This window comes from Tyto alba, unplaced genomic scaffold (assembly GCF_018691265.1).
Source record: "Tyto alba isolate M040663 unplaced genomic scaffold, T.alba_DEE_v4.0 Super-Scaffold_40, whole genome shotgun sequence".
NCBI classification, from domain to species: domain Eukaryota; kingdom Metazoa; phylum Chordata; class Aves; order Strigiformes; family Tytonidae; genus Tyto; species Tyto alba.
The window spans coordinates 25711063-25855241 of NW_024881316.1; positions in this window are offsets into that span (position 1 = coordinate 25711063).

Below are 144179 nucleotides of genomic sequence, written 5' to 3' on the forward strand. Positions count from 1 at the left end.
GCTGATGAACAAAGCCCAAGAGTGGCAATGTTCCTTTCTTTCAATTATTTAGGTTTTCCAAATTGCCTTAATATGTTTCTTTCGTCCTCCCACACTCCAGAAAACTTTAAATCTTCATCTCCTTTATCTAAAGACATAGTCTCATGTGGGGAAGTCCTGGTCATTTTGGAGTGCTCAGGTGACATGATGTATTTTTCCAGGCTCCTTGGGGAGATTCCAGTTGGTGACATTTAGCTAGTTTTCATCAGAGGAGCACAGGGAGTTGATCCTTGTCCTTTTTCATGCATGGCAGAAAGGTCATAACACATGATTTGAAATTCTCATGAAAAATATATTATGCAACAAAAAACTTAGTTATCATTTACTAAAATTCTGTGTGACACAATCTAGCCCAATGTCTGTGCTATGATAAGCTTCAATATGCAGAACACGACTTTCTCTTCATCCAAGCACTCAGATTCCAGGGAATGCAAAATATGACTTTGTAAGATCAGTAGTGAACTTCCTAAATTAAAAGTGTGAATTTATTAGTGAGATTAAATCAAAGTCATATAATAGCAGAGACAGGTTCACAAGAATGAGATGAACATTAGAGACAATCAGTCAGTCAAGCTCCAAGCCATGTGCTGAGATCAAATGGTAGTGTTCAGTAAAGTTCTGCTCTATGCCAGAAAAATGTAGCAGCCCAACATGTTGCATTTAAGAAATATATTTTTGTGTAACACAGAATGACATCAAATTGCACCTGTCAGGAGACTGAGATTCTGATATAACTTAAATCATGGTTTCCAAATGGCCAAGTTCTGAGCTGTGAGGAACACCTGCCAACATAACTAATAGTGAGGACAAAAAGCCTTTGGTAGCAAGTTCCTTGAGAAGAAGATAATAATATATGTGCCCTGTTCAATAAGCTCTTAGCCTGAGGTATTTCCAGTATGCAAAGAAAAGAAAGCTTACTTTAAATTTTTTATGCTGTCCCTCTTTATCTTGATACGTTTGTTCCATTTTCTTCAAAGAGGTTCTTGATTAGTTTAACAGAAGCTTTCTTTTCTAAAACCAAATCCTGTTCTATGTGGAAGCCTTTGATGGGAGTTTCCATATGAAGAGAGATTAAAGAAATGAGGGCTAATTATTATGGAAAGAATAAGCACAATTGAAAATATAACAAAACCAGCACGTATAATAGTTCCTACTGTGGAGAAGGTCAGTCAAACGCTCTTGATTATCATTTACCAAGGCAAGAGAAAAAAATACTCTATAAATTAAAGAACAACAGATTCAATTATATATACACACAAATTTTTACAGAAGAAATCTCACTTTACACAATACATGGCTACAAGAACATACTTGCACAGTAAGGAAAGTTTCTTATGGAAAAAAGTTATACAATCTCAGGACAGTATGTCCTGGATGGACTTGTTTCCAAAATGGCAATCTTGTAAACAGGACGTCCAATGTGCAAAGGTAATCATGGGTTAGAACTTGCAGGACTGCTGAGAGCAGCCATATCTACAGCCCTTCTCTTTCTTCTTTGTGCCCTCAACTCCAAATATTACCCATTATTGATATATTTTTAGTGACAGAAAAAACCTGAGTGGAAAGATGAGGTCACAGCAAGCTCCAGCTGGACTAGCAGTCTTTCACAGGATGCTGCTGCTGCTTGAAATCAGAGGAGCCACCTCTAAGGTTTAGCTAAAACTGGCCACTTCTTTGGATGTAGTTAAAACATTTGTGCCACTGCCACACAACAAACAGACAAATGAACGTCTATTATGAAAACAAAATGCTGGCAGTCTTCTTCACATGATGCCACATCTTCTCATCAGGTGATGGAAAGTATATAAGCATTGAATTGGCACCTGTTTGCATACAGCAATATAGGAGATAAAGTGTCATAGATGATCAAAACACAGGGGTCCTTCCATACCTGCTAGGCCCATCTTCAACTGGAAGGTGAAGATATATAAGCAAGTGGTATTTGCAATCTATTAAAGATACTTGAAGTGTCATATAAAGAAATGTTTTCTCCTCATATTGAGAAGGTTATACTAGATCACAGGGAAGCAGAGAAACAAGTTACAAACTGGATGTCTTTTTCTGTCTAAGAGAATTTTATGGAATAGAAATTAAAGAACTTTCTCAGAACAGGCCAAACAAACAAATTTAACGGGAATTATAATTGATCTTTTCAGGATCAGGAGAACAGATAAGATTTTGCAGAGAACCTTTCTATGAATTCAGCCCAAAAGGCCACCTCTTCATTAAAATATCTATCAATCTACTGTAATTTATAATAGAGATGTTGTGGATCTTCAGGCCTTGGCTATTCCCTGCATTGATGATATGGGGAACGAGATGACTTTCAGATGCGTAGGGCAGGCTGTGCTTAATAAAAAATGCAATGTACATAAAGCCCCACCTGGCTGAGGCCCAGGAGAGGAAGTTTATCAAGCACAGAGAGACTCACCAGCTCACTTCTAAGTGTGCCTTTCTGGGTTTGGCAAGGCAGCATAAGTTCAGGTGTGTCTACGTCTGTCAGTGTTGATGTATCGTGCAGTACAAATGTTATGAAAACAAATTTAAACATCGTATTCTTGGTTGCTTGCCATGGTCTCTCAAAGGCACCACTACATGTTGACTGTTGATTATCAGAAATCCTCTGGTTTACTGCCTCAGAGTATGGCCTTTTTTTCCTGAACCCTGAAAGATTTTTCAGCTTGTCTACATAGACAAATTGATTGACACAGCATTTTTTATTTTTTTGGGGAAGGAGGAAGGGAAGGAAGCCACAGAGAATGGGATTGCAGACATCACATTCCAAAACAGGGTTGAGTAAGGATCACAGAAATTCACTGATACGGCAACAGTGGCAAAAAAATGCTGTTACAGACCTGCTATTATAGTTTTGGTTGAAGACTCTATACCAGAAGAAAGGTTATCCCTTTATACCCATAATGTTGTTAAAATATTATTACTCTAATGTAACTGTACCTATGGATATACCTTCTAACATCCCTCTGGTTCCTGGGGGTGTTTTTGCTGAAGAATGAAAGCACTTCACTAAAGATAACATACTGACTGATGGCACAGGAGTTACGCAATGAACTTGTGTGATGGGTTTAACTCAATAGTTTAATTATAAGTTGCTATTGGTTCATGCTGCGTAGCTCCACAAATGTAGCTACTCCTTACTCAGTGTTGTACTGGGATGGGGCATCTGTAGTGCCGTTTTCTATTGTCTTCTCCCAAGCAAAATAAATTAATCTGTAGGTTTTTTGCTACATAGTTATCAAGGTAGTATCTGAGTTTAAAAAGCATTAAACATTACTATGACATTAAAAAATGAGTTCTATGTACAATCCTTATGCTTCAGAGTTCATGCTAAAGAAATATTTTCCATCCCATTAGGTGAAATTGTTGTTATATGTGGTCCCTTTGCTGTATAATTGGTACAGAGAATGCTAGATAGGAAGGCACAAATAGCAGCCATCTCTTAGGACAAAGGTATTTTAACTGTGGTTACACATAAAGGAGAAACTGGTAGATGCAGGTAGACAACCATTTGCATCTGCTGTATGTATATAGGTGCTGATGTAATGGGGCTCTGTGGGTAAGAGGACAAGGCTGTGTACTGCTGTGTTCTGGTGATATTCCAAAACAAGAAAAACTGAAGAAATAATAATACCATTAAATTTGAAGTTTATGTGAGAAGAATGTTATGAATGTTGCTGAAATAAATCTTTGTTCTGCAATTTTATCAGCCATCTTTGGCTAAATATCTTAGACATCTGCAATCGAAACATAAGGATCATTGGATCATAATGCCCAATCATATATTATAATTTGTATCATATAGTCAACTCTTCCTCATCATAATAACCTCTGTTTAAGACCCCAAAAAAAGATACTTGCCCAATATCTCTGTTAGAATATTGTTACAGAATATTATTCTTCAAGGGTTTCAAAATCTCATAAATTGTAGGCTAAACTGAGTCACAGCTAGGTTTTATTAATTTGTTATTGTGCTAGCATTGCCCTTTAGCATAAGATATTATTTTTCTCATTTTAGGCAATAGCTTTTTTTCCTTGAACTCCTCTCTCTGCTCTTTATTCCCCTGATGTATTTATAGAAGACAGTGATAGCCTCACTCAGCCTTGGTTTTTCTGCTTTTTTCCTGCTTGGCTGAAGCAGATTTTTTTTATGTTTTGTTTTGTTTTGTGTTTTTTTTGTTTACATTATGGTGGTCATTTTAATGGACCTTTTCTTGCCCCTTTTGAATCAACTTTATTGTTCTTTGTTGATTATGTGCAGGATTTCATAGTAAGCCTCACTAATATCAGTAGCATTAATACTTCTGTACCTGACCACAGTTTGTGTCATCAGGCAAGGGGCCAAGGGATGTGATTTAAACATTATTACTGTGAGAATGCCCTAGACTGGCAAAGTTGATGGCTTTGATACTAACCAACAGCAAAAAGATACTGCAGTCATTCAGACATATTTTGTTACTTTAGCTTTAATAAATTTCCATGCATAACTGTGAACTTTAGATCCTTAATTAACCTTTTATCCTCCTCAGGTTACTCTTTGTGAGTAAGAAATGCATGGTTACTAGCCTAGATTTACCAGATATAAAAGGCTGTTCCACTCATTCACTGCTTCCAAAGAAGGCTTTTGTCTCTCTTTTCCCCCTTATCTTACCACCTCTCAGTGATGAAGGAATTCCATCTTCTCCCCGCTGTCTACCAAGTACACTAGTACTGTATTTGTTTTTCCTTTGTCTTACTTTTCTACCAGTTGAGTAAAAGTGAGACCAAAAGAGGAGGAGATGAGAGGACTGGCAGGTGGGCAATGTGCCCAGCATCAGGAATAGGGAAGAAAAGAAGAAAACTTGCGTAAGAAAAGGTGATGAAAGTGAGAACTTTTTTTTCACTCCTTTCTCCTTGTGAAACAAGATGTTGCACTCTCCTCAGGCTTTTGCTGTGTCTGTGTTTTCTGATGGTCCAAAGTGTTTGTTCTAACACTTGAATAGAATAGATATAGGTATCCTGAAATGACAGAACATCAGTGTGAATGACAACCAGCAGTCAATGTAATTATTATTAGGGTTAGTTAATTAGGGTTTATTAATTAATATATTTGAGTTATAGTGCATTGATGATTATTTTTTTCATTGCTTGCAACATGGCATAATTCTGGTCTGTGTCTGTTGTCCACCATTCTGTATTTTCTCTATCCTTTTCCCCTTGTATACAGTACCTTCACTCATGCATTAAATTCTGCTGCACCACTGCACTTCAGACAGCCTCTTGTTGCCAGGTGATCCATCCCAGATGATTCAGCTGACTTTTTCATTACTGCAGTTTCTCCCTGTTCTTGCCCATTGACTGTGTAGTGCAAGCTGTTCACAGAGTGTAAACTCTTTTCGGCAGGCATCCTAAACTTCTCCAGGCTCTGTAAAAGACATTGTTCCCAGAATCTTGCCAATTTAGCTGCAGTTACATTACACAGTGTATAAAGATGATTTTCCTATCCTTTTTCTACCATGTTAGGAGTGACTGTAAACACATTTAAGAGAACAGCAACTCTGCACAGTGGTTTTTGGTGCTAGTGGAATCCCTCAGATTCATGGCAGCCAAATCAGACGCAGATATTTGTTCTTTCCCTATGATTATCAATACTCCAGGATTGCTAAGAGACAAAATTTCTCTTGAGAATACCACTATAATAGTTTGCTTCCTCCTTTTCTGCCCTTCCCCTCGAGGTATCCCTTTTCAGTCACAGTCAAGCACTAGGAATAATTTTCCCTACAGGAAGAATAGAGGGAAACATTTTCAGGCATGACATTGCACTGTAGTGTTTTCAGTAGGAAAGGAGACTTAAAAACAATTGCCAGTAATTAAACATGGGGCCTGGAGAAAAACAGAGTTGTGAACAATACTTATATCTCTAATTGGCCCTGGAGAGGCTTTTGCCAAAATTGCTAGTAGTTATAAGTTCCTTTTCTTGATATTACACAATTTCATGTAATGGATTTGGGTTTGAATAGTGTTTTCAGTAGATTAATCGAGTTTCTGTAATTTGGAACTCTTTTATTTCTTTCTTATTCCAGTTATACTCTCAAATTCATTGTTTCATAGAGAATTCGTCATTCTGAGTTACTTCTAGACCTCTAGCTATAAAGGGAATGCATCCCTACAACACTTGATAGATATTATTTTAAGATTACAGATATAGCTATAAAGTATATATCTATCAAGTGACTTGCCAAAGGTCATACAGGTAGTCTGCAGCAGGGCCAGATCTCTTGAGTCCCAATCCAGTGATTTTACCAGAAGAAACATACTTCCTCCTAGAAGTTCTGGCACAGCCTGTTATTGTCAGGAAGATGAAGAACTGAGAAATGTTGACTGTGGACTTCAAGGAATCAACTTTTCTTTTAATTAGAGAAAATAATTAGCTATGACTCTTAACATAAAAGTTCATTAGTGAAATTCATGAAGTGACATTGCAGACTAACCAAGGTACAGAAGAATCTATTTCTATTTCAATGAAATAACATTAAAAATTAATGAAAGATATAATTATTGGATATGGGAGGTTAGTCACATTTTCCAAAATAAATTCAATTTTAGCTAACACTGAGATTGACAAATTTGAATAATGGAGGATTTACTTTAGAAAAAAGAAGGGAATATAGTTTAAGATTATAATACCTTTAGCAAATTGAACTATGCAGTTGCTACTGGTGACTTCAATAATTGCATGCTATATCATTCTTGAATTTGCAGTAACAAGACTGTTCACTTAACACCCTCATTTTCCTGTAGTTATGGCTCTCAAATGACATAAAATATAATGTAATGTTTGCTTTTTAAGGGTAACATCTAAATGAAAAGGTCACCAGATAGTTTGAAGAGGTATAATCTGACTGTTTAAATGTTTTCTTTATTTATAGTTCTCTTGCTTCAAAAAAAAATCTGATGTTTTTCTTTGTCTGGTTATGTGATTAGATGTAAGAGTGGATTAATGGACCTAACTCTGATTAAAAAAAAAAAGCTATTCTGCTGAAAGCCACAAAGCATTTCTACTTCTGTTATTACTCCCTAATTTCCATTAAACAGAAAATTGAGACCTTTAAGGCAGAGAACCCTGTGCACCCCAACTTCACTGTAGATGAAAGAAGTACAATGAAGTCTAAGACTAGTAGCTAGTAGTAGCATATATGCTGTTTTTTTAATGACCTTACTTCCTAAACTGTGTATAAAGCTCCATCAAACCTTTGCCTCCCCTTTTACATCCACTTGACCTTCTACAGGTCATGTGAAATGCATAAAAGTTAGCAGAATCCAACATATGTATTCCATTAGAGCTGCAGCCAGAGCTCAGTGGGGCAGAAGAGCAGAAAAGAAAGAACATGGGTTTTGCCTTCATGTTATAAGATGACTTGATTCTTTTGAACTTAAATGGACAGAAGGTATCAGATAGTTGAGACCCTCTTAATTAGAAAGGTCATCATAAACCTCAGTGTCTGGAAGCTGAAGGAAGACTAATTCAAAGTATGGAAAGGGCCCATTTGTTTAGGAATTAAGGTAATTAACCACTAGAATGACTTTAAAAGAGATAAGTTATGGTAGATTCTTAATTACTAAAAAAATTTGCATTGATCCTGGTTGTCTTTCAAAAGTTGTACTCTCCAACATTACCAGAGGTTGCTGTCTTGGTTCAGAAACTAGAAAGTGGAATGATATGGTCTTGTCACACAGGCAGCAATATGAAATAATCTATTAAATTTTAGGATTGGCTCAATATGGAAGAATTCCCTTATGGCACCTGTTGTAAACTATGGTGTGGAGGGGAGATATTTGTTAGGCTTTAAAGTTCTGGTGTAGCAGATGGCATTTCAGTGTGGTAGAAGCAGTCTACTTGCAGCAGAAGAGAGTATTACTCAAAGCTATTCAATTTCTGCAAACAAAGTCATCCAGATTTTCTGTGGCTGCATAAGTATGCCCACTGCTTCTCCAGCACCCCAGACTTGTTCTGAACTCAGGCAGAATGCCTTCTTGTGGACATCCTTTGTAGTCTGAAAATCTAATTTATACTTATAGATTCTTCATTATACAAGTACTTGACTGCAGAATTAAGCCCTCTTCATACAAAGTAAAAACCCCCTTGTTCTTAAGCATGCTATAAAAATATTTTTAATGCCACAAAATTAAATATATGTGAGGCCAAGGAATATCTTGGTTTATGCTGTTCTTTGGATATTGGCTTTTTTGTGGGGATAAATAAGACAGCTTGCCTGGATCTGAGGTGTTATCTCACCTCAGTGAAAGCTAAGTGGACACTCATCCTGTATTTAACTGTGTCATCTTGCTCTGCATCTGGAAACACTGCATTATGTATTAGTAGCAAAAGCTGATCTACATAATTTCAAAATTTTAGTGGCTAGTCAGAGCTTTGTCACATGGGCAATCACTGCGATAATGTAATATACAGTTAAACCTGGGATCCCTGACAAATTAGTCAAACAGTAAATCTTTTCTTCATCATCACCTGCAAATTTGCATAGGGAATTTTATTTCCAATTGCAAATAGGATCTGTAGAGGTGACATCATGATTATGGTGAGAAATATTCAGATTATATTTTTTTTCATAGGTCTGATTAAAATTTACTACACTATAGAGATGCAATGATACTTCCAAGTGAAACATGCAGAATAAATAGTTGGCTGAGATCAGGCATCTTCCCCAGTGGCCCTTGTAGATCTGACATTTCACTTTTGGAGAACTGTGTCTATTACAGTCTTTCCAATGCTCACTTCATACAACTTTCTGGAAATATTTCAGTGTGTAACCAGCAAAATGTCACACCAAGATGTTTGACTCTGTTGACACCACCATTTTAACTTTTTTTTTTTTTTTTTTTAAAGCACACACATTTTTCTTAAAATGCATCTCTCATGTAATCTGAAATTGATAAATACTAATAGGATTAATGGAATATTTAACTGATGATGTACTGTAAATAACCAAGAGAAATACAAGTGTACACGAATGGAGTGTACTGCCAGTCACAGTAAACATACTGGTAAATTGCTAATGGTGACCTTTACTGGGAATGTATTATTAATTACCTAAGGTGGTCAAAGAAAAAAAAAAAAAAATTATAAGAAATAGAAGTACTCACAGGGATTTTTAAACTTCTACATGACCCAATTCATCTTGATTGGACCTAGATCTAGATCTGAAGGATTTGCATGTTTTAGGTTAGTTACAGAGAATGACAGGTTAAGCAGGCACACACAATGGTGAGTTTTAACAATGGCCTAATTAACTAAACAAATTATTGATTTGGCCTTCTGTCCCCAAATGCCCCTTTCATTTTGCATCAGTTACCCATAATAGTACGTTTTGTTACTAGTTATGGTTATTGATGCTCCTTTGTGTGCAGTAATTTGCCAGTTCACCAGCTAGTAAGAAAAGAAGGCTATATGGAATTGGATAAAACTTATTTTATGTTCAGAAAATATATGTAAGCTCTCATTTTCCTATGCAGAGTAGAAATAAAACAGCAGGATATGGCTTCTCTCCCATATCTCCAAGGCATTTCTTCAGCTAGAAGATTATCTGCAAAGCTTTTTCTCTATTTAAGTATCACACAGCAGGTGCGTCTCTGGCCCCAGACAGAGTTCAATGTCTTTTCTGAAGGTTCCTGGGCTGTTTCTAGTACACAAAAACTCTGAAATTTCCACCAAGAAAATAGACACTAAAGCCTCTTCAATCAACATGGTTTCTTATCTGCCATGGAGCTATTTTGGAATACAGCTCCAGTTTATAAAGCTCTGAACATTAACATGTTCCGAATGAATGGCAGCCACTAGTCCCAAGAATAATGGCACCTTCAGTTCCTCTTGGCCCATCTTTTCAACATAGTCCAATACAGTGACTGTCATTATAGGCCATCTACAACAGAAAGCAAAAGGAAAAAAAAAGTAATTTACAGATTATATATGGTACAAATCAAACTTTCATAAAAACACTTTTTTCTTAGGGGACATTTTCACATTTCAAAAAAATAATTGATTTGATGAACACCCTAATTTCTTTGGAGCTTTTTGCCTTTGTGGTTGATTTTCTTTTTCTCCTTCTACCCTGGGTGTTTTTTGTTTCTGTGAAATCCCAGTTAGTCAGAGACTGCTGGTTTTGTTCAGCTGGAGAACTTTTTACTGCTGCAGCCATTCCATTCTTAGTTGAAACAGTGAAATCCCTAATCTCTTCTCCCCCTGCTATTTCCTTCAGTAGTCTTCAGGAATTTGGCTTAAATTTGCACCTGGCTGTGTTCTACATACCATACGTTTTGTTTGCATCAGTACCACATAAAGCCCCTCTGAAGCTTTTTCCAGCTCAGGATTCTGATTTATTTCTAGGATTGTGAAACTTTTAAACATTTCCCACATAATCTTATATCATTTTAATGGTGGTTGCTCTCAACTTTCCTCTGACAAAGGAACATGAGTTTTCAATTTTGGAATGCAATGTTTCTGCAAAGTCCTTTGTTCCTCTTCAGCAACTCCATAGAAGAGGTTTCCTGGGGTCCTTGCCTCACACTGACATATGAGGAGTGCCAGGATGACATTTTTTACTCTCTCATTGGTTGCTTTTCCAGAAGCCGTCAAAAAGAATGCGATATGCTGATCCCAATGCCTTTGATACTGTTCTAAAATGATGGCCAGCTGAGCCCTTTAAGTCTAATTGAATTTTGCATCCATCTCATTGTACCATTGGTGCTCAGGGCAGAAGCAAATTATGTGAATTCCCACAATCTTGCAGGCCAGCTGAAATATTTTGGGTTAGAATTTCCCCCTTCACTCATATAAGGTCACTAGAGATGTCAAAAATTCATTCATTCATTAACAGTGCTGGATGGAAAAGTAGTAGGTGATATTGGTGAAAAAAAGTTACATTATTAAAGTTTCTTTGTTTCCCAAATGGGGATGAAAATTAAAAGTAAATAAAAATTTTGAAGGAATATTAATGGGTTTTCAGGACCCAAAGCTTTCAAGAAGTGAGTGAGCCAGAAAGGAATTTTTTGGCTTTCTAGGTGCCCTTCTGGAAGGCTTTTGTTAACTGACAGAAATTAACATTGACTGAAGCTTGCCAGCACAGCTGCGGAAAGACAGGCCCCTGCCCAAACAACTCTCCATATTCTAGATCTGGGAACTGTTCAGCCTTTCTAAACCCAGGAGAATAAAGACACAACTGAACTGTGGAGTGACGTACAGAGAAGTCCAAGCTTGGTTGCCAGCCAGCCTTGTCGCAGGATTACCATGCAAGCTCGATGCCGGGCCATGCCTACACCACCATGTTCAGCTGCACAGTGGTACCCCAGTGCACATGGACAAACCATGTGCCATCGTCATCTCAGCATAAGGGTTCACTCAGTGTAGGCATGACCAACAAATCAAGGTACTGAGGGCTCAGAAAGTTTCTGTCAAGTTCACTGGCAGAAATTGGAGGTAAGTAATTACTGTTGATGATAAAAGACAATGCTTGGTGTGGATGTGTGCATGTCTAGCAATATGCTTTTGAATGGATAACTGATATTTAGGATCTAGAGTACTAAAAGGATAATGATTTTCTGACATCACTGGCCCATTAATAGTCAAGGAAATGCAGGATGGTAAACCTGTTTACATGGTTACATCAAAACCAGCATCACATCTATTCATTGCTAGTGTCACATATAAATTTGAATTTATCTGCAAAGCTCTGTAATTAAATATAGTAAAGATATGAGAAAACTGATGAAGTATCCAATGTAAACTTGAATTTTAACATTTGCCTTTGGAAATTGGGGAAAAAAAAAGAGGAAATATTATATTTTTCAATAAAGAAATAGAGAACTTCTTTCTTAATGTTTAGATAATAACCTCAGGAACAAGAATATGGCTAGTTATAGCTCTGACATGAAATTTTTCTGACTCTTAAGCCAATTAGGACAATATTTTAAAGTCTGGATGTTTAACTAGCGTATTAAGCAGGGAATTGGAATTCAGTGAGGAGTGAATACCTTCAGCTTCTTTGGGAATCAAGTCCACTGATTTAGGAGGATAAATATGAGTGCTTAGCTTGATAAAATTAGGCACAGTGATTTGACAGTGCTGGCCTAATCAGCATTGTATCTCATTTTATTTACCTGTGGAACAGGACTACTAATATGAATGAAGATTTTTCAGTAGTATCTGTAAGTCACGTTCAGACCAGCTGTATATAATATTATACAAATTCATCTATAATCTGAAATTTAGCTGTTGGACTGACTTCCTGTATATAATTTTGCTGCAAGAATACAGCCTCATCATAGGAGAGGCCTTTTTCTTACTGTAAAATTATTATCTTTTTCAAAATGCGTTATTTAAATATGCTAGTACTAGCCAGTATTAATTTGATGCAGAAGAAAATGTCAAGTATATTATTTAATAGCTATTCACTCTGAACCAGAGACAATAATTAGTGGTATTATCAGGTGGAAAATTGTTGCAATGAAGAATTCACTAATGTAGTATGATGAACTCTCTCAGAAAGTTACTGCACTTTTTTAGAATCACAATCATTTTGTTACTAGCTGCCAAATAGGAGTTTTGGCAGTGTGTTGTCAATGAATACTCTCAAAAGTACCCTTCAGTGGATAGTAAAAAAATGAAATAGCAATTCTCTCATTGAGTAATGATTGCTCTGGATAGACCCTGTAGTATAGTATAATACAAACACTGAACTATATGATTTATTTATAGACCCTTGGTTACAATGACTCACCAGCTATTTCAATGGTTTTGGGGCTACTTGGCATTTTTCTTTAATTGAAAGTTACTGGAAAAAAAGAGTAAAGGCCATCTTCTAATACAGATCTTGTGAGATTTTTGCAATCTTAAGATTTATAAAAGACTTACTATTAGAACCCTTAGTAATGTTTCTTCTCTCAAGGTAAGTATCCCATGGAGAAGAGTGTGGAACAAAAGGTTGTTATCCGGGTCCTACTGAGACATTCACAAGGTTGGAAAGGACAGTTTCAGTATTCTTGGTTCTTGGTTGCTCAGGGAAGGGATTATACCCAGTGACATGAAAAAGAAGCCATAGGGATTATCTGCAGCATAAAGAAAAAAAAGATATCTGGCAAATTACAGATACAGTATGTGATAACATTCATCAGACTCATCAGGGAACTGATAGGAACCAGGCTTTCTCAGCCAGCAACAAACAAATAGCAAATGAAATTCTAGCTGCTCTATCTCCTATGGTTTCTTTGTGCATTTAAAAAATAAGAACCTAGATGTCCCCTTATTCCATTTTATTCTTTGCATTACTTATTGTAAAGCTAGACTTGTTTCACTGGCACTGTACTCTATGTTATAAACATGCTCTGTGTTGTACCAATCTAGCTCTGACAAACTTTACAGGAAATAGAAAATGTTGCTAAACATAGGAAAGAAAATTATTAATGACAAGGGAATTGAAGAAGGTCGGCTAACCCTGAAATCAATGGCAGTTTTTCTTCAGCTTTCAATGACTAGAAGATTCCAATTTCAGTCTAGCTATATAGATTCAGATCTACTAAAAGCTGAACCAAAATCAAAGTTTTTCAAGTGCCTTACTCCTGTTTGAAATTCTAGTCAGTGTGACTTCGAGTGAAGATTCATCCCTCCTCACTTTTGGCACTCAACAGAGGTGCGCATATTGGAACCTCGGTCTCGTCATGTTTCTATTTACACACAGAAAAACAGTGATGCCTCTAGAAGTATTACAGATCCAAAATGGCCAGAGCTGACTCCAGTGACTAGGAAAGGCCAGGAAGATGAGGCTGCAAACCTGAGGACACCAGAACCTCTGAACTGCACTGGATCAAGTGCCTAACAGTGTGTTACCACAGCAAACACAGAATCATTTTTTTCCCTTTCCAGAAATGGCCCAGAGGTTAGGTTAGGTGAATCACACATAGAAGCTGAAATAGACTGGATTTTATGGGCCAAAAAATGTTCTCAAAATTGAATTTTCCTAAAGGACTGATCACCCTACCACTGCAGAAAATGTTCCAGGATTTGATCAGATGAATGATTAACAATGGAAGAAATGGTAGGTTATTGACTGTAGATTTTATTTCGAAGTTAAGCATGCTAGCAATTTGAGTATATGACTTGTTCTTTAATAGGAATCATGTATGTGTAAAGTGCTTCCTAGAAGGTTGACTTAATCAAAAACATTTTTTACTTTTCTGAAACCTAAGACTGGATTTTTGTTTTTTAAATTAACTTTTTTTAAGAAGTCTTGATTTTAAATTTCTGAAAATTTTATAAGCAACTATTTAATACTGAAAATATGAACAGTTCAGTTATTTCTTCTTCCTCAAATGGTGTTGGATTAACGATGAAAATCCATTTTGTTATACATTTTGAAAACATATTTGATAATAGTCTTGGTAAAATTTTGAAATATCACAAAAAATATTAATTTCAATTCTCGAAGGGAGAATGACTTTTCCACCTCATTTTTTCCAAAGTAGTTTTTAATTTTTCAACTATCTTAATGTGTCAAAACATTGCGAAGTTTGGAAGTACTCAGAATTACGCAGGACCAGGCAACTGACAGAGCATCACCACAGCAACATTCTGAAAATTCAAAATTAGACCTCTTCTTCCTCCAGAAACACGCAGGGACCTGTTACTACACCTCCCTCCACAGTCTATTAGAGAGTGTGCTTTTCATCAGAAGCAGATGTCTACATGTACAAAGCAATTTGAATGCTTTTTATTTCTTCTCCTGCAAGTTTCTCTTTAAAATGCTGAAGATTTAAAAATTGACCCAATGTAATGTAAAATCTGTAGGAGTTTATTCCCAATTCTGTAAATCTTCTTTGGGATTTGTAGTGCATTTTACATTTTTCTTCTGCTCCTATTATTGACTGCTTTCTGTTTCTGGCAGAAAACCATCATTTTTTGAGTAATTATGCTATCTCTATGTGTATGATGATCAGCTTTTGTACATTTACTATCACTTTCTTCTCCCTTCCCCATGAATCCATAACAACCCTCTCTGTGCTGTCTGATAAAATGAAGACTTTTAACGTAAAAGCTCCATCACAGACATAAGGGGAAAAGGCATGTTTGCTGTAGGAGCAAAGCACAGAGCGTCAGTGTAGCAGTCACACTGGAAAAAAAATGTGCAAGCTGCAAATTTTAATGAGGATCATGTTTTATGGAAAGAAAAGTCTTTACTTTTTATTTGTAGATGTTAGCTTGCATGAAGCCTTCATTCTGCAATGTAAAGCTGACTAAAAGGACCCCTTCTGCAATGAGAAATCAAAATCTATCCTCTTTTAAGAAGTTTTCTTTTATGTAAGGACCACCAAGAAAGAAACTTCCAAACAAGGCTTCTCTGCTCCTGCAGAGGTTTGAATTGAAATCTCTCCTCACATTTCCTGAACTGCAGGTGAGATATCAGCCTCTCACTCTGTCGGCCTTAGAGATCAGCATGGAACTGGCTTAAGGTGGCTTGATATAGATTTGCTATTTGCAAATTAAAATCCTTCATCTCTGAAAAGAATCCAAAATAGAATACAGTTCTTTATTAACTGTGGTCCTAAATTTTTTTTAATGGCTCTTACCTCAGAGTGTCTTTCAAGAGTTGTCTTTTCAGACCTATTATATAGTCCTAATTCTTGTAGGTATTAATCACGTATGTGAAAGTATTGGGGTAGCTCATGCAAAGTTAGGGTTTTTAGGCTAAGAAATTTTATGACCAGAAATATTGGAGATGTAAGACATATCATAAGGTTTTTTCACATAGAAAATAGTTTAGAAGAAATAACTCGAGGAATGAGCAGCTAATAAATATATTTTACTATTGTTAGATTAAGATAGAGAGGCTAGATCATATCTGATTATCTTAAAACATTTTATATTACATTACCGGCACCTCAACTGCATTCATCTGCCTCTGACCTATGCACATATTTCAGTCTGAAGAAGTCAAAACCTTTCCTGAAAATTAAAAATATTAGATGAGATACCTGTCTCAGGAGTTAATTTTTCTGCTAGCATTTCTTTAAATCTCTTACTCCTGATTTTTCAAACCGAATTCCTTTATTCCTTTTATTATTTTAATTCAGCATTTACATGTCTCTTATGTACTATTGTCGCACAAGAATTTGCCATGTTGTATCTACACTGCACAAGTTGTTAAGTAAAATTCTTGTTGTCTGTTACCATGAAAGCCTAATTTCTTTGGGGTGGCTTTCTTGAACTCCTACTTTCCCAGATAGTGTCTGGTGGTCAGTATCATTCATCTGTAGGATTTGCACTCTAAAAAATGACTGACCATGATTAGACAGGGGCTGCTCTCTGGCTGTTTCCTGTGGGTGATTCATTCTGACAGTGCATTCCCTTGCCAGTGAAATCCTGATAGAACATTTCAGAGCAAAATGACTTCCAGTATCTTAAAATTTTCTGGAATGTAAAAATAGGTATGATCATTGGAACAAGGTTCTGTTGTTGTTTGTCATACTGAAGAGTACCTTATCGAACAAAAACATTGATACTATAACTTGATACTACTGAGAATAAGACACTAGCCCTTCATGAGATAGTTGAACTGGAATTCAAACAAGCTAAAGAAGGGTTATGAAAGAAAATCAAGTTCTGTGCTTCTTGCTATAATTCTTGCAGCAATAATCAGGAAATAATTTGGGTCCTGTGTATAAGTACTTTAAATATTCCAGATCCTTTCAAAATCTGGGGTAAGCCTATTAGGCTAGATGGACTGTACTTTGACCTGGGCTTGAAAGTTTTTGTATATTTAAAAATATACATATACATATGAGCACATCCTGTACAATTTAAAGTGGTGAAGCTTGAATTCCCATTTTTTCACCCTAAGGAGATAAAGTTGCTTTATAGCCTGTGCTAAACAGAGCAGATGTTCAGAGGACCTTTCAGGGCTTTCAGTTATAACTGAAATGGCCTATTTTTCAGTCTTCTGTTTCTGTGAGACTGAAGGAGCAAGTCTCATTCGGTCTCTGTGATGCACCATATATTACAGAAGGTATGAACTGGGACACTGATCTTCTACCTGTGTGTAAGTCAAAGAGTTTCATTAGGTAGAGGAACCGAAGGGGAAGAGCATTCTGTTGGCCACAGATTGGAGAAGAGAGGAAGATGAGAGGAATCAGGGGAGGCTTAGAGGCATCTGCTGCTGTTCCTTACATTTGGGTGGGGGACATTTTCATTAAAGACAGGGGCATATCATAAATTACATGATATTTCAAGTATTTAGAGCATTTTCTATAAAAAGGAAAACAGAAAAGGCTGATTAAGGAGATGACAGTAAGAGTTTAGGTCTGTATGCAGTGCATGCTGTGGATGAGTGAGAGACAGTGGAGTTTGCTAGCAAATCAGTGTGTGGGGGGAGAAGCAGCCACAGGCAGGTGAGGGGCCGTGGTAGGATTTCTTGGGGATCAGGGACATGCACTGATCCTACAGGGTTTGGACAATCCAGGCTGGGTCTCTGAGCAGAGAACTGCCACGTGGTAATCCTGCCCTTGAGGTCACCTGGAAGGGCAAGAATGAGGAACTCAAGCTGGTGCTTCCTTCCTGTTTGAATGCCCGGATACACTAACTGCAAAGTAGATTTAGTTTGTACACGCGTACTAACGATGCAGACCTATCACAGCACTTCTGGGTGAGTGATAAGTGCCTTTAGCCAATAGATTGTAAAGCATAGAGCATGTGACCGTCTGGCTCTGTATGTCTTGGCGCTATTCAGGTAAATAAAGGAGAACGACTTTCATCTCATTGGTGTGATGTCGTTACTCGGGTCTTGTCTCTGTACGGGGTCCCTCCTACAAGGGTCTAGCCGGACACCACCACCATGGGAGCAGCCACAGCCAAACCACAGGCTGCTCAGTAAGAAGGGTGGCAGAACACTACCCTGTACTGGGAGCAGCCCCTTCCTGTCCTTAGAGCAAGGAAGATCTGGAGTTCCACATTTTTGGGAGCTGAGATTTATTTTCTATTGGGATTGCTCCCAGGAGGACTCTGCCAGTCTGTGCTCTTATAAAAGTCAATATGTCTGTCATGCTCTAAGGTCTGTTCTTGGACATCTCTGCACAGAATAACTGCACACATTAGCTTGTCACAGCCTAAAAATGCATTACATGGTCCTCATATACTATGGACCTGCTATTAATTTCTGTGAAGGTTTTCCACTTAAGAATCTTTTGAAAAATATTGTGAAAGTGCAGATTGTATCATGGTAACATGCAAAGGCCTCTATCCACATTGCTAGATACTGTCTCATTCTTTTCACATCGTTGTTACTGAAATCGCATGGGAGAAAATCCAATACTGCACGCTCCTTGGTTGCATGCCAAAGTGGTATAGCAGCAAAATCAGGCCCCACTGTTCATGATGGCAGTCTGTAAAACAGGAATAATTTTCTATTGAATACCTGATTGAATTACTTGTGAATTGCTGCTCTGCTGAGAAAATGATATTGAAGGTTGGCAGGCGGTCACCATTTTTATTTGCTAGAGGGTATTATCTGAATTTGCCTGTCAGGTGATTGCCTGGTTAGTCCCTTCCCAGTACAAATAACTGTGTATTTCAAAATGTGATAAATAACAGTAATAAAGTTTATAAGGGAAAAAAATATATTCTTGCTACTACAAGGAATAGCACTTAACCCAGCAATTTATCTACTGCTTACAAAACTTGGGCTGATCAGATGATAATGTATTCCAATGGTTTGTAAAAATAAAAAGGAGAGAGAATCACTATTTGATCCCCCTCCCTTTTCTTCTTGTAGCTACAGTTTATAATGGCTTTGCATTTAATTGGTATTTTATTTTTTTATGCTTATGAGGTTTGATAATTTGAACAGTCCTTGAAGTGTTGTCATTTTGTTCAGTGAGGCAGACATTACAAAATTGTGCATTTTTATGTAATTGAGATGATTTTGCCTGGTAGCTTGTGGAAAATTTCATAAAAACTTGTATGCATTGGTCAACACATTTAATGTGATATCTCACTTTTTGAACTGATTGGCATTTTTTCCTGGTACTCACTCCATCATTGTGCTGAATATCAACTTTTTTTGTACTTTCTCTCTAATGGTAAAATAATGAACAATATAATGTTCCCCAATGCAGAAATACAACGTTCACTTTCCCTTTTGCAAATGTGAATGTAGACATTAGGAACAGTGTTTTCCAGCTGCTCCTTGGAGGGAAGGGCCAGTATACTGGTAACAGATAGGTGGATTTCATTCAGGCCACAGAAAACTTATGTCATGTAACAATTGACTGTGTGCATCTTTGTGCTCAACTGTGAAGAAGTGAGACAGATTCCTCTCCTTTCACTGCTACTGCTTGAAGTGGTGGATTACATCAGCTGGACTGAAAGAGTTAAGTAAAGTAGACTGCTTATGGGGTTACCATACCCATGACAGATACTTCTCAAATAGATAGCATGTCTCACAATGATCCTCTTTGTCCTTTTGGAGCTTCTGACAACAAATACTAGATCTCTTTTCACAGACACTGAACACCGAAGTGTAAAGTTCAGCAGCTGGAAAGAAGGGACTAACACCATCTCTTATACGTGATCTATCATCAGGAACAGTAAATACAAGGCACTTTGTTGCAGAGGTTCAGAGACTTAACTCATTGATTCAAATCCAACTTGGATCTGAACCACAAATTGAAAGACTTGCATGGCTGCTGCCAGCGGTGTACCTGTTCTGCCTATAAAGAGGGATTCAGCCTCCAGGAGTGTCAATCCAGCAGGCTGGTTCAGACAGGCAACGAAACTTGCAGTTGCAGGGTTGCCCCTTGGGTTTTCAAGTGCAATGTGCTATAACTCTTCCATATGCATGAGACTCCTTCATGACAAGGCTGAGAGAAGGAGAGAGGTATGCACTTGCACTGAGAGCAGCAGAAAGACTCCTGGTGTGATAAACACCCTGCTGATAAGCTGTTGTTCAACACTGATGCTTTATTTCAGGTAGGGGACTTATCTTTTCATGAATCTAGGGTATTAGATCAGGTCAGACTAGCAATGCAAAGCACATGCCATGAGAGGCGCTGCCAGCAACCTCAGACTGGAAGTTATGGACTATTTTCTTTTTAGTAGCAACAAAAGGTATGGTGGGTCCCTAAATCCCCTCTCTTGGGGTGACGAAAGAAAGACTAGGAAGGTCTCGTTTTAGACATCAGCTGGCCAGAATAGGCAAGGCCCTCCCAAACAGAAAACTCTTTCTCAAACCAATGGCCACCACCTTTTAGACAGTGTCATAGTATGTGGAATGATCATGGACAGAATGATGAACCACCCAAGACAATTTTTTCTAGAACAGCTCTTAAAGTTGTGGCCAAATTAAATCCAGCAATAGTCTTTCAACTTCTTGTGGCAGAGCTGACAAACTGTATTTGACTGTAGGACTAGGACTGAAATAGAAATCACTGACCAAAAGCTGCTATCCTTTCAGAGCCTCAGAGAGAAACCAACACAAAGAGAATCCTCCCCTTGAGAAATGGTATTCCCCATCCTGGTTTACATAAAGCTGACTAAAGACAAAGTGGCTACCTAACTGCAAGCTTTGAAATCAAGGTGGCATCCGTAGCATAACAGAATATAAAAGGACAGCTGAGTTAAAATAAGTCTGTTTTTCAACAGAGGAAGTTTGCAGGAACCGTCTTTGCTGGGTGTATGTGCTATTTGACTTGCTTTCAATGGAAAATTAGACAATTTGTTAAGATATTCCTTAAAACAACATTTGGAATATGTGAAAGTGGGTAAGATCATACTGCAAATGCATGGAATTCCATGGGGCATTAAATCTGAATTGCACAGAACTCTGATTTGAAGCCAGTTCTGGTGATCTCGTTATTCTAATTCAGAATAAAACATCATAAATAATTTAATGGTGAATGTAGTAATAGCAGTCATGCTAAATATACTCTGTAGAGCCTTCCCATTGTGGGATTCTTTAACCAACATGGCAATTTCATAAAAATAAATGTATTAAAGTAATTTTTAATGAATCTTTTACATGGGATAATTTCTGGACACCCCCTTCCCAGACAATCTTCTGTATTTACAGTGATCTGTAGCACAGCAAAACCAAGCAAATATATTACAACATATGTTTCCAAATTGTGCTCCATTAACCTAATCCAAAGTAGTAAATACCTAGTCTGCAGAACTTTATTTTTTTATCTAAAATTTGATGATAAATGAACATGGTAGTTCTGAAGAAAATTGGAACATTGATCTTTATGGAAAATGTCTTGAAATCTTGACATTAAAATAACTTTTTTTTTATTGAGAATACTATCATAAGGCTTAAATAAGAAGACACATGCTTAACATTCATTCTAGTATTTATTATTGTGGACCAATAAGGTTGGGATCTAACTCATATGGTGCTGAGTCCTGTTGTTACCACTTAATGCATTCATTAGGATGGATTTTATCAAAGCTGAGAAGGTGCTTACAGCTTCACTAGATCTTGCTTTTGGTAAGCACTCTTTACAGTCTTTGAACTCTTTGGTAAATCAAGGTCTGAGATTATAACTTTTACATAATGTTTCCTAATATCTGTTAAGGTTAAATAATATATATTAATCCTAATATTAGGAAAAAACCTCAACCTTGTTGATGTACAGGTACAGCAATCTAAATATGGTATAAAGGAAGCCATTAATACTGAAAAATATTCCTGCAAAGGTTTACAGGCTATGCTTTGACATTCTTATGTTTCTCAGGGTATGTTGAAAATGGTAACAAATGGCAAGGTTGTGAAGTGCATAATAATGACATAAAAAATAGTAAAATACTTCATCTTCTCATTACAAGAAAGAGTGCCACATAGTCTGAGTTGATGTAAATATCCCGGAGTAGGATCTAATCTGTCTAATTTAAGCACCTAACTTTCACATATGTGCCTCTAATGTCATCAGGTAAGCACCTGGTGTTTGTCAGCTTTAGATATCCAAACTGACACAGGCAGGTTTTTCCATTGGAAGCTTTCAGAATCACCTTTCTTTCTCCATCATCTAAAAATGATCTCAGGAACACATTAGAAATCCCATAAGATATACTTGGCACATGCACAGCTACATCATACTATAACCCTAGCACTGTCTTTTTTTTTTTTTTTTCCAAATGTAGTTCCTGAACAAGTACCAGTGCAAAGATGAGTTGTAAGTGAATAACTAATATGTTAATCTTATCCAGTCTTTAGTGTGGTAGGTTCTCTTGCTTACAGATGCAATTTCAGAGCCAGAGAAAAGATTAGGACTGCAGTTCCTTTCTAATATTTTGTAGGCACCAGATCAGCTCCCCCTTCTTCCTTATACTGTGTTGCACATTGATGCAATCTCCCACCAGAAATTCGCATTGCTCAGTTGTACCTTGTCAGATGACTAGACTCTAAATCAGGTTTATACAACTGTCTGAATTTTGAAACTGAAAACACCAACATGGGCAAAGCAAAATGTATTTTCACAAAATATTTGCAAAGCACAGTTGTATAGACAGCTGAATTGTCATGACTGAGAGGAAAGTAAGCTCTGATAGAGAAGAGGTGGAAGGGAAGAAGGTCTGGACAGAGGAGCTTAAACTAGGTTTAATATTGACAGAACTAGTAATCTGGAATGACAGACTGGAAGATTTGTCTAAAGCCAGGCAGAAGATCTGTGTTGAATCAGCAAGCCAGCTATGCATTTCAAACTCTAATGGGCTCTCTAAGCAGTGACCAAAACTCCTCTTAACTCAGGTTAGCAGTATGGTGTAGATTTCTGGCAGGAGTACTTGTTTATGAATGCAAATATGCTGATGGCTTTTCTTCATGTTAGTGGAACGGCTGCAGAATGACAAAACTGAAGATGCTTTGGTCATGGAACTGTGCTACTGTCAGCAAGAACTAAGGTCCTACACTCAATTACACGACATTTCTCTTTATGGGAAATTAACAGTTTGCAAATAATGACTCCTGATACACAATTGATTGTTAGATGAACACAAGTTTGGTGCTTTGGGGGACTGCAAAATGTGTAAGTAGAAGAAAACTTTACACACAGGCTTCCTGGTGGTAAAGGCAAATGAATCTATCAGCCTTTGTGCTGCCAATGCTTATTTATCCAAAAGAGCAGCTTATTATGATATGACACTTTTGAAAGACCCAGAGGGAAGGATTTAGACAGGCATTCAGATTTAAGCAGGATGAATAAGAAACAAGCGATTGTCATCTCCAGAAACAACCTTCCAGTAGAATTTGCAGATAGCATAGCTACCTGCTTTAAATAACAATTCTGTCCTTTCTAAAAGGAGAACAAAAGTTGCATGTTGATTTGACTTTTTCTTAACTGATTTAAGAACCTCCAGAATTAGATCTCTACAGAGATCTACAGAATTAGAATTTTTGAAACCTATAGAATTAGATGTCTACAGAGATATAGGAAAGAGTTGTGTTACATGTTGGTCCTTGAACCACTATTATTTTGAACAGAAGATTCCTACTTTCACCAAGGAATTATTAACACAAAAGCTAGAGCAGTTGTGGCCCCCATAGTTGGTTTCTGACAGAGTTATCTGGAGAATGCTAAAATGCTGGTTTCCTGCAGATTGACTTGCATTGCAAAGTATGGTCATACTCATAAAGTCTGAGATCCTTGCCTCTGTAATGGTTTGTGGTGTTTCTTTTTTTTTTTTTTTTTTTTTTTTTTGTGTGTGTGTATTTTTTTGTTTTGTTTTTTTTTTTTTTTTAGAAAAAAAGAAAAAGATCCGTTTCTGGCTTCTTCTTTACTAAAGGTTATGCTGAGGTACAGGGCAATGTGGAGTACCATGCAGTCATGCATAAATCTGCTTTGCTTTCTATCCATATAATTAAGTAATCAAGGAGATTCATCTCCATACCACTCTTCCTTGATTCTATGTCTACTTGCACCTTGTAACTCTAGTGCTTACCTACATCTGCTGTGTGCATAGTTCAGTCTGAATCTTTGGGATGCCCAGGCACTGTTATATCCATTTCAGGAGACACACAGGCACGTTTTCTATACCAGACACTGCTTGGAGGAGTAGTGCTTCAGCTGTATTAATCTCTTTGGTTAACGTCATGCTTGCATTCTGCAGTTCTCCCTTGAGCATGTTACAAAAACAGTTTTACATTCTTTTCTGGATAGTCCACAAAACCCATCTTCCTGGACACAAATGTTTGTGACTATACCGATATAGTGGAATTTATGGATATGGAAGTTTAAGTGCTTTGCTAAAACAAGACCATAAGGAGTCCAGGTAATGGAAAATTTATCACCTTCGCTGATGAGCTATCCTTGTAATTTATGATTCTCATTTCTAAGAGTCATATTTTCAGTTTAAACTTTGCAGCTTTCACTTTTGAAGTATCTGGTGACTTTTTCATATCTGAGAGTTTTGCCATACATAATTGAATCTCACATAAGATTGCAAAGTAAAGCTTACCTGGGATCTTAAGAGAATGTTGATCTTAGGCAAGCCTACTGCTTAGGGGTGTATTTCATCCTATAAACTCAATCATTTAGCTTTGCTGCTAGTCAATTAACTGTCAAGGTAAATCAGTACTTCGCTGTCTTCTGATGTATATTCTTATCTAAATCATGGAGATGACTCATTTTCCAAGCATTATCAGATGTTATAAAGAAACTAGGTCTTCTCTCACCAGCTCATTGGAAGAGACAGCTGACATACCATCAGACAAATAATACTGCTGCCATTAATTTCTGTCACAGAAATGTATTAAATAAACATATCTGAAGATGTTGAAAGATTTAAAAACAACAAAAAAAAACAAAATTGCTTTTAATCTGTCAATGATTTTGTTAAGAGATCAACTAAATAATTTGTTAACCTTAAAAATAGGTGAAAATCATGTTTTTGCAAGTTAAGATTAAGAGTAGAGAAAAATAATGATTTATAGTTAAGACATCTCAAATTAATATAAATATCTCCCTAATAGCCTTTAAACAATACACCAAAAGGAACTAAAAGATTCAGAGCAAGATTTATTTATCATGCTCTTAATAAAAATTTTGCATCTAGATCTACCTCTGTGTATTTATGCAGGATGCTAAATCAGATATATCTTTGCAGAGTCAGTTTTTTATTATCTCCTGTTTTCATTTTATTTTATATTTTTTTCAGGTTATATTTTACTTCACAACTGGTTAAAAAAAAAAGATGAAAAAGAAACTAAATAACATTGTTTTAAGAGTGAAAGAATGATCCCATTGTTGAGGTATCGTTGCATTATTGTATATTATAATTCTAAATAATTATTGCTGAGATAAATTTAGCACATTAATTCCTGGTTTTGGGCCTTTAAACTATATTGATCATCTGAATGATCATCTGAAGCTTTAGAATTCTACTTATATTTTTTAATTTAATACAGTCATATACTTCATGATTTAATCTCTGGTATGGGTAAAATGTTAAGCCTCCAGCATGCTGTGTTACATAACTTAAAATCTATCTTTTCCAATGTACACTTCTGACTAGGAACCATAGATCTGTACCTGAGTAAGCTGATGAGTTTGGAAAGCCAGGTTAATGGTACACTGGGAACTTTCCAACACACAGGGATTGTGATGCTGCAAAGTTGGTCAAACACCTAACCAATGATCACACCTAAATAGCTGTTGGTTCATCATGAAAAAGAGACCATATACAGGCAATTAACAAAAGCAGGCCTCAGAAGGCAATCAAAAGTACCTTAAATAATTTGGTTTTGAAAGAAAACTACACAACTGGGCTAGTGGTCTAGGCTGTAGATATCTCTACTGAACCAGCCATCTCCCAGTTCCTTTAATGTCAGTTGTGAATGAAAAAGGTACTTTGGGAAATGCAGTTTACTTCATTATATTGGGCATTTACATTAGAATGAGATGAAATATGTCCTAGAATTACCTATTTTTTCTAAGCAATTAGAAACTGGTTAAGTAAGAGGTAGATATCTATGTCTGATCGAGTGAATCTTACACATTTTAGTAGAAAAGCTTGAGTTAAATAACTCCAAACAAAAAGAGGTTAATTGGGAGTGGCAGGTAAAATTAGGAATGTCCAAGCAAATAAATTGGGTCAGTGAGGCAAATTTAGAGTTGTTAGTCTTACTTCAAAGTAAGATTCATTCAGGAATTTCTCTGTATAGTAAAAGCAGAGTCCAATGGAAGCCCAAAGAAAACAGAAGCTTTTACAAGTAATAGTGAGACATTGCTCTGAGAAGTTGGACTCAAATCTTCAAAACACAACACACAACATTCATGTCAAATCTCCTTCTCATAGATTAGGACTTTGTACATTAGGAGAAAAAAATATAATCCATCCACATACACATGCTTTTGAATGGTTTTTCTTCTGATTTTCATATTTAAAGATAATGCCTAAAACTGTCAATGTTCTGTCATAGTGGTCTATTAAATGCGTATTTACAGATTTAAAGATTAGTAGAGACTTAATTGAAAACCAGGATTCATTTTTCAGAGATTGTGTGCAAATAATACATATCCACAGTTCTACTGTTTAAAACTGAAAATGATGCTTTATCCTCTCACCCAATTTAGTGGCTAGATTCACAAGATGCAAAGTTGAAAGATTGTCTCAATAAAACCGTAAGGGAGAATCTGGAGTCCTATATCAGTAATAAAATTTAAAGCAAACAGAAAATTATCTGTTGTGATACTGAACATGGGCTAAACTAAGCATGTCTGTACAAGACCATAATGAGACATTTTGGCATCTGGGATACTGCCTCAGATGGCCTTTTGCTGCCTGACAGCTGCTGCAGCTACGTCCTCTGGACCTGCTCACTCCAGACTGAGGAGCTGCAGCAGCACCAGTGATCAGTGTCTCAAACATTTGCTGCTTTGGTGTGTTCTTTGCTATGACTCTGTGGCTATGTTGTTTATTGTGAAAATGTCCTGATGCTCAGATAAGAAAGTTGCATTACAGCAGCTCTAGTTGCTGTGGTCTACTTGTTCTCACTGAAAAAAATAAAGATTATTAATTTGAATAAATACCTGCTGCATAATGGTAGTTATGTGAGATGTTTTATAGCTTTACATAATGGGGAAAGGAAGCTAAGGATATATCCAGTGTATCTTGGCAGAGTTCCTCTATGATTCATGAGAGAAATGAGAAGGATGGGAGCTGCCAGGCTTAAAGGATCCAATATCACTAAGGCCCAGGGGATTCTACTCAAGAGCACTGAGAGAGGCCCACAAAATGATTCTAGGGTCAGCCAGACCACTTGGAACACTTGACCCTTGGGATTTGTTATCTTAGCTTTTGAATTACTAATGAAGCTTATATGTAGAGAACATCAACTTCTCCTGCATTTATTTTTTTCTTTTCTTATGTAGCAAAATTATATGTGAAAATATAGTTTCATATATTTGCTTCTCTGACTTTAACACTTGTGTTTCTCTTTTATCTCACAGATGGCCAATGGCTATGAAATATTAATGCTAACACTAATATAAATAATGAATTAAACAATGAAAGCTTTGGCTTAAAAAGTCTAAATCTTATGTGAGTACAGACTTAAAGGTTGAACAGGAAGACAGGAATGCATTGTTAGATGCAGAGTAAAGATCTGCCTGTTTGTAAATCAGACATAATCTTGTTACTTTATGTTTCTACTTGGGGCACAAATGGTAACCACTTAACAAGGTGAACTCCCTGTCTAGTCTCTCCCAATATTTGTTATTCTAATTTATCTTTGCAGAGAGAACATAAATTCCCTGAGTGGCTGAGCTAAGCCCTGGTTTTGCTGCAGGCTCCTGATCTTGCATTCTTTGTGTCACTCCCGATGCCTTCAGAGGGTGTGCAAAGGAAGCGCTTCAGACCCTATAACTCTGTATCTGAAGAAAGGCAATTTAATATTTTTCAGTTTCACTTACCAGTTCCTGATCTGATGACAGTCTTGCTGCACATCTTGCAGTTTTAACAATCTTTCCTTTCTTTTTGTTGTTGCTTAGGTATGAAATGATGATGTAGTTTTCCATAACATGCTGTTTCCTTGCAATATTCTCACTCAGTAGGGTAGCATTCTATTGATTATTTATTTTTGGAAGAACTTTAGCACAGCCCTATACTGTGAGCCCTCGTCTCTTGAGAGATTACTTTATAAAGTCTGTGAGCTTTCATGAAAGAATACACCTGAAAGTAGAATGACACTTTGAATTGTGGTGTGTCTGTGTAGTATGTATTCAGCCTTACATTATGGAATAGTAAAAAAACCTTTTTAATTGTGTTATTTTTTCAGGTTACATTTGCCTGAAAATGATTTGCCATCTTCTAAGCCTTGCTGTTAAGGGACCATAAAACAGCTGGAAAATGGATGTATTTATTTCTCCGGAAGCCTCCTGTGTTGAACAGCCACGATGGCAAGTTTAGGCAAATTCCTTACAGATCCACAGTGGATGTGTCTGGACTTGACAGAAATAAGCTTTGATTAGAAAGTTTATTTTCTTGGTTGACAGGTTAACTTAGTTGAGTTGAACAGGTAAAATGCAAACCCTGACCTTCATCCCCAAGGTTTTGTTTAGTTGTCCTAGAAAGCCCCTTGTGCTTGACAGTCATTATGTTAGTCTGCATTTAAATTTTTGGGATCATTAAGAAGAACCAGCTCAAGTCCTCATCAACAAATCTGTAAGGATAAACCTGAGCTGCCTGATGATCAGCAAGTGAATTTTCTTCCCTTACTCACAAAGATATCACTGGTTTAAAGAACAATCCTTCACTGAAAGGAAGAAAGAGAGTGATTAAGTACATGACTGCCTCTTCTCCATAGTTTACGTAACTATTCACAGTTCTCTCTGGCTTATTGGTAAGACAGCTGTGAGGGCACCAGACTGTTTCCCAGCTTCTATAGTAACACCTTCTTTCTAATCTGAGACTGTTGAGTCCCATGGATTTGGTGTTCACCCTGTGGGGCAGTGAGAGGCTTCACCCCAGGCAGAGCTGCTCTGCAGCATCAGCTGCCTTGCCAGCCCGTCCCACTCAGTCCTCACAGTCCCTCCCAGTGCCCACCGCACCTGCACAAACATGTTCAGCTCCACAGTGATTTCTGCACTGTGAGCAGGAGGACAACGAGTACACAGGGCTTTTCACATAGAAGAAACCCTCTATGCAGACTCTGGCGCCTAGTTGTTTTTCTAAACCTGTGATATTTGCAGCCCAATGTGACCAGTGATTGATTTAACAGAAGGTAAAGAGTCAATATGCAATCATACATAATTATCTGCCCTGCATTTCTATGCCTTCATAAAATTATTAGATCTTCCTCAACACTGTAAGATTTCTTCTTCTTAACAGACAACCCACTTATCACAAAAGAACATATATAAATTGAATATGTCTCAGGCCTGTCCATTGACTCATTCTCTTTTTCTTTCTCTCTGTGAGAAGCCAATAAATCAATGCTTCCCTTTTGGCTCCATCCCACCTGAAGCCCTTGGGAGAAAGATGGGGGTGCATCCTCCCTTTGGCATCAGTCACTCTGCTTATATTAGTATACTTTGGATGACAACTCTGTGTAGAGTTCTGTTTTGTGGGAGACAGAATACAAACAGACATTCATATTAGCAATCCTGCTGGCATTTGTGAACGAATGTGGACCTTGTGTGCCAGATACAGTGCCTCTCAGTGGTCATTAGGGAGAACTTCTGAGTCACACCCTAGATTAAAATGAGACTATATATTTTTACTATTTATTATATAGTAATATAAAACTATATATAATTAATATCTAAGTGAGTAAGAAACTCAAGAGAAAAGGATCTAGGGTTCTTTTCAGGGTTATTATCAAACTTGCTGAATTGGCAAACCAAAAGTGTCCCACACCCCTTAAGAACACATTCTTCCATTAGTCCTGAAGTCAGTGGGAGAGTAGATGAATTTAGAAATAGCTAGCATAGCAACCAATGCACAGTCCTATAAGTGATCTACCCAGCAACAATAAAGTGAGAAAATTAGCATCATGGAGCCATCCAGACTGATCCATTCGACTTACTGATATTTCTGCATTCAGTAACATTGCAAATTATGGAAGATCATTTGCAAGTTAAAATGATGTTTTTTTGTGTGAACCTATAAATCACTGGGGGAGATTAGAAAAGTTGTAACAGCTGCTGGATATAAAAATGTGTCTCTTCTTGAAGATATATTAACATATTTGTCTTCAATCCTATGCTTGTGGCAGAACAGGTGAGTGTCCAGATCTGGGTGAGAGCATTTATCAGAAAACTGTTGCACCACACTCACCCTACTACTGTTTGAGTACAAGTGGATGCCAAGTTACTGTGACAAATATTGCAGAGAATGAAGAGATTGTTATCCTCTAGGGAAAATAACACCCTTGATTTGGATATCTTGCAAAATCCATCTTTTCTCTTTCAATATTTGCATTCAGGGGAGCTGATACAACACAACAAACATCAAGGTATCATCTCACATTGAGAAAACAAAGAGAAAAGTTGTGCAACAGATGTCTTTTCATATGAACAGAGAGTGCACTGTGAATTTCTAGAGCTTCAACTTAAGGTAAAGAGCACATATATTCTAACAAGTTACAGGAAGAAGAGAGTCCTCTGGACCTTTATTCTTTTTCATATTATTAATATAAAATAATTGTTGTTCATTCAAATGTGAGAATTTAGCAACTCTGGATTTTTTCATTGATGAAATGAGAATGAACAGGTTTTAGATAGATTTAAAATTAATTCATGCTTGTCATCATGACTTGAACTCATATGTTTTATTGAGATAATGATACTTAGTGGAATCCAGTTCCCCTTTAAATCAGATGTCAAACTTCAACTGATTTATTAGGGCCAGGGCTTCACTCACAGTTTTTAAAATGCACACTCTGATTTTGCACATTGTCTCCACAAAATTATGCTGATTATCTAGTAATGATTTTATTTGAATAATGAGATCTATTCTGTGAAATTGTAGGATAATTTATTTGCATTTTGAAGTAAATTGTGACTGAGATATTTGAGGTAATTGTGCTTGCTAAAACACCCAAGGAATATAAAGAGATCCGTACAAATCTTGAATGAAATACAATTCCAATTATCAGAAAGTTTGTAATTTTAAGCTTTTCAGCAACTTTCATGATAATCTCCTTCAATTCAACCCAAACATTAGGTCCTCAGCAACACGGACATTTTCTTTGGTCATTCATCAACCCTGAGAACTTGTAGGTAGCTTCTACAACACTTGATACATAATCCATAATCTATGGATTTCTCTTTGGGTCTCCTTTTCTCATGGACCACAGATCAGAGGAAGCCAAAGTGAAACATATAACGTCCCAGCTTTGTTGAAGAAATCTGTTGTAGGCTATGTAGAAACTTTCATTTTCTATCTTCTTATTCACTGATAAAATATGGAAAAATAGAGTAGAACTACAAACAGAGGTGTGTCATACAGGTCAAGGCCTTTCCTTTCCAAGGCATAGGACATCACTCTGTTGAAGTCCTTCGCTGAAGGAGTGCATCTGCCCTGTTTGATGCTACATAAACCATTGTCAGAGTCCAGGAGGAGTGCGAGGTTATTCCAACAGGCTGACAGGAATGGACAGAAAAGATGGATACTGGAAGGGGTGACTGTGGCATAAAAGTATGGCACCAAACCGAGAATGTTGTGGATTGACGGTATTTCTAACTCACTATCTTTGGCTTTTTGTTTGCTTTCTGGTCTCATTCCTGTCCACCACAGTCTCCATCTAACTTTTTTTTCCTGTGGTAAAATAGACAGAACTGATAATCTGTAGCAACATGTCAGGCTTCCACAGTGATATCCTTTACTACATGCAAATGCTTTGTAATTTTGCTTGATATATTTGACAGTGAAAAGTATTTTCAGTACAACTTGAAGTTATGTCTTTTCTAAATTATTCTTCTAATTTGTTAGCTTTTTATACACAAGTGGCTGCAATACTCAATGGGATAATTTATCCCCACCTCCTTCACACGCTCATTCAGCTCTGCTTTGTTTAAATGGTACCTAAGATATACAGGGCATGAAGCTGGCTTTGCAGATGTGATCCTGAGTCATCTCCACTGCAGTGCTGTGGAACTGTGTGGGTCTGTTTTTGTGGAACAAGGATAAGGATTGATATTTGAAAGTTATTGCTATGAGCAAATTCGCCTGCCCTGGAACTCAGAAAATGCCAGGCACCTCAAAAGGAGTAAGGCAATTTGATGCTTTTGTGGGTGGACTGTTAGATACAGGGCAAGGATTAGTGGGATTTGTTGAAGTACTGATTCAGTATAACATTTTGAAACTATAAAATAGTATACAATTTACAAGCTATATAGTGAACTGTCAAGCTGTACACACTGTTAGCCTACATAATGGCAGTATTGCTTGTAATTTTGTCCCTTCTCTATTATTGTCTCCCAGTGTCTATAATACACTTGATGTGTCTTGTCCTTAATTATCCTCTAATTTTATATGAGCTGTGAAGCCCTGTGCCCCTGTTGAATTATACTGATTTCAGCTGAGCTCTTCAGAGTGCAAAGGTCTGCTTTCAGGGAGGAAGGTGAAGGACAATAACCCTTTAAAGGGAAAGACCTCTTTTATCTCTGCATCCTGTGAATACAAAACCCTTCCAAGATACACTCTGCCAGACAGTTTATGACAGGGTTTTAGAGCAAGCAATCTCTCAGCTACAGGATGACTGCTATATTTCTGCAATGATTGCTCCTGATCAAACTGCATTTGGGACCTGAGGTGGGTGCCCATGCTCCCCCTACAGCACAGTGAGGTGGGTGAGTGTGTTTGGTAATCTCAAGGAGGAGATCCTGGCCATCAAAAGTTTATGTGCAGGAGCTGAGCAGACCAGATCTTCTCCATTGAGCAGCTAGGAAATATGTTATTCTTTTTAGCAGGAATAATCTGCCAAAGAACTGTATGAGCCTGCATCTAGCAGACTGGCTTTGCCATTGCTGTGTCCGCATGGGTAGGTTTGTTTTTTTTTGGCCTGTGATTGGAGGAGATTAAATTAGTGCAAGTACTAGCCTTACAGTGTCTCCACAGGCAGAGGAGCCTTGGGAACGTGTGTGGCTTTACTGGGATAGAGACATAAGGCTATTTAAGCTTGACTCAACACCTCCGTTGTTCATGGAAGAAACTCCAAACCACTGCAATCTACCATAAGGCTACTCTTTTTTTCTCTTTTCCTCTCACCTGTAATCTCTCACAGCTCAGAGTAGCAACTGCAATTCAGGATTTCACACGTTTTAAAATTGATGACTTCAAAAACTCTTTATGCTTGATCCTGGTGTCTCTGAGCTGCCAGTGAAGCCTGAAGTCTTTACCCACCTATTAACTCCAAGACTTATTCATCAGCAATATACTGGTTAACACAAGGTGCTACTAAGGAAACAGCCTGGCTTGCTACCAACAATGCCCTTCAGTGTATGGTTGTGTTGCATATAAATAAAATGTGGCATCAGAAACTAGACTGTAACACAGTCAGTAGCCCTATTGCCTTATACAATACTGATAGGCTGGCATTGCAAAACCTCTAAAAAATCTTAGACTGAACTTCCTTATCAGATTCCAGGTACAAAGCACTCCAAATGCCAACAACAACTTAATTTCAGGAGCTCTGCTTCTGTACATAGGGATGAGAAACAACAGATTACTTACCAAATATAGTACATTACTGAAAAGTAGGACTTTTCATTTCAGCAAATATTTTAATATTTAAGAGGCATCATCATTTTTATTACCAACAATTTCACTTCTAATGTCTCTTACTGGGAGAAAGAGGATTCAGAATTGCTGCATTTGTCTCAGAGAACATATTAAACTGAAATGGTTAATGGAGCAGAAGGGTTTGGATAGTGTGTGGGGCAGGCAATTGTTTAATTTTTTTATACAAGGTGTTTCTCTTTCCAGTAGAGGCTAAGCTTTAAAACTTCAAGACATAATTTCTACCTGAAAATAAATTGGTGAAAGATAAACATTTCTGAGAAATGTCCCCCTTCTCTCATTCCCGTGATTTCTCCTGGCTCAAGCTGCCACTTCTGCTTTACATTCTGTGCTGCAAGGTACAGTGCAGAGCTGCAGCAATTTTAGGTGACCGTCTTTCAGTCAAGACAATGTAAATGAAGCTGTCAGCAATAAGAACAGAGATGTTTGCTAGAAATTAAATAAGAAAGCCTATGCTAAAACGCATTGATCCCACTATTTCATGGTTTGTAATGTTATTCATACATTTTTCTTTCTACACCACAGCCTCAAATTCATATTAAAAAAATGTCAGAAACGTGTAGGGCTGCTGATATTGTACAGAAATCGTGAAAAGCTCTTCAAAAGTTAGTGTTGTCTGAGCTCTCAATATTTAATGTGCACTGAACATAAACTATGCTCTCATTTTCTGTGTCCTTAATAGCTTTATTATGCCTTGGCTGTAATGTTTCTGATTGGAACCTTTGTCTCTACTGCTCCCTAGGTGAGTTCACACATCTGTCTGGTGTGAATTCTGCTTACTCTTGATCCACCCTCATTTTGTGCCTTAAGTGTTCTCACCTTGAAAAGGTGCAATTCACATATCAGCCTGGTGCTTCAGGCAATGACAGATTCTGCAACCAGGGAACATTACAAATTCCTAGGCCTGCATTCCTCATCTGTAATTTTGCCTTTCTTTTCTCTTGTTTTTCTTAATTTTGTTCTTTAACTTTTTCTGAGGTGCGCCTTTTTTTTTTTTTTTTTTTTTTTTTTTTTTGTTTCCTTTCTCTAAATCCTTATTTTATTCTGGCTAATACCAGCTCTGGGTATCAGATACTGAACCTGGTGCTGAAAAATATATTCTATAGAACAGCTATATATTTTATATAACAGCTTAGGCAAAAAAAAACAAACCAAACCAAAAAAAACCCAACAAACAAACTACAAGGAAAACATTTTTTTTTTTTAATTTAAATAAATGTCCTACTTTACAAACTATAAAGAACTATATGGCTTTACACAAGAAGCTGGGATTGCTTCTGTATTTACTCAAAATCTTTCTTTTGCATTAATAATTTATTTTTCTGATGGTATAAATATACCATTTGAGATTAGAGCCACACTGCTCCATGTACATACCTGTATTATGAGGGGAACTTTTCTCTAAAGGCATTATATTCTGAATAAGGAGAGTCATATAACGTATAAAATAGATGAGAAGGACCTTTATTTAGCAAAATTTTAGGGACATCAGAGAAGGTAGCTCTGTGTTCTGGTGGTAGTGTTTGACCTTGCTGAGAGAATATGTGTTAGACATGCCTTTCATTCAGGAGAAATGAGTAAACAATTACAAAATCTCTTTTTGTAATGACAGAGATCAAAGCCCAGAGCACAAGGAAGCTTACTGAAACATAGACACACAAGTTGGAGTCATTGATTTGGGTGCAGGTTTCTAAGAACGTCTATAAGGAACAAGAGGTCTGCATGCCGAGAGAAGTACAGGGTGCACTGGAACGAGTGGTTGTTTTGGAGAAAATTGAAAAGTTGGTTGCTTTACAAAGCAGTTTCACTCTTTTTCTTCTTGTTGGTCTCAGAGGAATGGGACTTTGTGTACATTTATTGCAAAAAAAACCCAGGGATGAAACAAAGATATATTTGAATAAATTAAAAAAGGAACTCAATAAAGGTGGATGCATCACTTGTCCTTTTTGAGGAAATAAGGACAGGCTGGTTCAGATGGGCCAGAGTCTCTGCCATCGCTGTGTTTGAAATCTAAACTTGTAACTTTTAAAACAAAGTCAGAGAGAAAAAGCTGAGAGGGAAGGCAGAAAAGCAAAGCTAAAAACTGCCACCTTGGTTCCTTATGCAGACTCTCCCTAGCAATGTGGCAAGGGACACATCTTCTCTAAAACCAGGGAACAGTCAGACAGAGTAAAGCATTAGTTATCAGCTATTGAAAGGTACTCCTGGCCACATTTTATCTCTTTGTTTTTGTATAAACCATCTAGGTTATATCATTATGTTGCCTCTAACATTTCTTGAATTTCAGAATATTTTTGGAATATAAAAGGCCTGAGTTATGTTTCCTGAGACAACTGTAAGTAACAAAATCTGGGCAGCAGTGTGACAGAAGAAAGAACTTTGACAAGATGAAGAGATAGATACTTAAAAATAAAGAACAAGTTTGTATGGAAGGAAATTCAGAAGCTCTGTGTATACTACAAAGCTGTTTCTAGTCCAACTTTGTTATTAGGGAATTTAAAAATGTCTACTTTGTCCTACAGTAACTATGACACCACAGGCCTACCTCAACCCAAGATTATTCAGCACCGATATGTAGATGAAATTTACAAAAGCAAAAGGTCCTTTTGCTGTGCAGAGCATCTGTCACTCCAATGGATGGCTTAACTATCCACTGGAAAAAAAGATATTTCTTTTGCTGGAGGCAGCTATGTTTCCATTAGAAAGATTTTCCAATGTACTCCCATCTAAATAGTTCTGTTTACTAAAACAACTCTTGTACTGGAAACTAACCCAGTGGAGGATTTTCCAAAAAAGAGAAAAAAAGAAATAAAAAGTTAAAAAAAAAAAAAGAGAGATTATTAGAAAGAGTGGGAGGTAGAAAAGAAAGGATAAAACCAAATGATCATAAATTAGATAAGAGAGAGACAGCTAAAGTCAGAAAAATTCCAGTGCCTTCACTCACTCCTGTCCATTCAAAAATTGTCACTCAAAGATCTGCACATAACATGTCAGCTATTTTCTCCCCTCTGACCATCTATTTGGCTTCTATAATGATGACTCTAGTCCCAGGACATAATGACCAGATTTTTTCCCTACCTTCTGTGACAGCCCGATAATTTGCAGTCAGTTATATTTCCTTCTCAAAGGTACCCCTAAACTTTAAAGTCTTGCCATAAGGCTTAGGGAGCGTTATACCAATATAAAAAGCAACAGCTATTAATAAATTTCACATTTTTGAGAAAATCCAAATGACCAAGCCATATTTCTTCAGCATCAACTGTCAGTATATAGTCAAGCTTGGTATCTATTTATCATTTTATAGGCTATGATAATGCATTCATTTTTAGTTTTGTTACATTATTGCATGCTACAGAATTGTAACAGATGCTGGTAGCAAGTAGTATGTTTATGTCTGAAAAGTTGTTTCTACATTAGCGTTTGATCTGTAAACAGAACATGTTCTTTAAGATACTTATTTCAAAGTCAATGAAAGTACCCATGTAAGTATAGGATTTGGAGCTCTAACCATCAATTAATAATGAAAATGCATATCTCTGTTATATTCAGTGAAAAAAAAAAAATCCCAACTGTACGTTTAACAAAAGATCTTTTTCAAGGTTGATATTCCCAGAAATAACTAAGAGACTTAAGATAAATCGCATTGATTGTTAGTGGAACTCAGGCTCCTAAATTGTATTTATACTGTGAGCCACTTCTTTTAGGTAAAGGAAAAGTAGAAGGACTCTCAGTTTTTCTTATGTCAATCAAAGACCCCTGTGTTTCCTGTGGTTTCCATAAGCAGATTTTCAGCACTTTAATTACTGTTTTCCTGTTTCTAATAAAAAGTTGGTGAAAGCATTCCACTGCTGTTAGTGGAGTCTGACTGTTTCATTGGTTCCCATTTGCCACAAGATGAGAGTTAATTTTAAAGCAGCAGTACATGGACTTCCTTGAAAGGAAACATGCACATTGGAAGCTGCTTAATTTTATTTTAACCAGAAAACCTTTGAAGGATGGATGGACTGAAAGTAAGAGCAGGAGAAAAGTATGTCTTGAGGTTTTTGTCTTAAAACCACAGGAGAAATTTTCTAAATTTTCCAGAAGACAGAATTTTCTTAATGTTCATGATCTGAATTACTTTTATTTTCTGTTTGCTAAAAGTATGCAACATTAACTTTACTGAACTAAAATTGAATGCCCAGTGCACTGTATTATAAACTTGAGTACACTGTGGGAAGGAGAAAGTGTCATGGTGGTTTCTAACCTATATTCACAGATTTATCAAAACAAAATTATGAGAAATTTTAGGCATTATGAAACACTTTAATAGATGGTGATTATGTATGTACAGAGGAATCAGCATCAGCTCACAAAATTAGATTTGAAAATAAGAGTCTAAGGGTATTTCAAGCAGACATCACTGCCCAACATTATAACATGCCTGGAACACTGAGGCACAAACTTTTCCAATGGAGAAAATATTTCCAAGAACTGCAGCTTGGGTTCTGCCACATTTCTTCTATATTTCCACACACAGATAATTCTAACTCTATATATTCTTATTATTCTTCCCGTCCATTCAGATGATAAGGTCTTTGAGACAAAGACTACCACTCCCACCCCTTCACAGAGGCTAGTACAATGTACTGTCTCTGGTCTCGTTAAGGACTTCAAGCAATATCAGTAATGGAGTTTTGCCATACTACTCCTCACTTCAGGAGCCACCACCACCCCATAAAAGAGCAGGCATTTTGTATACTCCTTCACCCTCTTGTTGCAACATTGCGTGATCACCTATATACGCAGCAGTGTCCCAGCTCTTCTAGATAGAATATACCGAGACCTTTTAGAATGAGAAGAATTTTTGGGAAAGCCATTCCATTCTGCTAGCAATCTAGAAGATATTAATAGGATCACCGAATGGTTTGGGTTGGAAGGGGTCTTTAAAGATCCTCTATCCCTTCTTGTGGGCAGTGACATCTTCCAGTACATCAGGTTGCTCAAAGCCTCATCCAACCTGACCTTCAACACTACCAATGATGGGGCATCCATAACTTCTCTGGGCAACCTGTTCCACTGTCTCACCATCCTCATCATAAAAAAATTACTCCTTATGCTTAATATAAACCTAACTTCTTTCAGTTTAAAGCACTGTTCCTTGTTCTGTCGCTTCAGGCCTTGGTAAAAAGTCTCCCTCTGTCTTTCCTGTAAGCCCCCTTTATATATTGAAAGGTCACTATAAGGTCTCCCTGGAGCATCCTCCAACAGGTCCATGTCTTTCGTGCACAGTGGACCCAAGAGCTGGTTGCAGTACTGAAGGAGGGGTCTCATGAGAGTGGAGAAGAGGGGCAGAACCATCTCCTTCATTCAACCTGCTGGCCACCTTTCTTTTGCTGCAGCCTAGGATACAGTTGGCTTTCTGGGCTACAAGCATGCATTGCTGGCTCATGTCCACTTTTTCATCTACCAGTATGGTGGACTGCAAAGTCCTTCTTTGCAGTGCTGATCTCAGTTCATCCCCCTATCTATACCGATATTGGGGTTTGCCCTGACCCATGTGCAGAACCTTACACTTGGCCTTGCTGAACTTCAGTAGGTTTGCACAGGCCCAGTTCTCAAGCCTGTCCAGGTTCCTCTGGATGACATCCCTTCCTTCCAGTGTGTTGACCGCACCACACATCTTGGTGTCTGCAAGCTTGCTGAAGGTGCACTCAATCCCACTATGTCATCGATGTAGATATTAAATAGTATTAGTACCAGTATGCTTACTTGAGGGATTCCACTTGGTGATTTTTACTTGGACTGTGAACCATTGACTACAATTCTTTGGAAGTGACCATTTATCCAATTCCTTATCCGTCTGTCTATTCATCAAACCCATATATTTCCAATTTAGAGTTAAGAACATTGTGGGGGACTATATCAAAGGCCTTACAGAAGTCTAGGTGGTTCACATCTGTAGCTCTTTGCTTGTCTACTGATGCAGTCAATCCACCGTAGAAGGCTTCCAGACTACTCAGGCACGATTGTCCCATGGTGAAGTTATATTTAAGGATTTGGTTATTTAAAGTGGAACTAGGACCAGAGATATTTGTGTGTATGTGTTCCTGATACGTACCTGTAGCCTGAAGATCACAAAAATGCCAGAAACCAGGGGTAGGCAATGCTAGGCTTTACATTTACCAGTCATATCCAATGCACCTGTTTAAAAAATTAAGTTATTTTCTACAGATCATCTCTCTTTCACCGTCTTCTCCCTATATCTTCATTAATGCAAATGTGACATACAGAATCTCTCAAAATTAATTACAATGGATTAAGGCAAATCCCATTCCTGGCCCTGCCAAATAATATAAATGACCTCTGTGTGTGAAATCAGCTGACTAAATGTAAAGTTAGACCATTAGAGGAAAAGAGCCTTTAAAAAAGATCAGTGGCTTAGTCTAAAACCATATGTTGCTTATAAAAATGAACTTAGTAGACCACAGTGAAATAATAAGATAAAACAATTCTATACTTCATGAACATGACTCAGATGTTCAGTCACATTAGTTAAATGTAAACAGTAATGCATAGGGGCAAAGCATTGCCTATGAAATTTGTCCCATGGTTTCGAATGTATTCTTGGCCTAGGTTCATGGTACATTTGATGTGATTATTCAGACTGGCACCCTGACAGGGTAACTCCCCTCTCCTCCAGATATTTGAAAATGGTACAGACTGTACAGTTTTCTAGTGAGAATTCCAGGTGTACCAGAAGGAAATTGACGTCTGTGGATTTCCTTCTTTACTAGCAGGGATGTCATCAGAGAAATGCCTACTGCACATTATATAGATCTTTCCTTTTTCACATTTTCTTAAATACTCATAAGTTTTGTCAATGCACAGCAAGTAAGCAGATGGATCCTGCCCATGTTTTATTTAATTAAAAAACAACCTCTCCCATCTTTCTATTTCAAATAAACAAACACTTTTTACTTTAAATGTATGTGGTAAACACATACTCTAAAAACAAATTTGGTTTTGGTCAACACCCTCTATTTAGGTTGTTCAAAACACATTCAATGTTTCTGAAAGCATAACCATATGTTATAAAATTAATTCAATTTAGAAATGCCTTATCATCTGGCATTTTTATCTTTGAGAGGATTTCCTACTTATTTTCCCATACTACAGATGTGTTTTCTAAGTTGCAACATCTGGCACTTAGCAATTGGGTCTTTGCTTCAGGCAGTAGCCATCTTTGGTCTAAAATTGCAGTAAGTCTAAATTTAGATTTCTCATATGCTTGCTATTTTATATCTCTCTCCACTCTGTCATGACAGATATTTGGATAGATTAATGGATGAGACCATGCCTGTCAGTTGCTCGTTCTATCTACCAATTATCATTTCCTTCTGGATACACACAAGATTCACAAGACGCAGTAGATCCTGTACAGTCCTGGTCTCTTGGTCAAAGTAAGAAAATTAATGATCTCTCTGCCTCCTTCTTGTTACTTCTTTACTTTTCCTTGTTTAGCGTTCCCTTTCCTTTTTCTCCTTTACCTTAAAAAAAAAAAAAAAAAAATCCTTCTTTCTCTCGTTCTCCTTCTCTCTCTTTCTCTCTCTCTTTCTTTTTATTTACTCCTCTCCTCTCCTCTCCTCTCCTCTCCTCTCCTCTCCTCTCCTCTCCTCTCCTCTCCTCTCCTCTCCTCTCCTCTCCTCTCCTCTCCTCTCCTCTCCTCTCCTCTCCTCTCCTCTCCTCTCCTCTCCTCTCCTCTCCTCTCCTCTCCTCTCCTCTCCTCTCCTCTCCTCTCCTCTCCTCTCCTCTCCTCTCCTCTCCTCTCCTCTCCTCTCCTCTCCTCTCCTCTCCTCTCCTCTCCTCTCCTCTCCTCTCCTCTCCTCTCCTCTCCTCTCCTCTCCTCTCCTCTCCTCTCCTCTCCTCTCCTCTCCTCTCCTCTCCTCTCCTCTCCTCTCCTCTCCTCTCCTCTCCTGCAGTTATTGTTAACATGATTTCTTAGGAATCATAAACCATAGTTTTGAAAGACTAAAATAGAAATATTTACCTCCATTCCAAAGGAAGTAAGCAGAGTGGATGACATATGGAACTCTCCAGTAGCTGTTACTGTTGTACAACAAAAACTGCAAAGCACCTCCAGAAAGGGTGGCTCAGCCTTATCATGTAAGTTAAAAACTACAGTGGTTGATCTGGTGTGGGAAGAAATATTGTTTTTTAAATGGTAGAATAGAATAAGTACAAGTTTAATTCATGAAGCTGGTCTAGGGAAAGGAATGAGTAATTTGATATATTGAGTGTGGGAGGTGTCATCAGATGCTGAGCATTTCAAATTCAAGTGCTTTCACAAAGACTTCAGTAAATAAATCACTATATCGTCCCTTACTGATTCCACTTTAGTTATTGCTGTCTAGACATTATATTACTGGAGTAATACAGAATTCCTGGTAAATGACACTTGAACTCCAAGCTAAAAACTTTAGCATCCCACTAACTGCTACTTGCAGTGGTTTGCTATTAAAGAATCAAAACAACTCTCCACCCTAATTCCAACCCCAGGAAAAAATATGTATTCTAGTTCCCTGTATTGTTCCCATATTTTATGTGGACAATAAATGTAATTTTATTACTATGAGCCCTGGATTTTTTCAAGAAAATGTGCAGTTTCACATTGTGCCTTTGTTATGTCCACACTAGAAGGTTTGACAAGCCACTCTTCCCACAGTCTTCCCTCTCCCTAAAAAGATGGTTGAAACCTTGCCACTATTGCTGACAGCATTGAAGAAAATAAACCTCATCAGCTATCTGCAAGCCAGAACTTCTGTGGTCTGTTTACCATGCTCAGCACATGAGCTCAGACTGTATGATCATTTTTGTACTGTTCAAACTCAGCTGGTCTTCTGAGACCTGCTAAGTGCATTGCTTTTTCCGTGTTGCACTTGCAAAGCAAGATAGAACAGCTAGAGGCGAAATTAGCAAGATGTGCAGAGCAGGTTGGCTGGGAATGCTTCTGTGTGATGGGAAAATCATAGAATCATAGAATGATTTGAGTTGGAAGGGACCTTAAAGATCACCTAGTTCCAATGCCCCTGCCATGGGCAGGGACACCCACTAGAGCATCGCCCATTACAAGTGAAAGAACATTCCTACCTACGTGCTTGAAGAGCAACATTTCTGTAGTTAGCATAGTGATTCTCAGCTACAGCTTGTCAAAACCTGAAGAAATAATGTAATGAAACATGTGGGCATTTCAGTGCTTTTATTCCACAGAGTTTGACATGGTACATTGTTTTCATTTAAATCCCAAAATTTAATAAAATTCCACATTTGTGCTTTATCATTTTATACATCCAACACTCTCACAGACCCTGTCTTACTACTGAAAGCAGTTAAGTGCATCATAACTCTTACTCTATTTTCCCCTAAAAAAATAGAAGATAAGTATCCACTCTGGAATTTCTGCACATTTGCTGCGTTTCTTGTCTCCCAAACAACATTTAAACAAATAAAACAGGGAAAGTTGAGCATCTCATCTGAGATGTAGGACACTAAGGTGATATTTGTATGTGTTTACTAAACAACACCAATGCCTATGCTCTGGCAAACTTTATCCATATCCCAGCTATCAAACTCTTCCACCCTCCAGGGCAGTGTAATCCAACTGGCTCCTTGGGAATGGCTGCTGGAGGGGTGCTAGTTGGTACATGCTGTGAGCACCTCAGGGAGTATTTGAACAGTGTAATGGCATGGGAATTCACCTTTAGGGTCCATACCTGTGCCCTGACACTATTTAATTTACAGGTATAAAGCCTTCTTGTTTAGAGAGGAATAAGCCTTTAAAGGCATGTCATAATTATGTAAACTCATGCAAATAGGACTAGACTGTAATTTACTTCTTTTTCGTTTATGAATGAAATGTCTAGAATCAACACTCTAATCACAAATAACTGGGCCATGGCTGAAGGCCCTGTGCTTCTTTAAGGTGACTCCAAAGTGAAAGCGTGTACACATTTCACTGCATGTTTTACCTAGTTTCCTACAATATAGGAAAATATTCTAGTCCTTCTTATGGATTCCTAGCTCTCACCTTATATGATTTCAATTACTGTTTGTGGATACAGGTAAAAGAATACATATATTGATGAACACCTGCTTTGATGAAAAAGTTATTTCAGAATAACAGGGCCTCTGCAAAATATGTTGCCTTCTTTCATCATGAAGGCTTCCTCTAGATAGAATTTTAAGATACAGAATTTATCTGAAGAGATAGGAATTCATCTTTACACACTGTGGTCATCATGGAATTGGATACATTTTTGCAGGTTTGTTGGTCTAAAACTAGAATATGATCCATATATCTCCTTCTAGTATTGATGAAAAGGCTAAGGGAATTGCAGTAACCTAGGAAATCATGACCTTATCCTTTCAGAACTTCAAATTCATCCTTACTGAGGAAGGTCATTGTCAGAGCATGTAGCTTGGCCTGTGGGCAGTTAGCAGCTGAGATAAAGACAGTCTGTCCTCTAAGGCTATTTTTACCAGATACCTGCATAGCTTGGTAAAATTAAGCTGAGATATACAGTTTCATTAAGAAGTTCTAATCAATCCATTTGGATGTCCTCACTGTTTTAGGAACCTGGAGGTGGTTCAACTTATCTTTGTTCCAAGTGTTCACAGATTATCTGTTCTTATCCCCTACAAAATTTTACCAGCTTTCTGTTTGATCTTGACAGTACATCCACTTACTCCATTGGTTACTTTTCCATCTGATTTGCTATCTTCCCTCCTTACCTCTTTCAGTCTGATTTAGGTATCTTTTTTACACAATCTACCAAAGACTATGGATAAATATAGAAGGAGAATAAATGTGCCTGACACTTGTAGGCTGCCGCTGCTGCCAGGAAAAGTAGCTGCAGAAAGGATTTAACAGAAGAGGTAAATAATGACTAGAAAGATCCAAAAGAGGACAAGAAAGAGAGAGGGCTCTGCCACAAGATTATTTGGATTGTACAAAAGCATTCAAGCAGTTCCTTTGCCCCCTGCTTTGTATTGAGGTGAAAAAATATATTCAGAAAATGAAAATATTTAGTGACAGAAAATTTATTTTATATTTCTGTTTTTCTTTATAAATAAATGGAGAAGCTATGCTGGACAGTTTATTCCAAGCAAGAAACTGAAAGGCCTAATTTGTCCAGCAATGCAGATCCCAGTGATCATATGATAAAAGTTAGGGAACAAAAAAGATCAAGATTAGTATGCCATGAAAGAGGTGAATAGATCAAAAGGGTCATCTTAAAATCAAACTGAAAGTAGCAATGATACTTAGCATCATCCTCAATACATTGTGTCAGATGGGAAGCCAGATGTCTTAATTATAACACTAGCTGTTCCCCATCTGAGCTGCTTTTGCCTCATTTTCTATCTTCTTTAACTCTGCAGTCCTCCTTTGTAATACTGATACTGGTTATGACCTGCCAGTTGAACATCTGAAGTGATCTTTATTTCACATTCATGATTGAGGCTCAATTTCCAAATTCCATCTTCAAATATATGGATGTGATTGATGGAAACATAACTCTCTAAATGCCTAGCTTTATAGCTAGAACTAGTTCAGCCCCTTAGAAGAAGGAAAACCAACCTTTTCTTTCAGGTTTTGAAAATGAGAGCTGATCAGTCATTAGGTGGTACACATTCAGCACACAGGTCAAGGCATTTTGTCACCTTCACTCACAGGAGCCCTGATTTCTTGTTATCTAGCATCCAATGTAGTCCTTTGTTGCGTTGGCTTTCAGTCAAGTTTCATTATTTTCAGACCTCTATTCAATCAGATCATCCATATCTATTTTTATTCATCCCCTGAAGTTTTTGCAAGATGTAGACTTTAAAAGAAAATGCATTTTATTATTAAATATATACAAATAGGGGCAGTGCCTCATGCAGAAATTGTGTTCTAGTGAATTTATACCATATGCATCACTGCTGCTTGAAAAATCTCCTTCAGTCAGGTCTCATCAGTGCAGTTAGTTTATTCAGCTGGATCACTCATATATGCCACTCAATTTTAGTGGCTTTAAAAGCTGCATGGATTAAAAGAATACTGTGTTATTATATAGAGCTACATTGAGAGAGTTTGTTTTCAGCAGCTGTTTTAGCATATGAAATTTAATCTAATCATGATTAGATACATTTTATTTCCATTCTAGGTTTTATGGTTGTTAGAAGCTGCAAATATTTTACAGTCCTAAAAAGTAATGAGATACTGCTTATATTTAGACAAAAATTATGTCCAAGGATGTCTCATTTAGACATGAGATTCAGTGTAAATAGGATCAACTAATATATTTACAAATTAAAATTTAAATTTAAATCAACTAATTATTCCCAATCCCCTTTCTCAACAAAATTGGATGTTTTGCCTCTCATCAGATATCCAGGTCAGAAGCATTTCACTAACAAGCTACCAACAAATAGTGAATAACTAGTACTGTGGACCAAAATAATTACTAAATTTTGCAATTTTGCACACAGTAATCAAACATATTCCTGACAACTCTCAATGTCCATTGATTAAAGGATGTGGGAAGCAAAAGTAAAGAGATATCTTCCTACTGTTTCTTTCAGAAGCAACAGAAGGACAAAGCACTGGATCTAAAGAAATTGTTTTTAAAAAAGGTAAATTGCCTCAGATTACTTGGTCTGTTACATTAGAAACCTAGTTTCATTTTCATTCACTTTTCATACTACAGATTTAAAGATGATGTAATTTGGGACAAAAATATTTCAATATAATGTAGTCTATTTAAAAATATTCATTTATAATGCTCAAATATCAGGATGAAGATCTTGTTAGGTGAAGAAAAACATGGATACACATGTATGGTGTATATATAGATCTCCATATACATAGCTATATATAGATCACTTCTTAGGATTTTATAACCTGATAAAGTGCGTACAATATTTCTATTGCATACAATAAAAAGGAATATTACTTGGGGCTTCTGCCTTACTGAAGAATGCATTTGTATGAATAGGTTTCTGCAAGACTACTAAAAAAGAGAAATTATTGGGAGTTGTGTTATTAAAATTTAAATTTCACCGAGAGATATTAGGTAAAATAATGCTACTAACAGTGATAGAGCCCATACATGATAACTAGATCCTAGATGTAATAACCAAAATATATTTATCTGAAATCATCAGAGTTTACATAATTTTAGATGTAATTTTGTCATTTTTTATTCACAGAATAAGTGGAATTGTAGGCAACACTCTTAGATCAAAAGTTTACGGACATTAGAAGGACATTTAAATAAAATTGTTCTACAAATAAGGGGGTTTTCTGTAACAAACTTTGGGCTATTAAAGAAACCTAAATAGAGACACCAACAAATTTAGATGTCTAAGGAGAGTAAAAACTGTAATGCAAGCTTTTCTGTCTCATCAAGTCAAGGGGTAAAAATCCTGTTTGGAACTCTTTAGATATATCAAGAAAAGAAAAAAAAATAGAAATATGATATAGAAATGGCTGAAGTACTCACCATATGTTTTGTCTTATTGTTGATGGATAAGTTTGTTCTCAGACCTTTGTTCATAACAGCATGATTTTGGAAGGAGATGGACAGCAGACTAGGACTATCAACAAAAACTAGATTTATTCAGATTTTGGGGCCAGATGGGTTTCACCCAAGAATGATCATTGTCATTCTCTATGCAAAATCATGGTTGTCAGGTGAGTGTCGTGATGATCAATAAAAGAAATGTTAGTCTTATACTCACTTTTAAAAGAGACAAGAAGGTAGAATTGTGAAATAATAGGCTGGTCATCTTAATCTTAGGCTCTAAACCAATAAGATATCCTATTAGAAAACATTTCCCAATACATGAAGGACAAGGTGGCAATCAGGAACAGGAAACATGGATTTATGAAGGCCATATCATGACTGATCATTAGGATTGCTTTTTGAGATTAAATGACTGGCTGTGTGAATGAGGAAGAGGGGTTGATGCAATGTAACTTGACTTCAGTAAATCTTTAACACTATCTCCTACAACTATTTCATTTGGAAGTGGAGGATCTACAGGCTAATCTTGTTAGATGAATTAAAAATTGACTAGACTGCCCAGCTCAAAAGGTTGTAACCAATTGTTTGAAATTCAGTGGGTGACCAGTAACAGATGGAATATCCTGGTGATTGAAACTGAAGCCAAAATTGTTCACTATTTTTGTCAATAACCTGGACTGTAAAACCGAACACATCCTTAGCAGATTTACAGGAAAATACTAAATTGGGTGGGACTGACATGGGGTTTAGTGAAACTAGCTCAGTTAATTTACAAATGCCAAGATCAAATTCCTTAGAACTCAAATGTGGAAAGACCTTGCATATGAAAACACATGTCCTGTCTCATGCCTTTAAATAAACCTACCAAGTGTATAGATGGGAAAATAATAAGCATGTTGAAAAGGGGAAAAGTACTCTAAGCAAGTGCAGGAGCATTATTCAGACCAGTGTAGAATGTAAGATTGAAAAACAAACAAAAAAAAAAAAAAAAAAAGGAAAAAAGGACCAAAAAAAGAAGAAAACTAATATAAACAGCAGTTCATACAAATTTCACCAAAGATAGATTTTATACAACTGTAGCTCTCTTTCTCAAGATAACTTACTTTAAAGGTGAAGAAATGTAGTAAGTTTGCTCTGCCTGGAATTCAGAAATTACTTGTACGGCTACAAGGGAGATTACTAAACTGAAGATGTTGAAGAAGATGAGGTTTACCAGAGGAACTGAAGTTGGGCTAAGAGTTGGCCAAAAGACAGGTAACAGTGGGTTGTGCAAAAGTTGGAGTCTTCAGGCAAGGGTTAAATATATCTAAATGGCTGATCTTGGAAATTATCTTGCTTAATATTTTCATTAATGGTGTGAGTAGAAAAAAGAAGACATGCTACTGAACTACAGATGTGATTAAAAGCTTAAAAATACTGTCAAATACACAGTAAGACTAATACCATACTGTAAAGTGAATGGTTTGGGGGAATGGAATAATAACAAAGTGTTTAATTTTCAAAACATAAAGTACAAGATAATGTAGAAATGGGGTAGAAGCTAAAATTTCTGGTTGCTTGCAAGTTGGAGAGACAAAGCGAAAGACATGGTTATATTGTTTACTAATATAAGATTATGTAAAGACTACAAATTACTAGTGACATACATTTCTTGAGAAGAGAAAGGTATCTATAAATAGTATTTATATATTTCTAGTGAACATACAAAGTAAAATTTTAGATGTTAAGGTACAAGATCATGGTGAGAACTAATTTTTAATGATGTATACAGGTCTGATCACACATGTTTAAGAAAGGTAAATTCAAGTAGGGATTTATAGATCAGTACTGAAATCAGGCTGATAGAAGAAAAACTCATAAAATTACTCTGGCAAAATGAAATCCCTGCTTCTGTTTTATGAATAGAACAAGGGTGGCAGTGGTGTAAGGAATGCCGAAAAGTGAAGGAATCTGATCATAGTAAGGGCTAAAATGAGAATGAATTACTATAATCTGGCTATATCTAAATTTATTCCAGGTATTCAGATTAATGTTTACAGTCACAGGAAGAATGAGAATCAACAGAGGAAGTTACAGATAAAATCTGTGAATTTCAATTAGAATTATTTTCATGTTTTTAATTTTCTTTCCCTTAAAGCTCAAAGTGAAATTTAAGGTGTTTGTCTGCCCACAGAGACCCAAACTGAAGAGATTAATTGCTAAAGCAAATTTCTGCCATCTGCTCTAACAGTATACAAGCTCAAGTGAGTATGAAAAAGAATAAGACATTCTTCCTGCTTGGAGTTGAAGCAAATAGCTTATTTTTGGTGTGAGATTATATTTACATCAAACTTGGGCAATCTGGGGGTTGAGGTGGGATAAAAGCTCCGTGCAGAGAGCTGTCCTGGGATTCAGTTTATCTGTAAGAGTAGGGAGGAATTCAAGAACATTCTGTAGCAGTCAAAAGGAATCAGTAGTACTAAGGAGTTTTTCAATTACATCTATTCTGTTGATGGAAGATGCCGTTTTTTCGAATTATTTTTTACAGGACTTGGATATTCTTAACTCAATGAGAAAAAAATGTCAAACAGGCAGGAAAGGAATGAAATCTTGTTTATTGGGGAAATACCAGTAGAGACATAGCTGAAGCATCTGGGGACTGTTTAGAAGTATGTATACTCCTTGCTCTATTTGATTCAACCCAGAAGTTAAATTTACCACTGCTAGGTGAGTTCTCTGACCTGTTGAATAGGATATTGACTGTTGTAAGATTATGAACCTCTGAATGTCTTCCAGACATATATTTCAATTTGTGTAAACAATTACCAAACAGGCAGAGATTTGGACTGGAATTTCCCAGATCCCAAATGCGGGCTAAATTCAGTCTTTGAGGTCTTGATCTCACACTTTTTCACATTTGTAAGGTATCAGGTGTATCCCGAAAGAGCATGGGAAACCATTTTGATTCTCAAAACTTTTAAGCAGTGAAAAATATGTTTTCTGATAATTCTTCACAGAAGTTCCAATAAAGAGCTCAACTGATGAATCATAAAACACAAATAAAAATCTCATGCCTTAATTCCTCATAGGCCTTTTATGTTTCAAACATTTGCTGTCAGCCTTGTAAGACACCTGGTGTGCTGGTGTGTCATTGATGAGCATTTGATATTTCATTTATATTGAGGACATTATGAACAGTTTTCCCAAGTTGAAAAGACTGAACTGTGGGTAGGTATTCACATACCACAGGGTTAGATACATAATTTAGCTCATCAGTTTTCCTAGGCTTCCGATATAATCAATGCAGAAAAACAGTTTTATCTTTGCATGTTTATTCAGAGCTGGACCTTGGTGTTTCAGGGGACAACCCTGCCATATTGATACTGATTATCCTGCAGCAGACTAGTATCTGGATGCTGAAATTGATATGTACATCCTGACTGCAGTATTTTAGTTTTGACAAATCAATGTTTTCCATCAAAATTAGTTTGCTGAAAAATTCCCAGTCAGTGCCAGCTGGCATGTGTTTACAGCTAGAATGAGTCAGCCACATACATTGTCCGCTGGCACACATAGCTGTTATTCAGACTGACACTATGATATGATGAGTATTTGGCAGGTTGGTCTTAGTGCAGTGGCAAAGGGTTGCCTCTGTCATTTTCTGCTCCTCCAGCCCCCGTGGATGCCTTGTAGAAGTTACAAGTTCTCTGCATATAACAACTCTGGATGCAAATGGCTGTTGGAAGGACCTGGAAGAAAACATTTTTTTTTTATGTAGATTTTTCTATTTGACTGGAGAGATTGAAAAATAACAACCTCCTCGTTAACTCAGTGTAAGTAATTACTTTTTCTTAGGAGAACAAGAAAAACAAACTTTTAAAAAATATTTAATCTGTGATGAACACTTTCATTACTTTAACTTGAAGATTTTTCTTAAATTAATTCTGATAGTCTATAAAAAATTTTGTCACAAGAAAAAATTGATTTTTTTGTCAGAAAGAAAAATTGATTTTTCTAAGTTTTCTATTTTTCTTCAGCTTGAGCTACTTGCCATATTTGATCTAAATTAATGAATAATTACTCACTATATACCATTCCCCTCCCCCATCAAATGACACTTCTGGTCAGCTGTAATCAAACTGAGGAGAAGAAATGTCACTCAGAAAAGAGATATGAAAAAAATATTAAATTCTGTGGTATTCCAGTTCCGTAGAATCATGTGTATGGACCCACTGACTCCTGCAACACATGACTACAATGTATGGTTAGGTGTTGAACTGATTCAGTGCCCTCTCCATTGCAGGATGTAACTCCAGAACTTCTCACTCTAACACAAGAATATTTCACACAACAATGCAAATCTTCCCATTTCTTCCACTTTCCTGAAGACGATGGTTCTGCTTAAATACCAACTACTTTTTTTTTTTATTATTATTTATTTTTCACACAGCTGTACTTTCCACCTTAGTGTTAGCTCAACATGAGGTGGCCTGAGTTGCCTTTTTCTTGTCAGAACACTCTTTCTGAAATGAATCCCATTGCTACAGTTTCCATCCCAATCACTACTAGCTTCTATGCTGCTCTTCCTCAATTTGTTGAATGCATCCTTCCTGTCTAATTACACTTTCTTAAAATCATAACATGCCTGACCCTATGTTTGACCAGCTACGTTGCTTTTTCATGAAGATATTTAAATTTTTAAGCATATCCCTTTCCATAAAGGAGGAATCGGCTGGCACCTTCTCTGACATGCAATTCACATATATATAGTTAATCATAAAATTATTGGATCATAGAATAAATTAGGGTGGAAGAGATACCTGAAGGACATCTGCTTCAAACTCTAAATACTGCTATTGTTTATTGAAAACAGTAGGATCTATGATATTCGTGTTCACTCTATTTTCTGTCAGTGATAATGAATAAAAGGAAAATTAAAACTATTTTTCAAATGTCATGCAATACACTTTGCATTCTTTGATGATAAATGCAATCAACCTGAAGGAATTAAGTGTTTTGGATGTTCTAAGCTGTTTGATCTTGTTAAAAGGAGTGATTATAGGAAGTTTTATCACAATTAGGAACCAAGTACCCTCACAGAGTATTAAAGACAGCCTATTATAACAGAGTTCTTCAAAAGAGGACAAGTGTGAGTTGCATCATTTCAGAGCTACCCTTAGTTTAGTTCATTTTTGATAATCTGGAATGGACTTTCTTTGAGAGGATCAGCTGCCATTTCAGTTTGTAAATTGCTTGTGAGGAATGTATAATGTCTGATCTGGTTAATTGAAGGTCATGCCAATCATAATGCTAATCTGAAAATATATATATAAAAAGAAAATCTTAGCAGTCCCAGTTAAAATGTGAAGCACCTGCAGTATACCTAATTGTTACTGTTTGAAAATTGATCCTCATTCTTTTTTGAAGCAACATTTTTGTTCTAAATTAAGGTTAATAATACTAGTTAATATTCTTTTCTCATTGACTAAACCAGAAATATTCAGACCCTTGTTTGATCTTTGCCATATTGTTATGAAATGGATCTGGATGCGAGATATATGAAAGCCAGAGCATACCAAAGAGAACTGCAGGCTAATTGCACCCTTGTTAAGGCTGAGGGAATTTTACATTTGACTTTGCTGAGAACAGATATATTACAGTTCAGACTGAGTAACAGTCTGAATATGGTCTGAAATCTTGTGTATTAAATTTCTGGTGCATCTCAGCTGGGTAACACTTTTAAAATATAACAACATGAATTAAAAACTAAAATGACATATTTTCTTCTAGCATAGATAGAAGCTAGTAAAAACAAAATTTCCTTTTCTGTTTCAATGGAAGGCTTGCAGTGGCTTGTATCCCAAAAGTGAGGACTTGTCAGACTGGATAATATGGGTCACTGAGCTGCTGTGAAGAGCTTGCTCAGTCTTCTGTAATTCTTTCCATGTTCCTTGGAGTTGAAGACCATTTCTGATTTTGTGTTTGAATAGCTTTGTCCATGGTTATCTTAAGGACCCTCTATATGCACTATATACACTATAAAATTGTTAGTAGTATTTCAATAACAAAGTTCTTTTGATACATTTGGAATATATTAGGTCATCTTGTCCATCTCATGGCTAATGAAGAATTGTTTCCCACTGCATTTTCAATTACTTTGACCAAGCTACATTTAAATTATTCAGACCAAAAGTGTTTCTGTGGTTCACACTGGGATGCTTTCATCATTCCACATGACATTAGCGTATGTGATGTGTATTAAAACAAAAGCCTGTTATTTCACTATTGCCATGAATATGACTTTGTTTTTATTGCTCAGTTATCCTCTTTATATAGTATTCAAATTCATAAGAAGATAAGAATCTCAAGGACAGTCTTTTTTTGTCTTAAGTACTAACAACAAGATATTCATCTCTCATCTTTTCAGAAGGAAAACTTACCCTGATGCTCCCAGGCTACTGGGATCAGGTTCAGAGCTTGGTATCAATGCCATAGATGTTTCTAAATTCATTCAGAAAGCCTGTGGATACCAAACAAATCTTGTTTTTAATCTCACAAAGGTAGACTACTTAATGAAATTTGCTTACATTGATCAGACAAGACAAGAATAAAAAAGATATTATTCATAATGAATGCAAGTCACTCGTCAAGAGCATGAACTCTTTAGATCTTTAACCAGAGAACAGGGGGAAATGTATAGTTCTTACTTACCTGCTAGGTTTCTGGAGCTGGTCAGATCTGTATGTGCTGTATCAGACAATGGTAAAGCAGAATATTGACCTATATGGCTGAAGTGCATTCCCCTATACCTGTTCTTGTAAAATAGCAGAAGGTGTGGAACCTAACCATATTGTGAAGCTTACAGCAGTGCCATAGAGCTGTGTTTACCAGAGAAGAATCACAGAGGAAACAGGCTCCACTCCTCCTATAGCTTGTGGTATGCCTCAGGCAGCCTTTTGTGACCAGAAACTTAAGGACCAAACCACTTGCTTCTTTAATGGAGTTGGTCAGGTAAAGGGAGGGAGAGAAAAAAAAAAAGGTACAGAATAATAAGCAGGAAGGTCTATGTGCTGAATCTTGCAGAGTTTTTGCATGTCAAGGGGCAATACCACTCAAAGGATGAAGAGCTCTGGCCTATAGTCTTTGATCAAACTGTAAATTAAAATTAAATGAAACTCTAGGTAGATGCTGAAATGTATTCCTCAGTGCTAATAAATTTCTAAGCTGGATATGAAACTATATAAATCATACATGTAGTCTTGCTCTGTAATAGCACAAAACAAAGATTGAATATAATTTTTAGCAGAGTCTTAAGGAAGACATTGTTCTTTGTAAGCTCAGTTAGGCAGTTTGTTATGCATGAACTCATTATCCCAGCAGAGTGGTTCTCACAACTGAGCATATCAGATGGATTCAAATATGAGAGTAAAATAGTCTCACACCTAATACAGAGATTTCCAAAGCAACTGACATTTGTTATTTTAAAATAATTTCACAGTAACTGAAGACTCAGAGACAACATGGGCTTAAAAACTAATGGAAAGGTGAAATACATTTCCATCCTGCTCAAAGACACCACTGTAAACTGGCAAAGGGAGCCTGCACTACATCTCCTGAGTGACCACATTTTGTGTCCAAATATGTACCACTGAGCACAGGAATCCCGTAGCAGAGTGTGCTGTCTCTGCTTTGTTTTGCTGTTTCAGAGAGGGATGAAGACATCCTGCTGTTTGCTGTTAGCCTTCATGGAAGTGTCATTTCTACAGTCCTGCACACGGCTGTACCAAGCGATGTATAACCCAGAAAGTGAGACAGTTATGAAGAGATGCCCTTTGCAATGGCCAGCAGAGAAATAAAGAACATCTACAGCATTAGCAGGGATAATGTTCAATCCCACTAGGCTAAGGCGATATTGTAGGTAAGGGATTGACCCAGAAAAGGATCTTATTCCTTAAAAAATGGAGAAAGTAAAAGCTAATTAAAGTAAGTTGGAAAGGACTGTCTTAGCACTGGAAAGCATTAGCAGTCAGAAAGTTCATTGCTGAAAGGTAAGTTCCTTAACTAAAAAGAAGCTGTTCAATTAACTGAAAAATGTTTTAAAATTACAGAATTTACCTTATGAAAATGCTTAGACTTTCTGATTCTCTCTCTTTCCTGATGGTGAACTTAATCTTTTCATTCCTCTTTTTATCATCAAAGCAGACCTCTGCTGCATAACATCGTTAAACTGGCAGCTCCTACTGAAACAGCTCTGTTTGGTGAATGGAAATCCTGACAGTGACAGCATGTCTAAAAACTTTGTTGAATATTTTTGTTCTCTATGTTCAGGATCAGTTGAGTACAGGCACACATGTTTAGATGTATGCATGTGTTGATGTTTGTCTAGAAAATATTGTCTGTATTTCATTCTGTAGACACATTAAAAAACTCCCAGATCATGTGTTTCTGGAACTATTCCCCTTGTCATTAGACTGTCTGTGGCATGGTCATATCCAACAACTGAAACTAATTTCAAAGCACTCAGATGTGCTGCTTTGACACAGACCAGCATTAGAAGCTGCTCAGCAGCAGCATCAGCTGCAACTACCCTCCCCTCACTGTAACACTGATAGCCCTCTGACTTCTACAACAAAGAAAGAAGTAAGCAGCAACACATCATGCACAAAGTCTGTAAGAAAACAGTAGTTATGAAGGCAAGGAGGAGACATGTCTTCTTTTCAAAACCAAGTTTAGCATCTTGCATTCCCCAAAAAGTTTATCAAGACATGCATGGGCTTTCCTAGTTGATAGACCAGAATAAACCTGTCTTATTCCTGGCATTAACATACCAGACTCTGCACTAGAATGCTGCACATTACGTTCTCTGTCCCAGTTGACCCAGCTATGAGGGAGCTTTCCTTTAGCAGAACAGACAGGAAACTGAGAAGGACCATGTCATATCCTTCTTCAGTTATATCCAATCAGTTTATCATTGCTCATATTACCCTGCACCTCCCCTAGAAGCTGCATCCAGCTCAGTCTCTTCTAAAGTTATTTCTGGAACTCTGCATCAGACACAGATACTCACTGGTTTATATTTTAGTGAACTTTAATATATTGAGTACTTTTTGTGCCTTACTAAATGTCCCTTTTTATGTGCATGAAAAAGTGGACATCAACTGTAGAACGTGACCAAGAAGAGCAGTTTTCAGGAGATCATGCCAAATGTGTTAAGCCATGATATTTGGACTGTACAGTACGAAACGGGCCTTCAACCTGGGTAAAAAGGACAATTCTGGTATGAACTACTATATTAGGGAAGAACATGAAGTAGTTTAGTAGTTAAAAATGTCAGACCTGTGGATTATATTACTAGATATTATTCTTCTTTTAAATAGAAATGCCTAGGCAGGAGGTCAGGAAAAAGTATATAATACCATTCATGTTCCTTTTTATTTATATACTTTTAAGAACTACTTGAACCTGTCACATAGGGCTTCATGTGGTGCTCTTTGAAGTTAATGGAAATCATTGAATTGACTTAAGGCCATAGTTCAAGCCTATAATTGATCTAAATGAGGTGCTAATAGGCTATGTATATTAATATCTATACTTTGTCTCCTTTAGTTGTTGGCACTACCATTTTACTGTACCTTGTCTTAAGCTAAATTCATAAACCTCTGGGACAAATTACGTTTCTTTGACAACAGAGCTACCTAGAAAAAGCACAAGTGAAACATGAAATTTGGAAAAAGGGGCAAAGCCAATTTCAAATAATTAAAATTTTGTGGGATGTTTCATAAGCTTGTCAACAAAAAGAAGAAAAAGTAAAAATATTGGTTATGCAAGCCATGAACCTATAAACAAGGAATTCTGGAGACTTCAAAATATTTTTCTTTTTTGTCCTGTCAAGCAGCAGAGACAAATAACATGAAACTGAATGCCCTCAAACTTCCAAATCCATTTTTACTGAAGATCTTCAAATACTTCTGAATATTCGAGTATCTCAAGGAAAAAGATGTGACACATCATTGTTGATTTAATATACCTGCATGTATTTTTTTTGCCAAGACTTCATAACAATGGCAAAGAAACCAAGTTTTGAACATAACTAATGGACTGACATGTTATTGTTTAAAATGAAATTTTCTTACTTCAACTAACATTTTTATAAAGGGGATGAAAAGAATGAAAAATTTTAGATCTCTGCACAGATTGTCTCCACTAAATCCTGAGCCAGTGTCATACATAGTCTCACTAATTAACAGAAAAATCAGCAGTTGTATAGCAGCACGAATCTTGTGGGAGGCGTATGACTAGGACAGCCACTTCTAGCAAAATCAGGTCTTGTTTTAGCAAAAGAGGGGCTTGACACATCCCTAGCCTGACAATATGACTGGATCTATTGCACAGGTACAAGAAATCTGTCACTTCCCAGAAGAGCAGTCCCACTGTGCATGCACAGCACATGGAACACTTCCACAGGAGCACTGGACCTGTGTCACCTGCATAGTTCCTCTGCCACAAACATGCTGCCTGGCTGGAAGAAGGGCAACCCAGAAAAATAAGCAGATGGCATAGGATGTCAGGCTGAGTGCTGTTTAAAGTACAAAGTGTTTTAAAATCTAGGTTTGGGTAGGAGAAAGAGGTACATGGCAGAAGAGATGAAAGAGAAGAAATACTTCTTTGATAAATGTTTTAACTACTTTCTTCCTTTTTCATGCTATATATTTTGGTTGCAAGATAATCCTGGTATAATGCAGCCATAATTTTTCTGCAACTTAATCATATCTTCATTTAAAAAAACTAAAAAAGAAGGCAAATAACTTTGTCAAGTTTACCATCACAGACTTATCAAACAAAGCTTTTTAGATTACAACATGTTGAAAAAAAAAAAAAAAAGACTCTAATGTAATACCCATTTTTAAAAATAAATTGTAAAACAATACAATTAATTAGTTAATGAATGATCCAAGATTCTCATGGTTGTATTAGGAGCATCTGTTGTACTTAACATTAAACATTATCTAATACAGTCTGCTTTTCAGTTACCATCTGTCTAACCATCGATAAGACTTGACAAATCTTGAAGGTCTTCATCTGCCTCAGTCCACATTTCACCACTGACTGGATGTGCAACTTCTACCACAGCAACAGAGAACTGATGAAATGATTGTACGTTCAGGGTCTGGATTCAGCAGACTTTTGTACATGAATGGATACACTCAAGGTTGTAGAGCCCTGTGGAGTTTAATGGGCTCTTATGCACCAACAAAACTTACATAAAGTTTGCCGTCACTGTTTAAAATATCCAGACATCATTATAAAGCTGCATTTTCTTACATTTATGGGAGAAAATACTAGGACATTTTTCTGGCTCTCAAACATTGGCTATAGAAATTAATTCATTAATTTCATGGAGACATTCAGGTTGGAAAAGGCCTTTAAGATCATTGAGTCCGAAGGTAAACCTAACACTGCCAAGTCCAGCACTAAACCATGTCCTTAAATGCCACATCTACATGTCTTTTAAATACCTCTGGGGATGGTGACTACACCACTTCCTGGAAGGCCTGTTCCAAAGTTTGACAACCCTTTCAGTGAAGAAATTTTTCCTAACATCCAATCTAAACCTCCCCTGATGCAACTTGAGGCCATTTCCTCTGGACCTATCGTTTGTTACTTGGGAAAAGAGACCAACACCCACCTTGCTACAACCTACTTTCAGGTAGTCATAAAGAACGATAAGGTCTCCCCTCAGCCTCCTTTTCTTCAGGCTAAACAACCCCAGTTCCCTCAGCTGCTTTTCATAAGACTTGTACTCTACATCCTTCACCAGTTTCATTGCCCTTCTCTGGTCACGCCCCAGCACCTAAACCTCTGTCTTGTAGTGAAGGGCCAAAAACTGAACACAGTGTTTGATGTGCAGTCTCACCAGTGCTGAGTACAGGGACACAATGACTTCCCCCATGCTGCTGGCCACACTGTTTCTGATGCAAGCCATGATGTTCATTGGCCAACTTGGCCACCTGGGCACACTGGTGGCTCATATTCAGCTGGCTGTCAACCAACAACTTCCAGGTCCTTTTCTGCTGGGCAGCTTTCCAGCCACTCTTCCTCAAGCCTGGAGCATTGTGTGGGTTTGTTGCGACCCAAGTGCAGGACCCAGCACTCAGCCTTGTTGAACCTCATACAATTAGCCTTGGCCCATTGATCCTGCCTGTCCAGATCCCTCTGTAGATCTTTCCTACTCTCAGGCATCTGTACTGTTGAGTCATATACTTTTCAGGAACAGATTCAGTACAGTCACAGTTAACTAAACATATTTCATTTGGGAGTAGAAAACAACTATTATTGGGTAGACAGTGCCAAAATTCAGTTCCCTTCAGTTTAATTTGTTCAGATATGTGTGGATTCAAAGAATGTGCAGAGGAAGAGTGAATCTAATATTGTGGTCAAATTAATATTTAATCATGTATTCTACATTGAATAGACAATAGATTGATAGCTTAGTCATTCCCCTACCTTATGGGATTCAAATCTTTGACTGCACATGGTCAGAAGTGAGACTTGAAGGTCAGATTTACTCAACCAAGATGAGTAATCTGCTGGTCAGCAGCTTCTGGATGTCTTTTGTTGTTGGATGTTTTGTTGTTGCTTTTTTTTGTGGGTTTGTTTTGCTTTTAAAAGAGGAGGTGTTGCATAACTTCCAAAATTATGAAAACGTGTAATAGGGGAAGAAGTGGTGCTGAGAAAAAGGAGTTCTTTCAGATGGTAAAACAGGTATAGTTATTAGAGAGAGACACAAAATAATTTAATCAAAGGCTACTGTTACAGTGAATAATTTGTCTTTTCCATTGGGGATGTCTGGTAAAGGCATATCAGTGTATACATATCAGTGTCTGGGGTCTTGTAATTATACTGTACTTATTTTCCCCTTTTAATGATTAATTTTATTTGCAAATCAGAATGATGTCAGGGTATACTTTCTCCAAATGGTTATATTTGCTTTCCTTAGCATTGGGAATCCTAAAAAAAGATGAATCTGGGATTTTGTCTACTTGCTTTTCTCCTGAGAAATTCTACAACAGATGACTTCCCTGTTTTCTATTACAAAGATAGTAATGTCCTTAGTTTTAATAATCTAGAGAGATTAGATAAAATTTGCACCACCTAATACTAAAATTTCTGATGTAGTAGACCACAAAAATACACATGTCAGTATGTGTGGAGCTGTGGAGCATAGAAAAGAAGTAGCAAGTTTTTGAACATCTAAAGCAAACATCGAATTTGTTATGTACATGGATTTCAGAGGAGAGGAGAGACCATAAAAGTAATTTAAAAGATTCTAGGCATATGAGAGCTTGATGTTTTAATATTTGGTGCTGAGGCTCAAAATTGTTTGACTTGCACACAGAGGAAAAATAGCTTGGGGTCTTAGAATATGTATTCTCTCAGTACAGAAAAACATTCTTTCTAAATTGCAACTTTTTTTTTTTTTTTTTTTTTTTTTTTCAGAATAAAAGGATTTACTTCCCAAGTCAATATAAATCCTGCATTGTATACAAGCAAAGTCCAGTATTCTTGTGATGTTCTTCCTTCAGATCCCCTCTTTTTCAAGGAAACATTCAGCTACTGAAATTCCACTTAAGAGATTCCCATTTCCTAAAAAGGCTGCTTCTTGGGGATTATTCTTCATGGCCTTGAAGAATATATTTTATTTTCTGGAGTGGCCTTTGTATTGAAGAAAAGGTTAAAAGTGCAAACAATGGCAGTGAAAGTTTTCCTGGTAATAAGCCTGAAACCTGAGCTGTATAAGCCATCAAGATTAGTTCATCGCCCACATCTGATTCAGTGTTTGGTTTCCAGTTTAGGAGTGTGGCCAAAGGTGGACACCAGTGATAGCTGTGCAGTGATTTTTGTTTGTGTGTGGTGTAGACACCTGTCACCTGATAACTGAGACCACCAAACTAATTTCATAGGCCAATGAGCCCATATTAGAAGTCATTCCAAGACATTTTGGTTTAGAATGGAGAAACTTAAGTTATCATAAAGTGCATCGCATATGCAGAAAAAAGTTAGAGAAATATTAAGTTTACTAACATAGAGTACTTTTCCCTTTATTATTTCCAGAAAGTTTATGTTTGTGCACATATTACATAACACATCTCCCAGAAAGGAAAAAGGAAAAAGAGTACCTGGGATCCATCACAATACCTGCTGCAGAGATCGCAGTTATTTCAACAACTGTTACTTATGTATAGCTGATAGGATAACTGATGCCTTTTATAGTAGAAATCAGTAACAAAACAAAAATGAACAAAGAAAAGAAAATGACTAGATGCTCAAAAATAGAATAGGACTGAAAAACCTTTACTATAGAAGACATTTCACAGTTAAAAACAAGCCTGACTCTTTATTATGTGGAAACTTGATGGGTAGGTTTCCCTATCTAAGGCATTTTATATCCTAAGCTTTGGTTAAGTTACAGACCTATGATCTGCATTGTATGTTTGGATATTTCTCCTTTTTTAATTTTAGGAAGAGATTATTTTACACCTGCATAAATATAGTTTATTATCTCTGAATCATTATTTCCCCTTCATACACACAGAATATTATCAAAACATTCAATGTTTACTCAGAACACATATTTTGGCCCCACAGTAATAATTTTTACACCTGCTCATGAAGCCCACCTGCAGCTTTTTAAAATATATGTTTAGATTTACTTCCAACTGTTTCTGTGGCTCCTGTATGCTTGCTTGCATGACTTCTTCATCTGAAGTTTAAGAACGAAACATCCACACTTACTGAGCAATCCACAGAAGCAAGTAACTCTTTGCAAGTAGCGATTTACTTTGGTTGTTATTGCTTCATTTATACTCAGTAGGAAATGACAACTGAATGGTCACAAAAGTGCCAGTCAGCTCTTCCACTCAGTTTCAGCAAAGCCCATGGTATTCTTGGGGGTAAAACCAAGCAGTCTGCAATTCTAGAATTCAAAACCAGTGTTTTGTTGAGTGTTATATTTAGTGAATCTTTGCCCTACCATTCACCATCTTAGAAGCAGGAACACGGATCTTAATAATTCAGCCAAATACCCACTTTCTTAATCTATCTGAATTCTCATTTCAAAGATAGAACTTGTAGCTGAAACACAAATTCAGAACTCATATTTTTTGAGGAAAAATGTTACCCAAAGAAATAATTTACCCAGTTCTTGAGCATGTCTTTTGCAGCTGACATAGTCAAGAAACCATTTTCAGCATTGTGCCACGCAATGTGCTATCTGGCAAAATCCAGCTTTAGAGGGGTAAGAGCTTCAACCCATTTTGTATCATAAGAAATCAGTGTGTTTATTTGTCATCTCTAACAGCCATACCTTTGTCCGTGAACCACATGGAAATCAATGTGCAGAACAATTTCAAAACATAAAAATCTGATGGGAGTAGATGGTTCGAAATACTTGAAGTTAATGCTCAGGTACCATGTTGATAACATAGGACAGATCTTTGGAAAAAAGAAAAAATAATTAACAAGAAACATCAAACAGCCTTTCATCCCTCAGATCATTAACAACTGAAAGCTGCTACCACCAGACTAATTTTGGATAGGGTATGGTAATATCAGTCCAATCTCCTAGCAAGGAAGACCAGATCCACCAAAAAAATATTTATGTCCCACCTGTACACAGAAGTTCCACTTAGATCCCACTTTTGGAGGCTAATTTCCAATTTCCAAATATCTGTTCGGCTGTTTTCTACCCTGGAACAAGATAAACTGTAGAAGTATCACAGATTTTTCGTTCATTTTAATTGAGTGTTTTCAGTTCTGTTCTGGGAAAAGCCAGAAGATTCTTGTTTGGAGCACTAAGGTTCTCATGTGTAAAATTTATCAGAAACTCCAGATATCTCATCATTCTCTCTGTCTTCTTAAAGATTTAAGTCTATGAGTGGATCCAAATAAAAGCTAACAGAACAAATATAGCAGTTCCTGCTGCTTTCTGTGAGAGGGTAGCAGATCAGGACCCTCACCAGTTCGGTGTTTTGATGACTAAGACTCCCAACCAAAGTATGGGTGACTAGAGTTTTCATTCTTAAAAGGAATCAAGTTTAAGTTCCTGTACTCTCCAGAGCATACCTCTTCCAGTTGAGACACACTCACAACCCCTCCTTTTATTTTGGTCCAGGTATTACATGGTATATATAAAGAGCTATCAAGCCAAAAAGCTGAGGTGAATGTGCCTCTCTAAGCTAGTAGAAGAGTCCATTTTTTTGAAAAGGAAGGGGTAAAAAAATTGAGAGCATGTGCTTCACTGCACTCTGAAGATGTCTTAAGTTACTTTGTGCCTGCAACCCTCATTCTCTCTTCTGCTGAGTCTAGAAGATCCTCTGGCTCCTTTAATGGATCTATGTCCAAATATTCACATTCTAAAAAATGCTGAAACTGCACCGAGAGTCAGACAACAAGTTGAAAAAAATGGTACATAGGAAGGTTTGCATTTACTTAACTTACTGATTTTCTTGTCAGGCTAGCACCAGGGTAGGGTAAGGGTACTTGAATATGTTCTTGATAGTGTACTGACTTTTGTGAATGAAAACAGCACGCGACTTGCTGGAACTCAGCCAACAGAGCTGTACTTCACTTAGGTTCTGAAAAGGACAAATCCAATCTGATAATATAAACACTAAAATGATACTTAAAAAAAAAAAATATTGTCTATAAGTATTTATGTTTTGTTTGTTATGGGACTGAACAGAAGCTGAGATGATCACAAAGAACTATTCCTTGCTACTGAGTTGCTACAACTCCTGACAGAGAAAGCTTGTTGTTCACCTTTTAAATATGGGGATTAAGTGTGCATGTCAACATGGTTGTGGCCTCACACAGGGATGAAAGATTTCTTTTCAAAACTGATAAAAATATCTACTAAAGAAATGTTCAAGATGTTTTCCTGAGCATCTTAGTACTGATTTACCACTTCAGCTTTATTTGAAAGCTAGTTGTTCTTTCTTAAATTTGGTGGTTTCAGAAATCAGCTTTCTGGAGATGCAAGTTATTTCACTTCATAATTCTCTACTTCACTGGAGTTTTGGAACATGCATTAATAGATAGCAGCACAATCTTGTATATATTTTCAATGTAATATATTGTCCTTTGTGTTCCTAAGAAGGATATAGATTTAGGCATATTTATTTATTACAACATATTTATTTTGATTTACCTAAAAAACCCCTAAGGCTATATTACTATTACAGGAAATTGCCTTCCTGAACTCACAAGTTTATTTCTACTCTGGTCTTCTATCATCTCAGTGTCCCAAACCAGGCAAGACTAGGAAGAAACCAAAAATTTCCAAATCTGGGCTCCAGTGCAGCAAAAAGAAAAAAAGTATTAGGAAGCTGATGATTTCTCTTCAGAAACATGACTCTTGATGTGAAAGAACAAGCTTTTTCTCTTTTGAGTGTCTCAGCTTAGTTTTACTGCTATAGTCTTACAGATGAAGAGTATTGATTTTTCATGTGATTAGTGTGGAAACATCATCTCTAACTCCAAAGGAATAAACTGGCCTCTGGAGATTGCATGAATTTATTCTGGGAGTGGAAAACTCATAGCATTTAAAAAAAAAATCTTCATCCTACACATACATGGGAAAACCTATGTATAGCAACCATTAATTCATGGATAAATATCACTGTATGTTTGTCATTTTTAATGCCCCTTCCCTTACATGGTATTTCTCATAATTGTTGGATAACAGGCTAAAGATGGATACTAACCACTTCTATGCAAGCATATGAAGAGTCTCTACAAGTTGCCTTACAATGGCAATTGGAAAAAATTACTTCATTGGTAGGTGTTGGCATAAATTTTAAGATATAGAGGCTGCTTTTGTGTCCTTTAGGCAGTGTCTGGCAAAGCTAGCTATTACCACTAGTCCTCGTTCTGCTAGATGCTGTTAGCTGTTCAAAGGCACTGGGAAGAATGAATGATACAACAGATCTGAATGTCACTGACATACTGACTTCACAGCTGCCTATATTCACTCAGGAATCTTGCTGCTGGTGCCACATGTACCTTAAATTCTACATGAGAAAGCTTTACTGGTAGAAGACCAGTCAGCCAGTACTATGGACCTGAATGAGGTTTTTCAGAAACAAAAGAATTACATCATTCAATTGTAACTTTACTCCTGCTGAAGTTTTCCAGTGTTTTATGAATTGTCATGCGTCTTATTTTTGCCTATTACCAAGTTTATCTACAGTGTACCAAAGACACTGCTAAGCCACTTTAAGTCAAACAGCTCAGGAAACTTCAAACAATGCTGGCATCAGTTTACCAGAATTAATTCCCTCTGTCCCCAAAAGGAAGCTATTACTACATGATGAAAACCCATTTTGAAAGACTGTCAAATTTAAGGAGTTTCTTTAGCAAAGCTTGTCTACCACTTCTCCGAGTAGTATCTACTTCTTATTCCTTAGCAGGCAAATCAGATATATATCTGACTGACAGAACCTACCCCTAGAGCTCCCAGACTTCACCAGGTGGCATTGGCTGAAACTTAAGTAGAGAAGACTGGATTTAACCCTTAGGCACAACTCTGCTGCCATGAAAGTAGCTGGTTCCATCCAAATCTGAATATTCATATCCAAAAAATAAATGAAAATTTATTTTCAGCATATGTTAAATCAGTCTTTTCTGACTTTCTGGCATAATCTTCATGGTATCCAGGAAAAGATATTTTATAGCCCTATCGTTCCAGATAACAAAATTTCACATTAAGTGGAAAATTTACCATAAATTTACATTAGCGTAGTCTTCATTCATATAGAATTGCAGGTGAGTTTCTGCTTTTTTCCAACATATCCAGCCACATTTTCAAAACACCGAACAAATATTGACTAATGAATTAGTATTGTAATTAAGTCAGGAAAGATACAGAAGCAAAAGTAATGTTTTTGTATAACCCTTCTAAACCACCACCCAAAAGTCTTTGTCATTATCCTGATCTAAAAAGAAGGTTATTAAGAACACTTAAACTGAATTTATTGGTAAGGCAACCAGATTTCCTATTTCCTTGAAGATATATTTAACATCTAAAAAATGTAAGGCTTGATTGAAACTTCTGTTTTGCAGCTTTGACGATGTTCCTAACCTGAGTGGATTCCTGAGGGTGAAATTTAAGGCACCTAATTTATGTGCCCAGTTTAGGCCTCACATCGTTGAAAATATAAGATTATGAAGTAGGGAGGGAGGGAATTCAGCCAGTGTAAATTCCTACATTCCTTCAGCCAGTGTAAATTCCTACATTCCTTATACTGCTAACAGAAAGAAACAAATCCCCAGGGAGATCTTCAGAGGGACACTTAGTCCATCTAATTTATGTGTCTCTGTCTTCCTTTAACAGTCAGGGCTTGCACAGGACAAAGCAATGCATTTAAGTTTTTCCTTATGGAGTCAAGAAAGATTCATATGCATTCTCAATAGATATCTTCTGAGGCAGTTGCAGAGGTGAACAAAGGTGTAAAGGACTACAGTACAGCTAGGCCACTGTTGTTCGGTGGATGTGACCTCTCACTCACACTCCCTTGCTGCCAGCTAAAGAGATGGGCTTACATTGCAGCCTTTCCTTCACTAGAAACATTAATGGTGCCTTCTTCCTCTATCCAGAGGCCAATTTTTATGTTAGTATCTTTGAGAATATCCCCCTCCAGACAGATTCAGCTTCAAGCAGCCAGTAAGTTCAATAGTTATTAGAGGAAAAGCAGAGACACTCACAGAACAAAAATGGGCCTTAGTAAAACAAATATAATCTGATTCACTGAAAGACAGGGTAGCGCCTCAAGCTCCTGGCAAAAGGCTTTGGGAAATATATTTAGTTAGGCAACAGTTACCAAACTCACTAGAGGGCAACAAGAACATTACATGGCCTCTATCATGAAAAAAGTTAGACTATAACACCTACAGTCATATCCAGCCTTAAAATCTGTGGCTGTGGAGTCATCAATAGCCTTGATACTCTCAGCTGCCACAAACTAACTTGTCCTCCTCTCTGCTGTTCCTATCTTCTAGAATAATGACTCAAGTTCAAATTCCTGCTTAAAATTGTTTTATTCTTATGTGCCAAAAAGTTCTAAAACAGTTATTAAACTGTGGGCTGGAAATTGTGACCAACAATTTCATTCCACTGGCACAATGAATTTTCTACTGTTAGAAAAAACTAATCTCTGCTAAGAGATGATTTCTGTGGGGCTACAGAATGAATATTCTCTAGAGGTTAATGACAGTATCACACCTGATTATTTTTTGCTGCAATTGTCAGGTGTGTTCCTTTGACAGTAATTTTCAATATAAATTCCTAGCAGTAATTTCATTAAAAAAAAAAAAAACAAAAACAAAAACAAAAAACCACACCAAAAAACAGATAAAAAGCCATAGGAAGCAGTGTTCACTGAAACAAAAACTGCACACTGCACATACAGAGCAGAACATGAGAGTTAAGGAATAACTGAGATGTTAGTCACTTTGCTTCATGTTGGAAGTCATTCCAAGAGTTTGGTGAGGAACTTGGTGTAAGAATATGTATATAGAATGTAATGTAAGATCACATCTTGTTGGATTTAAAAGTGTCAGAGAGGAATTCTGTTCATGAACTCAATGAGATACAGAATTACATGACCAAGATTGTCATCAAATCACTCAGATAATGCTGATGAACCTGTGGACATTTAAAGAAACAGAGGAACTCCTATATATAAACTATAAGAAAGGCCAGTGGAAAGGAGGCTCAGAAATCCACTGAGGAAGGAGTTAAGCTATCCCACAAGGGAAGAGTTGGGTATGCTCATAGATCAATAAAATCAGTGGAACCTGGAGAATGAGTCAGATGGACAGTCACTAGTAGCTCAATTCAGTTGCCCACATATGTGCATCATGAATGTCTTTGGATGCCCTAGGATGTTACTTGAGGCCAACCCTGTTGACCATTGATTAAATGGAGATCAAATCTCCATTAACTATAATGGGGGCTTAGCTACATAGTTCTTGTTTAGATAAGTATACAAAGGCACCTATAGTTAGCTGTCTTAATCTCAAGAGGAAAAGGCAATTTTTCCTTTCCTTGGATTTTCCTCTACAAAATATGAGGAAGGAAAAAATGGCACACACAAGTATACCAGTATCCAAATAACTGACAATCTTCCCTGTGCCTTATTCTTGGTACCATAACATTATGCAAATCATGGACTAAAGCTTCTGGAAAGCTAATGATACTGTTTGAAGATTTTACATTCCAAAAGAATCTTATGCTATATCTGTTCTTGTGCTCTCAGGTTACCACACTCAAAATAATAAAATAACATTTCAGTTAGATTCAGAACATTTATCCAAAATCTCAAGCACCAGCAAATATAGCTGTTCCTCTTTTAGGTAAAAAAAAAAATAGGCTTTTTATTGATACAGTCAGAAAGAATGGAAAATTCAATTACTATCACTAGAACTACAGAGAACTGTTAGTTTCAGTAGACTTTTGCCATATTACATTAAAAAAAATTCTTATGGAAAAAAATATGATCTTCATGTTTTATTTGGAGACCCAAAAGCTTTTAAAGATCCCAGTGACCCAAATGAAGGGTTTAGCATCACAACATATTATATTAAATCACAAAAAATACCTGAAACCCAAACACCACTTCTCAGAAGGTTTTAATTTGCAGCTCCCTGATGACATCCTAGTCAGTGATGTTAAATCACCTGGTATGCTAAAAATGCACTTTGTTCTTAATGTTTGGCTTGGACTTCTGAAACCCAAATAAAAGACACCTTTGGACGCTGGCCTCTGAAGGTGTTAGTTAGTCTGCCAATTCCTATGATCAGAGACAGATACCAAAATTACTTTGAAGGATATTGCAGTAAAACTCTCAGATAATCATAGCCAAAATAATTTTATTTCTTCTCAGTTTGCATAAGCTCACTCTTTACTTTAAACAGATATAAGATTATATAAACTAAAAGTACCACAGAATATCTCATTTTACATGTATTCTTGGAATATACTTAAAATATAGTTTTTGTCATATTCTTACACTTTACAGGTAATATATACAGTGTCATGCAGATAGTATAGTATCATACAGTATCATTGTAGTATCATATAATGGCATAAAGTCATTACAGATAATACATATAATATCATACAGATATCCTCATGCAGATGAGGATCTGCATTCTGCTATATCTTTTTTTGGAAAATTACTGTAAGTATTTTAAGTTATAATTAAAACCAGAGCAGTTCCTGGGAACACCACAGCTTCCATGGAAGTTACGTGGAAGTCAGTAATGAAGTGGAAGGATGCCTGCAGCTTCCACCAATATCAAATACTGGGGGTTACATATACAATCAATTTACATTGTGGAAAATAATATATTCATGCTTGAGGGTCTTCGAACATGACTGATCCCTATTTATATAGAGAATGAAAGATCAGCAGCCAAATATTCTATTTTATGCTTCAGTTTACCATATTACAGTACTTACCAGGAACAAATCTTCTTATGGTTGTGGGGCCCTTAAATCTCAAAAAAACCAAAAAAACCTAAATCTGTAAAACAAAGGAACAAGACTGGGAATAGGGACTAAATTCAGTTCTCTTTCTTTGAGGTGACCAAGACTCTAGAGAGTGAGATACTAAATAAAGTTTGGACAAGAAGACTATTGCTGTCTCACAACATTACATTGGAGTAAGACCCTGCAGGGACATGGAAAAGAGAGATTTATGAACAAGAATCTCTGTGAGTAAGACTTGTTCTGTTTGGTGAAAGTGAAATCTATTTGGTAAAATAACAGAAAGTACATGTTCATTTCATGTTGACATGTAAATTGAAGGTTAAGAGTTTTTGAAATATCCTTTGGAACTGTTGTTGTTGTATTTGCCTTCTGTCTGTGCCAGCCTGAGTTCCCCTTTTTCACAGCAATGGGCTGAGGTACAGTATTTAAAAAGGGATGTGTTTCTTATGAACGACTTCATCAACAGAGAGTTTTTAAGTCACTTTCTCAAGCAGGAAAAAAAATGGCACTTTTGACAGTGATAGGATTCCATGTGATGGAGATCAGGTAACAGCAGCCTCACACATCTGCTATTTTCCCCCGTGTTTGTGGACAGCTTTCTGTTATTCATAGAACTGCTCAAGCATTCAGCATATGCAGTAGAGTTCCAGTGATTTAGAACCATCTGCTTAAGGTTTTATTTTGACAAGCTGTTCTGCTGCTGAAGTTCTCACAGGGTTGTTCAGTCTTTTACCGACTGCTGAAAGCCGCTAAGCACACTTTCAAGTTACCTTTGGTAAATGTTTGTGTTTATTTCTTAGGAAAGTTCATGCTAATTAATATGACCGTGCAATGGGAAAAAAACCCCAACAGGGTGAAAGTAATATGCTTTAACTGCTTCTGATATGTAATTTGGTTTAATGAGTGTTTTTACCTTAATTCATTTTTCAAATAGTTTATGTAACAGCATTTTATCTGGTACCACACCGTATCCTTTAATATTTTATTTAATTTGACTTACTGATTTCATTCCATTTTGAATAAAATTGCTTTTAGGTCTGCTAAAGTCTTTAATTACCTGGTTTTCAACATGTTTCCATGCATTTATCTACTTGTATGGCTAGTATATATACCCTGATTTATTTCAAGGGCTGTCTCTGTTGATTTACATTGAAATGACACTGACACTGCTAGCCAAATAATACCCAGGAAGAGCTCATTAAGCCACTCAGATCGTATTGCATCATTTACAGGAGATCCCTTCATGGAGTTCTAGGGCCATTTTCAGACAGAAATACCCACCTGTGAAGTCATCTCTTCAAAAACCCTCTTCAGTCACCCAAACTCTATTTTCTTTCAACATATTTGTCCTAGGACGTTTTTGGTACTAGTAACAATTCCTCCATTCTTCACTGAAGTAAGCAGGTTGTTTTCCTTGGCATACAAAACCCAGGTACTCTTCAGCCTGCTGGAGGAGATCTGCCACATTGTTTCAGACGCTTTTACCCAGTACAAGGAAGCAAAATATTACCATTTCACAATGCCATGACAGGATTTAATTCTGGCAGGTTACTCCCTGTTTTTCTTTGCCAGTGCTTCTCATTTGACAAGTAGATTCATAGTCTTTATGTGCAGATCATTATGATCACTTGGTCTGTAATGTATATAATTTTCTCAGATGCTGAGTCAAAGCATGTTTTCCAGAAAGATATCTAATCTCATTTCACAGACTCAGCCAGAGTGCGTCTATTGCCTTTCCTGATAAATTGTTAATTACATTTACTCTCTCTGTTTCAAGGTTGAATGTGCATATCTTGTTATGCTTTTGTCTGTATGACTGAATTTTTTCCATTTTTCCCATGGTCAGATTTCATTTCAAAGTAGAAGTAAGTATCTTTATACGGCAATCAAATCACCTTTTAACCTCCACTTTGATTAGCTGAATAAATCGAGTCCCTAAAGGCTCTGTTTATAAGGGTTGTTTTTCATCTACCACATGTTGCTTTTTCTAACATCCTCTTTAAATACAGTCAACAGAGATGGTCTCAGTAGTATAGTAATAGTCTGGCTAGCTGTGTCTGCAATGGCATATTCTCACTCTACAGTCCCCTTTTTGTACATCCAAAAATTGGATTAGCATATTGACACTCATATACTATGTCTCTGAATGACTGTTTTCCAAAATAATGTTCCCATCCTTTACCTAGAACATTCATTCCTTGTCCCCAGATGAATTACCTTATCTTCTGCTGTTTGAAAACATGCGTGGTGGGAAAATAACCATTTAACTGAACAATTCAGAACACTCTGTAATGGCAACCTCTCCAGGTATTTACTGTCCTATTCATTGTTGCTTCAGCTGTAAACTCAGACAGACAAGATTTTATATTGTTGTCTACATTCTTGATAACATTTTTGAATAACACTTGGCAAAGTACCAATCACGTGAGATATGTACCCACAAATTGATGAATTTTCATTAACAACTATGTTTGGGAAAGCCTATTTTAGTCTTTCTTATTTTCATATAATGAAGATTTTAAATCAAGCATCAAGTGGAACTAGGTCAAATATTCTGACAAAATTTAGATCTACAGTCCTGTCTTGCTATTGTGTTCCTTGATAGTGGTTTGAGCAAGAAGGTAGATGTGTACATGCACTACATTTACTTTTTTTTAAAAAATTATATTAGTGTCCCACAACTAACTGACTAAAAAGGTAGCATAATGCAGTATGACTCAGTTCATTTGGATTACAACTGACTGACAGATCTCAAGAGGTAACAAGGAAAGTGAAATCCTTGCTGAATGAGCATATTTCTAGTGAGGTTCTGGGCTGACCAGAAATAATGTTGATATCATTCAATATTCACCTAAATGAACTAGAATTAGATACGGAAAAAAAAAATAATCTGGTAAAATCTGTGAGTGATTCAAAGACATGCAGAATCAGTAATGATTATTAAGCAAGGCTAGTTACAGAGTGCAATCTAGCTAGTATGGTGAAGTGGTCCATTCAAACAAGTTAATTTGATTGCTGTCAAATGAAAATATAGTGATGTGCAACACAGGGGAATTTGCTAGTTGGAACAATAGGGAAGCCATTGGCTGCATTGAAAGGGGGACAGTAAGCAGCATAAATAAAAAAGTAGATGCTGTATCAGTTAGAAAGCTGATATTGGAACAAAGTTATATAACCAATGTCTACATTTTTAAAAGATTACACAAAGCCTTACAAACTTAATGAAATATATGAAAAAAAAATGAGAAACAGTAAGATAGTGTGACTTTTTTTTTTACATAATATATTAATCTATTATATATGACTTCAGTAAAACTGAACAAAATAAGTTGAGAAATTGTTATTTTGTAGCATTTATATTTCAAAAAGCCTAGAGCCTTTTACAGCCTTGACTTTTCTTCATTGTTCTCTCTGTCTTCTCATCTTCATACGGCTCAAAATCATGCATGGGCTACTAGAAGACAAAAAAGGACTAAAGAAGGTTCTAATGTTGACACTTGGCTCTTATATGGTCCCTTCATACAAACTCTGGTGTTATTAAATATCTTCCTTGGATTTAAAAGTTGAAAACGTGTGTCTTTATATTGCTGTAACTGAGATCACTGTTTTATTTCTAATTCACTGAGAGATCATGCTTAGTTATACAAGAAGTCACTTAAAAGACTGCTATAATCAGTTAATCTCCTGAATTGAGATTGATTTCTGCTGGAAATGAAATCTCCTAGAACAAATTTTCTGTATGCAGGTGATCTCATAGACCAACACATTAAGTGGAACTAAATTCTTTTACATCCCCCTGTAGATGTGAGAAATATATAGATTATTTTCATTTTTTTTTCTATTCATTGCACTCACGGGTTAAATAAATGTATATATAGTCTCTAAATCTCTTTTTTCTATTCCTATGTTTGTGCTTATTAAAGTAATAATTCTGTTTTCAAAGTGCTTTTGACAATCTCATTTTTATAATTTTCAACCAGGTCTTTTTAACAAAGACAGACTATAGCCATGTAAAAGTCTGGTCCCCCATTAATTTAGTTTACCGTAGGGTTACATCCAACTGACCAGGTGCTACCTCCTTAAATCTATTTAACTGGTTGGGCCTTTTTCTATGACTGTGCCTTTGTATTTTCCTTCAGAAATTATTCTGCATGTCTCCAAATAGTTTCCTCAAAAAATCTTTTCTTTAAAAGTCAGGAAGAAAAAGATTAACATGATAATGCTTGCTAAGTGCCTGAAGATTTTCTCTCACCATTCAGCTCCAATAACTCTTGAGTTTGGGCTTTCTATAATTATCATTACTCAAAATTCATTCATTGTATAACCAGAACATAAGCAAACATGGAATAAATAAAAAAACCCCCAAATCTGTTTCCTGCTGCATGGTAGCCTTATATTTAAAGTAAAAAGGGGAAAAAAAAGAAATCTCCCCTTAAGGTAAGGAGGACAGTTTTGCCAGTACAATTGTTATGTTAATTCCTTTCACTTAAATTGGCACCTAATGGCTTATTGGTAGCTGCAGCTAGTGGTGTACAATTCATTTAATTCTGAGATGTGCTCTTAGCAGCTCAAAAGCATAATGGCTGACTGTTAAGAGAAAACACCCAGGGTTGAATTCATCCCACTTAATTTGTTTACAACAGCATTTGTCTAAAGATTTTTAATCTGCATAGTCATGTATTTGGGTTAAAAAAAACAAAACAAAACTGAAAAAAACCCCACACATAAAACCCCACAACACTTCCAGGGCATGATTCATCTTATCCTAGCAGTAATATGACAAGATGCTGATGATCCAGATTTATCAAGGGTTTATAAAAATGAAAGCTGACCATGAACACCCGAGGAAGAACTTCATACTCTTAAGGATAAAATTCCTCTCATCAGACATAAATATCCACAATGCAAACACATCTGAGTCAGTCCACGTTGCAGTCAGTGGACAGAAATAACCACCTCAGGGACATAAGCCCTTTCCTCCTGAAGTAGGTAGGTAAAGCCAGTCAGGTGAATTTCTGTAGAAGGCTAAAATAAAGATGAGACAAATCCTACCTCACCCACTCTATAGGCTATATAGACCTATCTTTGAAAAGCTGCAGCTGTGTCTATAGCATCTGCAGAATTTTCTGCTGTAAATTTGCAGGGCTTTATCATAATGGAAAATAAACAAAACCAGCGTTCAGACTTCACTTCCATGTTGGAATTCAGTCTGTCTCGATGCAATTATTCATGTAAGCATAGACCAGTGTAATTGCCACCTTTTAAATAAAATAAGTATCTAAAGACATGTGCATTCTTCATGATTTTTATCATTCACAAAAAGGAAAAAATAATATATTCCAGGTTAGAATTTCTCTTCAGTAGCTGATTTGCAAGGAGGATTTTTCTTGTTGCTTGACATTATTTCTTCAAGTGATGGAACAGTTTAGTGTACTATTTGTTATTCCCAAAACACCAGATTAAAATCAGGCATTCATTCTTTAACTATTTTTACATTGCTTCATGCTTTTTTTAACTTCATTTCTGCAAAAACCTATTTCAGCTTGCACTCACCATGTAATTCCTATTTATACATAGCTCCTTTAGTGCCTGATTCATTCTGATGTTTCCTTGTTTAGCTGATGTTTTTTTAGGAGAACTAAGGACAGGACTTGGTCCAATGCTTATTACATTTCTCTCTTACTAAATCAAAACAATTAAGTAACACATGAGGGAAAGTTTGGATTTTTTTCCCCACACATATTTACTGAATCTGCTACAAGTACCATGGTCTTTATGCTGCTGATTGGCTTGCCCATCATCTCAGTGGCATGGCTTTAGTCACTGAAGTGTTACTTAAATGGTGAAGAAAAAGAAAAATAAAAAAGAAAAAATTAAGAGTGAACTTCCTATCCTTTTGAATGACTGGTTATAGTTTCAAACCCCTATGTTATCTTGAAACAGCGTGACAACTCTGAAGGAATATATTAAGTTCCATAGTCTAAACTCTGATACATGAATGCAGCTTCCTTTAATATCAAAGTGAGCTATGGAACTGTGTCAGAACAAGGTCTTTTTTTAAATCTGGTCTATTTTTTTGTTATTCTGGTAGATCAGAAAATTCTAACATTCTCCAGCTCCAGTGTCTACTGTACATATTTTTTAATGAAATAACAATTCCAGTTTGCTCACAGATAAATCAATGCTAGATATTTATTCTGGGAAAAGACTGTGTAACCCTTCTAGGACTAAAGTATTCCTGCTAGTGAGGAAAAAAAAAAAAAAGGAAGGAAAAAAAAAGAGATTAAGAGGCAGCTAAATCTAGCAAGAGCTAAGAAAAGAACTAATCAGCTTCCAGCTCGACATTTCAACACTTGGTGCCAATATGCAAAATCTACAATTCTGAAACAAACTCAAAAAAATACATCTTGCCTAAATTGCATTTCATTTTGCCTAGGGTAATAGCATTAAGGTTTCCAGCTAAATGTATCTTTTTATGGCAGACAAGACCAATAATGATTCACGTGTTAAAATACACTACAATGAATAGTTCTGTTTTCAACAGTGGATTCTATCTCAAAACACACAGAAGATTAAACAAATATTCTTTGTGAGCAATTTATGGGCAAGCTTCACTCTGCCTCAAGATCCACATTATCATGCAAGGACTGAACAACTTTCCCCATCCCCTGGGAGGTGCCCAATGCCAGGGGCTGGGGCTGCCCTGCTGCCCCCGGCTGCCCTGATCCTGGCACCCAGGGAGCTGCTGGCTCCTGCTGTGCTCTCGTATCTCCTTCACTAGACCAAAATCTCCTCCTTCTGCTGAAACAGATCCTTACACTGTTCAGGCACTTGCACTCTGAAGCTTCTCCTTCCCTCTGACCTTGTCTGGCTCCTTTGCTCTTACTTCATTGCTGCCTTATGATCCATCCGATTTCACAATCTTCACCACTGACAGTTCCACTTCCAAAACGGAGTTAAACACTTGGCACTTAAACTTTAAGTGCTAATTGCCTAGTAATGAAACCTTTAATCATCAGGTGATTAAAATTTTAATCACTAAAAGGCCTGTGGAAATCCACTACATAATGCTGAAGATTAATTTCTAAGTTTTTTTTACGTGTGCCTCCAGTGCAAATTGCCTTACGTTGTAGAGATGAACAGTGCAGTATGTGAAATGTGAAGTTCTTCAATAACTCCTGTGCTGAGAAAAAGGTTGCAAAGAATTGAAAGATACAGCTGCAAATGTAAAATATATTTAATGTTAAATTAATTATTTTAAGAAGGGTATTTTTTTAAAATCTTCTTGTTTCCAAGTCACTAGGAAAATATATATTCCTGCATTAACCTCCTAGCAACCAAACACAGATTCATTAAATCTGCCTTTTTCAATCAAATGGCAGAGAAGGGATGAAAATCCAACCTTAAAAGATATCCAGAGGGGACTTTAACTATTTTGCCATATTGAATAAGAAGTAGTAGTTATTGTGCACACAAATAAAATCTTTTCACCATAAAATTTTGCAATGAAGTTTAGCACATGGATTCCAAAGTAACATGCTAGACAATAATGACACTACTGGTTCAATGAGCCATGAAAGAAGAAGGATTTACCAGACAGAACGAGCCATCTGCTACAATCTACTGTATCCACTTTCAAAAAACAGTCTATATTTGAAAAGTTCCCTGAACTCAGAGAGGTCTGTATGCACCAGTCCTTGGCATTTCAAAACCACCCATTAGTTGGTGCAGAGGAGTGGGAAATCCACTGACTGACAGAATGGTTTTACAAAGCTGTGTTTAGGAACAAGACAGGTATCTCTGAGGACTTTCAACATTCTTCCACAAATGTATGTGTGATGATTCATTAATCACTTGAGGTTATATTATACTAGTAGAATGAAAATATAAAATATGCATCAAAATGGCAGCATCTGACACTGGTCAACCACAGCTGGTATGAGGCAGAGAAGAAGCTAGTCTGCATTTCTAACCCTCTCCAAATGAGTCTTCCTGAAACCAAATTCCTTGCATTCCCTTATTCTATGGTTTCATGGCTTTTCAGGCTCATAGACTGCTGTTTCTCATGTTTGCCCTTTGCATTTCTAGCAAAACAAGTGCTTCTTGTACTCTTTGTTGCCATGCTATAGCTCCCTGGGATCACAAGCATACCACGCAATTCAGCTTCTAGGAGTCCTATTAAGCATAATACAATTCAGGGTGAATATAAAGGCACATAAGGGAGATATTGGCTTTGCAGGCTCACAAACATTTTTAATGTATCAGCATTCTACTCCATCACTTCTGTATTGTTTAAAGCATTTCCAGTCTTTCAGATGAAGAGCATGATGATAATTCTTTAACTTCATAGTACTACAGAAACATCAGGAAATAGAAAGGAAGTAATGGAGCTGAAAAGAATGGTTTGCTATGGTCAAGGGGCAGTTTTCTAGAGACAGATATTCAAGACCTAAAAAGCACAGCCTCACACATCTCAAAAATAACCGCATAGATTCACCTTAAATTAAATCTGGAAAGCAATTAAAAAGACATACTTTTAATCTGTAAGAAACAGAATAGTTTTAAAACCAATAAATGAACTAGTGAAATGAGTTACATGTGAATTAATGCTACAGTTTAGTGTATTCCTAGCACACAAAATGAACTCTGCAGCATTATGCTTTAAATGAGAAGGGGAAAATCTCTCAAATACAAGCGGACAATGTTTTTTCGTTTCTAATAGTCTTGTTTTCAGGGTAATATATGTACTGCTGCCTAATTTACAACTGCTTTTACATTTGCCTACACATTATCTTCATATTATTTTTGGTTTATCAGTGATTGGAGACATCTCCTGAATGAAGGACATTATATAAAACTAAATTCCATTCTATTCTGGTCCATTTGTAAAGGTCAACTCAGCAATGAATCAATGCAGTACTAGAAGGGGGCAGTTCTCTTGAGACTGGAGATATCAAAAGGGCTGACAAACTGTGGAGTTTTGCAAAATCAATTCACTACAAGAGACATGTTATGCCAAATCCAGGCCTCCTCCGCAAAGCTGGTCATATTGCATTGATATCAAGGGAGTTGAACCTGCTTACATCAGATTTGAATTAGCCCCAACACAACAATTGTCTGGGATACAAATTCCTCCAAATACATGAAGTTACACCAAAGATCAGTCTGGTCACATTGCTTAGAATTTCAGGTTACTTGTCTGGTTGGTTGTGTCACAACAGCTGAGAGACATAGGCTGCAATATAATAGGACCTCACTCTTTGAGAGTCTGGTCATAGAATTTTCACCTCTGGGACCTCCTTTGTTTTCTTTTACAGAAATTCCTGGAGTCAAGTTCTGTGAAGAATAGGCCAGCATTTTAAATCATTGTCACACTTATGATCTGTTTACTTTTACTAGATCGGGTATGAAGCAATAGGCAGATAAATCAAGACAAGTATCTCCTTTGTTGAAAACATCATTTAAAAAGATACCATTACATGATCATTCTATAAAACAATATGTGTTGGGGGTTAATCGCTTGTTGAGATACAGTCTTTGGCATTTAGTTCCTTGAAGCACTAGTCATGAGGATTGTATCTGGCACTTGAGGCTGAGGCCTCTATAAGTAGCTTTATTTCTATTTTATTAAATTTCTTCAGCTTGCTTGTGAGGCCAAATTCTATACTGTTTTAAATATTCAGCTAACACTTTAGTTCCTCTTTTTCATTTTGTTATAAAAGTTCCTATATAGCTTTTCTGCATTCTGATGTCTTGGTGTGTATGCAATGAAGGTGCAAATGACTTGCTATCTCTGAAACATTTAAAAATACCACACACAGACAACTCTATTATTAGAATTGCTCCCTTCATCCTCTAGAACCACCCTTCTAAAGAGTTTTTTACTACATTTCATATTATAATCTATTTTTATAATGATCTAGATGTGTCCTTGGCTGATCTCTGGCTTTGCTTATATTAAGTACTGGAGTTGTATTTGGTACGTCTGCCTCTTTTAATTTCAGATTTTGACTTTGCATCCCAAATATTCTTTCTGGTTTTCATCTGCTTTAGCATGCCCTTGATTCTCCTTACCACTTTCATATGGTGCTTTTATTAAGTGCTCTGACCTAAATTCTGCTTAAGCCCTTCCTTGTTTGAGAAAACTGAGTTGTTTGCAGATTATTTTTCCTCATCTCATGCCTTCCATAGATTTATCTAGAAGCATGTGTACATCTGTGTTTTTGAAATAATGTCATTTGTTCATGAAATCCAAATTTAAATGTAACATCTTGTCTTTTTTGCTGAAATCATAGCATTCTTTCATCCGTCATATTTTTTGTCTCCCTTGCTCTTCCAACTGCTTTAGATTGTCCCTCTTGAGGCTCTTGTTTATTATTGCCAGCTATGTTATCTTGATTTTAATCACACTGCACTTACCTAGTAGTTCCTGATTTCTGACTGAACCAGTGGCTCCTGTTAGTGATTTCATTTCTCTCTCTGGATGCATAGTTTCTTCTGTTTATAGGCATTGACAAAATGCTGGGCAATCAGACCTTTTACCAGCCAGACTTCAAACTGCAAATATCTAATCTAACTTTAATGGTTGAAGTGTGTGTGTAGAGGATGACTGAAATGACTTTATTTTTCCAATCCATCACTATCTTAGTTACTTGGCGAGTCTCTTAAAATACTACCATAATGTCAGCTGAGGAAAAATAATCAGGTTTACAAAATGTGCAACTTGAGAATATTAAGTATGTTTAGTATTTTGTGATTTTCCAGAGAAAAATGAATGTTGAAAAGAAATGGCCTATTATCCTGCAGGTACAAATGAACACCAGTAACAGTTAGGGGTTCAAACAGAACCAACATTGTCAAAAAATCTAGTTCTTACTTTTTGATCACTCCTCAGAAATATGAGCAAAACCCCCCAAAAAGTGAGAAAAATATCTTTGATTATCAACATGAATTTAGTAGTAGCTACTTATAAGGAATAAAGAACAAATGGATGTGCAAATCACCTTCCATTTCAGCCCCAGACGAATAATCAGACTGAACATAATTGAATAGGATCTGTTGCTTTTGTGCATGATCCTACCATTCTAGTCTCATCTAAAGTGACATAGACCAGAACCAATTGGATAGACATAAAAGAGTGGCTAAAATTCTGTCCTTATTCTGGAAAAAAAAAGACAAGGACCTTCTTATTTGATATGTTTCTTTATTTCTTTGAACAAGTTATTCTACCTCACACTAGTCAGTTTCTGCAACGACGATCATAAAATGTAAGTACAATTGGATATCACAGTTATATGCTATCATAAGTATAGGAAATAATATGGAAAATTTGAAGTATCATAACTGCTATTGTATAGCTTTTTACATGAAATATTATACTGTAGCAAAGGTTATTTTCTTTTTCAACTTTACCATGCATTTCTGGCTATTATGAATCTGTCAGTCAGCGTAATGATTCTGGATTAGGAAACTGAATGTACTGGAAACAAAAAAAAACAAAAATTCATGTCCTTAAAAGGAAAGGAGCTTCCACATATAGAGAAGAGTTTCCTATTTCTGAGAGAAGGGGAAGAGCTGGCACATTCTTAAGCTTAATGATATTTTGAAAGGCAGAAAAACAAACTAATTTCTGCAGTGAAATATATGCTGTACAGAAGCCATTCAGAAGCAGGGGCAGAGCAATCTGATGGTGATCTGCAGATGTGGTGGGAGCTTTTGGCCTTCTGAGCATACTGCCAGCTGCTTATGCAAATTATCAAGCATTTTTTTCATACCTATGGGTATCTTCCCTTATGAGCTGTCTGTATCAACTAAAACCATATTCTCCAGGTACGCTGACACACAGCAGTCTGTGAAACACACATATGCTTCTATCATCAGAGTTAACAGGGAAATTTTAATGCATATGTATCAACTGTCCACTGTTAATTCAGATGCAAGTGAGAATGCAAACAAAATTAATTAGACTTGGAGGAAGACTTTGTTTTGATTTCAATCCAATATGAATCAGAAATAATTCAGCCGAAGCCAGAAGAGTCAGCCTTGTACTGTCTCAGTGTGAGATCAGGCTCAGGTCCATGATGTCTGCAATGAAAGTCTTTACTTTTGTGTAGCTGACTTTACTGAAGCGCTCAACGTTCTTGGTTTCCCTGCTCAGAGAATGGGGATTTCATTACTTGAAAGTGGCAAAGATTTTTATAGCTATCATTTGTAGAAACACACATTTGTCTCCTTTACCTTAGCTACTGATTAATGCATATCATATATATAATGCAATCACCAAAAGGAGCTCCAAATGGAGTTTTCCTGTGCCAGTAGCTCTGCTGAAGTCAGTGCAATTACACTTACAGAAAATAAAGCTTTTTTTTTTTTTTTTTTAATTTGTGTAATTGTATATGTTTTTATTCTGTACTGGGACAAATAGCCTACTCATTCAATACCAAGTAGTGAATTACCTTCATAACTATCTTGTTTAGGAGATTTTAATTTTGGCTTTCTATCCACAAATACTTATGTGAACTGAAGCACACTAAAATCCCTAACATGCCACTAGATCGTATGGGATTTGGTGTCTCCTATTTCCTCTCTTGAGCGTAGGTATAGGACATTGTAGGAGTAGCATAGTAAATCCCATCAGCTGCTTATTACCAGTTTGCAACCCCTGTAAATTCTGTATTTGTATTTAGTCAGAGGCAGAATTTGGTCGTTTTTAACATGTGTCAAGGTTTTGCTATTCAGTTACCACCAGGTGGTAGCATTTTAAAACGTTGCTCATTTTAGAAGAACTACCCTGTATTATTTGGCAATTTTTCTGTGGTTTCTTGCAAAGGTTAGTGTTAAGGAGGTTGGCATGGTAACCTACTTAGAGTGGATCAAATTGTCATGTGGAGAGTTCAAGCATGAATTAAGACAGAGACATGGAAAGGTTTCCATCTGAGAAGAGACTGAAGAGACTGGGATTGTAGAGTGTCCCAGTTTACATTCACATAATACAAGAAAAAGAGATTTCAGTACCAGGAAAACACAACAGAAGAAACACAGGTAAAAAGAAAAGTTCATCTTGCTTTTAACATGATATTAATTCACAGAAGTGATTTTATTAAACTCATTAAAAGTAAAACCAATATTAACATTACTGAGAATCTCTATCCAGTATACAAAATACATTGTAAAGAGGTATACTTTGATTTTTCAAGGCATAAGTCTAACCACTAAATGCCTCCATAATTGACTTTACAAAATTCCTTGCACTTACCATTGAAATGCTTTTGTACATTGCTTGAGAGAAGATAGTGAATTTGATGGATCTCCTACATAATGACTATGTCCGGTGGAAGGGTTTTTTATTGGTGGCTGATGAGAAAAGATGGAAAGTTATTTTCAACCACTACATTACTGACTGTTTTGTTTATGTTTTAGGTTCTGTTTGCTGTTTTTTCCTCCCACCTACACTATGATCCCAGAGAATAATAAGGTTTTAGTAATGAAAGAATAATGAATCAGAATTGTAACTAGAAATTTTGGTACTTGGAACACTTTTCTCATTTTCCAGTCAGATCTTCCTTCCTTTATTCTGAATGAATTTTAGAAGTTCTGGCACTCCAACTCATTTTTTGCTGCTTCTTAGGTACACTTTCCTTCTGGTTTGTGCTACTCTTCTTATCGTATTTTCTTCTCAAACTACAGTTCTAAGTCCAATGAAAGTCATCCCCTGGATGCTTCTCCAGATGCCACTTCTTCAGTAATTTATCTTGTTAAGCCAGTGTTGAACCTCTGCTTTATGACATTAGAAATAATTTATAATGCATAAATGCAGGACATTTGAGCTTAAAATGTGACTGCTAAAGTTTACAGGGGAGACCAGATAATAACTGATACATGTTCAATAGCAGTTACAGTCCCCAGCCCACAGCAATAGGACATCTGTTCAACAGACAAGATGAGAGCTCAGTTTCTGGAACTGCCAGGGACTCAGACCAAAGAAGAAATACCAACTGCATTATGCTGATATATGTTGTTATCTTTTAATTTTGTATTTATCTTCTTGCTTACAGTTTGGGAACAATAAAGTCTTGATCAGCCTACCTTACTTAGCACTTAGATCGTGTATAAGTTTTTGGTGCCTATCGAAGCAATCTGTCTTATGTAAGTGGATCTGTTGAATAATATTTCCAAGACTGGCACCTTTCAAAGTCTTCTGAAGGGACTGCAGTGCAGCCATGCTGAGACAGAAGCCATTTATATAATAAAGGATGAAATACTGACCTCAACTCAGGAACTAAAATTCCAAAGGTAATAGAAAATCAAAATACATAATTTACATAGTATGTGCACAGAATATGCAGTAGGCAGTAGCTGTGCAGGGATAACCAGACTCTACAGCTCTGGAGAACAGAAGACCTTATTGTGACTTGCTGGAATATTCAGATGAATGTCTTGCAACTTGGGCAATGATTGTTTTTAGTGGTAGACACAGTGGTGTTGTTATCTGATTGGATTTATTCAAACACAAATAAATAAATCTATCTATATTTGGCTAAGTCTAGTTTAAATCTATTGAACATTGTTTCTTTCGGCAATGAAAATGTATAGGAGGGAAACTGCCTCCCTCTAGGGAAGCTTCTCCCTAAATTTGAATAATTAAGCTAGCAAGTATTTTGCTCCCATACCAGAATTTTTCCTTCTTAAAAATAAAATAAGGATTTTACATGTATGCATGTACTGCAAAATGTTCCATTTTCCTCTCTCCCCCTATCAAGGAAATTAATTTCAGTGTTAGTAAATTTAAAATTCATTTTATATATTAATTAGAAAAGAGTGTAGCTTTTACTTTGCATTAAGATAAAATGGGTTTTGGCTTCTTCCACTGTTTTTTTCAGTTAGGAAGATGAATCTTTTAGCTAGTGCAGATGAAGATGCTGCCTCCTATGTTGCTGCTCCTGGCTTGATAGGAATGCAAAAATCTTCTTTGAATCATATACTCTTTACAAACTTGTGGAATTCGTAGCATTTCTAACAAAGAATCAAAAATTGTAGATTGAAATGCATTCAACGTGCATATACACTAAGCCTAATTAAAACTAACTTTCTAACAGTGGCAAAAACATTGTAAACTCAATCTTGATTTTAATTTGTGTATGCTTTCTTGAAAATTCTATTTTAACCAAGAGAAAAAGATCCCTTACACTTTCACTGTAGTGGTGTTGAGTCTAACATCACCCTTATCTGTTACTGGACTTCCATGTGAATTGTTTTTTAGATATTGAATGGTCCTAATGGATGTGGGGAAACTCTAATTTCTAACCAATATATATCATACATATTGAATGCACTTAAAGAGATTTCAGATGTGGGTTTAAGACAGAAGATGGGTCCCATTATGTAGTAGATGGCATTTTAAAAATAATTTAGAACTATAATTAAGATTCAGCCCTAAAAATGCTGAACATTCATGTTTGTATTATAGTAAAGATGTCTTGTTTTTTTTTCTCTTTGGGTAAATACATATTTGGGTAAATAACCATCAGAGTAGTACCGAAATTTTCTTTTCTTTTTTAACAAGTTAGGTGGCCCTGGTAATTTGTAATACTGATAGTATAAAAGGAATTTCTGCTTACTGATATTCTCCTTGAGAAATTATTCAGAGAGATTTTGTTGATGTCTTCATGGTTTTTAACTTGTTTCTTGAAAACTAATTAATCAAGTATAATCATCTGGTTGTGTGAAATATTTATAAACTGTAATTCCCATTGCTGGAAATGTTCTTCAACATCTCAGTATTGTCTCTTAATGACAAGAATAAGGGGAGAGAGAGGGAGACAGACATATGTATAGGGATCATTTAGATCATTTATCCCCTGCCCAACCCAATGAATTTTTGCTATGAACATTGTGTTTCTACAAAGAACACTTTTGAGATGTTGATATCTGAAGTTTATATCACATTTGGCCTGATTCTCTTGTTTCTTTTTTTTCTTTTTTCTTTTTTTTTTTTTTTTTCTGAAGGTTTGACAAGTATAATACACAAGACTACAAACTCAATAGGAAACATTGGCTCCAGGAAGATTTTAATTGAACTTGACAATAAAAGAAAGCTCTAATTCTTGCTGGCTAATACTGGTTCTCAATATTGTGTTGATGGTTGTTGAAATCATTACAAAGCTACAGTTTAGAGGTTCCCATTTAGTTTCTTACAGTGTTTGCCTAGTTATTGAGAATAACTTGAATAACTCTGGGATTAAGATAGGCCACTTGTACCCTGGGAAACTATTTAACAAAACAGCTTAACTTTTGTGGAAATGCTAAAAAATTTGTTGGAGGTAAAATACCTTGTTTTGAAACCACTCTGTTAGTGTGAATTAATTTTAGATAAACTGAGAGACAACACTGCTGTGAACAGTAAACGGTTTTGATTTCATTGGTGCAGACTAATAGAGGTTGATCTGTACTGAACAACTCAGAAAAACGAACATGAAAATGGCAAAATAAAGTGAAGCACTGTTACGATCTGCATTGTTTTCAAACGCATTACATCACAGGCAAAATGGTGATACCTGAGTTACAATACAGAGCATATACATCCAGGAGTGATCAACAGGGGGTGAGAAGGATTTCAGTTATAATTGCTCATTTAAGTTTACTAGATGGTCTGATTTATCAGCTGACAAATGTCAAAATGTGTGTAAGAAGTGTACTGAAGCAAATTATGTTGCCTAAGAAACCCAAGCGATGGAGAATTTGCAGTTAAAAGAACAATTCTGTTACAGTCAAATAAAAGCAAAATTTAAATGTCTTGGTTATTTTGAGGAAAATATAAATAGTTAATAGAGATGTAATTGTAATTTTAGGATTATTTTTTACTCAGCTATAAAGAGGCAAATGTTTTGTTATTATCAAAATCAAAAGCCTATGTATTAATAAGCAATAAAAGAAATTAATCAATCAATGTATTAATTTCCTTTAGTTTCCCAAGCTCAGTTCCTCACATCAGTTACACTGACTTATTAAGTGACTTTTTGGCCTTTACTGGTTAAATTAATAAATCAGACAAAGCAAAAATTCAAGATTTCAGTGACAATGAATTATTTTTTTAAAGTATCAGTGGATTTGCTCTTTCTAGCGCAGCTTATTTCATTTAGTGTCAATATCTGACACTTTTATGTTCGCTTTCAATCATCGTTGTATACATGCTCCACTAATCATGTGATCAAATGCAAACATCTATACAAGACAACCATGAACTCCTTAACTATAGATTGCTTGTGGTAACAGCTGAAGTTCCAAACACGAGTAAGCCTGAACAATGCATTTTGTATAGAAAATTAGGCAGACAGTTATTGAAGGGATTGTTACCATGTGTTCCTCAGAGTCAAGAATGTTCATGTCACCTTAACGGATGTGGGTGAGTCAGTGGTAAGGGTACAAATGACTATACTGCCATTATTAGAACTTTTTCTCAAAAAATCTGCAGTGCCAGTCAACAGATGAGCAGTTAGTGTCAGTCAGTCTACTGTGTAAAACTTCTGCCTGATAAAAAAATAAATAAACAATACTCTGGTACCAGCATTTATTCTCTATGAATGTCTTGGTGTTGTGTTACAAGACTGGAAATAAAGCTCCCTAAAATGACTAGAAAGATTCCTATTGGCTTTAGTAGGCATTTGATCAGGGATTTTATGAAATAATTGGTTTCATGTTTTTTTTTTGGCAAACCTTCTTTACAAATATAGCTGGATAAATCTCTCATATTAGTTAATTACCGTTATCTATGAGATGAATGTCTACATTAATTTCAATCAATAGATGACGCAAAGGTTTCCAAGTATGTTGCTATACTTTCATGTGTCTTTTCTCTGGAAACTCTGCCTATCCAAATCAAACTCTCCTACAGTCATGTTTGCTTTAGGGCCATATTTTCAATTCTGTCTGAGAGTCTAATGTTTCTTACTATCTAGTCATTTTGTTAATATTGCTTTGCAGAAGTGTAGTAATTTGTCTTACACTGAAATATTTATTTCATTCTACTGTGCAGTAAGACCTCAATTCAGGACAACATATTAGCATATATTCTTGGTTTACAAAAATTCTGTATGCGTCATTTCAAAAAAAATGCATGAAGTAGTCTTAATTTTCATCAGGTAGAAGTGAATGAAGTTTCTTTAAAGTAAATAAAGTTATATTGACACATACATATTATATCAGGATATACACAGTATATCAAGATCTGTTTGCAGTTAGAGCTTTGCATTCTGGAATAATAAAACAAAACAAAACAAAACAAAACAAAAAACCACAACGTAAAGCATGGGGAAAAGTGGTTTCCTCTATTTGTATATATCTGAGATAAAGAATTTTTTTTTTTCTGACTTACAGTTTTAAAAATTGATCACTTTCTGAATCTTATAAGTCAAAGCTATTTCAGCTGAAAAATATCAAACAACCATTATTACTTCAGATCAAATATGTTTTAAAGATGACTTTCTAAATACGTTTTTTTTTTCCATGACAGCATTGATAATTCATGGTGGATTTTAAAATTTAAAAACATCCTTTAATTCTACAACAAAATGCGTAGAAAATATTTCATTAGATGTGTATGAATGAAAATGTAAGAGGTAGAAAAAGGTTTCATGTGGATTTGATATGAAAAGCAGTATCAACAAACCTGAATGGCTGCAGAGCAAAATGCTCAAAAGTAAAAGAATGCTTATGTTAAAATTGCCTTTTCAATCATTACCCTTGTGTATCCTGTTTTAATATTCCTTCCCTGTTTTCTATATATGTATTTCTACCTACGGTACTTTTCCATTGGATCTTAGTGCAGGTAATGAAAGAGACAGTGATGAATTGTTTACTAATCATTCATTAAACAAATCTCTGCAGCACTTAGATGTCTCTGGTATGTACATACACTGAACAATTTGTAAATGTGATAGAAATTTATCTCACATGGTCCCATTTGTACTTTACTGCTTCAGATATTTTTTGCTTGCTGTATAATTTCTACATGAAATGGAGTGAGCCAGAAAACCCCGGACTATGATCACGCAATTAACTTCTCCCCTAGTACACTGGTGCAATAAGGCAGTTGTGTTTTGAGGAGGCACCTTACCTTTGGAATACCCTAAGCGCAAGCTTGGAGGCTTTCAGAATTTGCAGGAAATTTACAGGAAAAATACCAAAAGAAGAAATTCTATTATGTAGAATATTCTACTCCAACAAGTCTGCTGGAAATGAACCCTGAATATGACAACTACAAAAAAGTGGTGACTGGTGTGACATAATTTGTAGATGTATTCAGGTTATGTCAGCAGTATGACATGAAGTAGGAGAATTTAATTGGGTTGGGATTTCCCCCCCAAATTACTGCAGAAATACTGAATGGATTCTGTGGAAAAAAAATATGCTTGTGGAGGTAGGCAGAAGGGTAGTGTGTTTACTTTGGTGTGGCAGCTGCATCCCTAATATGGAAAATCTAAGAGAAAGGGCTGGGATAGATAGTCTCACCCCAGAAGCAGCTCAGCATATTCAATAGGAAGAAGCTCCAGGCGAGCAGAGCAGGGCAGCAGGAGGAGAGGCATCAAAAAAGAGGATGTTGGGCAGCAGCCAGACAGGATGGCTCTGGAGGGAAGCAGAGATTTTCTGGCTGAGGGAAGCAAAGGCAAAGCTAATACCTAGAGGAGAGGGAAAGACAGGAATAATCCTAGTAGTGCAAGGAGTTGGATTGGTGTCTGCGCTGTGCAAGAGGCTGCAAGAGCTGATGCATTGGAAAGCAGTGCTACAGAGAAGGGACAACCTTGTAAGGACAGTGGACAGAAGAAAGATATTCTTTCAAGCCTGCTAGTTATTCTGTCTGTTGTATCAGATGTAAGTTTTCCATACATAGAGAGATATCTCATAGCCTGTTTTTTGTATAGTCTAAGAGACAACCTTAACATCATGTTAACATCATGTGGTTCCCTCTCTTCAGAAAAATAGCTGTCTGAACAGATGTGTTGGGATGGCTATTGGAGTCAAGCAGCCTCATGAGAAAAAGATCTGTATTCTTGGGCACCTGTGAAAACTGAGGAAAGATTTTTTCATACTAGAACCTGAAAAGAATGGTGAGATCAGGTGCAAGTTAGAGGAGACACAGTTGACTATTTGTCTCTTTTGTGGACAGGATAGAAAAGGAAAACAGTAGAAGAACCTTTCCTTTTCTTCAAAGAGAAAAGTTGGAAGACAAAACAACACCCAACATTTGACTTTTCACTCGCAAAAAAAGGTAGAAGATGAAACTGCGATTCTTGTATATCTACAGTCATGTTCTCTGTATCAGTATTTTCTTCTAACTTACACCATTTCACTTGGGCTGTAACCCATTATAGTGTCAGATAAGAATGCATCTAAGTTCATGTTTGTTGTTGTTTTGAAGTATTTCTCATTAACTCTTAATACTGCTGCTAATAGACATACTTGATTTTAAATTGGTGTTAGCTTCTATATTATGCTGCACACTATTGAACAGGTTTCTGATCTTATGCAGTCCAAGACGATAGTAAAAAGTGGACTTACTGCTCTCTGGAATATAAAGAGGGTAAAAACAATGCTCTGCAGCAAGGTAGGTATACACAGATATAAAGAAGATGCCAGATGTGTGATCAGTACAAATGACATTGACTATGTAATGGAATGTCCATGATTTCAGGACCAGTTGCCAGCTACATTTAGAGTGTGAGATGTCATTTCATGCATTCTTACAGATGATAATTGCTTTGACATACATACACACACAAACCAACTGAATTGGACATGAGCATAGAAACAACAACATGGACATTCAGAAATTAGAATTACAACCGAATACAATAATTCATAAGAAAGATATAGATATTACAGTGTTAGCAGTCTGCCAAATGCAGATTGACCTTCAAGAAGTCATTCAGACATGTACCTGCAACCAGAAATTATGACCTATATACTCAAAGGAGAATCTGTTTAGCTAGTTCCAGGGTGTAAATCAGAAATCAAAGCCTGAACAAGAAACTAAGTCCTAGTAGAATCATAGAATGGTTCAGGTTGGAAGAGACCTTAAAGATCATCTGGTTTCAATCTCCCTGCCATGGGCAGGGACACCTTCCACTAGACCATTTTGCTCAAAGCCCCGTCTAGCCTGGCCTTGAACACTTCCAGAGAGCGGGCAGCCAAGACCTCTCTGGGAAATCTGTTTTAGTGCCTCACCACCTTCACAGTGAAGAACTTCTTCCTTATATCTAATCTAAATCCACCCTCTGTCAGCTTAAAACCATTTCCATTTAAAGCCATAACCTCTTGACTTATCAATGTAAGCTCTTGTAAAAAGTCTCTCTCCAGATGTCATGTAGGCCCCCTTTAAGTACTGGAAGGCCACTATAAGGTCTCCGTAGAGCCTTCTCTTCTTCAGGTTGAACAGCTCCAACTCTCTCAGCCTGTCTTCATAAGGGAGGTATTTCAGCCCCCGATCATCTTGTGGCCCTCTTCTGGACTTGCTCTAACAGGTCTATGTCCTACTTCTGTTGGGGGCCCCAAAGCTGGACACAGTACTCCAGGTGGGGTCCCACGAGAGAGGAGTAGCCAGGGAGAATCACCTCCCTTGACCTGCTGGTCACTCTTCGCTTGATGCAGCCCGGGATATCGTTGGCTTTCTGGGCTGCAAACACACATTGTTGGCTCATGTTGGGCTTCTCATCAACCAACACCCCACAGAAAGAGTGAATAAATGGGCCAAAGTATCATAATCTGTTGTTTGTTTTCCTCTGCTTTTGTGATTTTACCACATATGGCAGTACAGTGGCTGAACAACATCAGAATGAGCAGAAGGTACTATCATAGGTCCATCTACAGCCTGGTGTCTTAGCTAAGGATTTAGCACAGACTAAAGGCAATTGCCAGCAAGCTTTTTGCATGTGATCTTTTCAGAGAGTAAGAGTTTAATAATATGGAAATGGTACTTCCATGCCAGTTAGTGTCTACGAAGGAACAGTCACAGCTATGTGTATTTTACAACAGATGAAGTTGAGACAACTGATCTGCTGTTGAGAAGAGGAAGTCCCAGCCCTATTTTGAGTGCCAGACCTCAGGTAAGAGAGAGGACAAGTTGAGTAATGGGAGGCAGGAGCAGGAGGGAAAGAAGAAGCCAGTAGCTGAGTGAGACCCCTGCATTTGCTGGCAGCAACCCAGCATATTGGCTGAGGTGCCTGTGACACACAGGCTAGACATGAAGCAGTGATTCAAAAGTTCTTTTCCCCCTTCAACTGTAAAAAGGGAATTCTATCCAATTAGCTTTATTTATAAAAACCTGAATGGACACAGGTTCCTACTGTACATTTCCAATTCAGTCACCTAAGCTCCAGGGAGTGACGCATCTCAAATACAGCCAATTAAGCTAAGGTCTTTCTTGCTGTATCTGTGTGGAATTTTTATCTTTTAGAGGATTCTCAATCTCCCATTTTCAATACAGCTGGTCTAATTTCCTTATTTCTTTTGTCTAAATCACCCTATTGGTGCCAGGTCCTTCATTTTCAAGGTCTTGTCATATGGAAGCTAGATGAGTCTGAATGACTCTCAAATCTCACACCTTCTAAGTCTTGAGGCCCTAGCTGGTTAGAGAGTACTATGGTTGGCTCTTATAGGAATAGATATTTTTTTCTGTCTAAGTACATTCACTGAGACTTTAAAGACACTCAGACTGGTCATCTAGGATGCAAACATTCAGGCAACTTTAAAACCAGCCATTGCTATGCATCCCACATATAATTAACTTTGAGAATTACACAAGAGAACTCAGGGACTGTTCAAGTTGCTTCAGCTGGGTAAAGCTCCAGGGGGCAAAAATCTTTCCAAGAAATCACTGGAACAGAGCAGTGTGCTGCCCATGCCCCTTTTGTCACAGCCAGACTTTCTATTCTGAAACTGGGAGGATGTTGAAGAAGCTGGTTGTGTTGGCTCTACAACTGCTAGAGAAATTCTTATGCCTGAAGAGTTGCCAGAAAACCCAGTGGTTTTCTAGCCCCTTTGCTCTGACATGCCAACATGAAACCCTGTGACCATTTTCCCAGCTAGAGCAAGCAAATAAGGAAAATACAAATTCTGTTCTGTACATTCCCTTCTCAATTTTGATGTGACTTCAGAAGTGTGGTACATGAGCTGTGAAGTCTGGAATTTAGACAGACCACACTAAACTTTCATCGGTAAAATTTGGCTCATGATTAAAACACTTAGAGCGAGGGGTCAATTTGAGTGATTACGTGTTACCACGCTGGGTAGCTCAACACCTCTTTACAGTCAATGGAAGCCAACTTAATAAATCCAGAAGAGGCTTGAAATTAGTTTAGCTGACCATATCCAGATTCTTGTCTGATTTGTGCACCAAAAGGTCAAAGTCCCTCAAGAAGCCCTCTGTTGTATCTGTGATCCCCTCCCCGTATCTGTCTCTGATAATACTGGGCATCCTGATAGATACCTGCACTAGGGTAAATAAATTGCACAGTGGTTATGATTAGAGTTAGCTGAATTACTGTTTAGGTTCCACTGATTACATTAACTAGTGGCTTAATTTAACTGCACAGGCATCTATGGTAATCTGAGACACCGTAATATACATCTGTAGGTGTGACACATGACAAATGTGAGATTCATCCCCTTCAAGAAAGGTAGAAAGAGACTGCAGAAGACACCCTTGGGCATGTAAAATCTCACTGGACAAACACAGTGATTCTCAGGTCTCACTAGTGGGATGTTCCTGTGCAGATATCAATATGTAGACAGATGAATTTGAACTAAATCTTTCCTCTTGTCTGACCCTCTTTATAACATGAGCCACCAACTTTGAACATCATTTGAGCATCAGTCTCATTACTTTTCTCCATACTGTCATGTTTATTCTAGGAAGATAAGATCCTGTTTAAAATATTGAGGTGGTGGAAAATCCTTCTTTCATGGGTAGCATATTAGACATAAGGCTTTGTGAGCTCTTTTTGAAGCAATGTTTTCAAGGTATCTGGGAATAAAATAATTCACCACAATGTACACAGAATATAGTTTGTTTTCTAAGACTAAGTAAGGTAATCTGACCTCCTTCCATAGTCAATGTAAAGAAGTAGATGCAGAAGGAGAATCATTTCCCTGTAAAAGAGGTTTATGGAATAGGTCGAATTAATTACTCTCTGGAAGCACCTATTTTTCTCTCTTGTTTGAAAAAGGGCACAAATTTTACTAGCTTACATTTAGCAAATTCTAGATGCCAAGGTTAAGTAAAATGAATCCCATCTTTTTCTTCAAGAAGACCAAGATACAATGAGAGCAATATGTGAAGATTGTTTCTTACAGAAGGGGGACTTTGTGTCTAACTCTATTTTAATGTTCTTTCCAAGGTACATTCAAGCAGAAATAGGCTCAAAGACCATGTTTAGGCATTGCAAAAATAAAATAATTTGTTTTTAGCAGAAACAGAAATAAAATGTAGTGTTTAAGTTCATTTGGTCACATCACTATCAGTTCTAAACTGGATTGAAAATCTGAGGTGGCCTCTACCCAGCTCCCACACAGAAGTTATAGACAAATATTCATATCACAGAAACCACTGTCACTGTAGCTTGCCATCCAGCTGAGACACTGAAATTGAGCTGGCAAAGAATGAGCTATGTTACCAAGGACAGGCTTGATAAACATTGCATTACTGGTACAGCATGAATGTGGTGGCTTTCTGCTGCTCTCCCTGCTTAGTGAAACAGAGGGCATCAATCTTTAGTGTTGTCAGCTGAACTATTGCGTCATATCTTGTAAATCATAGATTGGGTAAATTGCATTTCTACTTGTCCTTCAGCACTTCAAAACCATAATCAGACCATTAACAAGAAGTTGTGCTTATTTTTATTATTTTTTATTAGTGCCTTATGGTTGATATTGAAATATACATTTAAACAAGAGAGCAGACAAATACTTGCAAGCAACCTGGGGAGAATGGAAAATTCATTTTTGTGTGATCATTATTCCTTCTTAAAATACATTCTCAAGTCATCTCTTCCAAACCCTGATTTCAATAGGCCACATAATAACCTGGCAGGGGGGATGTCTTTGATTTTTTGAGAAGGATCTGTTTTGAACATTTTGTGTAAGGTAGAAAGGGAAAACTCATACAACCAGCAACCACCAATATAATGCAGCAGTCTCATGCAGGAAGACTATATTTTAACATCCCTTTAAATATTCCCCAAAATGTATCAATAATTAATTGCTAACACCTGGCAGGATCCATCTGGCAATATCCCTTCATTATTGGTTGACTGAATACTGATTTTGTTCAGCATTCAGCTGCAAGATCATGCGCTGATGATTTCTACTGAATATGTAAAGCCATGAATGTCTATATATCAACATCAAAAGCCAGGTGTTGCTCAGACATATATAAAAAAAGAACCAGCCTTGTAACCAGTATCCCAGTTGAAGATTTGCTTTCAATTAGAAATATATATATATTTACCATTACATTCTGAGTTATTTGTAATTTTTATTGCATATAATTTGTTAATGAGAGTATTTTCAATAAAGGACATCTAATTTATATTGAAATATCCATTTTCTACTATATTACTACATTATACTATAAATTACAAACTACTGTTTTTGTAGACCAAATGAAAGAAAAATCTTATTTTTCAGTAAGTGGCAGTACTTCCAGGTGGTGAGAATTTACCTTGGATTATGAATTTATGTTAATGATACATTTACCAATTAAAGGATGATTAATTGCACATATCTTCTCCAGTATTCTAGGAAACTAGTTTCCAAACTCACTACCTGCCACAGATCTGGCAGCATTTTAATAGCAGTATTTTATTTAATTGAAGCATCTTGATTCTTAAAAAATATTCTGTTTGTATAAATTATCTAATTATTAATTTGAATTGGAGCTGAATGGTAGTTTGATACATTCTAACTATAAAATAAATTTGTATTTTGTTGAATTATAAAATATTTACCTTAAAAAAGAGATGTATTAACTCTTTCTAAATAAGTCTCCACTAAGAAATTAAATAATTGAAACTGAACATACTAATGACTTGGAGTATTCAAGGCATTTACATAGCCTTTAATTTCCTGAAGTTTTTAGCCTGACTATACTTTGGTCTTCATTTAGGGGCCTTAACTTCCTTTCTTTTTGTAAGGAGTAAACCATTTAGCTTTCCATTTTACAGAATATCCAGCTACCCCTGCAGTCTTTACAATTAGCCAAAAAACCTTCTTCCTACTCTTTCTGAACTACACGATTAATAACTGGGAACAATCTGTACTAATGGAAGAAGGCCTGGATAGCATAATTTTCCTCTGTAGTTTCATACTTTCAGATAGTCAGACAACAGTCAAATAACAGCAGAGTGGTATTATGAAGCAATAATATGCCATAGGTATCAGCCACACAAAATATTCCTGGAAATCTCTGGAAATTAGCACACATATATCACATCCTTCAGTTTCTGTTCTTTAGTATATTTGGCTGTCACAATGAAAAAGCTAAAAATGTTCATTCTTTGGCAAAACAAATTTTGCTGAAAACCAGTGAGTCTTACAGACTTGCATAGCGATTCACAAGTGTTTAGTTATCAAATTCTTTTAGCAAGAGAAGAAGGGAAGAATTATTTGCAAGCTCTGTAAATATATGATTTTCCCATTTCCCTTTATTTGTTCATTTTTTAATACTATTCTTAAATGAACCAAACTCATTTCATGAGTTCTTGTTACTTTTTCCCATGATGCCAGGGATGTTACCAAATAGTAGGAAACCACAGGACCAGGACTTCCCCTGTTCCTGAATGACTAAAGAATATTAACTTCTGATATTATTTGGGACCCTAAAACACCTAAATTAGAAATTATTCTCCACATCTAAAAATAAAACACTAAATATTGACACTGCAAAGATAATTTTCTCTTTTTCACACAGTTCTAGTTTGATTTCACTAGCGATAACAACCAGAAGGCTTTGTAAGAATTAACTACCATGGGGAAATACTCAAATGTCTCTAATATTTTCCTGTCAATTAAAACTTGTCTGAAGTACCAGCATTTTATAGACACTCAAATTCAGACCTTTGAGCTTTTGTGTTTTTATATTAAAATCCCTAATAAAAATAACATAATTATAATTATTAATTAATATATTAAAAAACAGTTAATGTAAACAAAAAAAAATAGCTATTTTATTTATTTCACTGCAGATTAGTTTAACTACTTGTCACGGTTTGAGCCCAGAGGACAACAGAGCACCACGCAGCCATTCACTGAGCCCCACACAGCAGTTCACTGAGCCCTTCCCCCTCAGGAATGGGAAGGAGAAAATAAAGTAAAAGGCTCCAGAATCGAGATAAGGACGGGGAGGGGTGACTCACCAATTATGGTCAGGACAAAAGACAGAAGGAAGGGGAATTAAAAAAAAGAACATCACTTTAATTCAAACACTAATAACAACAACAACACTTAACAGCCAGAGTGTGACAGTAAGAAGCATTACTGCATCTTAAAACCACCTTCTTCCACCCCTCCCTTCTTCCCGGGGTCATCTTTGCTCTGATATCTCTACCTCCTCCCCTTTAGTGTCACAGGGGGCATGCAATGGTGGTTACAGGCAATTCTGCCGCTCCTCCCTCCTCAAAGGTGGGGAGGACTCTTCACACTCTTCCTCTGCCATAAATGGTTCCCCTTTCATGGGAGACAGTCCTCCACAACCTTTCTCTGGCATAAGTCCTTCACAGAGGAAGCAGCCATTCCCATGTTCATCTGGCATGCGTCACCCTCATGCGTTGCAGTCATCCCAGTGATGAACTACAGCAACAGGGGCTTCTTCTTCCCACAGAGTCCCAGCCTCCTTTAAGCGCAGACACCTGCTCTGTCGTGGGGTCCTCCACAGACTGCAAGTCAGCCTATGCTCCACTGTGGACCTCCATAGGTGTCAGGGGGGGTGGCCCTGCCATCTCACCATGGGATAAAGGGGGGTCTGCTCCAGCGTATCTCCTCCCCTTCCTTCACTTTCCTTCCACTGACCTCAGTGTTCTCACAGGTGTCCTTCTTGTAACCCCTCCTCACATGTCCCAACCCCCCTCCCATGCTCCGCCTCTTAAATACATTATTGCAGAGGCTCAGCAACCATTACTAATTGGATTGGCCCTGGCCAGAGGTTGGTCTGACTTGGAGCCAAAGGAGCTTTGAGAAGCTTCTCACAGGGGGTCCCCCCTGTAGCCCTCTCCTCTGTTACCAAAAGCCCTGTCACACAAACCCAGCACACTGTTTTTGGCTACTTATTTCTTCAGTAATATAATTTCAAGTTGTAGAACTTAACATGGACTATAAACAGCAAATTGTAAACTGAGCAAAATGACATTCTACCTTGTATCACTATCCAGTTTATAAAGTATTGTGTCACAGCCCAGTTTATAAAGGATTCAATGATATCAGGGTTCCTGTCAGTATGGCTAGCTGTGGAATACGTGTCATACAGTTATGCCATCTGACAGATAAGCTGAAGTACATGCCTTATACTTAACTGAATTTGGTTAGAAAATTTACATTTAACATCATATTAACATAGCCAAGTATTTTTCAGAAGTAGCAATCTGAATAGTTATAAGCTTGTTCTAATATCTGTGCTCTTTATAATATTGGAAAAACAATACTTCATTTTTTAGCTTTAGTTATAAATGTAGTCACCCACAGATTACAGTAACTTGGAAAGCAATATGTGTTGGTAATATTTACAAAATCATTTTCACAGGTCATAGATGAATAGAAAAATTTCAGAAGACTGCACAAGTACGAATATGACTATTTAAAAACAACTCTTGTAATTATTATTATAGGTTACTTAGTCTGGCAGCAGACCAAAGGAAAATATTGAAAATGTTGATTAAGGTTTTAGTCAATAAAGAATTAAATTATAAGAATATAATTAATGTCAATCAACATGGCTTTAGTGAAAGCAGGTTTTAGAAAAACCTGGATACTGTATTTGGCAGTCAGAGTAATAGTTATGATAGCAGTTACACAGATGTAAAGGGTTTTGTAAGGTATTTGATTTGATATCCCATGACATTACAGTATTAAATTAACACTTGACAATTATAACAGAACATACCTTAAATGGATTAAAGCAAGTTCTCTGACTATTCCCACCATGGTATGTTTCTACTTGATGTTTTCTGGGAGTCAGTACTGGAGAAAATGCTATTGAATGTTTTTGTGAATGAGTTAGAAGTAAATATAAAATTATTGCCATTGAAAATAACATGCATTTTAAGATTTGGTTGATGAAATTAGACTTAATTAAGTGACAAATAGTGAAGAATCTGTATGTCCATATTGAACCATCCCAGATTTTTCCATTAACTGTGAACCTTCAAACAAAATGTGTTTTCAGTCAAAGCTATACATCTAAGGCCAGTGACTGCAGACTGTTGTGGGTTATGGGCTATGTACCCTGAACAATGACTCAAATAGGATATGACAATCATAGTGGCCACAAAACACATCAACTGCATCTAAGGTGACATAATGGCAAAAAGAAGGATGCAGACAGGAAGGATGCGGGCACTTCAGTGATTTAGCAACATCTACAGCATTGGTGATCCAAGTAACAGATCATTAGTGTTCTGGTGACCAGAATTTTTAAAAAAGTGCTTGAGAAATCAGAGAAAGTGTGAAAAGTAATCTGAAACATGTTTTCAGAGATAGAAAGAATGTCTTAAAAGGAGGGAGTTGCAGAACTTCCATACTTGCAGCAAAAGAAATTCCACAATAGGTATAAAAAAATATTTTCATTTTAAGAGTGAGCAAACAATGAAATAGGCTACCAGAATAGGTTGTGAAATCTCTGACCTTTAAGATATTCAAAACTTAGCTGGACTAGCTCTGACCAATCTGATCAGCACTGTTGAAGATACCCCTGTTTTGAGCAGGTGCTTGGACTAAATGAGCTGCAGTGGTTTCCTTTAAACTAAATTTGTATATAATTTGGAGATTATATGGACTCATTCTTTATACGTTGTGGATAAAAGACTGAGAGGTGATCTGATTATTATCTAAAAATCTTCATAGGCAAAAAATTTTGTATATAAAGCATATCTTTATTCTGACGTACAAAGATAAAGAGAGACATGGTATAGAATTAAAATGAAAAACGTCAGACTTTTTAAATTGTAAAGGAGATCAGTAGTTACAAAGAACATAATGGAAAATTTTGTATCCTAAGTATATTCATATTTTCACAGCAGAAATGGATTTTCTTGTATTCACAACATATTCATGCCTCAATCAAACACCAGTTATTATGTTTCAAAGGGAAATACTTGAATGCAATTCTTTAAATTCTATTATCCTAAATCTGCAGGATAGGTTAGATGACCTAAGGGTTTCTTCTGTCTTCAGAGTTTACAGAACTAAAAATTTTTTGTTAAACAGTGTGAATCAGTACATAAGAAGTACAATAGTTTAGAACCCAAAAATTAATGTTTGGACTGCTATTCAGGTATACAGTGATCCTTGGGACTTCAAACAGTATGCATTGGCACTAGTATGACAGCAGAGAAAATAATCAGAAAATCCTCTTTGCACAGAGGAAACAAAATATTTATTTACAAAAAAAAGGTGTTACTTGAGTAGGGCCTGTTTCACTGTCCATCTGTCTCTAAGGGGTGTTTCAAAGACTAAAGCTTTGAGACATGCTATCAAATTCTGTACTGATAGGCAAATATGAACATGTTGGGGACTGTCATAAAGAATAAACATATCTAGACAACAGCATTTTGATAGCCTCACCCTTCCTAATTTTGTGTCTCTAGTGTTACTCTTCCAAATACTGTCTCTTTTCCCTTTCAGACTCAAAATCACACTATGTTTCAATGTGGATTCTGAGCACCTTTCTCATGAATCAACAAAGTTTGTTTCCCTGAACATTTTTGCAAAAAAATATTCATTTTGACTTGTTTTTATGGATATCAAATAAGGGGGGGAATAATATGTAAGTGATTCAATATCTTTGGGAAATGTTTGAAGCTTTACTTGTTTGACACATCTTGAAATTTTTCTTCAGGAAACTATTTTTGTTTGTAAACAGATAATACATGTCTTTTGAAGAAGCATAACATAATTTTATCATGCTACAGTAGCAAAACATACACTTTCTGAGAGTATAGTCTTTGAATGTTTTTAGAGTTATCCCTGTGAAATGCTGTTATAAATATTGAAGTTACTATTTTTGCCCTTCTTAGGGACTGGCACCAATTAATTTGACTAGTAACCTCATCCAAAAAAGGGAATTAAACTTATGTCAATGTTTTCTAAAGTGTGATTATTAACCTCTGTAATAATTCAGCTGGCAAACCAATAGAGTATGTGCTGTACTTCAAATATTAATTTTCTTTGAACTGTTTTTTAACCAAGTGCTGCCTTTGGGGCCGTGTTTAAATTTATAAGGATTGGGTTCAGCTGTCTTAATTAAAAGTACTCAATTAACCCAAACCAAGATGTCTCTGAAGCCTAACAACATTTCCAAAACTGGTAAATGATTACTAAGTAAATAACTATTGAATTAAGAATAATTGAATTTTTTTCCCCTTCAGATCTTATGTAAAAAAAAATTCTTTATTTATTATTCTATGATTGTATGATTCTATGATTTTCTTATTAAATAATGATGCAATTAAGGAACTATTTAACCGCTGGAGTGACATTTGTTAATTAAACAGAACAAGACTAACATCATTGATGTGGAAGGCATGAGTATTCTATGGAATCTTTTTGAAAATTCTGTCATTTTAGGATGAGATGTGATACTGCATTTTTGTTTGTAAGATCTTAAATCTCTTAAAGCATTTATACTACTAAAGGTCATAGAGTTTATTTATCACTGGATATTGTCTCACAAGACTACATTCCTAGGCCATTGTGTCCTGAGCTAAGTACCGTGCTTTTCAGTGCAACCAGTCCAACTGTATGCCCTTCAGCACTCACAGTCCATCCAGCTCCCAAGAAGCACTGAAACCCCCTTTCCCATCACAAAGGCCCAGTTGCAAGAATCCCTGGCTCTCCTCTTCTACTTCTTGCTCTCTTTTCACCAGTTTCCAAGTCCCGTGTGGCTGTCAGGGTTTAGTGTACGTGCATGCATATTCATATTCACGTAAAATACTTGAGGAATTTGACCTGCTTTGGTAGGAAAGTTGAACATGATGAGGACCTAACTTATTGGGAATGGTTCTTGTGAGGGAAGAACAGGTTCAGTAGACCAAGAACAAGACGTAAACATAGGAGACACTGAATCTTCCTCAAATTCTTCAACTCCTTATTAGAACTAGAAAGCTTTGTTTGGGAAATGCTTCCATGGAGAGATGCTCATCTCCTCTGAAATGCAGAAACCCAGTAGGTGGATAACAGGGAAGGGAGGAAAGAGCACAAACAGACTTTTCCTTCTATCTAAAGTAATATTTTCCTGGTCATAATTTCACAGGGTTCTATTTTTCTGACTTGAACTTTAACTGTCCAACAGTTCACACAAATTACAGCTAGTGACACGTGGCTGTAATGGAGTGAAGAATTAGCTGATAATTTGGGGAACCATTGTAGGCTAATCCTTGTGAGGAGAGAACCGAATAGTGAACTGATTAAGGGAATTAACTGTGTGAAATTAATTATAAGAGTCATAAATCTAAAAATATATTGGGATGTGTATTGGTGTCTGAAGCTCGGAGTACATGGGATGGTAGGAAATGAACAAAAAGAACTCTGAAAAATAAGAAGAAAATAAAATAGTTGAAAAATCACTTGTAATTGTTAATTTAATGCAGCAGTGAAATCTGAACTTTGAGTGGGATTAAATCTCTCAATCTAATCCATTAAGAGAGAAAAATCAGTACAAATTTAACTCAAGAAGTCTTTTGAGGACAGTTTGGTGTCGTCAGCAAACTTTCGCTTGTAATTGTTCCCTCAGCAAAATGATGGATTTTGCATGCAAAATATATAGTTTAAATTCCACTGTCCACAGCTGAATCACTACTTTAAGAAAAGTGAAATATACATTTGATTTTCACCGAGGCCTTTCTTAAAAGAATTACTCTAACTTTTCAGAAGTGAGACAGACTCCTAAAGATTAATTGGTGTCTATAAGGAAGCTGGCATTTAGGATGCAAAGAGACACCAACTACAGAAATGAAAAACAAAAAGAGTGTGACAGTGCTGGGCTATTAGCTGACTAACTCATACCGGTGTGAGCCAGTAAGGATCCTAATTACCTTGATATAAATCCTTTCCCCAAAGCAGTAAAAGTTGTAATGAGAACATACTGTGTTGAATTTAGATTTTTTTTCTTAATGTTTTTTAAATTTACTTTCCAATTGCAACGTTTTTTACAGACGGCTGTCTGCAAAATAAATCCCATTTACTGTAACAGATTTTCTTCAAAATACTTCTCTTTCAAAGTATTGATTTATCGACTCTGAACTGATACACATTTTCTTGCACTCTACACTGTCTCAAAAATTATCATGAGGGCTAGCTTTTCAATAGGTCCCATTGACGTGCGGAAAACAGACTCCACAATCTGATAGATTGTAAAGTAGATATGTTTATTCAGCGCTGGGCACACAGGGAATCACTCCTCCAAATATGTGTGCTCCCATGTGGCACCATTGCCTTAGATTTATAGAGCAAATGATTACATATTCATAATATTTCACAATACGCCTATACATATGCATCACCTATCCCCGCTTCGTATTAAAATTAGCATTTCCATGATCTCCTCCCTGTTGAGTCTGCGCAGTGAGTTCCTTTGGTCCTGGGCAGGGGTCGTGAAGGACTGGGTGGTGGTCGTGGGAGGAAGTATCTCCTCTTCCTCAGTGCTGAACTTTTCACCCCGAATTCCTGCGCAGTCTCTGTCACCCCCTGGACCCGCAGAGCAGGTTTGTGCCGGTTGTGGGGTAATCTTCACTTACTCAGGGGTGGAGGAGGCTTTTTACTTAAACAGGAGATAGTGGTCGATCAACACAAACATCTTCACTTACTCAGGGGTGGAGGAGGCTTTTTACTTAAACAGGAGATAGTGGTCGAGCAACACAAACACCTCGTACAAGCTAGGCAAACTCTTATCTCGACTATTTCCCTGTCATCCCCTTCTTGCTATTCCCATATTAACCCTTACATCCCCTGTTCCTATCTAGGCCCTGTATCACCATGCTCTGAAGGGGTTCAAAAGAGACGTTGTTAGTTCTGTTGTACTGAAAAGCCTTTAAGATTTTTATGGACATATAGTCTTATACCAACTGAATTATGCATTTAAAATAATTTTTTGTTAAAAGTTCTAACTAATTTTAGGTAAGATCTTGTAAAACTTTGTGCAACTGTAAAAATTGGTTCAAAAAAGTATTTAGTAAACCTGATTTTGTTCTGTGCTTTGAAAAATCATGCCCTTCTGTATTCTGGGAATTCATCTTCCTGAAATCTGTATGCTGCTGAAAATTCAGAACAGAATGTATTTAGCTATCTTTTTCCCTGGATAAAAAAAATACATCTTCAGTAAAAGCAGGTCAAAAAAAGGTTAGAAGCTACAGCTTTGGGAGGTACTTTATGCTAATTCAGACATTAGCTTGGAATTTAGTTCTTTCATATCACAAAAGTGCTCTTTAATTTCTCAGTAACATAGAGCTATCCAGAGAGCAAACAATCTTCTGTTCTTTGTTAAAGCTGTTGTCTTACATGAAACAGAGGACTGGTTTTAAAATCTTGGAATCATTGCACAAATGTATGGTATAAAACACAGAGTAAACAGTCCACCTTGTACTATATATATTTTTAACTCTTCCAGAAGAAATTGCTGTACCCTATGAAATCTCTGTTTTTGCACACTTCCAGCTGTCTGCCTGGTGCAGATAGTGAGACAAAGATTTTTGGTAACAGAAACCAAACACTGTAGGCATCATGCTGGAATCTGAAATCAGGTTTAAAGTAAAAATCAAGTAGCAGATGTGGGTTTAACTAGATTTTATTATGCTTCATTAAGTTTTTCTCTTTGATAATTTTTCATAGACCACTCCTCAGTAGAATATAAGCCTTAAATCCATGAGGCATTGAGATACAATTAGCACTCTTAGAAGAAGGAACTAGAGTAGAGAAGATAATACTGTTAGGCTTAGAGGATCGTATTGATCCACTTAATGCCTTGCCTACTCCATAAATCTTTCAGTGGTTATCACTGAGCTTGCAATTATAGAACATGATTACTTATGCCAAAGTTTAATTTCCCCTATTACTTTACAGTCATAGTAATCACACTAAAAATCTGTGCTGTTGTGCAATTCATATTGCACCACCCTGAAGCACATACAAATATACTTTTTATTCTGTTTAGGCAGAAGGCCTGATACTACATCATTAATTGTCTTCTAAGTTGTGTCTTTCTGCCACATAAATTTGATATGTCAGAACTTCATGACTTGAGGCATGTCTGAAAAACAAAAGTAACTTTATGTTGTTAGTATAGCTTATAGACAATAAAATTTTAAATAGAGAACTTGGACTTGTTGTAGTTTCAATTTTGCTGAAAACATTTCATATGTTATAAGGCCTTATTGTTTGCTGTTTAGTACCTTCATAAATCACCTGGATGATGGGATCAAGTGTACCCTGATGAAGTTTGCTGATGATACCAAACTGAGTGGGGAAGTGGACATTTAGGAAGGGAAAACCACCCTTCAGGAAGACCTGGATAGGCTAGAAGAGTGGGCTAACAAGAACTTTATGAATTTCAACAAGGACAAGTATAATGTCTTACACCTTGGAAAACATAATCCAGGAGTGCAGTACATACTGGGATTTACCTGGCTGAGAAGAAGCTCTGTGAACAGGGACCTGGGGGTCCTGGTGGACAAAAAGCTCAATATGAGAGAATAGTGAGCTGCAGCAGCAAAGAAAGCCAACAGGATGCTGGATTGCATCCACAAGGGCATCACCAGCAGAGATCAAGAAGTCATTATCCCACTGTACTCAGCGCTTGTCAGGCCACACCTGCAATTCTGTGGTCAGTTTTGGTCCCTGCTGTACAAAAAATATGTGGGTAGGCTTCAGAGGGTCCAGAGGAGGGCCACAAAGATGGTGGAATCCTACCATATGAGAAAAGGCTGAGAGAATTTTATTTGTTCAGCCTTGAGAAAAGAAGGTTTAGGGGACACCTTATTACCATGTTCCATTATTTAAATGTTTTATGGCCTGGACTGGGACCCCAGGGAGTTGTAAAGGTTCTATGATCCCCTTGGGTTGAATTAAGGTGAAACAACACCAAACAACTAGTTAAAATATTTCACTTGCGGTAGAAACAACTTGGAAAAGTATAGTAAGCAATGTGGTCTCTTATTGATAAATCCATAAGAAAGAAAAGAAAGGAAAGGAAAGGAGAGAAAGAAATTCAAAGTATCCAAATCACCACCCCAGGTTCCAGCGTTGTCTCAGGTCTGGTAATCTTGGGTTTTCTGTCACCTTTTAAGTTCATCTTATCAGATGATTAGCATACTAGACAAAGAGAGGCATGTATTCCACGAACTCATTTCCATGAGAGATGAGGAAAAGGTGGAGCATGGGTTCTGCACATGCATTGAAGGGGAATGGGGTGCACCAATCCCCTTGTCCAATTGAATCATTGGTCATGCTCCCCCCTACCACTTTTACTTCTTCCTCAGTTCTTGATTTTTGGGCCTTCTAGCTCCATCTGATGACATTGGTTTATCTCTCTTATCAACCTTTTAACCCCAACATATCATTTCACTCAGTCCACATCTCTCCTTTTGAGGCTTATCTAAGGAATTTGCCAATACAACTTCAAGGGAGTGGTGATGAGCACCCTTGATACACCCCACACTTCCTTTTGAAATGTTCCTTAGACTAATCACAAATGCCACAAAGTTTTCTGTGCTGATAAATGTTTGAGGCATTAAGTCCTTCAGATCCTTACAAAAGGGTGGCTACAAAGACGATGGAGAGTCCCTTTTTGCAAGGAGTCACATGGAAAGAATGAGTGGTAATGCCAAGAAATTTTGGACCAGATAATACTTGAAGTCCTTTCCAACCTGGTATTTTATGATACTATGATTATTGTAACTGTAAAAATGTGTTGACTCTTCAAATAATATGCCACCTATTCCTTTGGTAAGTGTAACAAAAGCAGGTAGAATGCAAGTGTTATTGAATTCTTACACCATATTAATATAGAATATCTTAAGCACATTGGGACAAGAAGGTAGAAGGTCAGTCTAGGTATGGAAGCCTCAGCTAAAGGAAGCTGAGTGCAAGCTGAAGATAAAGCTCCTTTCTAGAGAAGGAAGTACTTTTCAGAGATTTAAGATGAACTTACATCAAGGACCATTAAATAGATGAAACTAGTCTTTGATAATCCTAATAAACAGAGACTCTTCCTAACATTTCAAGTCTTTGCTGAGCCATATTCAAGCTATAGCATTCAGGTTTTCAGCCCCAGATTTACTGAGGCAAATACATTACTAATGCATCATCACTGTGATCCCATGGGGAAAATTTGGCAAAAACTAATGCTGTGCAAATTTCTTTTTAATTGATTTATTTCCTTCATATTAAAGTGTTGTATCACCCTGAAACAGTGAAATGGATGAAATGGCCATGTAAGGTCACAACTCTATATTTCTATGTATATATGAGAGAGTTATTTAGGTGAGTATATTTAGGTAGTCCATTGATGGTTTTGTTATAATTTAGTGAATACTTTATGAATACTTTACTATCAGTCAGTTAGCTATCCAGCTTTCAATTGATATCAATTGAGTGACAACTATCATGAGTGTTAATTTCTTTTTATAAATCAAAAAATATTGCTGCTTGTAACTGTAATAGTTCATAGCGCTCATTCAACAAAAATATTTTGTTTCATCTCTGAATCATTACTCTACCACTGTTTTTATCAATAGCTCTAAGTAGCATTCAGTAAAAATTTGTCTTATTAATTACCATTAACTAAGACAAGAACAGTAATGGCAGTACTAACACAGATTAAGTATTTCTGGTTTTCTATATCAGTGACAAGTGGCGGATGTCTAAGAAGAGGAGAACAGGGTAAGTTAGTGATGCTCCTTATCATATCATCCTGGTACTATCATAACTTTTATCTGGCTGATACATTCTCACATCTATAGGTGCATTCCTTTTATATCAAGTATTCCTTCAAACCTTAACTAACAGGGAAAAACTTGTTCCTATGAAGATATTAAGCCATGCAGTATTTTCACATAGGAGTTCTAAGTCTTCAGAGGTCTCTTTCTATGTTAGTGATCTTCAGGAAAGAAAACAGGCTAGAACAAAAATCAGTAATATTCCTCACAGGTATCTTTAGTACAGGTGTGCTTCTGATCCCCCATACAAACCATATTTTTAGTTAGAAATAAACCACATGTTCAAAAATCATGCACCCCATCATTTATGTCCAAGAGTAATACCTTGTCATAACTGCTACAGTGAACAGCTCACCATCAATTTATTTTTACATTACTGATGAAAATTGAAAGGACCAAAAGTCACAGGGTTATTAATCCTTTTTTTCTGTAAAGCTAGGAATTCAGAAGAAGCTCCTGGATTTAGTAGATTCATCTGATTAATCATGCAATGCACCATGATTGATGTTGGCCAAATATCTGCTCTAATTTTCTACTGTCTCTACAAACCCAGACATTTCTGAAATGAGAAGTATTACATGGAGCAATCTTTAGTACTTGATTGAACTACTGTGGTATGATCACCAAAAAAAAAAAAAAAAAGTCTTGTTGAGGCACAGATACATTTTGAAAGTCTATTAACGATTACAACTCTATCAAGAATTAGTAGGAAATATTTCAGAAAAAATATAATCAACTCTTTTCTACACAGAGATAGATTTGGATAACCTATTAACTTAGATTTGCATGTTTAAAGAATATATAGCGTATTTTCTGGTTTTTCTTTAATTGCATAAATTGATCAAAATTTAGATACCACTTGGATCTTAGAGTAATATGAACCACTGTGACTTTACTTCTCTCTCCCATTCCCTCACATCAAACATTAGATGTATATTCTAATTACCCAGTGCTTATGTCTGTGAGAGGAACATTCTCAATTACTATGAATCATTTGTTTTAACGGGGAAGTTCTTTGACTTTGGGACTGGGCTACTTTAACACTCTACGAAACAGTTTTGAAGCACAGATCATGGATTCATATAAGCCAACATTTGTTCCCAACAGTCTGGAGGTGGATGCCCTTGTTTAGCATGTAAGAGATTTTAATATTGGAGACAAGATCCATTAATTGTGTTTTGGCACATATGTCAGAAAGTGATCATAGGCACATTTGATTTGCCAGTAGAAAGTTAGTCTAGGGTTGAACAATTTCCCCTGGAGATTTCCTGTACAATATCAATGCATTTTCTTAGCGTTTTTGACCTAGTTATGAAAAAATACCCCTTTGCATAAAATTTCTGACTGTAGTTCCTCTTACCATTCCAGTTAATGTTCAAATATAGTTACTGATTTAAAATGAATTCAGGTAGTTTCTTTCAAGTACATTTTTTTTTTCTTTTTTCTGTCACTCTCATTTACTCATATACTTTCTATGGAAGTTATACGTCCCTGCATTTTTTCAAAATCATGATATGACACGCTAGAACCACATTTATCAAAGGTTTCAAAGGTTTCTTATTTTGCAGTTTAGGCTGGTGTAACAGAAACTTTTTTGTATGGGGATACTCAAGAAAATTAAGACAAATAGCTAGAGGTGTGAAGTTACTGTGCATAAGTTAAAGCATATGAAGCCATGTGATTGATCTCAGAGTGTTAACTTCAGGCTGTTTTTTGGTGACAAACTGGCTTCAATGGTAAATCCAGTTTAGTTTGTCCCCCAGTGTCATTCCCTGGCTGACTGCTCCTGTCTCTACACTATGCTGCCCCATTGATTGTACCAATGCCAGTTTTTGTGAATTCATTCTATAAGCTAGATTTTTGAAATCAACAGGTTAAAGCCAATCTTTTTCTTATCTGAGAATTTTTTGATGTAAATTGTAACAGTTAACTTGGGTAAAGGGGCTACCACAAAACACAGAGCTGTCATGATTGAGAAGCACCAAGTCGTGTGGAGTCACCAGTTTCACTAACTCCCGTTTTGTGCAGATAGTCAAATCTGATACAGAGAGACAAAGTTTCATGCACAGTGTTCTTTTTCTCACTATGCAGGTTACTACTAGAGTCCAGATTCATTTGGCCTACAGACCCGAGGGTCTTTCCAGCTGTCATCTGAGTGCACAGAGGGGCTTTTCAGGAATGGGCAACTGGCTTAGACCTGAACTCTGCCTTTACAGAGAGAGACACTTGTCTTCTGATTGTGAAAACTGAATTTCACATTCAGGTGTGCTCTCCCTATCAGCAAAGTCACAGCAGAGGGGATGAGGGACAGGAAGAGACTGTCCTCCCAAAAAATTGTTCCTGAGACAGGTGGGTGCTGTATGCTGCTGGAGAGGCATCATGTAAAGACACAGCCCCTTCATTTGATTTCTACTCTGTTCCAGGAAAACTAGTTTATACCTTTGCTGGAAATAAGCACAAAGAAAGAAACTCATACTTCCATCACCAGTTTCTTTTCCTCATGGGAAAAACCTGAATCTGGCTAACTTGCTAGATGTATAAAGGACACCAACATTTTTTTTTTTTTTTTTCAGTAGGAAACCATTGTGTATTGCATTGCTTTTGTCTGCTAAAGTTAGCTTTTTTTTTCATAGGTTACACATTACAGAATGCATCTTTCGGTATAAAGAAAAAAGTACAGCCAAGCTGCAGTTGTTATTGTTAAATGCAGTACACAATACAGTGTTCCTGCTAGCTTAATGATAGGCTAAAAATTTAATTTAACATTTAATTACTGGGAGGATCATAGAAAGAATATAGTAATTCTTAAAAATATATTAAGTCTAGTGCATAAATATGTATTGAAAAGATCAGAAAAGGTTAATGGTAAGAGAAAATGAACAGATACACGATAATGTTAGTGTTAGGTTTTACAGAGCAGAAACATTGTCTTATAGCAGGTAGAGGAAATACTCAAGGGAAAAAAATATTGTTTTAATATGAGAACAAGAAGCAGAGAAGAGAATCTTAAAAGCAATTTGTCGTGGTTTAGGCCTGGTTGGCAGCCAACCACAATGCAGCAGCTAATCACCCTCCCTTCCCCCTCCCCACCTGGGAATGAGGGAGGGGATTAGAGGGGTGAAGGGAGACTCGCAGGCTGAAATAGGACCAGTTTAATAATGGCAATAAAACAAGAACAATAACGATGATAGGGGGAAAACAAAAAGAAATATATAAACAGGCAATGTACAGTGTAATTGCTCACCACCCGCTAACCAATATCCAGCCCGTTCCCGGCCAGCGACCCCGAGATACCAAGATCCCACAATCGCAATCCTGGAAGCGAGAGAGAGAGCTCCTTCCCAGCCACCCCTCCTCTATATAGTGAGCATGACGTTCCATGATATGGAATATTTCACTGGCCAGTTAGGGTCAGGTGCTGTGGCCGTGCTCCCTCCCTGCTCCCTGTGCCCTTGCGCACGGGCAGGACATGGGGAGTTGGAGAGTCCTTGAAGTCTGGGTAGCAGCTGAAAACATCAGTGTGCTATCAGCATTCTTCTCATACCAAACCCAAAGCTAAATCCAAAACACAGCACTCATCTAGTCCCTGAAAAGGAATATTAACTCTATTTCAGCCCAAACTAAGACACAATTCAAGCTTGTAAACTAACTGAATTTAGAAGGAAATAAGGAAGAAATAATATCTATTTCAGTTGCCTACAACAGAATCTGGTTATAAAATGGAAGATGACACTGTCAGAAGCCATCATTTAAAAAAACAGGTATAGCTGAAATAAATTGATGTCCCAGATTATAGCATGAGAACTTCAGGTATTAACTTAAAAACTGCTGTCATATTCTCTTTCTGTGGTGTTTCAAGTACTATTTAGAGAAGAGTCAGGCATGGGAGCTAAGTTGATTAAAGTATGTATGTGAAAGATCTAGAGGTCATTACAAACATAAAATTTCTGTTACTATTTTTAAAATAACTGTGGAAAAGATCTTTGCATCTTTGTATATTGCATATGATATTTATTCAACTTGATGTGAATACTAAGGCAAATAGTTTTAAATAGTATTAATATGCTCTCTCAAACCCCTAGCCGACTGAATTAAGTTTAGTACCTAATATAATGAAAACTCAAATAAACTTTTCTTCAGACAAATATTATAACCAATATTTGTTTTAATCTAAGTTTATATACATAGGAATATATATTTATTTTACTGTTTTTAAAATCCTGCCAAATTCAAAGTTCACCTGACATTTATTACTACTGAAGAAATACCCATGTGCCATGATATATTTTTATTTCAGCACAGAGGTACTACTATAGATACATGCAGTTGTGAATACAAACTATATCACTAAGTCTTATAAAAATGTTTTGAATAAAAGTCTCTTTGTACTTTACCAGTAGTTGGCTTTCTTTATTTTAAAACCCTTAAAACTCTGAAGATTCTGGTTTTATTTTAAAAATTTTATAGTGCTTTGTTCACATGTCAGCTCATTAGAAAACAATGACAATGACTTGGGAGAGAAACTCTGAATGCTGCAGGTCTGTGAATGGGACTGGCTACATTAAATTTCTTATACTGTGTGGATTGTTTACACTTGATACAATATTTTCCCCTTAAGTATCAGTTCATAATCCATGTCCCAGATGTCTTCCCTCTTACCCTTATCCAAACCTGTAAGCAGGTGGTTCAAAAAGCTCAGAAAATGATGGGCCATTGAAAACAATGGCTGATCTAGTGAGTTGAATGGCACAGTGTTGCATGTCATCAATGATTGCTTAGAAAGGGAGCGGGTTTGGTGGTTTTCCATAGATTTCAAAGATGAATATGCAACCTGGCTTGGTCTCTATTATTGTGTCAGTCATATGTACTTCAAGATCAGTGTCTTTACTGAACCGGCATTATTGTTTTCCTTATTCCAGTAGTGTTGAACTGGAGGCAGATCTTAAACAGAACAGATCAGAACAGAACAGATTTTGGACAGCTGGATCTGGAATTGAGAGTTTTTACTTTTCTGGGCTCAACAGTACTATTTAGAAGAGCGTAACATGCTAAGCACCAGCCATGGAATAGCTTGCCCTGACAAACTGATGGTGGTGTCCATAGCCTAGTCACTACCACAGGCCTCAGAGAGGTGACTGCATTTCTGTTTTGGTTCTGAACTTTTCTGTGGACTCAGAGTAAGTTGCTTAATTCATTTCACAGTTTCTCTGCTTGTGATAATGGGGGACATTAGGTATCATGGAGTTTCATGTTTTGGTGACCTACAGCTCTGGGATAATAAGCTGCACAAAGCCACAGACCTTGCTGCTAGATTTAGCAGCCTCAGTGTCTTGGATCCAAGCCTGGCTCCCTGCTCTGTCACATGAAGCCTAAAGCTGTGGTACAGGGCTTTCTGCCCTGGCACCAGAAATCTGAGCTGGCCCTCCCCTTCTGGGTACAGTGCACAGGGGAACTGGTCAAGAGCTGCAGGCACACAACAATTGCTGGCACACACCAATCACTGATTAAAATTTTAACTTTTCTCAATCTTATGTCAGGCGATGACCGCTGTGATATAAGGAAGTAACAAGTTTGATTTTATAGCTAAAAACACCTGGGGGCTAACTTAATTTGAGAAGTATTCTGTTTTAGTGTTGCCAAGCATGGGATTTGATTTTAAATATCCATCTATGAATTATATTTGAAAAGACTGATTTCAATCAGGATTTGATAGAAAAAAAAATGAAAAATTCTCCAAGTTTCATATTTTGGCCATTCCTATCTAACTAATTTATAACGATAAAAATATCTAGACACACTCAATGTTTGCCCTCCTACTTTTTCTTAAACTAAGCTCCCATGATCTGCAAGTAGGCTGAGATTTTTTTAAGTAGAATTAGACAGACACAGGTAATGAAATTGCTCTCTAAGACTAATTTGCAAACTATCCACTTCCTTAATCTTTATGAGTTCTCATTATTTTAATAACATTATTTTTTCTTTGTAGTGGTGAAAAAGGAGAAAGAGAAAGGAGATTGAGATTTGGTGTTATTTAGTATCATAACTGTTTTCTGTACTTGCCAGTCAGCAAGTTACACTCATCTGTTATTTAAAAGAACTACTTTTTTTGATAAATGGTACCAAGGTAACATTGGAGAGCGCTCTAGCTGCTGAAGTGATAGTATACACTTCTACTTCAGATTGAGATGATGAACGGGAGACTCTGTAAAGCCTGTACCTTTGTAATTTTATGTGCTGTGTCCAGCTTCTCTTTTGGCAATTTTCCTTCTTCCATATAGTTTGATGTTGAAGCTGACCTCCACCATATAGCTGTGGGTCAGGTAGGTGAGTCCTGAGAAATATTTAGAAAGTCTCAACACAAAGCAAAACTAAAATGAATGGGTTTAGAAAGTGATTTCTTTTTAGTTAGCTTTCAATATTTATTGCTGCAAGATTGTCAATATTCTTAGCACAAATAAGCACAACAAATTTAACACCAATCTGTTTATCTTAAATGATTTGTCCTTAAAGAGAGATGATAGGTGTATTCAGTGTATTTTAAAAGGAATTATTTATATATATATTCTCCTAATTTATTTGCTTGTCTCGACAATCTAACATCTAGAAATGTAATCCTGAGACTTTTATAGAATCATTGGATTGTTTAGGTTGGAAGGGACCTTAAAGATCATCTGGTTCCAATCCATTTGTATATAATAGAAATGGAACTACTAGATTTACATCTCAATTATCTAGACTTTATTGGTGTTTACAATCAAGTTTTCGTTCATGAATTTTCGTAAATATTGATCAGATAACTAGATTTTCTATTGATCTTCATGACCAGTAAATAATTTGATGGGAAAATCTAAAATGTATCAGCCTTTGCATTAAATAAACTCTTTCAGCCTACAACTCTGAAAATTTCTTGCTCTGTTTAATAAATGTCAATCATAGGCACAAGTGAGAAAAAGTAAAAAGCATGAAGAAGGTCCCATCAGTACACATCATGTTTCTATAAATTTTTCTGTAAAGTCTGAACTAGAAAACCTATAGCTAGATAAGCCACCTGAACACTCCAGATTGTGCCTGCAGTAGAATTTAACATGTTCTGCAGAAAATGAAGCTGTTTCAGATGAGTAGGAATCATCACAATTTTATTACTTGAACGAGATCTAAGTAGATCTTCTGAGTTGTTTTTGTTGCACTGTTGGTAAATATATATCATAAAATGAGAAATTACTACAAATATTTTATTTCGTGTTCCCTTTGCTTCTGTCTGATTACTGCAAATCAGATTTCATGCTAACCTATGCAAGAGGTTAGTTCACTGTTAAGATCTTGATGACAAGCAGAGATTATGGACTATGTGATGTATCAGTTTTCCTTTTATTTTTACTAGTTTTAAAGTACCCATTTTTCTTAGTAACAAATATAGTGCAATTTTTCAAAAAAACTGTAGAGCTTTTGATATAAAAAAAACGAATCCATGTCTGTGTGCTGCAGCAGATGGGAGAACTTTCATAAAACAACAAAAAAAGCAATTCTTCTGTTCTTATTAACTTTTTATTCTGTAGATACCATGGATTTATCCAGACAGGTTCTGATGCTCCAGTACAGTGATCATGAAATGCATGACAACGTGTCTGATATTTTGTGCAGGAAGAATGCAGGGTGATTTGGATTATTTTTATGTTTTTTATAAGTTTTCATATTAAAGATATTAACTGAAATTGTGAATTATTTTTATGAGCTGAATGTTGAATAAAAAAAGAAAAACCTTAGCCAGAAAAATTCTTTGCTAAAGTCTATTTCTTCTATGTACAAGAAATTCATAGACTATCTACTTGCCAAAAGGCCTTTCCATGTCTTCTGGGAAAAGAAATAGAGAAAAATATGCTAATGTGGTTGCCTACATATTCCATATCTTCCACAACTTCCGAATAGCAGTATCTTAAAATGCAGAATACGAAAATAAATGTAATGTTACAGAACCGACTCAGAAAAACACTTGAGTGAATGTTTAAAATAAAATGTACTTCCAGTAAATTTTTTCATGCCAGAGGTGATTTCTTTTATTGAGTTTACTGATATCTGGCTTTTTAGTGCCTCATTTTTCATTAAAGAACACCAGAAAGGTGTAGAAACATTATCTAAATCCTTATACAGAATAATCCTGTGAAGAATGTTATGTTAGAAATAGAAAAATAGTACCATTTAAGGTGAAGGACATGCCTGAATTCACACTGTGTTTAGAAGCAAAGGAAAGAACATTTCCTGGGAACTGTCATTTCTGTTCAACATTTTTGATATATAACTGAATACATGTCAAAATGTGATATAGCACATTTTTTTGTGTGCTTTATATGTATATGGATGATCTCCTGTGTAAGTCAGCATACACTTGGAAGCTTTAATGATTACCTAAAAAGTCTTAGGCATAAACATATGATTAATTCTCACCTGTTTTCTTGAACCAAATCTCTGTAAGTTTCTCTTCATTCTCATTTGAAGTGAGACACTTTCTGTTGTCCTATCTCCTAAGTCCAGCTCCTGTAAGTCTTTTTAGTCTCCCTGTATGTTTTTGTTTTTTTTTTTTTTTTAATTTCTGTTTTTTGTGTATCGATTACTTTATGATAAATCAAACTAGACTCTTTAAAAACCAACATTAAGAGTTCTTGCAATTTTCACTGTGTTCATCTGCCCCGTAGTATCATGGAACAATATAATCAGCTCCCTCCTCAATGAATCTGAGTCAAATATATTATTACAAAACTGACCACAGTATTTGGAATGTGGGAAGCACATCCCTAAACCCATTGGATTCAGCAGCCGACAAGAATTAAGTATTACAAACATGAAGAAGGTTGTAAAGTTTTGCTTTGGATTATTATTTTACCAATTATTTATTGATCCTGTTCTCTCTTGGATTTGTTGTATATTAATTGTTGATGACAAAATGGAAATATTTGCTTGACTGAGATACAGATTTGCTGGGAGGACTCTGAAGGTTTTCAATTTTTCTCTTTTTCCTTCTCCCATTAATTCCTCTCATTTTGGTGCAGCATTATGAAGTGTATAAAGCTGTTATAACTAAGTGTCTGCTCAGCCCCCCAGCAGTGTTGGAGCTAGTCCAGATGGGTGTTTGTCCAGAAGTTAATCAAATAGTAAAATCTGTTAGTTAAGATTTCATGTAAATATGACTATATTTCTAATCTAGTTCAACAGCAGAATGACTTCCCCAGTGATGATGCTCATTGATTCAAGTGATGGTGTAGGAAGATACTTGTGTCTCATCAGTTCCACATGCAGGCACATATCCCCTCTTCTCTTACACTTGGATTACACACTCTCTGGGACAGAAGATATATTTTTTCCCTGGATTTTTACAATGTTTAGCACAGTGGCACACTGGATAACTTTTGGCATTCTTAAACTGAAAAAAAAATATGCTTTTCTAAAGTTACCATGGTCTTGAGGATAGAAAGCCACGAAATGTTGTGTAAATTCTTAATGCATGGTTAGCTTTCTGTAAGTCAAGCACTGGAGGTTAGCTTAAGAAAATGGAAAGCAATTTAAACTCTTTGTTCTAGACCAAATACTTGATGTTTTAAAGTTAGAATGCTCAGCACAGTAGGAATTATCTCTTACTATGGTATTGAACAAGAAAAGTGTGAAAAGGAAGTAGAGTATAGGTCAGACATGCGTGACTAAAATGGATTCTACAGTGCTCTATTTACCACTTACAGTCCGTATACCTACACCAAAAAGAATGGGATTCACAGCCTGTACTTTGTGTGTAGAAAGATGATTGCTTTTAAACACTGAGCATATAATTTAAAATTCAGAAAGCCATTGTTGCCACATTTTTCAGCATCTAGGGACTGACATGATAATTAGTAGGTTATAGAATCATTCAGAAAGGAACTGAACCCAGGTATCATACCTTGCAGGAAATGACATGAACTCTATTTTAATAAGAATAAACTAGAGATCACTAAAGGAATGAGAACCTTTCTGAATGAAAACAGCAATGAATGCTGTGCTTTGTACTTCGAGCAACTTGGGTATGTTGCTATTTACTATGTGTGCTTCTGAGTATAGATTGTCATCCTGGCGGGGGGGCTTCTCAAGCAAGAGAACAGGTTGTCTGGCTTTTGAATCTTGAAAGGCCTTGGTGGTCATGTTAAGTGTGGGTAGAACTATTGCATTTTTGCCAGATCAATGAATTGAAACAGTGGTGCATGGGATACGTATTTTGTATGAAGTTCCACATTCCTCTTCTGTGGGTAGATATGTGGTCTGTCTTTGGAAGGAAACTGGAATGTGCACAGGCAGCCACAGCATGTTTCGCTATGTCATGAGCTGCAGGACACCAAGATTCAGGGTGCACTATGAGCTGCACTTTCATAAAACATCAACACAGACATTCTGTTGGATGTCTCATGGATTTTGAAGCTTGGAACTCCTTATAGTTCATTACAGGAACTCAGATACTAATTTTGATGAACACCATGAAGGTTCAGTATTCTCTAGAGTCTAAGATGAATGTTTCATAGAAACTTGAAAAACAAAGAACAAAATATCATTGTGGTATGTGTTACAACACCATGCAGACAGTATGTCAACATAAAACATGTAAGAGTACAGTGCATTTTCATGATAAAGTCTTAATTTCAAAATTATCTAAAGAATATTTCACCCTGAAATATGATAGGCAAAATCATTAATTTAAAAAACAACCAAAATATTTTTTGTGCTTTCAGTAGTCCAGTCAAATCAAACTTCTATTTTTGTAATTGCAAAAATGGTCCAACAGTCTATTATAATAATTGTTTCATTATTATCTCATTAATCTCATGTTAGAAATGTATGCAAGAAATTTCATTAGCTGATAATGCAAGAGAGAATGATTTTTAATATTACTGGTGTTAACTTTCCCCAGTTGTTTTAATTCTTATTTATGTTTACTGGGAAGTACTGAATGCACAAGAAAAACAAAATTATAATAGAAACTGTAATAGAACCAAGAAACTACAACCTCATATATAGAGAAGTATATGACAGTTGCACAATGAATCTGATATATAGTAGATGATTTTGGCAGCCCACCTTCTATTTATTAAGACTAATTGATGCATCTGCAAAAAGAAGTACAAATTAAAAGCAACAACATAAGCATGAAAAATACCTAAATCAAACTTTTACTATTAAAAGGTAATCTGTACAGACATTTAATCAGTTGTTTTCCATAATGTCTGTACCAATATTCAAGGTAGACCATGCTTAGTTTATTCACATTTAAATTAAGACACAGAGAAAAGTAAGAAGGTAACTAATTTTTGAAGTTACAAGGTGACCCAAGTATGAAGATTTGTAGTAACAAGTGTTAACAGTTGCAAATCAGCAAACCTTTTCATTTTTTGTGCTTAGTGAGATTGCTCAGACAAATATCTAACATAATGTCTGTGTGGTAAGGGTGGTGTGGCTTTACATTTAAAAGACACATTCCAGTCCTACTTAGGATTTATCCTACTTTTAGTGAAATCAGAAGAAATACCTGGGATGACCTTAGTGAGTGTCCTGGCTTGGAGTGAGTGGTGGGGTTTTTTGGTAGCAGGGGAGGGGGCTACAGCAGTGGCCCCCTGTGAGAAACTTCTCAAAGCTCCCCCAGCTCCAAGTCAGACCCACTTCTGCAACAAAACTGAGCCAATCAGCTGCACCTCTGCGATAACGTATTTAAGAAGGGACGTGGTGACGATCAGTTGGACTTGTGAGGAGGAGTTGTGGCAGCTGCGTGAACACCAAGGTCAGTGGAGGAACGGAGGAAGAAAGGAGGGGGGAGGTGTGCCGGAGCAGAGACCCCCCTGTATCCTGTGGTGAGACAGTAGGGCGGCCCCCCCCTGCCACACATGAAGATCTACAGTGGAGCAGACATTGATTTATGGCCTATGTTTCGTTTTGCATGGATGATCAAGGTGCTGTGCTCAAAGAAGGCTGGGGTCTTGTGGGAAAAGGTAGACCTGCTACTGTAATTCAGCACTGGGAGGATTGCAGCATGCAGGGGTGTCCCACACCGGAGCAGCTTGGGAAGGTCTGCAGCCTGTTGGAGGGACTCCATTTGGAGAAAGTTGGTGTCCCACACCAGAGCAGTGTAGGGAGACGCTGCAGCCCATGGGAGGGACTCACATTAGAAAGGTTTTGTGAAGGACTGTCTCCTGTAAGAGGCGGACCACAATGGAGCAGGGGGAACAAGTTCCAGAAGCTCCTCCAACTGCAGACAGAAGAAGTGGCAGCACTGACTGCATCCCCCATTCCCTGCCCCTGCGCCGCTGGGGGAAGAGGTAGAGATATCGGGAGCAGAGCTGAGTCCAGGAAGAAGGGAGGGGTGGGGGGAAGATGTTTTCAAGATGTGGCAATGCTTCTCACTGTCCTATTCTGTTACATGTTGTTAGTGTCTCTAATAAATGTATGTTCTTTTTTTTCTTCCCCTAACAAGTCTGCCTTTTGCTCGTGACCATAATGGGTGATCTGCCCCTCCCGGTGCTATCTCGAACCCCAAGCGTGGATCATCTATCCCTTCTCATTGCCAGAAGAGAAGTGGAAGTAAGTGGCTGCGTGGTGTTCAGCTGCCAACCAGGATCAAACCATGTCAGTGAGGCAGGCTGATCCTAATATGTAGGCTGGATCCTATAAAGACATCACAGAAAAATTCTTGGGCAGACTTTAAATCCAGATTTAGCCACAGTTTAACCCTGAAGGTTTACATTCCTAAACCCATTGTACCTCCTGGCTCCATGGAGGCCTGAAGGGTTCTGCAGGCAGCACTTTTCCTTTGCACTCCATGAGCTGCCTCAGCAGAAGCATCTAGGATCCATCTCAGATTAGTACTAATTCAGTTTTGTTTCATGTTCTGCCTTGTTCCCCTGAAGATCCTGAAATGCATATGCTCTGCGCAGAATTAGCAAACAATGACACGGCTGACAACTTAAGGCACATACAGTTGCTTGTGGATCTTCTATTTGAAACAGAACTGCTAGAAAAGTATCCTGATGGCTAGAACAAATGCCCAAGAAACTGGAGATTTCAACTGGAGGCTTGAAGGATTAAGTTACATTCCTTTCATGAGTTTTATGGAAATGTGAATACAGGTTAGAGAGTATGTCTAGAGTAAAGAGAGAGGGTGTCCTACTTCCCATCTTTTTTTCCCCATCAATACCAATTTAATGAAAAATGCATGTATAATCTTAGAACTAGGAACAAAAACTGAAGACCTCCTCCCCTCTCTATGGTGTAATGCCAGCCTTTCATACATTCCCAGATTTTTCTATCTCAAGCTCTCTTCTTATGAATCTTGTGATTCATTTCTGGACTGCCATAAAGTTGCAGCAGAAGGAAGAAAGGAGGATTTATCCTTTCAAGTTGCTCTAGACTCTAGCAATTAGGGTGCTTTCCAGATCAGAGAAGTTTTCAATTTGGGTTTTAGACAAGGTGTCTTTAAGCTGAAAAAAACCACAGTAAATGAAAGTATCTTATTTTCCATGTTTGCTCCTCAAAATGAGCAGTAGCTTTTTTGTCCCAACTGTGTTCTTAAAAACAGAGTCAAAACAGTGATTCCATTCTTTCAAAGAATAAGATGTAAAGAATGAAAACCATGGACTTCGCCAGGTGGACCTACCTAATTTCTGGAGTTAACAGCAGGAGGAGAGTGGCATTTCACACACATCTGAGTGCTCTCAGTTTCTTACATAGAAACTTGAGAGTACTTTCTTTGATTTAACTCTACTGGACAAAGTTTCTGAAAATTGTTGGCATAAAACTGCATGATTTCTTAGAAAATTTAAAGCTTATGAAGAGGAAAACAAAATAAATCCTTTGTGTCTCTTGAAAAATCCATAGTATATTCATGACAGAAATTTTTAAAGTAATTTATTAAAAATCAACTATATCATTTATAATTTAAATGTATAGAAGATATATTTAAAATCAAGACAAAAATCTGCCAGAAAATTTTAGTCATTCACAGAAAAGGGTGAAATGTTTATTAGCATGGGGCTCATAAACAATTATGAATATAGGTAGTTCTTCACTCCACCTATGCCCAAGCTGCCCATCTATAAGCAAACCTATCTGACAGTTAGCAAGCAATTTAGCTCTGCCTGCTGTGGGCCCAGGCTAAGCCTTCCTCAGGAATAAATATATTACCTTGAGCTTTGCATTTAGCTTAGCACCATCCATAATGTAGCTTCTGAAGCACAGCTGGCTCATCATGAAGGCAGAGCAAAGCGTGACAGAGTAGGAACCTTTCCTGAGACAAGTTCATCATGAAACTACATTTTTAGTGACTATATTGCAATGTGACATGTCTTCACATATTCTGAATATTTTATTTTATAGTAAGTTGTGAAATGATAAACATATATGATTCACATAAATTAGATTAGTTCAAATTGCATTTTAGTGACTCTTGACAAAAGATAACAGTACTTAATCATGGTGGGGCAGTAATGGCTCTTGATCTACTCACCTGCGAAATCTGTCTTCAGAGATAGTATTACAGTTATTATCTGAACTCAGTGTCTCTTTTCAGAGGTACAGAGCTCATTAACTTACAATTTAATTTAATTTCTATTTCACAGAGAATACAATAAAGCAATGACAAATTAGTTTTGATCTCACAGACAGCAAAACAAGGGAAACAATCTTTATAAATTCTGCAGTGTCTCCCTTAATGACCAGTTTTCTCCACTGCCAATTTAGTTTCACTTTGCTAGTGCTTTTCTACTGCAGAGATATCTAATATTGATTTTTCTTCTCTTGAGTTATACAATCTCAGCTTTATCTAAATTATTTGCCTTAATGCATATATTTTTTTTCCAAAAGGAAAGGATGTTCTGGATGTGTTTTAACATTACTACTGCATGAAAGAAACACACTATACTCCATCCCAACAAAAAAACAGATGGCCTGAGTTATTAACAATATATATTCCTTACATTACTTCCTGCTGTGAACATTAACATTTTGCTATATTTTAGCTTTTTTTTTGCCTTCTGATTGAAAATCAATGATGAAGGAAAAGTCAAGCCCTATTTATAGAGGACTTTGACAGCTTTTATGAGAACCAAACTTAGCTCAGTCTCTATGATGTCCTATAAAGGGCAAGACAATATCTGGATTTGAAGAACTGAATGTTCCTACTTCCACTGCTAGTACATATCTGCCTGGTCTTGAAATGCAAGATAGTGAGCTTGTGTTTTTGTAAATTAAGCCTGTGTGTCATCAACTTGTATATAATGCATTGTATGACGATCTTTTATCTGCAATAATTATGGGTACACTATAAAAATTTCATGAGTGCATAATCTCCAAAAAAAGAAACCAGTTATTAGCTATCACAATAATATTCAATTTAACATTTTGTGGGAAGGAGGTGACTGTCAAAAGGAAATAATGCAAGTCCTCTTAAGGTCCTCAGGGACGCCAGTTATGAGGCCTGTCAGTAATATTATCACAATTTACAATTTGAGAAAAAACAATATTTCAGCCTGCATATTCAAATAAATATATGTTGAAATGCCAGATTAAAAAAGAATAGCCAACAAGTGATACACCAGCTGTCAGCACAAACTGTCTGGTTTCTCCTGCTGGCTGATTAGAGCAGGGAAGGACCAGCAGCAGGGTCAAAAGTGGTATGTGTGCTCTGATTGATGCAGCTCAGGAGGCTGTTGTTCCCAGGCAGCAAACCCTGTAGGTGGATGGGATGCAAACATCTCATGGAGGGAAGAATAGTGTGAACCACTGAGCAGAGTTTAGTTATGATCAGAAATGGTGATTCCAATAAATTCTCTGAAGTATAATAAGAGATTAATGACCAGAGACAGAGTGTGAGGAAGGGTGAGAGGAGGATTTGTCTGACCAGTAACAGAAAGCTGCTCTTCTTCCAGCAGTTGTTCAAAGTAGGACATAGGCAATGACCAGCAGGATCCTGTATCTTTTCCAGAGTGACCCCAGAACACTTCTGCAAGCATATGATTAATTGCTTGATTATAGAATATAGACCAGTAAAATCTGAAACCAGTAAATATTCAGATATTAAGTGTGTAATTCTGAGAACGACTGTATTTTACATGTGTTCACTCTACAGCTACAAACACAGGTATTTTGTAAACACTCAAAAAAGATTGAACCTCATCCCTCTGCCATATCTTTGTGTCCAAAAGTTTACAAAACATTGCTGTCTTCTGAAGATAATCCTGCCTGCACAGTGAAACTTGTAGGATAAACTGAAGTTAATTTTAACTGTAGCTATTTATGCAATAATTTCTGTCACAAATGCTGATCTGTCTTGAGGGGGGGTATACATATTTTTAAAAAAATCTGTGTCCTCCTCCGCATACTGATAAAAAGTAGTGTTCTTTCATTTGATATGTAATTTGAATATAGAACTTTTTGCTATAGGAATTTATTGACTCCTCAAAGACAGGGTTCAAGCATCTGCTTGAGATATCAATGGCACAGCAAAGTCAGCAGAATGGAGCATGGACTGAGTATCAGCTTCACAGATGAGCACACAATCTGCCATCACCAATGAAGGTCAATTTTCATTAGGACAATCTTAGTAAGCTTAGAAGAGTATAGACATATATCCCTTCTGCCAGATCTGCTGCAGAAGCAGCAATCTGTGTCAGCGGGGTGATAAGGAAAAGCTGAAGAGGTGATTCAAAGCCCATGTAAGAGTTTGCTTATACTAAAACTACAAAATAATCCTTCTGTTTGTGATTTAAACAAATATCTAGCTATTAGGAATTTGAATGCAATCTTCAATGAGCAGGATTTTATACCACATTTTACTACTGTGAAGTCTGGACATTGTTAGGGATGGAACAATTGACTAGATGAAACACAGACCTGATCCTTTAAAATATTATATTATTGACCCAATTATTTATCATGCTAGAAGTCATTTGAGTGCAAACTACTTTGCAAGCATACTATGCTTCCATAACAATTTTTCTTTGGTTATGTTAATAACATCTGATACAATAAATTTGTAGCTTGTAAATTAGACATGAGGCACAGCTTTAATGAGTTTTAAAGCTCTTTCAGTGGAAGTATAGCAGTGGCAACGTCTTTGCACAATACTGCAAAATATTCATTCAGAGAGAAAAAACACAGTTTTCTACCTCTGTTGATTTTCTAGTCAATGTAAACAGAGCTATATTGGTCTGACTTTATATGTATCTGCTGGCCCAAAGAAAGGTAATACTTTTTTACAAAAACTTATGTAAATCAATGTAACATCCTCTATCTGATTATAAAACTTCTGCAAAGAAGACAACTTCAATGTGTTTTAGGATTCCACATGGAAAAATATACACCTGCCTACAGTAATGGCATCTGTTTTTCTTGGTGAGACAAACACAGCTTTGGGTTAGGAGCACCATTGTGTGTTACACGTGTGCAACAGGTTTTTATCGTCTAACTGTGAGGCTGTAAATCTATCTGGATCTAAATCTGACATCTCTCAGTTAGAAGCAAATGATCCATTACCCTCCATGCAGCATCTGTGAACTATTTTTGTTTTCTTGACAAAGAACATTAATATTTCAGTTCGGGTGTAATACGGTGTAAGAATGGACCCGGTTATCCTTTTCTGTCTGATGACACAAGAAATTAATTCTATTGCAATTTAAAATTTTAATCTTAAAAAGACTTATTTTATTTTATATTATTTTGAATGGAAAAGGAGGATTATCACATTAGTGCAAGATAAATAATGAAGTGATGATTTTTTTAAGCTGTTCAAATTTTGGTGGTTGAGCTCTTGCTAAAGGGTAGTTCAACACCTTTCTAAAAGCAGCTGTATTAGAAATTACATTACCTCAAATAGAAGGTTATAACCTTATGAATTTGTTCCAAAGGAAATGTTATTATATTCATGACAAAGTTAAAAGAGATCTTTTATGGGTGTAAGTCAGAGGGGTGCTATGAAAATTATATGTATGAAGTTGAATTACTCCTTATAATTTCTTTTAAGACTCTAAAAAACATTCATTTGTACATATTTTTTCCCTACAGCTTCAACTTTGTTCTCTTATTGTATGTTACTTTCTGTGGGGCAAATAAGAGAACTGCTTGTATGTACACTGCAAATTAAAGTTAGAATAACTTTCATATTAAGTAAGTAGGAAAAGAGTTAACCAGGAAAACGACTTAGAAAATAAATACAAGAAAACCATACCATAAGCAGGATCAAGGATTGCTTTATCCTGTTACGCCTAGGGATAATGACCAGTATGAAAGAAAGTTGTTGTGAATGAAGGTCATTTTACCCATAGCAGGAAACAGAACTAAGACGATCCCAAATAGCAAACAAGATACTGGACTGAATTAGGTAAATGTCCAGGCTTTGACTTCACAGGTAAACATAAGCAATATGAAAATGATCCCATTATGCAGCTATTAAATCATTGTTGATGTATCTTATTTCTTATAAGTTGAAATTCTACCTTTCTTGGCATTCATAACTGCAAAGATCCTAAAATGATGAGTCAAAATCCAAGGACTGGATTAAAAACATGAGGTTTTACTTAGATTAGTGAGTATTTTGTGGGTTTGTTATGGTTTAGTTTTGGCTTGGGATATTCACATGTTAAGGGCTTTCTTCATAATATTTACAGGCTTTTCTCTAAAACCCTAGAAATTTATTTTTCCAGTTCAAAATATGTTTCTTTCTAATATCCCCATGCCTCCTGGACCTGGAGACTCAGCAGAACCATCAAACTGCATGAGACTAAGGAGCGATAGCCCTGTCATGCACAAAACAACATGCAGGTGCTGTGGGTCATTAAAATTCCATTTCCCATTTCCCCTGCATTCCTCTGTCAAAGAGAGTCTTCTCTAATAGAGCTATAAATTCCATGTCCTATATCATCAAAACTCACTTCAAATAATAAAACTAATCTAAACAGAGTTTCTTTGAATAAAACCTGTTTGTGATGTAGTGGTTTGTGCCTAGTATGTCCCAAACCAAAAAAACTCATACAAAAAAAACCCCAACTTTATAAATTGTTGGAATATGGGCTGATGCACATTTTGCAGAGATGTTGCTATAGTTGTAAAAGATGGATGCAATGGAAAATCTCTGACCACTGAGCAGAGAGAATATTTATTCTGTACTTCATGTTGTACTACTCTCAGGTATATTGTTAAGCAAAATAAAAAATGGAAAATTCAGCAAAGTCAAGAAGTCTTAGAGAAAAAAAACAAGCAGAGATCCAAACTGTTGTGCTTTAAATTAGATTTGCTCTTCCTTCAGTTTATTTGAAAGCTTATATAAGTTGAGCTTTGAGAGTAGTGCATTGTCTGAAATGATAGAAATAAAAATATTTTAACAGTCAAAATTCCTTACCAAAAATGTAACATGAATGTTTTTTGGCCTTTTTTCTAAATCCATTTTGACAGCCACCAGCGTTCTCTACTTCTCTGGCAAGGATGAAATGATTAAGTGTACAGAGAGCTCTTTGCTGGGTCCCAATACAGAGGCAGGAATTTCTGAGGCAAGAAGAGACATTTACAAAGTTGTTCTTTGTATGATTCCTCCCAGGACGTTTCAAACAGATGGTAAAATATCCTGAACAGTTTATTAACATATGCCTATTGTAAAACCAGCAGAAAGTGACCAAAATGCAGTGAGAGAAGACAAGTAACTCCACAGAATCTCAGGTCTCCAAATTCTCAAATCTCAATTCCTACTCTCCTTTCAAGACTGCTAACAAATATCAATTCCATACATGTTTCTCTCCCCCAAATTAACCATCAATCCCTATATTCCTATTCCAAGTTTTCTGGAACAAGACCACATACACTTTGATGAGGCTGTCTAAATTTATATTAGTCTATTTGAATCTTTGTCAGACAGATTCTTCTTTCATGAGTCCTGGAGGAATCATTGAGAACATTCAGTACCTACACATTTTAGGTACCCACCTATATGTGGTCTGTAGCAGTCCAGAGTGACAATTACAGAAAAAGTCCTCGGATATGTAGAAAGAAGAACAAGGCACAGGACTATATAGAGAAAGTAGCTACCAATTTTTAACAAATGTCCTCTGAGCATGTGTGCAAAATTCTTCTTCTTGGATTTATAGCTAGATCAGACATCATTGGATATTAACAGAATAGGCAAAAAAGTATCCTGCTGAAGACTCTTTCCCTACTCTCCTGCTTCCAAAGTCCAATTTCAAACTAGGGCTTCTTGAAGAAAATTCTCTTTGAAGGTTTTAACCTAGAGCAGTATTTTATTCCTTATCACATTCTTGAATGTGTCTGAAACTTGAGAAAAAAAGTTCAGATGAGGTAACCATCCTCCACAGATCCTCCACATCCTCCTTCTGCATTGGTTTGATGTTTGAAATGTAACCAAATACATTGAAACAATAAACAGTAAGTCAGACAGATAAGGGGAAATTTGCTGCATGAGGTATTGAAAAAATATGAAAACTGCAATGGCCTGTGCAGGACACACTGGTGACAAAAGGCAGAATTTTGTTTGTTAGGGGTGGTTAGGCTTTCAACACACTTCTTCATTAACTATATAACTCAGTCTTACTTAAATCCCACTCTGTATCTCTGCATATAATTATATTTTTTTGAGACTTATACACACAGCATTAATAACCATGTATTTTCCATTAGGCTTTCTCAAGTCCTTTCAAAATCTGTGAAATAAACTTCCAAAACCAGACATTTGTTACATGCAGTTAATAGCAACAGGGTGTCTATAGTTTTACGAAAAAAAAAAAAAAAAAAAAAAAAATGAATTAGATAGTAAAATTTGATTTATTTATGGATAATAGAAGCAATGCCCCCAAAGGTGGTCGAATTGAACTTGACCTCTAGGCAGGATTGACTAGATTTATATCATTATCACCAGATATTTCCCTAACCTGTTCTCAAGGACCTACTGTATTGGAAATACTTCATTTTCCTCAATGTTCCAGTGCTTCAGTATTGTTGTTGTTAAAAGTTTCTCTTAAAATTTAATCTCAGCCTCTCTTACTGCAAATTAAGCCCATTGTTTCTTCCTGTAATTCACAATCGATGTGCAAAAGAGGACACTTCCTTCCTCAGTACCCCAGTCTTTCACATACTTTAGGACCATAATCTCTCGTAAAGCTTTTATTCTTTGGTCTAAATGACTCCAATTTGTTCACTATTTCTTCACAGGTTTTAGTTTCCAAACCTTTGGTCATACTCAGTGCTCTACTTAAGACTCTTTTCAGAAGGTCCAACTCCTTCTTGAAATACCTTTGTCAAAACTGGAAACCCTATGCCAGCTGGAGTTTTTCTATTTCTGGATAGAGTAAACTTCACAAGTCTGAAAAGCTCCAGTTCTTTTTCTGTAATCCTGCATGGTCTGTGCCTTTTTTGCAACGGTGGAAAATATTTCACAACAAGGAAAAAGTTGTGATCCACCAAACACTCCCCTGCTCATCTTCCTGTGTTTGTGTCACCAACAATTCTTGCCCTGGTTCCTATATGACTTACTCCCAGTATTCCTCAGGCTGCACCACTCTGAGTACAACAGGGTATTGAGGTATCAGTACAACAGTCTCTTTCTGAATTCCTATCAGGTCCCCTAAGTCTTTTTCCCTCCCTGAGCTCCCAGGTCAGCATTTAAACATATTTCATGCATGGGTCCAAATCTTGGAAAACTGCTTGCTCTTCTGATCATAAAATGCTGATAATCATATCCAGAAATAGTCTTGGGTGACTAAAACACAATCTAAGCACCTAAATACACTTGAGAAATACACAGAACTGCTCAATTGCTTAAGCAATGGACAGTACATACACCTAAAATAACATAATTTAACCAAACCTTCCCTAAACTGGGATTTAAATGTCTAATAGCTACATGATAATCTAGTCTACTGATTTTCATAACACCTTATACAAAACTAATTAGGTGCATCCTTAATGAGTTGACAACATTCTGTGAGACTAAACTTAGTTACACATGTTTGTTCAGAAGTGCCTGTTCTAGAAGACATCTGCCTTGAGCTTCCTATTAATCCAGAGTTAGGTGTACAGTCCTTAGTTTTTATGAAGGTCTCTGGAGAAGCCTGATTATTTTTAGGAGTAATCTTACAGTCTGACTGTAAACTAGACTATCTCCTAAACATACTTAGGAATTAGTGACATTTTCTGTTTATGAGCCAATAAGAGTCTAATTGATCTAATTTAAAAAACACATTTATTGCAAATAAAAGGCTCAAAGGACTAATACAGCACTAGTGTATGGATGTCTTCAGACCAGCTCTGCTGCACTGGAATCCACCCATCCTCACAGTCTCTAATTTACCAGTTAAAGACCTACATTTAGGAGAAAATTAATTCTTTAGAAACCTTTCCTTTTTCCCTGAATAGAGACTTCAGGTGCTTACATTAGGAGGAATGGGATACAGGTTATGCTCCTTGACAAAGAAATGCCTAAATTAGGTGGACTTGACTACATCCTAAATCTTAGTCACTAAACTAAGTACTAAAATTCTGATAGAATAGATGCCTAGTGGAGACATTGTTTCATATGTAGATAATCTCAGTGCCTGGTTTATATGAATGCCTATGCTGTAGGGCCCTTGTAGATTATAAGTGAAGATTCTAGTCAAATGCAGATATTTTTGATCAAAGTAGGATACCTAAAACATTCTCAATTTTCACAGATCTTTACAAGCATGAACTAAGTCAAGCATCTTTCACAGTACATGGAAATCTCAAGTGGCAGAGAGCTGATGATCTTTCAGTGAAAACTAGTTAAAAAGCCTGTGGTTAGACAGACCACTTAAATTATAGTGTTCTGCCATATACAGAAGCTGACTAGAAAAGAAATGGAAAATTTCTACCCATTCATGTCTGGACACATGAGGATATAGTGTTATTACTAATGATTGTGTCAGCATAATGCATCTTAAAAATAGAAATCACTGTTTCTGGTGCAATAAGTTTCAGACAAGACCTAAAAATTGCCAAAGGAAGTGTGGAATCTGTCATGTTAGACAGTATGAGTTTTGTTGCTCTTATCAACACATCTCAAAATGCTTAGGAAATTTCCACCCCATGAGCCCCATAAAATGGAAAGTTAAATTAATTAACTGTTGCCCTGAGTAGGTGAACTTAACTGCCCATAATGCCTGACTTTTACATCAAAACACACTAAGTATGAAAAATTTGTATGTGTGCTGTGATCTGAAATCTTAATTTGGAAACCGCTTCAAACCTTCCCCCAACCTCCAGCTGGTACCTTTGTAATGATAGTATTTGACATTAAGCAACAGGAAGTGAGCTGAAGAGACGATGTTAGTTCCACCAATGTCATATCCAGGTACAAGTGAAATCTGATGCAGACAGGTGTAAAAGGAATGAGCTATGAACCAAAGCTGCATTTTCTTGAATCAGATGCAGATAGAGACATTGATATGACTTGAGCTTTGCTTCAGGAGACCTAGCTCAGACTCTCACAAAGCCTTGATTAGCTTTTAGAGACAAAAAAAAAGTGTTATTAGAAAGAAAAAATCAACCCTAAAAATCAGTGCTGAGGAAGTTAAAAATTCAGTGTATATAGAGAAACAGTGTGTTTTGCTTCCCTGCTGTAAGAGAATATTAATCTGTTGTTTCCTAGAGCTGTGTGGAATCTATGCTTAAATATTGATTGAAATTTTATTTGGCAATTGTAAAGGTAATATTGAAAAAGTGGGGGAAAAAAAAAAAAAAAAAAAAAAAAAAGGAGGGGCAAAATCAAAATAACTTCAATAACTATTTGAACATTGCCCATGAAGCTCCTGAAAATGAGATTAAATCTACAGAGGGGAAAACAGGTATATGATGAAATATATTTTTAAAAGTATCTTACTACAGAGAAACCACTTTGAAATGTTGAAGGGATAGCATTGTTTGTTTTCAGCTCTTTAGAAACTATGCTAACTCAGAGTGAATTGTCAAAGTGGTCATTCTGGAAAGTATAAGTCAAGTTGATGTACTGGTCTTAATTTTTTTGGACTACCTAAACTTTTTCTTTTCTGTTTTCTAATGTTTTCATCTTCACATTACCTTCAGGTAATACGGAAGAAAGGAACAGTTTCTGATTAACAAACAGCATAAGAGAGCAACAAAGTAGAAACGGCTGTGCTGCATAAAATCAGACACCAGCCAGACCCAGGACCCACACAGATGTTGAAGGGAAGGGTATAACAAAGAACACAGAATGCATATAGCAATATTTCTTCAGCATTAAATTTCTGAACTGGTGGTTGTAACTTTGTATTGAATATCCATTTATGAGTTTCACTTTCATTAATTTGTCCAATTACTTTCTGAACTATGCAAAAGTTTGGTATTTACAACAAATGATATTTTGGGAAAATAACGGAAAATTGGTGTCCTGGGTTTGAGTGAGTGGTGGGGTTTTTTGGTAGCAGGGGAGGGGGATACAGCAGTGGCCCCCTGTGAGAAGCTTCTCAAAGCTCCTCCAGCTCCAAGTCAGCCCCACCTCTGCACCAAAACTGAGCCAATCAGCTGCGCCTCTGCGATAATGTATTTAAGAAGGGACATGGTGAGGAGGAGTCAGATTTGTGAGGAGGAGTTGCTGCAGCTGCATGAACACCAAGGTCAGTGGAGGAACAGAGGAAGAAAGGAGGGGGTAGGTGTGCCAGAGCAGAGACCCCCCTGTATCCTGTGGTGAGATGGCAGGGCGGCCCCTCCCACCACCCATGAAGATCTACAGTGGAGCAGACATTGATTTATGGCCTGTGTTTTTTCGCCTAGTTGATCAAGGTGCTGTGCCAAAAGAAGGCTGGGGTCTTGTGGAAAAAGGTAGACCTGCTACCGTAATTCAGTGCTGGGAGGATTGCAGCATTCAGGAAGGGCTGCAGCCTGTTGGAGGGACTCCAGTTGGAGAAAGTTAGTGACCCACAGTGGTGCAGTGTGGGGAACGCTGAGGCCTGTGGGAGGGACTCACGTCAGAGAAAGTTTTTGGAGGACTGTGTCCTGTAAGAGGGGGACCACGATGTAGCAAGGGGAAGAAGTTCCAGAAGCTCCCCCCACCGAAGATGGAGAAAGTGGCAGCACTGACTGCATCCCCCATTCCCTGCCCCTGTGCCGCTGGGGGAGGAGGTAGAGATATTGGGAGCAGAGCTGAGTCTAGGAAGAAGGGAGGGGTGGGGAGAAGGTGTTCTCAAGATTTAGTAATGCTTCTTACTGTCCTACTCTGTTACGTGTTGTTAGTGTCTGTAATAAATGTATGTTCTTATTTTTCTTCCCCTAACAAGTCTGCCTTTTGCTTGTGACCATAAAGGGTGATTTTTTCCCCATCCCAGTCCTATCTCGAACCCCAAGCCTGGCTCTTTGTCCCTTCTTATTGCCGGAAGAGAAGGGAGAGAGAGAATGGCTGCGTGGTGTTTGGCTGCCGACCAGGCTCAAACCACGACAGTTGGTGAGAAAGATTATAAACACTCAGTTGACCTGCAGATGTGGTATAAAAAACCACATACTAATTGTTGTTTAGACTTGTGTGTTGGTCTACTAGAACATCTATATTTAGAAAATATAGGCCTATGATATTCTTAGAGGCATCCTATTGAACATACTTGAGATTTCTGCCCTATTGTGGGAAAGATCAAAGCACAGTGGTAAATTGCACCTCCATGAATCCCTAATATGCAGGGGAAAACAGAATGTTTTCCAGCATGGACCAAGGTCTGCGGTGCCTGCATCCCCACTTGTGTCTCTCTGCCTGGGTGTTGCTTCAAGGAACCCCTGTTTGGAAAGCTAATGAAAATAAATGTACTCTTTGCATTGGTTTTGTGGTTGTTCTTGCAGCCTGCCTGTGCTGGTTTACACATTTGGAATAGTCAGCAGGATCCAGGAACAGTCATGCCATGCCTGGCAAAGACATCAGGGACTGTGGAGGACATGATGGTGAGTCCCTGTATTCCTGGATGGCCCTGTACCAAGCACTGGACCACCATGGCCACTTTCCTGGCTACATGGCCTCCGCAGGAAATATGGCCTAAAATAGATGACGGAGTGGTGGTTACCCCCCAGACAACTGAAACAGCTATGCGTGAATTGCCATGGAAAACAACATCAGATTTTTCTCACAAGTTACGGGAGAGATTGGGATGGTTTACAGTTACCACTCTTAGAGCTCTTGACTATGAAGTTGTTGTAATCCAGAATAAAATGAGAGAATTGGAAAAGGAAGTCAGGACTTTAAAAGATGCAAAGGTGATTGTGCAAAAAGTAATTATTACTCAGGTAGAGATGCCATGGGTTGCGAGATACTGTAAAATGGTTGATTGTGTGTATTGTTAATAGAGGGGGCACTGGAGATATCAGCTCTATGGTGTTTAGTTGCCAGCTGGGGCTAAACCACTACAGTCCTTTTTGGTGCTCGACATGGGGCAGAAAGGGCTCAAGAAAATGAAATATTTGATTAGAATGTGCTACATCAAGTTCAGTTGTTATTGCTTTTTAGCTGTTAATCGACAGGCTCCTGTGCCTGCCATGGGGCTTGTTTGCCTTACTGCATGTTAGAGTCTAGTGCTCGTTAGTGGATGCTTTTTGCTTTCACTGCTTGTTGTACTGCTTATCATCTTACTGTGCTGTGCCTGGGAACATTTTGATAACAGCAATGGCTCATGCGTTGATTGCAGGATTCAATCCAGACAGGGTAGCAGTAACGAGAAGTATCAAAATGCAACTTTTGAGATGAATGCCTTGTCATGGAGTCTCTCAGAATAGACGAGGCAGATACTTGAAATTACATTTATTCTAATCAAAATTGTTTAGCACTCCAACAAATATTAGTGAACTACACGTTCGGGTGTCTGTCAAACAGAACTAATACTACACAGCTGACTTAAGCATAAGTTTTAGGGATGATGACCCAAAACATGCAGTCACTCACCCAATAAGGCAAGGACTCTCAACCTCAAAGAGTTGCCTTGTGTGGCTTCCGGATCCAAGGGGAAAGTCCCTGACTGCAGGCCCACTGCTCTGAGGAGGACTGGTTCAGTTTGCCCTCGGGGGCTCCATTTATATCCTAGTCAAATCTGATCTGTGATCATATACGATCAGCGGTCTAGAAACTTCTCCTGACTGAGGAGTTTCATTGGCTGAGGGCCTTGTCTGTTGACTGAAGGGCCTTGCCTTTCCTATCCCTCCACCGAGGTGTTTACATGACCATGATGGTGAATAAAGGAAAGCTGTCAAAACTGAAAGGAATTGCATCACGACTGATGAGGAAACAGATGTGGAATGATATTGTACAATCTGGTGCCCCATGATCAGAAATAAATGGAATTACAACATCAGAAGTGTTTCGTTAATGGCAAATGTTAGCACCTATGCAAAATAGCTGACCACTCATGGCCTCACCACCAGCTTGTGTGCACTGTCCACCCCCACCTGACAACTGTAGTCAGGGCACTACCTAGCAAATGCCAAAACAGCAGAAATGAAAGTTTGGCAAATCCCCCAAAATTGCTGTCATTGTAACCCCTTACAGTGAGGGAGATCGATGTACTTGTGTTCCTTTAACTATAAAGCGGGGGTCTGGGGGACATGTTACATGTGTTAGTTCTGGTGGATACTGGAGCTGAGGTTACTGTTTTACATAGTAATATTAGTAATAAAAAAGCCACATCACAGATCTGTGAACTGGGGAGAAATCCACCCCCCACCCTCCAAACTAAGTTTACCTTAACAATAGGAAATGCCACTCCATTTACCATGACAGTGTTATTTGCCCTAATTAAATAATATATCTTGGGTATTGATGTGTTGGCAGGACAAACAATTGAAACTTTAAATGATCGCTTCTGCTTTGGGACGTCACAAGCAACATTTGTTATTCAATACGATATAATGTGGTCAGTGTGCCTTGAATACCTGCAAGTCAATTACATTGGCCCTCTGTCGAGGGTGTGGTGATTTGTATTCACTGCTGTGGATACAGTGTCAGGCCAATATTTTGCTAAACCAACCAAATATGCTAATCAACATAGCACAACTGAAGCATTAAAATGACTCTTTCATCAGTATGGGCCTCCTCACCAAACACAAAGTGGCCAAGGAGTACACTTCAGTGGACTTAATGTCCAAGATTGGGCTCAATGGCTAGGGATAGATTGAATGTTCCACATTGCCTACCATCTCCAAGCTAACTTGGATAGATTGAAAGAATGAATGGGATGTTGAAGGAACAATTAAAAAAGATAACTGGTACTAAAACTTTACAACATTGGTGTTCACATCTTACTAAAGAATGTTTTTTTGTTATGTAGATAGAATATTCATAATCAAACACCCTATGATCATAGTACAACAACTCCTGTACAAAACATGGTGAGGACTGAAATTCTTCCAGATTGTATCTCTCCCAAAATATTAACTACTGGAGAAATGGAATTGTTTACACTGATGGACTGTACAGTGGGACTGTGACTTATTAGTCTAGACATGAAGATTCATATAATAGCCCCTGAGAATGCCATATGAGTCTGTACTCCAACTTCTCCTCTTATTTTACATCCTTTACTGATACCAGATTCACAGTTTCTTGTATTTCAGGTATCTTTGACAAACACCTGTGCCTTATCTATAGGAGATAACATTGGAATAGTGTTACTGGTGTCACAAAACCAACATTGAATTGATGTTCAGTCTGAAAAAGTGCAAGCCATAGCTCTTCAATCTGTGTGGGCAATTACCCCACCTGAGGTTATCAAACCCAGAGTGATATTAGCTGAAGGATCTGGAGTAATTGGCATATGTATTACTGGAAGGAGATGACACTCCTGTTTTCATTCCTTATCACAGGTTGGTTTATCATGCTTTTCAGTCTTATACTACAGCACATGCCCTGGATACATTTTTATGAGATCAACATGTAAATACTTGGATTTGGTTGGCCTTTACTGTAACTAACTCATCTGCCTTTTGTATTGAGAAAGGATTAACTACTGCAGATCTTTTGATGTTTCACTGGTGTGCCAATCCCAGTAGCTGTATTACAGAATTACGCTGTGCTAAGTGCTTTTGATATTAATGTTCCTCATTATTATTTTTTCTAAGTAGGTAGTGGCTGTACACCAAGGAACATTACAAAATCGATTTTCAGAGGACTATCTTATTCGTCGACACCATAAACACTGCTCCGATTTTGAAGTCATATGTTGCTTCAACATAACTGATGAATCCACCAGCATAGAGAACAACGTTCAACATTTCCAGGACTTAATGTATCAAATGAAACAATCTACCAGTGGTGTTTGGTTGGCTGAGTGGTTTAATTCCCTGACAGGGTGAGTGGAACACCTGCTTCAGAGCATTATTGTAGAGATATGTTTATCCCTTTTTGTCTATGTGTTTATTACATTATCATTTGCAAACCCAAAAGAATACATCCAGCTTTCCTAGCCCCAGTGGAAGTGGTTCCTTGAGCAAGGGGGCCGAATGTGGGAAAATAATTGAAGATTGGCAAGGAAGATTATAAATACACTCAGGTGACCTGCAGCTGAGGTATATAAAAACACATATTAATTGTGGTTTAGCCTTGTGTGTTCGACTACTAGAACATCTGTATTTAGATAACACAGACCTGTGATAGACTTAGAGGCAACCTATAAAACATGCTTGAGATTCCTGCCCTACTGTGGGAAAGATCAAAGCACAATGGTAAATTATATCTGCGTGAATCCCTAATATGCAGGGGAAACCAGAAGGTTTGGTGATCCTCTAGCATGGACCGAGCTCCACGGTGCTTGTGTCCCTTCATGTATACTTCTGCCCAGGTGCTGCTTCGAGGATCCCTTGGTTGGAAAAATAATGAAAATAAATGCATTCTTAAATGCATTCTTTGTATTTAATCTATGGGTTTGTGGTTGTTCCTGCATCCTGCCTCTGCTGGCTCACACAGATAGGAATTAATTCCAAAGTTTGGTAATGCATGCCATGGAAATACACCTCTTTCTTTTCATTTTAAACCTACTAACTCATAATTTAATTTAATTTCCATTAATCCTCATAATATAAGGATCAGGAAATAATTGTTTCCTATTTACTTCCTCTGGGCTATTTCATGTTCTTAAAGACCTCTTTAATGTCTTTTCCAGATTGAAGAGTCCTTGTCTATTCATTTGTTCCTCATATAAAAATACATTCACTCCTTCTCTGCATTTCCTGTCATTCAACTATATCCTTTTTGAAATTGTCTGACCAGAACAGTAATCAAGATATGGGCATACGGTGGATTGTATAATGATGTTTCTTGTTCTGTCAGGCATTTTTTTCCTAATACTTTATTACATTTTACTTGGTTCTTTGATAATTACTGTGTACTGAGCTGATGTTTGTGTAAAAATCATTGAGTTCACATCCAAAACCTTTCTCATAGTTCAGATCATAACATTGTATATTTGAAATTAGGGTAGGTTTTCCTTATACGAACCATTTTATTATAATAAACATGGAATTTCATTTGCCATTTTCTTTCTCAGCCATTTGGCATCAGAGGTTTAATTTGTGACTTTTTTTCTTGTCAATATTCTTCTTTACTGCCCCAAATAACTTAGTATTGTTAGAAACCTTTGTCATCTTACTCATATCCTTTTAACAATCATCGATTAATAGATTTAATAGCAGATCCTAGCATTAATGCCTATAAGATTCTAATAATGGCATCAGTCATTTACACTTACCAACCACTTATTCCTACTTTCTAATTCTATTATTTTAAATGGTTGTTTATGCTTTTGACAAACTTCCCTTTTATGCCATGTCAACTCAAATTTTCTTCAGAGTTTTTGGTAAAAGTTTTGTCAAAAAACTTCATGGAGACTGCTATAGTCTGTAGGAACTTGATGACTCTTGCTCTTGAGAAGAATGATTCCTTTAAAGAATTCTAGTAGATTTACAAGATGTCACTCCTTTCTTCAAAAGCCAATGGTTAGTTGCTGTGATTGTGTGCATGTATTTATGCACAGTCTGTCGTCTGCTAAACTTTCCACCATTTTTTTCCAGTATAGGTATCAGATTTCTTATTTGCAGGTTTGGGGGATTTATTTTAGATTTTTTTTTTTTTTTTAATTGCCTTTATATTTGTCACTCTCTGTTCCAACTCTGATGAAGCAATTTTAACAGATAGCACACACACCACAGTTAAATAGGTCAGCTACATCATACTTCGAAGAATACTATCTGGGTCTGTCAAGTTGTTACTATTCATTGCCCTAGTTTATTCTAGAATCTTTTCTAATGACACTTCAGTTTGAGGCAAATCCTCCAGTAAGTTGCTGACAAACAAGCTTCTGGCCTGGGTACCTCCTTTACGTCCTCCATTGTGAATACAGATGCAGAAACATGAGTTAGCTTTTCTGCTACAGCCTTATCTTCTTTAACATTCCTTTGCACTTTGAGCATCTGTTGGTCTACACACACTCTCTGGCAGGATTCTTTCTGATCTGTTTTAAAAAGTTTTAATGTTGGTTTTTATGCCTTCCACAACTTTTTCATCAAAATCTATTATGACTTGATGTATTGTATTTTTACACTGAATTCACCAGTGTTTGCATCCTTTTGTGTTTGTTGTTTTGTTCAATGGGACATGATTTCAATATTTTGAAGGATGTCTTCTTACATTTAATAGCTTCCTTTATCTTGCTGCTTGCTGCTGCTTATTGCAAACACAGAATGCATTTACTTAAAAATAAGATGACTTCAGCTCTGTACAGAAGTGTTCTTTTTAAAGTCTTCTGTCATAGTAGTGTTAACCACTATGCATTTTGTCTCAGCTTTTACTGAGCCATCTTTAAATAATCACCTTGATACTTCTTAGCACTTTGAAATTTTGGCTCCACCTTTGAATATCTTAACCTTCTATTAGGCTCCCAGTTGAAACAAATGAACAACCATGAAAGGATAGAGGCTTTGGATTCTAATATAGTGTGATATGGCTTATCCTTAAGAGCTGGTTATGTGAAAGAATTCAAAACTACGCACCTGTACTCTCTGTACGATCTTATGCTATGATCGTTTTGATCAGAAGAAAAGTATCCAGAAAGAGCAGCTCATTGAACAAGGTGTTGACTAAAGACCCTGGGTATCACTGAGGACAAAACTATACCATAAAGTACATCTGTCTCTTCGTTTGAGTCTTTTTAGCCTAAAGGAGAAAGGGCTCAGAGGGGATCTTATCAATGTATATAAATACCTGAAGGGAGGGTGAAAAGAAAATGAAACCAGGCTCATCTGCCTTAGGGCACCCATCCACATTTTGAGCAGATGCAACTTCAGTCTAAATGACACCATTCACGGGATGATGAAGCAGTGCTCTCCTCACTAGACTCTGCTATGAGATGTAAGTGGAGCAGAGGCACTGATGGTAGTCTGTCTGGTGGAAGATGTTCACCTTTTTTTTTCAGGGATTCAGAACTCCATATCAACATCTCCAGGCACAAATTCTAATAAAGAGTTTGTGGGCTTTTCTACTTGCTTCTTGCCTGCTTACCCACTCAAACTTCAGTCTGCTTTTGTCTTTCTGGAATGTATGAGCGGAGCCTAAAGAAAGGGTATAGGTTATTATCATGCAGTGTTGTTCTTAAGGTAAAAGTAAAGTCAGGGTTGTGTTTCAGTCCCTTCACACCAGGAGAAAAAGTCAATCTGGCATTCCTTCCTCTTGGATGAGCCTTCTAATTACTGCATAATTAAATAAATTAGAAATTGTGGCATAAGCCTTCACCAGGCTTGTGTCAATAGGAAATAGATGTGATCACCAGCATCTACTGTGGTGACAGACTGATGAGATATGCTCCAGAAAATCCTTCCAGAGCAGCCCTCTGGGAAGACATAAGCAAATGAGTTCTGCCTAGCAAAGTTTAATTGGTTTTAACCATTCTGCTGAGGAAAAATTATAAAAAAGGAGATTTGGACATGAGTAGAAAAAATAGTCAGGTTGCCTGGGGAATTTTAATATCTCATTCTGAGGTTTTCATAAAGTTTATTTTGTCTCAGATGAAGCCATAGACAGAATTGATTTCAGGATCAGTTGCTCTAAGAAATTGTCTGTTGTTCTTCCCTGGACACTATATAACTGATTTTTTCAGCTGAATAATAGAAAAATATATAAATTTCTAAACAACCTATACACTTAAATCACAAAAATATTTTAATCCAATGTCTTTTTACAAGATGTTGCTCACAGCTTTTTATTACTGGGTAAAAATATCTCCCAAATTTTGATTCTAATTATTTACTTTTCAATGTTTAAAGGTTCTTCTTTCAGTATTCACCTACATGCTTATCTTTAAAAGAATATGTTATTAGCTTGTTTCTTTTTGTCAGTCATTTTTTCCTCTTTATAGCTGAAAGATCTTTCAAAAAACTGTCACAGTTTTCATCAGAATGTAAGTTTAATTGCATCCTTTAACTAGAAAAAATTTAGTTGGATTTTCAAAATTCCATAAAAAATATGAAGTTTTTATCTCTAGTTTAATCATCAAGGGCCTTAGGGTGCTGTTTTGTCAGAGGAACAATTTAATTTTTTCAGAAATGAAAAAGTATATATTTCTAAAATAATTACATGGGTATTTTTCTCAAAGAAGAGATAAAATTATGGTAGAATATGCAATAAATCTCTTCACATTTTTTAAATTTTATTCTCTTCTGTCAAAACAAACTTGTTTATATCAATATGTAATAAAACTCTAAAAGAATAAATAAATATAATAATAAAAATACTAATAAAACAAGTATGATAAATAACCCAATATCTGATAACAAGTTATTCTTGGTTCCTGAAAAAAAACCCTCATGTTGCAATGTCACTGTAATAATTTGAATTAAACAGTGATCTTGGGCTGAGTTATGAGCATTTACACATGGTAAATCTTAAGAGTTCATCTACCTACAAGGACAAAATGGAGCAATTCCACTGAAATCTGTATTTTAGAAGGATAGAAAACTAAACTATGTGTTTAATTTACTCCAGATGTAGCCAGTTAAAATAAACAGAGCTGAGAGCTCCTGAACTACACTTTAAGCTTGGAAGTGAAGCAATATAGGCAACTGTGCAAATGGTGTAAGTAGTGTCTGTTATCTATTTCAACCAATCTCTTTTGAGCATCTAGTACTTTGGCTAAACTCCAAGTAAAGATTTGTTATTTCTTAGCATTTTTCCTATAATGTGCAAGGGAAAATAAAACTTCAGTGGATACTGCTAGGCCAGAGCAGGAGCATGACTTTATTTTCTTTTTACAATTTCAACCAATGTTTTCACAACAATATTTGCAAATGTCTGTACTTCAAAGAGGCACAGCACATTCTACAGCTACCTCCTCCTGTTCATCTCACTAGCAATGTGCAGGCCACCAAGCTATTTTCACATCTAAATGTTTGTTTTTAACAGCTGTGTCTGTAGTGAATTAAGCCTCAGTTGTAGCTGTTTAAATAACCACTTATATCACAGTATGGTACCTACACACTGAGCAACGGTGAGATAATCTTTGAAGGCAGAAGAAAGCATTTTAATCCAACGTGTAGAAAACACGTGCAAACTTCTGTTTACGTGTATGGAGCTCCACACATTGGTTATAGATTTAAATTATAGTGGTTCAAAACATGTCCAAAGTGTAACTCACAGTCTGAAATTGCTAAATGATCTTATAATATAGCCTAGGTGTTTTGAAACCAGATCTCTTCCTATACATTACTCACTGTCCCTAGGTACTACACCTTTTTCAGATTGGACTTTGCAAACAATGTCAAGGTCTTGATGCAACAAATTATTTCATGATACACTTAACCGCTTGTCACATCCCAATTTCTCAGACAGCAACTAAGATTTGCTGATTCCCAGGTCAGGATTAAGGTGAAACAACACCAGGAATTCTTCAACTCAAAAACCTATATTTTATTTGTTCACAACAGATATTGGCATGAAACTGTCAGTAGGCCTTGCAACCTCTGCAAGATGCAGTAAAACCCCACAACTTACACTGACCAACCACAAATTAAACATGCTCTGACAAGCCTTAAACATGCCCAGACAAACCTTGCTGTATTTTCAGGGATATAGGGGTAGAGAATGGGAGAGAAAAGGGGAAAGAGAAAAAGAGGGCAAGAGAGAAAGTGTGAGACGTAAAGAAAAAGGAAAGATATCACCACTCTTGGTTCCAGTCTGGTTCCAGTGTGGTCCAACTAGCCTATAGGTCCAGTTCAGGAGGGCTTCAATTCACATTCTTTTATAATCCTTTGCTCTTCCTCCAGGCGGGTACTTGTGCCCATTAGACTTATTAAGCAGCTTATACTTCTAGAGTTCTCTTGGCTTTGGTGCATGCATAGTTTGTACGTCCAGAGTCTTCTAGAAATGGGTCGGTGGGCTTGGGAGTTGTTGGGGAGTTAGTCCCCCTTCCCTGCAGGTATGACCTGTGTCTGACCTTTCTTTTCAGCACATGTGTCATGGCAACAACTTCTCTATTAGCTCCTTATGGAGTCGCTCAAGTTAGAGAAGGATCCTCTCTTCCTATGGCATCCTCCCATCACAACCCCAGTGTTTTCATAGGACCGTTTCCTTTACTGAGGTTCTTTATCAGATGTTTGAGATATTAACTGATTCTGTTGGACTTTAACACTGCTTAACTTCAGAAATGTCAACAGACACAGAGAAGTCAGCCTTTCATTGAGCTGGGTGATATATATGTAGAATTTATAACAACTAACTTTATATTTTTCCAGGATTTCAACTGTGGTTAATATGTTCATGAGTAGGGTACATATTACTTGTCTTTTGTCTCTGAAAGCTTAAGCACGTGCTATAAACGAGGTATTTATTTCTTCTGTAGACAATGCAGATGGCACCTACAGGGGCATTCTTACCAGGGCAACTCTCTCATTTCTTGTTGCTTTTCCTTTTGTTCTCTTCCATCTCTCTGATTTTTAAGATATCTGGAGGGTGCCACTTGATCCATTTGGCAATAACTACATCTAAACTGAGTTCATCATGATAGAATTATCATTATTAATGAAAATACAGGTTTAATCTCATTCATATTCCG